Source organism: Mercenaria mercenaria, chromosome 7 (assembly GCF_021730395.1).
Source record: "Mercenaria mercenaria strain notata chromosome 7, MADL_Memer_1, whole genome shotgun sequence".
Classification (NCBI taxonomy): Eukaryota; Metazoa; Mollusca; class Bivalvia; order Venerida; family Veneridae; genus Mercenaria; species Mercenaria mercenaria.
In genome coordinates, this window is record NC_069367.1 from 73,723,643 (window position 1) to 73,867,821 (window position 144,179).

The 144,179-nt window shown below is 33.3% G+C and overlaps 1 protein-coding gene across 1 annotated transcript; it reads left to right on the plus strand.

The window, feature by feature from the left end:
• Window positions 1–19,347: 19,347 nt before the first annotated feature.
• LOC128558667 (myosin, essential light chain, adductor muscle-like) lies at window positions 19,348–70,384 on the plus strand. Its single transcript, XM_053548665.1, has 5 exons — window positions 19,348–19,578; window positions 52,652–52,798; window positions 64,047–64,214; window positions 64,735–64,821; window positions 66,300–70,384. Exons 1-5 carry the CDS (start codon window positions 19,542–19,544, stop codon window positions 66,344–66,346), a joined length of 486 nt encoding a protein of 161 aa, XP_053404640.1. The 5' UTR covers window positions 19,348–19,541; the 3' UTR covers window positions 66,347–70,384.
• The last annotated feature ends 73,795 nt before the right edge of the window (window positions 70,385–144,179 follow it).

Here is a 144,179-nt window from a genome sequence, read left to right on the forward strand (position 1 = left end):
TCATCTACTCAGGCTACTGCCTTCAGACTTCATACGAAGATTGCTTGTTGTCAGTAGATGACCATTATTGTTTTGGGGACCAGTAGGTCGAAGATCAAGGTCACAATGACCTTGAGACTGATAAGCGATTTCAACTAAATAAGTAAGGAATGCTGTTCAGTTTTCAAACTTCATAGGATGATTGCATGTTGTCAGCGTGTGTTATCAGTAGATATATTGTTTTGGGAGTCAGTAGATCAAAGAACACAGTGACCTCGCAATTGAAAACAAGACAGGCATTTACATAGCAGCTAGATGGCAAAAGCGTTTTACAAACAGCTCTTGTTTTAAGTGTGTACAAATATATATATTATGTGCATAGTAAGGATAATGACCACAAAATATGACATACCTAATCCTTATTTGCATACGTTGATGTTGCATGTCATTGAGCAGAATCTGTTTGATGGGCTTTGCAGATTTCATCTCCTTTCATGGAAAAACTTGGTCAGATCGAGAGTATGACTGCGGTAGATTTGATTGAATGACAACTTTATTTTGGCATTAAGAAAATAAAAAACAGTTTTGAGACAGAAACTTTTGTTGATCCAATTTAAATCAAATAGGTCAACAGTCTATCAAAGAGGTTGGTTTAAGGTCAACTTATTGTTGATATATGTAATGGGAAAATGAAGTTATGTTGAAATAAACACTGCCTCATTTTACCATATGGTATATGTCGTGGAACCTGCAAGGGGTCTGGTAACCTTACCTGTAGATCTGGAGAATCAATATGCATGTTCTGTTATGTACTTTATTATTAGTGTGTAGGGTAATAGTGACTGGGTAAAGATATTATTAGTTGTCATAAAGTTGCTGTTTTTTGTAAATATATTTTTTATAAATATGTAAGACATATTGAATATGAAATTTTAATAGTGATTTCAATAAGTCGCCATTGTTTATTCAAGAAATAAAATGAATATGAAAATTTATGAGCATTATGAATCCAAGTCTAAAATACTAAAGAAAAACATGTCAAGGTCACAGGGCACTGAACCTTGAAAACAGTTTCCGCCCAATAACTAGAGAACCACTTGACCAAGAACCTTCAAAATTAGTGGCACAATTAGGCTTATGAAGTAAATGACCCCAATAGTTTTTGGGCTCAAAGGCTTAGGTCTTATGGGTCTAACACTTGAAAACAGTTTCAGCCCAATAACCACTTAACCCAGAACCTTCAAACTTGGTAGCATGATTGGGTTTATAAGTTAGATGACCCCTATTTTGTTTGAGGTCAAGGTCACAGGGGCTGGAACCTTGAAAACTGTTTCCATTCAACAACCTGAGAACCACTCAAACCAGACCCTTGTTTATATGATTGGGTTTAAGAAGAAGATGATCCTTATTGTGTTTGGGGTCAGTAAGTCAAAGGTCAGGGTCACAGGAACTGAAACATTTAAAAGAGTTTCCTCTCAATTACTTGGGAACCATTTGACCCAGAACTTTCAAACATGATAGTGTGATTGGGCTTGTGAAGTAGATAACCCCTATAGTTTTTGGGATCAGTAGGGTCAAAGGTCAAGATCACTGGACCCTGAATATTGAAAACTATTTCTGCACGGTAACTTTAGAATCGATTCACCAAAAACCTTCAAATGTGATAGCATGATTTGGCTTAATGAAGTAGGAGACCCCTATTGATTTTGGGGCAATTAAGTCAAGGGTCAAGGTCACAGGGGCCTGAACCTTGATAACGGTTTCCATTCAATAACTTTACAACCCCTTGACCCAGTATCTTCAAATTTGATAGTGTGATTTTGCTTATGAAGTTGCTGACACCTATTGGTTTTGGTATTAGTAAGTCACAGGTCAAGGTCATCTTGATCACGGGACCGAAAATGGGACAACCAATCTTGGTTGACAATACGTGTTTACAAAGAGCTCTTGTTATTTTTATGCTTCAACCCCTAGAAAAACACGAATTTGGTAAAAACTTCCGTGTTTTTCTTGGGGATTAAAGGATTATAAGTACTTGTTTCCTGTCCCTTGTAGTATATTTAATACCAGAAATGGTAACGAGAACAAAGTGTTGAAATCATCTTTTTTTGAAAGATAAATAATAGTCTCCTCTCTTCAAATTTTCAGTATTAATTTTGATTAGCGGGCCTCTAGCTACTGCCATATTTCATTGTGACACAGACTGTATTACGTCAGTATGATTCATTTGTAGTGTCAACAGACTTTTGTTTTTAATATCGTTTACCAATAATACAAAGGGGCCTCCGCGATTGGGTGGTTAAGTTCACTGACTGCTTATCATCTGTTCCACACCGATGTGGGTTCGAGGCCTCGTTTGGGATGTAGAATTCATGTGAGGAAGACATCTAGCTGGCTTACGGAAGATTGGAAATTCTAACCGGGTACCCGTCTGTGATGATAATGCCCAGAGGGGCGCCTGGAGTCTTCCTTCACCATTTAGACAAGCTCATAGATTATGATATATCATTTTACACTTGACAATTGATTATATAGAACTGAGCCAGTCTATATCCAATGTCCAATATCATGGTAATTTTAACATCATTCCTCTGTGAAAATCTCTAAAATAGACAGGCTTTTGACTCTATGAAATGGAATTAGACAAAAAAGGGGAAAATATAGAAATATATTTATTATCAGTCTAGTGGCTAGTCTATCCATTGTTAAAAGCTGGAAAAGTCGCTATATCATCTAAGTTGTTTCGGTGTCAGGTTAAACCAGAAAAATCGAGTTTTACACAATAGAAGCAACATACCAGATTTGTTCTTCAAGAAAATAGCTGAAGAGTCATGGTGCCTTCAAATGGCTTCAATCACTACAGTTGGCATAAAGGCGGGCTCCACTCCCTCTCTAAAGTAGTAGTAATCATTACTCATTTTTCCTTGTGAAATTTGTTACTGGAGTTCAGAGGAAAAATTAGTAAGATTAGAACATTTTTTGCTCTTGAAAATAACATGTTTATCATTTTTTATTTACAGACTCTTGGCTGTATCAAATGCAGTTTATATTACAAAATCATGTAGACCAATAAATAATTCTGTCTGATTCGGGGTTTCCATGTCACTTATGTAGTACAGGTTTCTTAATAAGAAAAAAATCAATTCAATGAAGTATTCTACTTTCGTGACAATGTGTATTCTCAGATCCAAATTCATTTTGTCCAAAAACTACTGGTTTAGTTTTACCGACAAGAAATCAAAAATTCTAAAACTCTTAATCCGCTCTGGTACTGTTGATAAAGTTCAATCACGACTGCCGGTATTTTATTATCTATCCACATTATTATAACTTATTAAATACTCGTGTTGTTATCATCTTACTTATTACTTGAAGTGCCAAACTCTTGAAATGCACTTCCTGGAAATAAATATAATCTCAACATGATTATTAAAGAAAAGTGCTAGCATCAGGCGCTCATTTCAATATCTTTGTAAGAATTTGAATCGTAAAGCACCTGTCGTACCACAAACATGTACGCTTTCAAGCAAAGCTATATAATGATCAAAATTAAATTCATGAACTTCACATATAAAAGTAATAAAAAGTGAGGAGATAGCAATAGAATTTTTAAGTGTTTTCATGGCGTACAACAAACTCTCTATTGTTGAATGGAACTTGCGTTGATACTCCTGTAATTATTATTTCTGATAAAGGTATACTGTTGAAATGTTGCCGCAGGGTAGCAGTTGAAAAGTGAGCAGAGAACAGCTGACTCTTAAGGCAGGTGTTTTTGTTTCCTGTTTTAACACTTACAATGTGTTTTAACATGTGCATAAATACTGTCAATAAAGACCACTTTCTATCTCTCCCAGGGATGGTCTTTATACACATATCTGATTGTATTTTTAGTAACAGAAAAACTCGAAGCCATATTTTTTCCCCTAGTACATAAGAATGTTTTTTATTCAAGTCCAGTGTGATTGAATTTTTAGCTTGACTATTCAAAGAATAGGTAGAGCTCTTGGACTCACCCATGCGTCCGCGTCTGCGTCCTCTTCCTGATTTGGTTAAGTTTTTGTATGTAAGCTGGTATCTCAGTAACCACTTGCGGGAATGGATTGAAACTTCACACACTTGTTCACTGTGATGATCTCTGACATGCATTGCACATATTCCTCAACTCTATTTTGCTGCTTTACAAAATTATGCCCCTTTGTCAACTTAAAAATTTTTGGTTAAGGTTTTGTATGTAAGCTGGCATTATAGTACCCACTAGTGGGAATGGATTGAAACTTCACACACTTGTTCACTGTGATGATTTGACATGCATTGCACAGATTCCATAACTCTACTTTGCATTTTTACAAAATTATGCCCCCTTTTTTACTTAGAAATTTTTGGTTAAAGTTTTGTATGGAAGCTGGTATCTCAGTACCCACTAATGGGAATGGATTGAAACTTCACACCATTGTCCATTGTCATGAGCTGATATGGATTGTACAGGTTTCTTAACCCTGTGTTGAAAGTTTACAAAACTATGCCCCTTTTTGGACTTTACTATTCATTCACTTGACAAGGCTGTTGAATAGTCAAGCGTTGCTGTCCTCAGACAGCTCTTGTTGTTGTTTTGTTTTTGATTTATCAGGTCCAATCTTCATAAAACGTTTTTCGGTCTCGTTTGAGTTCGATACTGAAATTTTGATAGCAAATTTAACTAGAACTTCCAAGGTTAAATTCAGTTGGAGACTAACAATACTGAATATTACATGGAAGTGGGCCTTAACTGGACATTTAACTTTAAAGAGGCAATTAAGATATAAATGACATAAAGTTATATTATCAGGCAGAAACATTTTGTGAACATGAGACCAGATTGTATTTCGAATAGAAGCATCAATGTGAACATGAGGCCAGATTATATCTCGTATAAAAGCATCGATGTGAAGCTGAGGCCAGATTATATCTCATATAGAAGCATCGATGTGAACATGAGGCCAGATTATATCTCATATTGAAGCATCAATGTGAACATAAGGCCAGATTATATCTCATATTAAAGCATCAATGTGAACTTGAGGCCAGATTATATCTCGTATAGAAGCATCGATGTGAACATGAGGCCAAATTATATCTCATATTGAAGCATCAATGTGAACATGAGGCCAGATTATATCTCTATAGAAGCATCGATGTGAACATGAGGCCAGATTATATCTCATATTGAAGCATCAATGTGAACATGAGGCCAGATTATATCTCATATTGAAGCATCAATGTGAACATGAGGCCAGATTATATCTCATATTGAAGCATCATTGTGAACATGAGGCCAGATTATATCTCTATAAAAGCATCGATGTTAACATGAGGCCAGATTATATCTCATATTTAAGTATTGATGTTATCATGAGGCCAGATTATATCTCATATTTAAGCATCGATGTGAACATGAGGCGGATTATATCTCTATAAAAGCATCAATGTGAACATGAGGCCAGATTATATCTTGTATAGAAGCATCAATGTGAACATGAGGCCAGATTATATCTTGTATAGAAGCATCGATGTGAACATGAGGCCAGATTATACCTCGTATAAAAGCATCAATGTGAACATGAGGTCAGATTATAATTCATATAGAATCATCGATGTGAACATGGGCCAGGTTATATCTCTTATAGAAGTATCGATGTGAACATGAGGTCAGACTATATCTCGTATAAAAGTATCCATGTAAACCTGAGGCCAGATTATATCTCATATTGAAGCCTCGATGTGAACATGAGAGCAAATTATACCTTAAATTGAAGCATCGATGTGAACATGAGGCAGATAATATCTCGTATAGAAGCGGTGATGTGAACATGAGGACCGATTATATCTCGTCTAAAAGAATCGATTTAAACATGAGGCAGATATCTCGTATTAAAGCATCTATGTGAACATGAGACCAGATTATATCTCGTATAGAAGCATCGATTTGGACATGAGACCAGATTATATCTCGTATAGAAGCATCGATTTGAACATGAGGCCAGATTATATTTCTTATAAAAGCATCTATGTGAACATGAGACCAGATTATATCTCGTATAAAAGCAATGATGTTAACATCATAACAAAAACATACAAAACACTCCTTAAAATGGATGGTATGCGCATGATAACATTTTGTATGTGATGATCAAACTTGATCAAACCGTGTCTTTTTAGATTGCTAGGTGCTCAAATGTTTCCAAAGGATCTTTTTTTATAGATCCCTGGTTTCACCATTTTATTAAATACCCGTCCATCGAGTTTGGCATCCCTCAAGAACAGTTCGCCTTACATCGATCATCTCAAGTCTGCGTACGAGTTCTTGTTTCATATAAAGAAATTGATCTTAGAATATGTTTAATGAATTGTGTTTTGTGTTATTGTAGTCAATCATACGGTTGTCTAATTATATGATATTGCATGTTTAAAGTAATAACGCAACATGACTTTTTTTCAGTTGTCACTAAATTAGTCAAACAGGGATGCAATTCATCACCTATTTTGTTTTATAACAAACAGTTCACTTTCTTTTACAACGTCTGACCTTTTTCAAGATGTAGTTCTTAGTTTGCATGACTATGTATCCAAATTATTAGGCATGAAACAATACTTCTTTTTGTACACAAGATATTAAGTAGAGTTTTTAACTTTGGTATTCCAATATTGTACGATGTGACTTTACAATGTTGTTTTAAAGCAGCATGCCTCCAGATTTGGCTAAAAAATAATCTTTCTCTAAAATTGAAGTTTTGGTCATATTATGAACATTAGAATATGAATTTATGTTTCTAAAATATTTTAAAAATACTAAATCAAGAAAAATAGATGACCGCGTCGGGAATCGAACCCCGGACCAATAAAGACATTTTCCCGTCGTCGTAACCAATAGCGCTATATAGCTGAAGTAGTAAATAATGACTTCCAAATATAGATATTTATAATCGAGACAGTTTACCTGGAGTAAAAGCGTGACAAACGCTTTTCGATTTTCATCATAAAAAGTAGTAAAAACAGCAAATTCTCATGTGTTCCCGTAACATAAAGTTTGTCAGTAATGAAGTTTTTAGGCGATTTTCTGTATTCATAAAATCGGTTAATTATTATATATTATATATTATATATATAGATATTTATAATCGAGACAGTTTACCTGGAGTAAAAGCGTGACAAACGCTTTTCGATTTTCATCATAAAAAGTAGTAAAAACAGCAAATTCTCATGTGTTCCCGTAACATAAAGTTTGTCAGTAATGAAGTTTTTAGGCGATTTTCTGTATTCATAAAATCGGTTAATTATTGAGAACAGCACTTTTTTCGCGTCTGTAAATCAAGTTAATCGTCTTATGTGTCATCGTTTCTGATTGGTCAACGGTTTTTATTCTTTTTAAATCTATTGTTTTTTTTATCAAAATCATTGATAGGCTTATTCTTGTATTTTATAATTCAATTTAGACAATTTTCTTCATTCTGTATTTTTCTTGGTTGGATCACGTCTAAAATAATTTTGAAAAGTTTTTAATACAGAAGTATTTTCGTTGGCAAAATTTTTTATAATTTATACAACTTACAGTCATGTAGAAACGAAAGGAATTTCGAAATTTATTTGGACAATACAAAGTATTAATTATTTGTTATTGGAACATTTCGTAGTTTTCAAAATTTTATTTCAATATGTCGGGGTCTGAAAATAGGAAGTCTGGTAGACCAACAACACGCCATGACTACGGTAAGGTCAACGAGATAGGATTCGGAGATGATGACACTGGAAATCCTTCCGAAAATTCGGACAACCAAGATGGCGCTACCGGCATTTCTACCGCCGTTTTCAGCCCAGTGAAAAATAAGAAGGATGAGACTTTGGCTCTTCTGCAAAGCCAGTTACAATCGTTGGATCAAGAAGAGGAGGAGTTGAGGAAGGATGCAGAAATTACAAAATTGCAGAAAAGGATTGAGCAGAAGAAAAAGTCAGTAGCAGAATTACGAGGTGAGAATAAAAACTTTAATTCAGTTGAAGACAGTAAAGTTTCTTTGAAAGACTGAGAAATGACAAAAAATTGCGTTCGGAAGCAAGTAAAAAATTGAAGGAGACTGGATTAGTTTCAGAATCAAATTCAGAGTCAGACAGCAGTTCCGATGGTTCGGGGTCTGAATCAGATAAACAAGATTCTGAAAAAGTGAGTAAAGAAAAGAAGTTAAAGAAAAATAAAAGAAAAGTAAGAAAAGCTCTAGCAAAAATAATCATTATGAAGATGAGTCTAGTAGTGACGAAACATCAAGCTCTGATAGCTCTAGTTCTAAAGAATCCAGAAGAAAACATAAAAAACATAAAAATAAATCTGGCATTTCGGCAAAGTCGTCAGATCAGGTAAAATACAGACAAAAATATCCACATGCTTATTTAAGATTTGAACATGTAAATGCAAAGTTAAGTTTTGATACTCTAGAAATGAATCTATTTGTAGCGGGAGAACTAGAAATTATATCCAGCTCTTCTACAAAAGAAAAAGAAAGAAAAGCACGTGTAGAACTTTTAAAACGGCTCATGTATTTAAGCGGCACTTATGATTTCAGTACCATAAAATCGCTGTATGCAGCTATTTTGAGAGAAATTGAATTGGGACACAAAAAATGGGGCAGCGATTTCAATTATGTAGAAACAAATATTTTAGCGAGGGCTTCAGTCAAAAAACCTTTACCATCAAACAAATTTGGTTTAAAATCAAAAAGAGAAGAAATTTCTAATGAAAAAGTTTGGTTTTGCCCTTTATATCAGAAAAATAAATGTCTACACAAATCCAATTCGCACATGATGGTTGTAAAGGGGAAACAACGATGGGCACAACATGTTTGTGCAACATGCTGGTTGAAAGACAACAAAAAACTTGAACATCCAGAATGCTCAAGTGCATGTCCACATGCCCAAAAGTGACTTAAAAAAATGGTTTTTCAAAATTATCAGAAGCTAGTACGTCCAAGGAACATCTGGAAAATTTGTTTCTGCCAAAATATTGTTTGAGAAACATTGAAAAAATCATTAGTGACAAAGAAGTCGAAATAAATACTTGTTTTTGTCATCATTCAGTAAAATGTGATATTTGTAAAGTCACAAAAATCAGTCATGATAAAGACTCTCTCAGTAAAATAGAATTGCATGAAAAGGTTAAAAATTCAGGTCAACCAATTTTTTAAGTTGTAAAGTAGTAGTGAATGAAAAAATAGACACAGAATTTTGGAACAGAATGTTATCTGGTTATAAAGATATATTAGTTATAGAATTACTTAAGTATGGTTTTCCATTAGATTTTCAAGGCAATATATCTTCTTTTGAAAAAACAGAGTTATGGAAATGTAAAAATCATAAAGGAGCAGAAAGCTTCCCTTCAGAAATTAATAGTTATTTGGAAAAAGAAAAGCAAAGTCACTGTATTATTGGTCCTTTTAAGAAAAATCCTTTTAGCAGTCCGTTAAAGATTTCTCCGTTAAATTCTGTTCCTAAAAAAGATACGTTAGAAAGACGGATTATTCTGGACCTTAGTTTCCCTAAGGGTAATGCAGTTAATGATTCAATTAAAAAAGATTGTTATTTAGGAGAAGATATTGAATTAATTTTCCCAAAAGTTGATGATTTTATTCATTTGATAAAAGCTAAAGGTAAACATTGTTTGATGTTTAAATTAGACTTGAGGAAAGCTTATAGACAAATTTGTATTTGTCCAGGTGATTATAATCTAGTAGCTTATCGTTGGAAAAAACATATCTTCTGTGATACCGTTTTGTCAATGGGTTTAAGAAATGCTGCAGCTATCTGTCAAAGAGTAACTAATGCTGTAGCTTTTATGATGTTTAAAATAGGAATTGCAATTTTAAATTATTTAGATGACTTAGCAGGCGTAGAGAAAAATGACAAAGCATGGTTTGCTTTTCATTGCTTAAGGCAGGTTTTATATAAGGCTGGTTTGTCAGAATCAATTGATAAAGCTTGTCCACCATCAGAAATAATGATATTTCTAGGCATTTTGTTTAACTCTAACTCCATGACAATGGAATTAACCAATGAAAGGTTAAACGAAATTAAGAAGTTAGTCGTTTTTTGGTTAAATAAAACTAAAGCTTCTTTAAAAGAATTACAGTCTCTCATTGGAAAATTAAATTTTGTGGCCGCTTGTGTAAGACCAGGACGCATTTTCATAAATAGGTTATTAAACTGGTTAAGAGCCATACATGGATTAAATCCTACAGTGGAAGTTGATATCCCAGATTATGTTAAAAAGGACTTGAATTGGTGGGATAGGTTCCTTGTGAGTTACAATGGAATATCTATTATGTTATATAAAGATTGGTCAAAACCAGATGGTATTTTTTCCACAGACAGTTGTTTAACTGGATGTGGAGGTTATTTCCAAGGAGCTTACTTTCATTCAGAATTTCCAGAAGCTGTAAAATGCAAAAACTTAGATATAGGTGTGTTAGAAATGGTTACTATTATAATAGCTCTTCGATTATGGGGACAAGAATTTAAAGGAAAAAGAATTTTAGTGTATTGCGACAATCAATCAGTGTGCCAAGTTTTAAATACAGGTAGGTCAAGGTCAGAGACTTTTCAAGATGGCTTAAGAGAGGTTAGCTATTTGTGTGCTATTCATGAATGTGAGATAAGAACAATTCATTTATCTAGTAATGAGAACAGGCTAGCAGATTGTCTTTCTAGGTGGCATTTAGATATTCATTACCAGGATGAATTTAAAAAATTAACACATGAACAGGAGGTATATGAATGTTTTATATCAGAAAAAATGTTTAAATTTTTAAATATTTGGTAACATTTTGATATTTAATTTCAGATAAACAGTTTAAGGAATTAAAGCAGGACCTCAAAGTTTCAAATTTGTCTGCATATGCATCTGGTTCACGGAAGAATTTAAAAATTCAATGGGAGTCTTTTATACTTTTTTGTTTATACTTTCATTTACAGTATCTTCCAGCTGAAACTTACACTTTACAATTGTATGCTCAGTTTTTGAGCCGTTCTTTCAAATCAGTGGACAGTATCAGAAATTATTTAAGCGGTGTTAGATCCATGCATTTATTGTTAGGCCTTTCGTTAGATAAAATAAATCAGTTTTTATTAAATTTATCTCTGAAGGGTTTAACTAGAATAAAACAACATTTTCATTAAACAAGCAGAACCTATTACACCAAAGATTTTAAGTGAGATTCATTCCATTTTAGATATGTCAAATAAAAATGACATTGTTTTTTGGTGTTTATTTTTGTTTGCATTTTTCTTAGTAGCTAGAAAATCTAATTTAGTACCAACAAAAAAAAGCAGACATTGAAGTTAGTAAATTTTTATTAAGAAAAGATGTTACTCCTTTCGGTGATCATTTGTGTGTTAATTTTAGATGGTCAAAAACTTTGCAATTTGGAGACAGATTACTTCAAACTCCTCTGTTGAGGTTACCTAGATCTTGTTTGTGTCCAGTTGTAGCATATTACAAAATGTTAGAATTTGTTCCTACCATTAGAGATGATCAACCTTTATTTTCTCTGGATGAAACACATATGATCAATTATTATATGTTTCAAAATAAATTGAAGTCTGTTCTTGCGGAACTAGGTTATGATCCGGTCAGTTTTTCCTCACATTCATTTCGTAGGGGGTTTGCAACTTTTGCCTTTCGATCGAACGTAGCAGCTGATGAAATTCAGATATTAGGTGACTGGAGGTCAGACGTATATAAGAAATATATTTCTCTTACTTTAGAAGACAAACTTGATATTATGAAATCCGTAAGTGATAAATTAAATTTTTAATAAGATAAGTGGCTTTAAGCATTCTAGTGTCCTCTTAATAATTTTTTTTGTTTTTTCTCTTCTACTTCAGTTTCTCGCATAAACCAACTCAGGAACCCGAAAGTGAAGAGGTGTCTAATTCTGTCTGACTCTATGGCTAAGCATGTAACTGACATTCGTAAAACAGATATCCGGTTTTATCCTGGGATAACTATTGGACATTTAACTTCTAAGATCATGAAGGGTTCAATAAATTTAAATTACGAAAATATTGTTATTCATGTAGGTACTAATGATGTCAATAACTTTTCTTCGGGTGAAATTTCCTCTCTGTATTCTAACTTAATCACTGCTGTCAAGACCTTCACAGATAGTTCTGTCACAATATACTTGTCCTCTATCTTGCCTAGACCAGTAGATTTCTCAGAAACAGGACCGAAAGTCAAAGAGATAAATTTATCTCTTGAAGCCATTTGTAAGGATAGGAAGATTAAGTTTCTAAAATCTTTTCGTCCCTTTCTCAAAGCCAATCAGCCTCGTAGAGAGCTTTACGCCATCAAAGATGGCGGCTTACATCTAAATTTAGAGGGTACTAGAAGGCTAAAGCAATTTTTTATAAACACAGTAGCACATATGTAAACACTATATGAATGGAAGGTTGTAATATGGTCTTGTTAGAATTGTTATTCAGTTATAATTGTGTATCTGTGTATTCTGTAAGTTGTTCTATTCTCATCATAGAAAAATTTTTTTTATTACTGCTTAACTGAGTTTCACTTCACTTTGTATATAATATATCAAAGGAAGATGGATATATTCACAAAGTAGTATGTTATACTTCGGAATATGATATTTCTAGAGGAAGTAGTAAGCAATATTTCCCTAGAAAAGGGACAGTACACTAACAGTCTAAGACTCGAATGTCTTAAAAAATTTTTTTTTTACATTTATGTGTTATTTAAGGGATTATATTCCTTTACAAATAGTGATTGACAGTATATACTTCACTTTAGATAATTTATCAAAGGAAGTTTATCTATTCACAAAGTAGTATCTTATACTTTGGAATAAGGGGTTTTTAGAGGAAATGGTATATGACATTTCCCTAGAAAAGGACAGTGGTATTATAGACTTGTTTGTTTAAAAATTTATTGATCTAACAACATGTACTTCACTTCAGATAATTTATCAAAGGAAGTCTATCTATTCACAAAGTAGTATCTTATACTTTGGAATAAGGTTTTTCTAGAAGAAATGGTATGTGACGTTTCCCTAGAAAAAGGACAGTTGTATTATAGACTTGTTATTTAGGGAATTATTTATTTAATTCATTTCATACAAGAAAGACATTGTTTTCATTGCGGTGAATCATAGTAGTTTCTTTATACTTACTTTAAAGGTATGAATACCTTTAGATTGAAACTGAACACATTTACTTTACTTTTATATATTTATTCAAAGAATCATTGTGATTAGAAGTAAACCTTAGTAGTTGTCATAATTATAAGAACAAATACCTTTTAATAAAAATGGAATGCATTAAGTGCAATAACTTCACTTTGTATAAATTTATTCAAAGGAAGTTGATTCAGTTTACAAAGTAGTATATCATACTTTGGAATAACATAATTTTAGAGGAAATGGTATGTAACGTTTCCCTAGAAAAAGGTTGGTTATTGTAGTAGTAATATGGTTGTTTTTGTGCATTAAAATTTATGGAATATTTTGTTAACAGTCTCATAAAGGACAGACATTCTTATTAGGAGTTCAGTTTTATAGGAAGTTAGATGTAAATTTACAATTATCAATACAGTATATATAGTATCTGTAGATATAGTATCTGTAGATGGTTACATATATGTTTCTTTGAAGTTTTGTTATATGTAGCAATTGCTTGGTTTATTTATGTAAATGTATAATGTATTAAGTTTTTATGCTGGGCCTGTGGGTTGGCGTTTAGTTGAATATTTATAATGATTACTGTCTTATTTATGTAGATATTCAGTTTTCTTATACTGAATAAGTTTAATTTGTAGTTGACGGTAGTCAGTAGTGAATGATAACTAACCTTTTATATGAGAAATGTACTACTCTGACTCATAAAATTTGGTTAGTTCATATATGTATGTTGTGTTATTGTTAAAACGTGATCTATATGTAACCTAATAAATATTTATTATCATCAAAAATTTTGGCCTTTTCTTATATAAAAAGAAAAAAGAAAAAAAGGTGATCATTTAATTTAGGCGATTTTCTGTATTCATAAAATCGGTTAATTATTGAGAACAGCACTTTTTTCGCGTCTGTAAATCAAGTTAATCGTCTTATGTGTCATCGTTTCTGATTGGTCAACGGTTTTTATTCTTTTTAAATCTATTGGTTTTTTTTATCAAAATCATTGATAGGCTTATTCTTGTATTTTATAATTCAATTTAGACAATTTTCTTCATTCTGTATTTTTCTTGGTTGGATCACGTCTAAAATAATTTTGAAATACCCGAACCCGCCCTGCCCTTGATATTATTGTATATGTGTCTAAATTTCATGTAATATTTATATGTTCACTTGTCTATTGTTTGTTGTTTATTTGATTTCTGATAGTAAGCGTTTAGTTGAATATTTATAATGATTACTGTCTTATTTATGTAGATATTCAGTTTTCTTATACTGAATAAGTTTAATTTGTAGTTGACAGTAGTCAGTAGTGAATGATAACTAACCTTTTATATGAGAAATGTACTACTCTGACTCATAAAATTTGGTTAGTTCATATATGTATGTTGTGTTATTGTTAAAACGTGATCTATATGTAACCTAATAAATATTTATTATCATCAAAAATTTTGGCCTTTTCTTATATAAAAAGAAAAAAGAAAAAAAGGTGATCATTTAATTAAAGCCTTCTTAAGAAATATAGCATTTATTTCAAGATATCTAAACAAAAATATTTTTTGTTGTCGAACGATCTGGAGGCATGCCGCTTTAAGGACCTGAGGTAGTTCAAGTTGTCCTCTTTCTATTAACAAAATATTCAGTCATATCAAGCTCGTCAATACTATTCCTAACATAATATATCCGAGGTGAAATAAGTATATTATCACTATTATGTAGACAAAAACAATATTATATAATAGCTAACTTATTTCATAATCTTAAGTATTAAAGCCTTAAGCTTTAAATACTTTGCTTTAATAATATAAAACATCAGATTTGGCCTGGAGAATACCTAATTCCCAATACAAGATGTATCATAGAATTCGGTATTAGTGCTATCAAGTTCAAAGCCAATCTACAGTATTTCAATTTAAAGTGTTCTATAATGGTGACATGTTACTTTCGGCTATATACGTACTTCGATATCATGAGACATTCAAAGTGCGGGTAAACCCTAAAATTTATACTGAGTTAAATCATTCAAATATATTGAAATAAAATTTGTGATCCATTTTATTATGTCGAATTGACGTTGGTGTAGGTTATTTAACAAATAATTAAGGCCTTCGAGTTGTTTATCGTGTGATTTACCACGGTTCAGAGTTCAGATGCGTAGGAATTGAACCACGAGGGAACCGTGGTAAATTAGACGATAAATAACAAGAAGGCCTTGATTGTTTTCATTCTGACATGCTCAATGATATACTTTAATAGATATTATGCTAGACTTCGTTTACCTGAGGAGGAATGTATCGAACGTCATGCGGCAATATGACGTCATAATTGACGTCATAATGCTCTCTTATCGGTCCGGGCGTCAACCGTTGTTTATCGCAGAATATATAGAGCTTGATTTTCTTCTTTGTTTAACTGGAAAACAAATCGAACCATGTTAGAAATGTATTTATCACATGTTTGACGTCGCGGGAGTGTAATAAAGCCAATAAAAATGATAATACGCTAGTGTAATAAAGCTTTGACGTCGACGTCGTTTATGGTATAGGAGACGTTGGTCAAATTGACTTGTTTGTACAGTAAAAGGAAGTAGAATTTTTTATATTTTGACAGGAAAGGCTAACATGTGATAAAAAGAATATTACATTTGTGACTTTCCACATTGAATTTATTAAACTCGTTGAATAAAACTGATAAAATGCTCGACAGAGCCTCGCATTATCATTTTATTCAACGAGTTTAATAAATTCAGTATGAAAAGACACTCATGTAATATTCTCTATATATCTACGAAACAACCTTTTGCCTGAGGTACATTCTATTCCCAAACTCAACAGTTCGATCTGAATTAAGTTTGTGTTGGGTGTAACGTTATCTTATCACGTGATAGATTGTGACACACTTCATGTCAATGTGCACGATATAAGTTTTCCTGACCGTTAACGGTTGTCAATCACGTAATAGAGTTGAAACAGACCAGATGCTCTTTCCTGGAGTTCTCCACATATGTGCCGAACAATGCTTGGAGAAAAGCCATGATGTGTGCGCGCTTTATCAGACTCAACTTCTTGGAAAAGGCTCGTAGTTGCTGTAGATCAAATAGATAATGTTTTAAATGTTCTTGAAGATGAAATAGATTATTTTGAACGCTATTATAAATAAAATAGATAGTTTTCAAAAATGGTGCATATGTATGCCTTGTCGCACTCATTTGTAAAACAGCGGACTACAGAGCTGCTCAGTGTTTCGAGTTCGATACCCCTGTCCAGATAACATTTTGTTATTATAATGTTTCACCACTGACAAGCAAAGCAAACCCAGCAAAGTGACTGAATTAACTAGACCTTTTATTGTTGTGCAACAGACATAACATAAGATGAAATGAACAAAAAAAAACAACACCTTGCTCATCGTGACTTTCACGTACATGGTTAGTAAAAGTTATTCTATTAAAATGTGAAAAGTCATGTTGCGTTATTACTTTAACCATCTGTTCAATCAAAATCCATTTTATGTTACATGTTATTGAATATCAAATTTTTTATTGTTAAATACACTTGTAATTCACTTCACATCTGTAAGAAAGTTTTAACGTAATTCATTCAATTAGCACCTGTCCTAATCAAGTATAGCTCCAAGCAAAATGCCATATTACCATCAAACGGAATTTATGTATAAGTAATAATCAATGAGACAAATAATTCAGTTTCATAACTATACGTTTTGTTCTAAATATATCTAAAGCACATGCGCATTAGTTGCTGCTTATGTTAGTGCTGTACCTAAATATTGCAGCATACATTTCTAATCTGGCTGCTTAAATCAGGTGGCAGCTTAAGACAAGTTGAAATTAGAACAAAAGGTCAGTTGGGGAAGTAAGCTGACTGGCTGTTGAATGCAAGTGGCTTATCAATACAAGTGGTGGCTAAGGTAGGTTAAAATGAACTAGTGTTAGTATTAAACGATCACTGTTTCTGTCTTTTCGGAACTTTTCTGACGTCATTCAGTTAAAATAATGAAAGGTGTTGCAACATTAAAGGAATCCAATATGCATATTTCACTAAAATGTTAATTAAGATACTAGATTTAAAGGAAGAAAATCCTCACCAAATGAGTTTACATTTTGTATCAGGTCATTACTATTTTAAACCTAACAGACAGCACTGTTTATACAAACAAACATGCTAATTATATGTTTACATATACACAATGAAGTAATTGTTTATATTTTCAAATATGAACGTCAGTCTAAGATGTCTTACAAATTTCTAATACATGCGAATAAAAAGCTGCCGTTAGAGAAAGGGAGCGAGCAGACCATCGTGGCACGAAATGTCGACAGTCAGTTAATGGGTTTATAATCAGAGAACAAATTAACAAGACATAAACATGACACTAAGAGTTTCTGTTCTTGTATAGTCTATGTTCGTATCCATCTAACACGGATCTTTACTTTCAGTACCTGTTCCAAGTATTTCAGATATTCATCATGCTTGTCACGTGACGTTAACCTACCCACTCTCTAAGTCTCATATTGTGTAACCTTCATTCATATATTTTCTAACGTAAATAGACAATTATTGACAAAAAGGTAACTATTCACAATTTCCCTTGTATGCTTTGCTGGCTTTTCTTGTTGCACAGTGCACAAATTTGTCACTTATGCTGGTTTAATGGCGGCTGCGATATTTTCCCTTTAATTAAACCCCGCTGGTCAGATCCACCTTCTCTTCCTTTGATTTTTTGGACACAAGAATTTTTTCATAATTTCTGTTTTGCCTTAGTTGTTGTGTGATTGTTATAAAATTATCAGGATATCTTAGTTATTAGAAAATTAACATTTCCCTGTAAAGGTATAAATGGACCAGAATTTCACTAAAGGAGAATTAAATTAACTTTTCGACTATAAATATTTCAATAAATTCCTACTACCACCCTTGGGTAACTTTTTGAAATATCTAGATATTGCGAAATTCGTGTAAAACCCTGTTATAGACTGGATGAATCATTATTTTATCAAACATGTACTTTGACGAGAAGCATACTATCCTTCATTATTTTTACAACAAAATGTGGATGCCGGTAGCTAGTTTCTAAATGCACAACCACGGTTTTCAGATTTTTCTTTCGTTTTAGATACCGGTTTCTTGACCACAACTCAAATCACGTATAGAGGAACATGTACTCATTCACTGGACATGTTGAGATCCGATTTTAACCGCGACCTTTTGCTCTTGGCATTTTTTCCAGCAATTTGGGTTTGAACAACCTCTGACTTACTCACCTTATTGTAAAACAGATATTATGTTTGGGATAACTATACATAGGATTATACAATCGAAACAAATGGAAGAACAACGTACGTTTCATTGTAGTGTTTTCCTTTCCTGCTTTCATCGTCGAATATTGATTCGAAGTCTGAGAAATCAGCTCCTACTGCATATAAAATTTATTTTAAAAAAAAGAAAAAATAAACACGAAAAAATGCTAATGCTAAATACGTCATTTATCTAATACAGCACCCTCCGTCAAAGTCTCTGTTTTCAGCGGTGCGATGAAAAGAGAATTAATGATCGGTAAATTGTAGCATTTAGTTTAAGTTTTTGCTGGCCACATACCGCGTTAAAAATAGTCACGCTACATAAATGGTTAAATTTTATTAAGAATTTCAACGATCTTACCTAAAGTGATCTTTGTAAGCATGCAGGTGGCCGCTAATACAGATTGCACTGTAGTTTTAAATACGCTTTCTATTTCTTAGTTTGTATGCACACGGTCCTTTAAAAAATGAAGGGTATAAAAATGATACGACTCAAATTAAACTTTAGTTTCTTTCATTGACAACTATGATTTTTTTACTCGTTGCACTGTAGAAGAATGTAAACAATAATTACATTCTTCACTGTCAGTTTAAAGTACACGCGAGTCGATATCAATGGAGTTTCTGTTTTCAACCAAAGCCAGGAAATGCATAAAGTGGATAGATCATTTCATTCGCTCGGCTTCCAGGGTAAATAGATTTGCCTGATAAGCCTCCGCATTTTCTTACTTATTATCAAGATTTTTTCTCATCAAATGCCACATTTATCATATCAATTTACCTGACTTGCCACCCCTTAAAACGCGAAATGAACTGGTCTAAATTTCTAAATTCATTCCGCAGAAAAAATATCCGTCTGCTTTGAAAAGGAACGCGCCTTCTCGGATCATTGAAATCATTGCGTGAAGGAAGTCTATAAAATTCCTGAGATCAAACTTTTGAGTGCAAGATTGCATTCAAACACAGGATTAGGAACGGAACATAACCAGAATTTAAATCAGATTTTTTAAAAATTTGAGAGACTTTGATTTATAAAAGCAGAAATGGCAGAGCAGTTGGGTGGTGGATTAGACATTGAAGGTAAAACATTACGTTTTTCCAAAGTTATATCAATAGTCAATTTTAAAAAGGACAATTACATTAAAACGGAAAATTATTTTTGTGGTAGTTGTGTTTAGGCCGAAGCTCAGATTAATTTATATCGTGAGGTATATAAATATACTTTTATTAAGGAACTAATATGACAAAATATCAAACTTCTGAAAATCCCTGTCGTAACAAGGTCAGAAAATATTGAAATACCTATCTGTGTACGAAATTAGTTTGTAAACGTAAAAAGTATTACAGCTTCTGTTTCTTTCTTTCTTTTTTTTCTTTTTTTTTTTTTTTTGATAATATCGTCTTACTATATTTTTAATGGAACTACTCTACTCAAATGTACTAGATCATATATTTCTATTAGTGAACAGATAGATGTATTCCTGAATACATCATTACCGATGATGTGGAGAGAACATTTTGCCTTTTGTAAATGCAGCAAACTTTCATACGTATTTTATACTGCCTGTATATTTTTCAGATTGTGTATTGGTTACCTGTGTACCTCAATCTTAAAATCATTTAACTTTGAAAGTTATCGCGTCTAATCTGTATTATCTTCTTTAATCCTCGCAAATTGCAAATAACGATCAACTTAGGTAATTAACGCTATCAAATACTTCATCTATAGCATTAAATCATGTGGTATAAGTATCTTAACGATAACTGATATAATAAACCCTCTTCAAATCTTCTTTATTATACATCGTATATTAATTAAATTTATCAAGGCTCGCATTACAAGCAGAACTTGTAAAATTGTGGGCGGTCTAAATTACAGAATAAATTGAAGGAAGCTCATAAATGAATTATCCCATAACTTTAGCTCTATTCCGTAGCTTTCAATAAAAATAAATTAAAAAGAGAAACAAACGATGAAACGGGAGACCTCGAGCGTATGCAAATATCATCGACAACTAAATCATGTGTCATCGAAAACTTATGTATATATCATCGACAACATATGTATATATCATCGACAACATATGCAAATGTCATCGACACATTAATCATGTGTCATCGACAACACATGTATTTATCATCGGCAGCATAATAATATATCATAATCATATATTATCATCAACAACATATGCATATATCATCAACAGGATATGTATATATATCATCGACAACATATGCATATATCATCGGCATACATTTACGATGCTTTGCTGTGGTATTTAGACCCATTGTTGTTTCTTTTTCTCCTTTTTTTAATGTATGGAAAAATATTTGTATCAAAGTCGTGCGTATGATGACGCCTGGTTAAGTTATTCAGTAGCGAATACGTTAAAAGCAGGTGTCAAGGTCGCGCATATGATGACGCGTAATAAGTTATCAAGTAATATTTACATTTGCCCTATTCTTTTCCATTGAAAATTATGACGTTCATTTTGTATGAACAGCAAACAGAAAGGCAATAAAGTTACGACAACGCTGTTTAGTGATAACGGGCCGCTCTCATGACGACGTCCGCGTAGTCAGGGAGAACTTCCTTAGATGACGTCACAGTTGTTCCGTCTGGTGAACAGAATGGCCGGGAAGCTGATCTTAATATTAAATGCAACAAAATGTGTGTTATTTATAAAATAATCTTATTTACAAATGGAAAAGAAATAAAATGTACGACATAATAGGATCGGCATATTAAACATGAATCGCTATTTGATTTGCCGATCCTGTTCTGTCGTTCATTTCGCATGAACACCGAAAAAAAGTGAATAGGTTATAAGTCGTGCAACTGATTACGCGAAATAAGTTATTCAGTAGCGAATAGGTTAAAAGGATGTATCGAGGTCGTGCGTAGGGTGACGCCTGGTTAAGTTATTTAGCAGTGAATAGGTTAAAAGCAGGGCTCAAGGTCGTCATTGTGTGAACACTTCTTATTTGGATAGTCGATAGTGATAGATTAAAAGCAAGTCTCGAGGTCGTACGTATGATGTCGCCTGATTAAGTTATCCAGTAGTGAATTTCTCGAGGTCGTGCGTATGTTGACGCCTGATTAAGTTATTCAGTTGTAAATAGGTTAAAAGCAGGTCTCGAGTTCGTGCGTATGCTAACGCCTGATTAAATTATTCAGTAGTAAATAGGTTAAAAGCAGGTCTGTGAAGACGCATAATAACTTATTTGTTTAGAAGGCCAAGGCCACGGGTAAATTAATAATTTGGTCCGTCAAAGTAGCAAATATAAAGATTTTGAACATGTTTTTCAGTAAGATATGCAGTTTGTGCTCGACCAGTGCTTAATACTCATGTTAGACAACTACGAGTCTACAACTTAGACAGGCGAATCAGAATTACTTCCTGGGCGTTGTGGTTTAAAATATACGTTTCCAGGTATTTCGCGGCCTTCTGAAGTTAAGTTATAATATTATTTAACAACAGAAAGCTGCGAACATTTCGCGTTAACCTAAATATCGATTAAGCTAATGGATTTAAAAATCAAAATCAAATTGTCTTAGGCTGGCTTTTAACCTTTTTGCACCATCAATTTATACATCAATTATACCTGTATATTAGTGGTCTAGCCTGGGTAGACCATTAATAGCATAGCATTTTTAAAGTAAATTTTAAGCCTCCAAAGTAGCACATTTCCTCTCTGACCAATGTTTAAAAACAGGGCAATAAAAATGTCAATATAGAAAGTTACTTCCACTGTTAATGAAGAAAACGTTTTTATGATAGAACATAGGGACGAAAGAACACGAAATATCCTGTTTTTGCTGTTTAATTGAACAAGCAAAACATTAAATGCACCCATCATCTCTCTGTGTTACAGATCAGACTCTAAACTACAAGAAAGTAGCCTTAGAATGTTAAACTATCTTTCAGAACATTCTTTTCACCGCGGCAACTTATATCTTTTTATATTTTTGTAAGTAAGGCACCTGATCAAGATTTAGTTTAGCCTGACCTGCAGCTCGCAGGAACATGCTTGATGACAACTTCATAAGTAACTTCCGTTATAATGCAGCTAAATGCATATATTATAAACATACATAATACAATTGAAAACAGGTGTTAAAGAAATTCGACAGATCAGAAAGGCTAATTTTAATGAGTTCCACTAAATAAATCTGAGAACACACTATATATCATAGCAAATTGATATCGCTTTATTTAGCCTTTATGTGAATTTAATGTTGGTAAATCACTTGAAGTTACGTTTTTAAATTAGTTCAACTGGTTTGATTTTCGATTTTTGTAGCATTTTTAATGTCTTTTTGGCATAGACACGAAATAATGCGTGCTTATAAACGAACGAACGTCTGGAAAATATTTTGATCGGAGACTGCTCGATAGGCACGTAAAATATTTTCATGTGCCACGAACTCTTTCTGCTTGCCAAACATTAAAAACTTAAATGTGTTTCTTGTCTTCCGGGGAAAAAATAAAATTTTGTTTACTGTCTTACAGCCGTTGGGTATGCAGAAATGTTCTGCTTTCTTTTCCCGCCAAAGCTTATCACAAAATTCACTATATGGCCTGTGTTAAATTGACGGAAAGTGTTGTTTCTGGCTTTATTATCTGAAAATGTCTACAAATATGAGGAAGAACTCATATATCGATTTAATGGCCGCCGAAAATAAGTTTACAGATCATAGCTATGATAAAATTACTGCACAATATCGTTTAGTATGGCTAACGGGTAGATATATCTTTTGATATACTCTTCGAAAACATTATTTTAAAAAGATGACGTTTTTGGTCCAGTTTTTTCCCAGAAAAGTATAAACATTCTTTGCTAAATGCATTGCTCATATTTGTTTTTATTTGCGTCTAATTAAATATAAATTTTTCGCACAAGCAAGTGGTCGTTATTCAACTTTCTTCCACATTATAGATTAAAAAGTACCGCGTGTCAAAAGTTTCGAGTGAAATGATGTGAAGACATTTGTACATGTATATAAGGTTTGGAGACCATTTCAACATTGCTGTATTAATCTGAATAAGAAATATAAATATCTAGTCGTTCTCAAATAAAAACGTTCTGTTTGGTCTGTATAGAAGCCATACCTCTGTCAGCATTTTGTAACGTTTCTATCATATCATATGCTGGAATGTGTTTACTGCCAGGATAAAAATTGTTTACTATATCACGCGGTAGATTAAAAAAAGCTAGATAAACTGTTTATATTTTTCTACTTATGAATAATTCTACTAATTTTATTCAAGAATTTGACCTTTAAACACCGATACAGACGAAAAGATAACGGTCCAACAGGCAAAGCCGCATCTGTGGTTGGTAAAGAGACTGTTTTTGTCCTGTTTCAGTAGAGCGGATTCGAACGTTTATGTTCTTCATCACATTCACATGACAATGCACTTTTTTACTTTGATATTGTCCAATTTATTTGACCTGTCAAAAAATTGACCCGGCTTTTATTATATTCTGTTCGAGCCTATATAAGATTAACATGAAAGCCGGAAACATGTTTTGACAGGTCAATTAAATTGCACAATACATACCCACGAACATTACTCATTTAGGTTCAGCCATTCGTGGAAATTCTATCTAATACAGAATAAATAAAAACTGAACACATGAATTCCAGAAAAAATTGCAAGATCGAACATTTGCTAAAAGCCGATGGCTCCACCATGATCATATCATAGCAAATGATGTCGCCAATTTTAACCTTTATGTGGATACGTCTAAATTAGTTTGTTCATTGTGTAGGAAACAATTTGAAATGCGCTTCTTTAACTCGACTTTGTTTGGACTTGGTTGCCTGTCGTTCTTTCAGCACTACAAAGTTTCTGTGACATAAACACGGAATTAATGTTCAATGTATGGATGTTATTTTGATTTTAAAATTGAAATATTTGCTAAAGCCGCACATGCTTTCCAGTTACCTGTCGTTTATGTACTTAAATATGCTTCTGGTCTGCCAGGATGTTTTTCCGTACAATTTTACAGCCATTACATAGCCTATAGAACATTTGATGCTCTCTTTTCCTGCCAAAACTAATCACGAAAAAACCACTACCTGGCCTGTGTTAAATTGACGGAAAGCTCTGTTCTTTGCTTCATTATCTGAACATGTCTATAAATATGAGAAAGAAATCACCATTACTACGCCGAAAATATAGTTTGTAAGCCAACGCAAAAACCGATTTACTGGCTGTCCCGAAACAAGTACATAAATCATTTGAACAGGAAGCCGACTAATTAGGCATTGCCTACTTGGTCTTAGTTTTCTTGTCGCCGCATATACGGGTCATTACTATAGAGAATGGAATCGAGGCGCGGTCCAAAAGAGTTATAATAGCAAAACTGTTAAGTCGTTACTTAGTTGCATGTCATGCACCTCTATTGATAGAGGTACCAGCAAATCAGCCAAGAAAATGAAGCCGTTATTTAGAACAACTATAAAAAGGAGAATATTTCATAATAAGTAATCTTAAGATGAAATTATAAGAAGCCTTGCAGGTTTTTCTTTCCTTTAATTTCCTATTCAATTCATAGTTGTGAAACGATATAGCAGTCACAGACTGATTTCCTTGAGTGGGAGATCCTGCTTCATTATTTCATTCAGGATGACAATTCAGTCTAAGTGTCAAGTCACTTACTATGGATATATCAATGTATCTGATTTCTTTACGCCATTTATTATGTAGTAAGAAATAAGCCATGTTAGAACGGAGAATAGACATAGTTTGTCATTCTTCTTGTTTAACTGGTAATCAAACTGAGCTATGATAGAACTGTAATATTGCAAAAGTACAACAGGTTTGTGCAGTATCACAAATATTGATATATCTGAAGAAAATCATACTGTATTTTCAAAATTCATCTAAGCTAGTATGAGTATTTTCATGCTTTGAAACTAACATAATGATAGGAAGTGCTGTCAATTAAAAGCCGTTTTAATATACAATAAATGTATATTAATTACGATCCAGCTGTCCATGTTTCCGCTACATGCTGCTGTACCGTCACACAGTGGGACTTGATTTAGTCGATACTGTACATGTAGCGTATTTAAGATCTAGAAATATATTTTAGTTGCACAGATTGATTCTCAATAATAGCTTGGAAAAGTCCCTGTAACAATTAAATACCATAGTTATGTAATAATTATTATGTTAATGGTTTCACTTTCACAAGTCGAAATATTTCCATATTAATCTAATGTCCATTCTCCAGACGACTTCGATGATGATGATGATGATATTTCATCATGCTTGCCGTCAAAGAGATCACTGATATCAGATTAATTAGTCAATGTTTCGTCGTTTTCCAAAAGTAATAAGTTGAAATCAATAAATAAAGTGATGGTAAATAGCGTTATCAGATTTGATATTTAGATAAGACTGGCAGTGCAATAATCATTGTAGAAAGTTCCTATTTAGTATTAATACCGTTTGTCTAATGATATCAGCATTCGCAGCATTTTATTTAATCGCGTTTCTTACATTGATATATATATATATATAGTCTTCTTTTTGTATTAATTTAAGCGATGGTTTGGTACCTTCAAAATACCAGTGAGGGTTTCAGCCTTTGAACAACGACTGTCTGCATTTAAGAAATGACAGATTCATGGTTATTGATGAAAAGGAATTGTATAACAGTTAGGAAAGCGACATACTGATGCCTGTAATATAACAGTTAGGAAAGCGACATACTTATGCCTGTAATATAACAGTTAGGAAAGCGACATACTGATGCCTGTAATATAACAGTTAGGAAAGCGACATACTGATCCCTGTAATGTCAAATACGTAACAGTTCGTCGTTTCCTAATGCAGGTTATGCACAAAAAGTATATTGACAATTCTCTGTTAAGCCCGTTGGAAATCATGGTCAAGCGTCTATTTTAGGTCATTTATTAAGCAAGTAGATCAAATATAATCGAATACAAGTCATTATTGATATGCTGTCTACATTTGTATATTCAAAAGGGGAGAAAGAACAAACATAGGTCTGTAAGCATTTAGAAACGTTTCCGTCATCTGCTGGAATGTTTACATTGCCTGGACAATGACTTTTTTACTGGATCACGTAGAAGATTTTAAAACACTGTTTATATTTTTCAATGAACATCGAAATTATAAACTGAAAATTCAAAATAGCTGTACCAGACAAAAAAAATCATGACAGTATCTGTGAGCAAAAACTAAAAAATCTTCGGACGTTGGTTGGAGAGAAGCAGATAAATGCGTTTTGTTTAGAATGGAAGGATCTCATAGATATTTTAACGATGACTGTTGTGATAACGTCCAGATGAAATGTGCAATAAGTCATTGTCAAAATATGAAAAAGACTATCTCTAGCCAAAACAGCCAAATCAGTTAACGGGATGTACGGGCAACTACTTTAGCATACCTGCATACAAAATGCATCGACCGAATAAACAATAATTATGTTGTTCTGACTGTAATTAAATTAACGCTTTCGCAGAGATATATAGATTATCTCATCTTGTTTTTTTGTTCTACGTGAAAATGTTTTCAGAAGTCTCCTTTTGATAGGCTGATGTACAATGTTGTTTGTTGTGCATTATTCTGTGATATTTAAAATACTCAATACATCATGCCAAGAGAAATCTTTACTGTTCATGTGCCAATTGGATCCAACTTATCTGCGTCTCATGAAAATTAATTATTACTGAAACATGTGAGTGGAATTGCGCAATATTTGATGGTGAAAAGTTCTATCGTTTCGATATTATTTTATTCGGTTACAAAACCCCGAAATTTTCATGATCTATTATAAAACTTTTATATATAACATTTGAATGCCTATACATTTTCATGATTCTTTTTGCGTTTGTTTTTGTACAAACGACTTAGATTGTTTTCATGATGACCTTTTTACATGATTATAGCAATATATATGATTTCAAGTCCTTACGAATTATCACTTTTATTGGCTACCGAAACCAGTCGGTTTCCAAAGGTACTTAAAGCGTTTGAACGACCGCTGGATTGTGTAGAGCACTAAGACGTCTTTGATAACATCTACAATAATTATGAATTACTTTAGAAAGTCTTAGCATCATCAGTCAAACTTAAATATAAATACCTTACCACAGAGTGCTGATCATTGTCTAATGCTTCCTGCTTTTTCTGCGTTATGTCTAATCGTCTAATTATGCAGAAAGAACGGAATCTTTTGGATGTACGGATTTTGGTGAAAGATTTTATTTTATAATTCAAATTAGTTGGGTACGTTCTTAAAAATTGATAGTCTCCAGATTTTTATTAATGAAAAGGTAGCTTTCTTCCTGTCTACTGAATAAGACTGATCTGCAAGCAAGAGGGGAATTGATAAACATGTTCTGTTTTAAGCTATGATGATTAAGCAAATAAATGAATATTGCTGCGAGCTACTTACATGCATAGATTTAGTATGATTAGTAGTAACTACAGCTTAAATTTAACCATTACTTTTAATGAAGTGCGTTGTTATGGCATGAAGTTTGTGTTGCACTCTTGTACTACTAGTATCTGTTTCCCGCTCTTCTGGGATGTTTTCAAAACTAACAAATGAATGACGTTCACTCGTGACGTCATGAAAATAAAGTCCCCATTTGGAGACGTTACGTGTGAAGCTTCAGTGCTAAACAGACAAAGTGCGTTAAACACATACTTACAAGTTCGAGAATTTTCCAAATTATTTGATGTATTCGACCAAAAACCAACATGGTATTTTCATAACATTGTGGATGTTTCTTCATTTACTTTATCTAAATAATTGTATCGGTCAACACTCCAACTTCCAGTTTACTTTGATACATCATTGGCTGTTAATTTCGATTTTGCCTTCCTTCCTAAATTACGATATTTTGCGCATTTAATGAATGCATGTCTGTATAATATCGCTGTTATAGAATACGCAGTAAGTCGTAAAAGTATGTTATCAAATGTTATAAAGTACTGTCGAAGTGCAGTCTATGTTCTTGCCATCCACTATAAATACTTAAGCATGTTTCTTCATTTTGTTTGCAATCTTACAGCCAGTTCCAGACTATTTTCTGCTTCCTTATCGCAAAACAAAAAAAAGAAGTATACGGAAACTGCTGTTCTTGTTTTATCGTCTGTAAATAACTATTATAAATATAACCATAACTTAGACGAAGACAGTATATTCATTATTAGGAAAACATCGATGTTATACAGTTACAGGGTATTATACTATAATGCGCTACATAAAATGGCGGCTAACAAGTCTGTTCCGCATATTGTGATTTACGAATATATAATTTTTTGCTTATAAAAAGAATAGTTTAAAAACAGCCGTATTTTTGTTACTCGTTAGACCTTTACTAATGGGTAATTGAATGCAATTAATTAATACAAAACTGACATGTTTGTTTTAATGTTTACGCGAATGCCGTCACTAGCCGAATAAGTCGCGAGCCAGATTTTGTATTTATGCATGTAGCCGGCTAATCAAATAAAACCTCCTGATCGATTATAAGTAACAAATAACCTACTTTACAGATATTTCTGTATAAAAGACGAGATAAAACAGCCATTAGTGTGTCAGCTTTTTGTAACGTCTCTATCATCTGTTGGAATGCTTTGTATAATGATTGTTTACTATATCACGTTATAGATTAAAACAACACTTGATAAATTGTTTACATTCTTCGAGTTAGGAATAATTTCTAGTTGTAGACGTACATGTATAAGCTTTGCTAGGTTTCTTGTTTTCTCAAAATCTTGCAGAAAATTATACCGCGAAGTCTTGAGTCTGCGTTTTCTAAAAGACGCTGTATAATTTATTTAGAACTTTCCACAAAAAACAAGACATGATGATGATACCTTGTCACAAACTACGTGCCGGTGCATATTAATCATAATTAGAAATTCTAAATATGCTTCCAAACAGATTGGTCTCACTCTTGTCACCATAATGGCCAACATATTATTCTTGCCTTGCGCAGTATGCTTAATAAAGATCAAGATTTATGTAACGATATGCAATTTGGTTATAGAACTTCTGTGTTTTCATTTTGCACTGTATTACACAAAAGGTATTATTAACAAATGTTTTGTTACAATGGAAATATGAATACTATAGTGAAAACGATAGTAGCTATGAAACCTGAAAGTGAATTGTATTCCATAACAAGACAATAAAAGCATGTTATTGTTTTGTGATGGAACGATTCTTGCCTATATTGCTGTATTGTTCAGAAGTATGGGGCATGTACACTTGACATAGGCAATGTGCTATACACGAATTTTTGGCGCGAAACTCCAAAACATCAAATATGGCTGTATTAGGAAAACTTGAAAGGTTCTTGTTATCAATTATTTTCATCTGCCTGTGTAAAACAGGTTTTTTTTCAAACCCGGAGGAAAACGTAGAATGGAAAAACTTGCACCAGCGGGCAGAAATATTATTTTTCTTGTCTAGCTTTGATATTATTGCAACATTTTTAAACGTCAAACGTTGTGTAGCTTGTTTTTTTCCCGAGGGAAAAGATTAAGTGATAACCTACTAGGATAACCAAGGTTTATTACAGTGGCTAGAAATCATTGGTATTCTTAAATTCTCAAGTTAGATGACTTAGTGATTACATCCAGACGAAGCGTGTAATCAGTTTTTAAAGAGAAGAGCCTACATTATGTATAATTCATTTTATGTATATCTTCAGCAAAAGCAGTTTTGCTGCATTAACGAGCAACCCCGCCGGAAACTACAAATGACGTTAATTGCTATAATTTCAGACGTTTCTCCGTTAAATCGTCAATCAGTCATACTTTGTAAACCTGTGTTTGACATGTACTGAAAGTCATATAGTGACGAAGACTTAACGATAAGTGTAAAACTAAACGCAAGCTAACAACAATGCATACAAAAGCTGGAAAAGAATGGGAATAAAGTTAACATATTTACAGTACGTGTTTTCAATTAGAAATCTATTTTTTATAGTGTGTGATATTTGAAATACTCAATATTTTATGCCAAGAAAAATCCAACAGATCCTATGCCAGCCGAATAAATGTAACATCGTCCCCGGAATATCACTTATGACTGTAAAGCCAACTTGAAACAAGTGTTGTCTGCAATACGCATAATAATGTTCCCATGATGGTATATTTAAGGAAACTGGTGGGCAAATGTCAGTTTCAAGTATGCTATAGCCTTGGCATTTTATCGCCCAAAAGTGGGGTCATCTACAAACTATAGATAAACGCGTATGTGTCTGGATAGCCTAATTGGTCTCCAACTATGATTTGGAAAAATATTAAGTCGCAAAGACACCTTATAACTCCAAAAGTAAATGTGGTCATCTACTGACCAGTGGCAATAATTCTATGCAAGTAGATAGGTATGTTTAAATTTATTTATTTTGTTGGGTTTAACGTCGCACCGACACAGTTATAGGTCATATGGCGACCTTCTAGCTTTGACGGTGGATGAAGACCCCAGGTGCCCCTCCGTGCATTATTTCATCACGAGCGGGCACCTGGGTAGATCCACCGACCTTCCGTAAGCCAGCTGGAAGGCTTCCTAACATGAAGAATTCAACGCCCCGAGTGAGGCTCGAATCCACATCGATGAGGGGCAAGTGATTTTAAGTCAGCGGCCTCAACCACTCGACCAAGGAGGCCCCTGGTATGTTTAAAGATATTGATCCTAACCCCCTTATAATCTAAAAGAGACTGTCAATTGCAAACTGGCATGCTGACCCCCATAAGGGGTCACAAATCTACGGTCCAGAAGCAATTATCAATATGATGTTTCACATCTCTCCTTTTTTGTCGAAAACTGTTTTCAGTATAAAAGTTGAATTGAAACTGACAGATCTTTTATAATATCTCTATTATACTGTGGCTAAATTATAGAACTTGCAGCGTTTTTGACATTTTCATTCACTAAGGATTTTCTTCTGATTGAACTATTTCACCAGTATCTTGACGAAAATGTTGACCTAACAATGATGCTTTGTGTGTTTGCAGATGATTGCGATTTCAGATGTCTCTTCTTATAAACATTTCTAACTATTTCATAAGATGTCTTGTGTTGATTTTATTGTCTTGAAAGTTAATAAACATCATATGTCTATTCTATTGTCTTTGGGAGGTACTTAACTTATTTTGTCGAACTTACTTCATACCTCCTGTTAGAATGATTTCGTTTCAGTGGAACTTTATTGTCTGCTATTGCAAAATGGGAAATATCAAAGCAAAATAATAAGTTTCAGAGTCTTGTTATGTTTGAAACTGCATATGTACGTGAATCAAGCGTTCATAGCTTAACTCACAAGGTGTTAATCGCTTCATAAAAAGCATCAAGAATTAAGTCTTTTATGTGTCGCACTATTTTTGTGCATAGGTACTTTCTAGTTCTTCCTTTCTATGGTGTCAAGTCATTCTGACATTTTAGAAAACTGAAAAAAATGATTGACCTATTAGCCCTGTTTGCTAGAGTAAACTAGTTTCAGACAGTTTTACTGGGCGCTATGGCAAGTTTATAAACGCTTTGTAAAAGCTTCTGTCTGACAAAACTAATAAGTGGAAACAAAAGAAATTGAGGGTTTTAAACGAATTTCCAAGTGCCAACAGTTACAAGGAATATTTGGTATGTTGAGAAATTTCGCGAAATTTACAAAATTAAATGCATGAATCTCATATGTTTCTTCTTAATAATAATCTGGAATATTACTTATTTCATATTTATTTTCGGTTTTGCACTTTTATGCATAGACACGAAATTTTACGGGCATGTCAGAAGAGAACGTCTGTGTAATATAATAATTATAAGAAGTTTGATAATCAGTCACATAAATTATTACCTGCGGCCTGAAGGCCGCAGGTATATTGTAATGCAACAAGTAGTGTAGCACATGGGGAATGGGTGATACCACGTGATATTTTACCGATATGTGATTGGTTTATCGCTTTTATGGAACGCCGTTTTCTCAATATAGCTGGCAAGCTATATGATATATAGAGAAATGCTTGTGATATGAATTCCTCATTCATTATTTCATATAATTTATTCAAACTTTCAGCAATGATCAATATTTATACTTAGTTGTGCATATGAGATTTTTTGGATGCTCTTTAATTTCCTAGATTATGGTTCTGTGTTGTTTGGCTCTATATGTCAACGACGTCCAGGTGAAGGCATGAGTCACATTTGTGATTGCTCTAGTAAAGTGCTTCAATAGTCAAGGAATGTGACCAGTTGAGCTAAAAGCTATGTAATACATGAAAGGGAAATATAGTTATTTTTGCTCAAAACAATGACTTTCAGAATTAAGAAATACCAAAGAGCTATAAAAATAATTTTAGATTAGAATAAAAATAGATTATCTCCTGTTGCGATTCTTTGTATTTCATACTTCTTTGGAAATACATATTTCATAGATCTACTTGTACAACATGTAGAATGGAGTAATATTTCCTACATTAAAGCGTAATGGTATGATAAAAAACAAGCTCGCTAGTCACCCATAAGTTACTTTTTAGACTATGGTCACACAAACATCAATAACAATTTCTGGTCTGTATAACTTCTGGCCGCAGGAAATCTTTCGACTTGTGTTACTCTATCATGCTACAAAACAGTTGTAAACTAAACACAACCTTCACCCTTCCAAGCAACAGAAAAATACTGGAACGCGGAAAGAAACTGTTTACAATCTTTCATCCAGTGGAAATGCAGACAGTTTTATGTTTCCTATCTCGTGGAGGACTATCGCAAATATATCACCTGGCCGGTTTTAAACTGACGGAAACCACTGTTGTTGGCTTTATTATCTAAAAAAAATATCCGTAGATACGAGAAAGAGATACTGCGTAATGTAAATAATTGTTTTAATGTATTTTCATTATCATAAAAATAAACGGCGATGAATTCTACGATATCGCAGTATTTTTATGAATATAATTATAATGTTGGCGGCAGTAAATTCAAAGTTAACCAGATACATTAGACACCTAGAAATTGTTCCATATCCTTGACAATTTGCTAAAGCAGATATGACAAAATGTAACAGTGCTTCATGGGATTGACCCTTAAGCTCTTGTCAAAGTGTTAAATATATCGCTTCGTCCTTAAAAGATGCAAATCACCGATATTATCAAATATTTTGTAATTCATAACCTCCAAGTCAAAGTTAAGACACTATTCAATTTGAATTTTCATTTCGGATTAAACAGAAGATTCTAGATAATCAGTTTTACCTTGGTTGCATTCTATATTATTATTTGTACGAATCTCCACTTTATAATGTAATTTATATACGTCTACAACTTTCACTGAATCTGTATATGAAACGTATACGTCAAATGTGATTACTATAATTCATACTTTAACAATGACATGATGTATGTGCCACACTTGTATTTGAGCTACTCGTATATCCCTACACATTTTTTTTTACTTTGTTATAAACTGTATGCGTGCTATTTTTGTTCAGAATACATATTGATATTGATTTTATACAAATACATTCTTTACTTTGTTTTGAAGTAAAGTGTACGTGTGATATAATATAGAATATACATGTATATTGTTCATCTTGAATTTGATTGTACCATTTTGTACAGATGAGGAGTATAATGCTCAAGTCTAAACTAAAAGTTCTATTCTGTTTTGTTCTGTCTTAATCCATATGCTCAAGTGCTGATTAAAATCATAAGATAGTATCTATTAACAGGCAGTTTTGGCATAAAAGCAGGCAAACAGCCATTTCCGATTAAGTTCATGTCAGTTTTAATATAAATTGGGCTGTACACCTGTACACACCATCTCCATTTATCATCAGTAGATGTATTGCATAGCTTAAGCAATCTTTAACCAAATTAATTAACAAACTGTTATTGTTAATTGTTGTATGAAAACAGTCTTCTCAAAGACAGACAGACAGATACTTTATTCATCCAAGGTATATATAATACAACATGAGGATATGCAATATTTGTTTTTTTAACAAAATAATGTTTTGTTCCGGTAGCAATCGGCAGAATATGAAATATAAACGTAATAATTTATAAGTATGCTTCAGTGTCAAAAGTGTCAAGGGGGAACTCAGAATATTGTCATGTAACCAATATACATAGGTGCAAATTACTTAAAAGCACTCTATTCAAGATTGGCCTATCATTTCTGGTTCACTTTAACACATATATTTAATTACAAACACATGCATACACCGATTAACAAATCAGTGAAATAAAAACAATTACAATGAAAGTGTCACCTTAGACGTCTGCTGTGGCTAAATATTTTCCATTCCTTTTGGAAAATATTTAATCCAAGAGCTTGATTGCTATTTTGTCTTTTTTAATGTGGCTTATCTTTTTAACATACATCAATACGTTACAGATGAGAAAGAGATGGTTTTTAGACAGTGCAGTTATAGGACATTTTAAGGCAGTGGCATTTATGTTTAAAGAACTGTAACGGAGTGCTATCTTGCTATCTTGGTGAATTGTTCGATAAAGCATTAATGTAAACCGGTGACAACGTTCAAAGGTTTTTACCCTATGACCATCCAGTGTTCGGTTGACTGTGACTGTTTTCTTCATAAAAAAATTGTACCATGTACTGTTACGTCTTGAACTGTTCGCATGTAGAATAGGTATAATCGCGCTAATTATGTATATTTTATCTGTGTATGATAAGGATGCATAGGGTGTGTATGTTGAACATGTTGAAGGTAACGTCTGAAATCTACAGTCCCAAACATTAAGTGCAAAATTAACAGATTTGTAAGGTGTGCTATCTGTCAGAAGTCTCTGTTGATAAGTTAGCGTGCTAAGATACTGTTTTTGCAATAGTCTAGGAGATTTAAATACCCAATTTATCATAGCAGACTGATCTTGGCGTTCCAGCTATAATAGTTTGTTGGATGAAACTTTATTGCGTTTCCTATTGAAATTCCGCAATAAAACCTACTTCAAGAATGTGAGCGAAATGAGATAACAGGTATTAACTATTTACAACATATAAACAGACTGTTTCTTATTTAGGAATCTTATGAATATTAAATTGAAGCAATTCAAACTGGTATTTAAGCTTTAATCTTTCTCTTTCAGTAGTTTTTATAGAGTTTGCATGGAGTGATGTATGTTTTTCTATGCGTTTCAAGTGACATTTATCTATCGTATTTTATTTTACAAAAAAAAAGAACACTCATGTAAGTCTAAGTAGCAATTGTCAAGAAGAGAGAGATACACAAGCTATTTGGTTTCAAAATCTAATCAATTGTATTAAAGTTGTAGGTTTGTGCGGTTATCATGTGTGTTTTTTTTATATATTAAAGTCTGATAAAATTCAAAGTTGATTTTTTTCTTAATAGTGCATTTCTCGATTAATCGGAATATGCATAACGTAAAACAGAAACTCGGTTCTTTATGCGGTTTTTCTTTTGATCGTCGTGACGTAATTTCTGTGTACAGACGTTAATATCCCTCGCTTCCTTTAAATACGCTACTGTAAGAAAAAATTGATATAAAGTTCGTTCTACTTTATCTATTCTGTTATTTGTAACGTATGCAAGTATAACAGTCTACTATTGGTTGTAGGTGCCGAAAGGAATATCCGGCGATTGGGTAGCAGACATCCTCTAACTTGATATTCCAACCGGCACCAACTACCAGTGACATATTATTAAGATTTCCTCATATGTAGTATTTACGAACTTTTCGAAGTCAAAATGTTTGAATTTATTTGTATTATATTGTTAATTGTTAAATATTTATTAAGTAGCACATTAAATTTCTGTTTTATTTTGTTTGAAGCATGCTGACTCATTTATTTATCAACAAGGAATGCATCAATTCGATTTTGAAAGTTGATAAGCAAATAACATATTTTCGTACGTCACAATACTGTTCTTAAACTAAGAAAACTCTTTATCGATAGGTAAAATATTTAGCTCCTTTCCTGTATTCCAGAATCTTCCTCTGCTTATTGGTGGCGCTGCATTTGATTCTTATTCTCTTTTCCTACAATGCTTATCATGAAAAACTCATTATTTGGCTCGCATTAAATTGACATGAACCGCTGTTCGTAATTTTATTATCATATCGGTTCTATAAGTAGTAGCACAATTTATCATCACTACGCCCAAGAAATATAGCTTGTATGAAAACTTGATAAAAACTCGCTATTAAACTCGTATGAATATGTTATACCGGCCCGTATCGACGGATCGGTAATACCATACAATTTTTGTTTCAACAACCAAACAGACCGAAGCATTCGAATCCCATGGAGTGCTTGTACCATGCTTTCTGCGCGAGCAACTGCAAATGCATTGTCAAGCTAAGTACCAGCTAATGCAATATATAAACCGAAAGAATCTCTTTCTTAATGAAAGTTGTTTTCTTTTTGCGTAACTGGCCGATGGTATACCAGTAACTGTACTTCACAAATCTTCCATTTCAGTTATGTTGGACATCGGCATAATAAACGAGCCGCTGACCAGCTCTTGCAAAACAAAAAAAAACAAACATTGCGCATAAATTATAGCATTATGAAATTAATAGCTTGAGACCCACTCAGTTAATGGACATAGTATTGGCTAATTTCCAACACAGTTTGCGTTAAATTGAATTACAGACTTTTAATAAATAAGCTTAGATCAAACGGTAATCGTACTCACGGCATTTACTATCAATAGAGAACTGAGCATGCCATATATTGGCAAACAAAAAGATGATTGTTTTCGGTAAAATCATCATTGCTACAGTATAAATCCTTCAGCATTTAGCTTTACTAATATCAAGATCACTTTCACAGGCATATTAGAACTCTTATCATCACTGGAGTTCGTTAGAACACATACAAAAGAATGTTTTGTTTGTTTCAGATATGTTCCATTGATGACGTTAGCGGCTACTTCCAGAAAACAAATAGCTATCGAATTCTATAACACATTATTCATCATTGCACGTTAAAATAACTTACTTTACAGGAGACAGAAACAGCAGCCTTGCCAATTCAGTATGATTCTTCTATGGACACCAACTTATAACAAACATATCAAGTTCGCTTGTTATTTAAATTCATTGTCTACTGAAAAGGTTATAAAATTGTCTATGCTACGTAAGAGCGTTAGTGTCATGTATGTTATTTATTAACTCAAACTTTCGAGTTACTAATTCGAAATTTGGAGTTACTAAGTCGAAATTTCGAGACACTATAACTTTCTATTTAAAACAAAAATGAATGCTCTTAAAGTGGACACTAAAAATGGCGATATTCAAAGAAATAGGAACAAGAATTTTTTATATTAACTGATAAATAATGATGAATAGCTTATGAGAATAAACGGTTAGAAATGGAATTGTAGGAATACCGTAATAAAATGAATGTAAACGGAAGAGGTACATACTAATGATATCGTAGTCAAATTAGTTAAATAATTATTTGCAAGGCATTTGTTGCTGTTTTTGTTTTATATTTTATTTATTTCATTTTTGTTTACATGCTATCGAAACACTGATGGTAGTTTATGCGATAATGACATTTATTTGCTTATGCACAGAGTCAGAACTATAATGAATACTCCTTCCAAATACAGAGCAGTCGTCTCCTATTTGAACTTTTTCATTAGGGATAAAGACGTCTTTTTTCCTAGCTATGGTGAATCAAAGTCTCGTTGATTTTGGTGGTTTGTACATAAAAATTAATTCAACTTGGTTAACAGCCTTACCTTGTTCGTTCGCAAGAAATTTGCAGCCTCCGACGTCTCTCCTAATATAGATTACTGACAATTTGATATTTTAGGGGTTGACTTGCCTTGATTTTGTTATACTGGAAATGATAGCTCAGGTCGAGTGACGAACGGTACACTACGGTCAGATTATAAATGCTATATTGTTTTGATAGGCGTCAGCTAAAAATAAGGTCAAGACAAAAGTGTTTCAAAGTCAATTCCACAAAGCAGACGTTTGTTTGTTTGTTTGTTTTGTTGGGTTAAACGTCGCACCGACACAATTAAAGGTCATATGGCGACTTTCTAGCAGCGAGCGCCTGGGTAGAACCACCGACCTTCCGTATTCCAGCTAGATAGCTTCCTCACATAAAGAATTCAACTCCCAGAGTGAGCCTCGAACCCACATTTGTGAGGGGCAAGTTAGGAGTTAGCGACAAAGACCACTCGGCCACGGATGCCCCTTAGATGTGTTCAGCCAAGACACCTTACAAAAACTACGAAGCAATATACTTGTCACACTTGTCTCTGTGTAAAAAGGCACCAGCTAATCTAGTTCACATGATAAATCGGTAACTGCGTTCCTCATGAAAAAGTCTCATGCATGGACACGAAATACACTTCTGTGTAATATAATAATCGTAGCATTAAGATATTTATGTCGTAATATGCTATAAAACAGTTGCGAACTACAAACAACCTTCACCCTTGCCAGCAATTAAAGTACTTGAACCTGTTTCCTGTTTCATCTGTTTTACAGGAAAAATAAAATTTTGTTTTATACAATCTTATATCCAGAGGAAATACAGACAATTTTCTGCTTTCTTTCTCACAAAACTTATTTTACCTGGACAACATTAAATTTTGCGGAAAACGCTGACACAGCTGAAAATGTTTACAAATACGAAAAGAATTCAGCAGTACCTATGCCAAAAGCAAGACTCGATTTTATTGTTGTCATAAAATGTATTTATACACAGCAATAAAAAATTGATGAATTTTACGAAATAATATGATGAGTATTAAATTTGTACTTCATCATAAGAGGCCCATCCAATTATGACTATCAAATTGCAAATACCTGGCAATATTTCTCATACGCACATGTGTTTAAAGCAAACATGTACTAATTTAACCGCTTTAGGTACATGACACTGGTCATTTTGTCATAACGTGTCAGAAAAAGTCCTTACTTTGAAAAATTATAATATGACTTATTCCTGAAACCTGTTGCTAAGAAACAAGGATATATTACCCAGTTTAAAGAACACAGCCTCCTTAATCATCAATCCAAAATAGTGTGTGATTTTGTACATGATTAATATATACACAAAATACAGGGACAAGGTAAACCATATGGGGTAAAAAAAACTCAGTGGAGATGCCTTAGGGTCGACCGTGGAAAACACAACTAAGATGCTTAGGCTGGTAAACGGTGTGTATCTAACCACACAAAGCAGGAATACTGTGAATAAAAATGTTCAAGATTACTTTGGAATATATTATTATAAATATTGTATATACTCAACATCAAATCTAAGACACATTTGTTTAATTGAATTTCCGCTTGAGCTAAAGTAAAGCAAATCTAGATAAAAATTCACTACTTAAATTCGTTAACTCGACATTTAACATGAAGATTTATTTCTCTTCACGTTTATTTCCTTTACAGGAACAGAATTCAAGCTCCGTCAGTGTTATGTAACTACCGCCCAAATGAACTCAGTATTCTAGTTTGCTTCAATGTATAAAACTTGTAAGGGGCCTCAGAAGCCGAGTCATTTGCCCCTTACTGATGTGAGTTTAAAATCTCGCTTTTAGTGTAGAATTCGTCGTGTGAGAAAGCAGTTCAGCTGGCTGGCTCTATAAACGTGTCCATCCGTGATGAAATGGTTCCCGGAGGTACACATAGAGTCTTCCTCCGCCGTCAAAAGCCAGAACATTCGCCATATGACCTAAATTGTGTCTGTGTGACTCTTAATCTAACAAATAAACAAAACAAAAAAAACAAATTCAATCTTGTTAGATAAGCTTGCTATAACCTTTGGTCAGTTAAAGAAATTCACAAGTACAAATGTACGATGATTCGATGTTTACCTCATGGAAAGCTCAGTATGTGAATTTATTTCCCAAAGTACCGTCGTATGTCTCGGATCGTCAATAAAGTTCGGGATTGAGTTGCCATTACAAAACATATTGTGACAATACGTAACCGAGTAAAATTTATAGCCAACTTTTATAAGTATTATAAAGTATACAAGACTAAAAGAACTTGGCGACTTTTTGCGGCCTCAAAACAGCTCATAAAAACTGCTATTAAAATATTAATTAACTTCTTTTTTCTTATTTGGTTTTAACATCACGCTAATACACAGGTTATAAGGCCTAAGACCACAGTTATTTTTGCTATATGTTCTTTATAGGCAGATTACTACCAAGTCAAATGTAAACCTCACAAGTAGTCAAAATATAAAAAGTGCTAATCTTTCTCCCTTTCCTCGTGCCCTTTCTCAATAGCATCGTGTTTTCTTTTACTCTACCGCGTTTCAGTATGTATCACTATGCATTCTATCGAAATCGGCATGTTCCTATCGCAGGCTAGGTAAAAATGGCGGCGTAAGAATTTAATGTCTCGAAAAGAAAAATTGAAAGAAGCGAAAATGAGTAAATACAGCGAATTGTATTTAACGAACTGTATTTTTTTATATAAAAGTTAACACCCCATTTTCGTTTTGTTTTTCTAAAGTAGCGATATAGTTCTTTATGGGAATATAAGTCTCTGAAAATCTGATATGCTAGAAAATGTCGGAAAACCATTATAAAGTAAGTGGATTTTATATGAAATAAAGAACAGTCGGATTTAGTGGTGTTCAGCCTATATAGACACTGTCCAATATTGCAACTTTGTCTGCGTTCCAAGCAAAAAAAAATACCTGCATTGAATAGAACTATCCAAGAGAAAAAAATCCAGCCGCAAGAAATTATAGTTTGACCGGCTCTCTTTTTTTCCCACCATATTGGCCCATTGGCCCAAATCATACGCCTATGGTAAATAGTCTTTTAACGGCTGCAAACAGGCAAAATCTCCCCTGTTAAAATGACCCCGTTTTGCATATTCAGACAATTTAAGCCTATCAAAATTCACATCTATCTATTATTTCACATCTCCTAAATTATGCTATTTATTGTATGTCTTTCATTCAACTATTCACCACTGTTCAGCATCAATCAGAGGAACTGTTTTCCGAGTAAGCACTTCCTTATTGGCAAGTAACTGTGCTCTTGTGCCATAAGGCGATTTTCTAGCTTTTCCTGGCGGAGGAAGATCCCATGTGCTCTCTGAGCATTATTTCAGACAAGGGCGGGCACGTGGGTAGCCCCATCAACCTTCCGCAAGCCAGCTGGAAGACTTCCTCGCATGAAATAATTCTACACCGCAACCGAGGGTTAGAACGCACAGCGGTGAGAGGAAAGTGACCGTAACTACTCTAACTAAAAGGCATAAACAAGATTCAATGCCATGTAAAATAACATATATAGATAAACGTCATAAACTTTAAACGAGGCTAGTGTCAAAAAGACTATGTTGACCACCGGGAATTCACTTCACACATCAACGCCACTAAAATATCTAAATACCTTTTCCTTATTTCGTTTCATTAGATAAAGCCGCATCTGTGCAATGGGCATTTATTAAAACTGAAAAACAAATTTTTAACATATACAAGTCATTGATTGCTTAACAAATGAGCAGGTAAATCACACCTAACATGTACTGTTAACAGCATTGCTCAGGTTAATCATTTTATAAAGTTTTCTGTTTCAGCATAATTACGTCAAGCAATCATACTTTCTCAAAAAGTTTAACATACACCCGCCCCCATGAAGTGATCGAACAATTAGATTAAGTGCACACCAAACGAAGGTAAACACAAAAATACCTAGACCGGCAGGAAAACAACTTTACGTTTTCAGCACCCCTCATTCTAAAACACTACGTGCAAAATCAACAGGTATAAAAGATATTCAAGGCCATCCTTCACTAAAATATTGTTTTCTTTAGATATTTAGTTCAAATGTATAAAATCCTCATTAAATGTATTTAACTTTAATAAATATATAAATTAAGTTTGCATATAAAACTGCATTCTTAGTCAAATGTCATATGCGGTAACAGTTGATTGTAAAACAAAACAGCCAGTTTTTACTGGAAGTACACAATTATTTTGTGTTTATCTATACATGTATGCAGCGTGTACTATTATTAACCTAATGCATTGTACTGTTAATGAAGTAATTGTTCATGATTTGGATCTAATATACCTTTAAGTAGTGTGCTATCAGTTAAAAGTCCTTGCACCAGTACACGATTTTGCAATATTCTCCACCCGGGTTTTGCGTTCAAACTATATGATAGTTTGTTGGATACAATTTTACTGCGTTTCTTAAATTTAAACAATGACTGCCATTTTGCAATGAAAACATGTTTTAAAACGCTACCGAAATAAAATTACAGTCGTTACAATCTTTTTTCAATATCAAAACAGTCTGTTGATTGTTTATGAATCTTATAGATATTTATAACAGTTTTAAAAGATCATTTAATATCTTTAATTATTGCTACTTAATGGATTTTGGATGTAATAGTATGTGCTTTTCTTTGCTCTTGTGCAATTGTTCCAATAGTTGTAGTTACAATACAGTTAAAGACTTTCTATATAGCTAACTTATCAAGTTACATTTTATATTTCAATATTGTTTACCAAATATTAAAGACAACCAATGCCCATCTTTCACCTAAATATTTTGTCTTTAGATATTTACTTCAAATGTAGGAAATCCTCATGAAATGTATTTAAAGTTACTAAATATATAAAATAATTTTATATGTAGAGCTACATTCATAATTAAATATCATGCAGTAACAGGCCATTGTAGTACACTTTTTACTTCGTGTAATATAAATGTAGAATGAGTGTACTATTTTAAACCTCTTTCATAGTATTGTTAAAAAAACTATATTTAGAAATTGGTCATAATTTCACATATGAAATTTTGGTCTAGTATACCTTTAATATCAAAAACATCATAAACATAAAATTCGTCCATTTATTCCAACGAGTTATTTTGGATTAACACTTTGGACTGTTTTGGCATGAAAAGTATGCGATTATGCATAAACTATGCCAATGAATGTTCGATAACCAAAATGGAATATTTTCAAGGCAGCCACAAAACTCTTTTTTTTTAAAGTATGCACTACAACAGTGTATTTAATCTGTATTTGTTTGCCAGGGAAAATTGTCTTTTTTACAGCCAAAGTTTTGACAGCATTAACTATCCTATCACAAGTGGCCAATCCACTGATTTTCAATATGCCTTGCATCCGTAAATTAGACATGAATGGCCGGTTTTAGAAAGAATTGATATAGGACATTGTTGTCTGCAGTTTTGTAAAGGATGTTAAGTTGTCATGAAATCTTAATGAGAAGTATTCTTTGATTTATCGAAGAATTGTCAAAATGTCATTTTTTTCATAACATTTAGATAAATTCATTTCCAGTAAATAAATATTTTGTTTCGCGTACCGTATCAGGATTATCTCATTCAAACAGCTTTTTTTCTTTTATCCTAGTAATCAGGGCTGGTATTCATAAAGATCCTAAGGGAAAATTTTCCCTAAGGGACTAATTAAGGGAAAAGTTCCAAAGCATTTTGTGGACAATCGTCGAGATAGTTGGAATGTCTGACAATATTGTCACATACAGTCTGGCATAGTAATGAAGATTATCAATAAATCTTATAAAGTGTACACTTTTCTTTTGTGCTATGTAGTTCAGTAAATTTTACAAAGTTAAGGATTTTCCTAAGTTTTCTCCATAGGAGCTTTATAAATACGGACCCAGATGATCAACGTGTGTAACTGTACAAATTGTCTGAAACATTTTAAAATTACACTTTATAGAAGGAAAAAAAGACCAATATAGCCGTCCAACAACGTAAGACACTTCTGCAAATTTGTTTCACTTTGACATTTGTTACCTGACTGACTTCTGTTATCCCTTGATGCATTATTTGTAATTTTAATGCAAGCAAAACAAAAACTTAGGAAAACAGATAATCGCTTCGTTGACAGGTAATTCAGATAAGAGCCCGAAAAATGGTTTAGACAATACCATGGGTTAAAGTCAATAAAGGTCTCACGGTTTTAATCGTTCAGCAATAAACCAGTAATGAATTGATTGTCGATATTCTTCTCATGCTGAAAGTACAAGCCAAATAGATTAGAGAAAGGTACCGACGCATAGGTACATGTCACACAGGCAGTGCCAGTTTCTGAAGAATGACCAGAAACACTGACAAAAGAACTGTTGCTTGCTTTCGGTCGTAAACGATACGAAACATTCATATCTTTAACCAGCCGTTCTGGCGTTTTAATTACAACCAACCCTCCCATCGAATTTATCTCAACTAAACTACTGTTTTATACATTTTTCCCATTTATGAAGTGTAATGAGGACAGTTAACCGAATTAAGGACAACCTTGAATGTTGGATGCACGTTTCTGTATTATAACCTCATTGATACATACTGTGTTAACATTTTAAATACCGCAAGACCACAAAGACTAAAGACCACAAAGACTAATTAAATGGAATTTAAATTAACAAAGAACACATGCATACACCTTCTAGAATATAATGATGTGCACAGCAAAGTTAGATAAAATCTGCGCCCATACTTTGTATGGACAGGCACTACAGAGTCTCATTCTCTGCATTTAAAATTATTTGATTAATTGGAGTTGTTTTCAGGTGGAAGCCAAATGGTATAGACAGAGATATTAAACTTTTAAAGAGCAATGGTGGTGAAAATGTGCATTTTAAAGCATGCTGAAATTGTAACAAAGCCGGTTTCCTGATCGTCACCTATGCTCAGTACGTACGTGTTTTTAAACATTGGCTAACAGTTGGCAGGAGCAGGAGTCGGAGAAGGCAGGCGGGGTGGGGGGTGTAGTGGTCTTGACCCCGTGTGTCTGTGTACCTATATTTTGGACTGTATGCGACCTGTAGGCTAATATTAGTTCCGGATATGATCTGTATATCTCTTTACTGGATACGACATTGAGATCTTTTGTGTTGTCAGTAGGCATTTACTGTTCCATTACGTATGCAATTCGACTTTCCGGGCTGATATGGAAGGTCAGCACCCCCCATGAGTTACAGTAACGTCGAAATCATGGTTAAATAACATTAAGAATTCGTCTTCGCTTAGAATAGTCGATTGCCATTAATGGCCTACTACCTTAATTTGATCGGCCATTGAAACATTTTATGACATCTGAAGTGCACCTTTCATGGTATTTCATTTGCTTGCTGAACGTAAGCGTCAAAGCAGTCAACTGGAAGACATTTGAAAAAGGTATGCTTTGAAATTGAAGAAGATCACATTTGCATTATTACAAAGAAACTTATTAATAATATTTTGAATGTCAAATCTATATGTTTGTATTTTCGATGATCAGGCTTCTAACACTAAGACCATTCACGCAAGTTAACATAAATATGTTTGTTATAAAGACATTGTAATACAATGTCTATATGCATATGCTTGATTTTTAAAGAAAATATAATGCGTATTTCACTTGCCAGTACTTTTTCGACATGTTTGACTGCACTAAATTATAAAATTTTATAAAGAAGCAAACTAAAAATCTATCAGTATGTCGCATTGTTTTTGTAATATTTCGCTCATTTATTTGTGGAATGTATCTATTAGTTTTAATCTTTTATCTCAAATACCGACGGGTATATTAACGATATATTACCCTTGCCAATATTTCTTTTAGTTCGACTCTCTAATACTTTTATTTGCATTAAAGACGATAATGAACAGGAAACAGTCTGTTACAATACTTTTTGCACTGTTTTTCTCTGCTACTTTGGAACATTTACAAATTCTAATTCAAGACAAAATTATCAGTAAGTACTTGCGAAAGTTTGAAATTCATCATCCATAACCAGTACTTATATTTCAAGACAGAACAATTAATTTTGTGGATTTATGTCTAATGGCAATTAGCTTCTTTAAAAATGTTCAAACAGTGTTAGAATTTATATCAAATTGAGTATACAGAAAAATAGCCATTTTTTAAAAAAAAAGTATAATCAATTCACCCAGACATTAGCTGTTTACTATTTGAAGATGTGAATAGTTATTCTACTCTTTATTTCTCATAACAAGAAAAATATAAACAAAGTTCAGGTGATGTATAGAAACATGGCATGCTACGGTACGCAGCCGTAACCTAGCTAGATCATTAAAATTAAAAACTTATACACAGTTGTTATAAATGTTACACAATGCATGGTAACAGATCTATAGCTGTTATTTTTTATATTCGTAATATACATAAAGTATCAAAGAGTTGAAATGCCTAAGTACTGCTCGCGTATGGTATTTGTAACGATAATATGTTATGTTATTATTGAGAAAAGAGGAATCGGGTAGTGAAACCATTATCCGTGACAAAATAATTGTACTACTTTTGAATCGTAGTGACTATAAAGAAAACCCTGATAAAGTTTTCGTTATCGTTTCCTATTTATTTGCTGTTTAATATTTAATTCATTGTTTTGTAACGACTATTTTGTTAAATGAATATGAAGACAAAAACAAATATTCTCGAAAGAATGGTATCAGCTTACCTATATTCAGTATATTTAGTAAAAATATATTTACCTTTCACCAGCGTTTAATCTATGAAGCTATTATGTATCGATTGTACCATAGCTCTTGATGCAAAGTTTCGACAGTGTGCGCTTCGTCGACATGCGCTCTGCGTGCGTTCATGAACTTTTGACAGGGTGCGCTTCCCCGACATACGCTATACGTGCGCTCATGAACTTTCGACAGGGTGCGCTTCGTCGACATACGCTATACGTGCGCTCATGAACTTTCGACAGGGTGCGTTTCGTCGACATACGCTATACGTGCGTTCATGAACTTTCGACAGGGTGCGCTTCGTCGTTATACGCTATACGTGCGTTCATGGCAAAATGTTCAAACAAACAACTATAAGTGCATAATTTTGTCTTTTCTTACTTCAATACATCAAAAGTAACTTTGATGAATAAATGGAAATATTAAAATTAACGAGACTATAATTCTGTAAGATATTAATCGTTGTTTCTGAATTTTCATTTGGTATGAAATACATCATCAGTTATGTTTTAAGTATACGTAAAGACGTTCGGCCCCTTCACGTGTTATACACGCCAATATATTCTAAAAAAAGTATGAAAAATCGTATTTCCTTAAATGTTCATGTTGGTTTTTTAGCTAACCGTCCGTCCGTCCGTCGTCTGTCGTCTGTCTACATTTAGCTTGTGAATGCGATAGAGGCTGTATTTTTCAACTGATCTTCATGAATTTTGGTCAGAAGATTACCTTGATAAAATCTAGGCCAAGTTCGAAAATGGGTCATCTGGGGTCAAAAACTAGGTCACTAGGTCAAATCAAAGAAAAACATTGTGTATGCGAAAGAGGCTACATTTTTCAATTGATCTTCATGAAATTTGGTCAGAATGATTGCCTTGATAAAATCTAGGCCGAGTTCGAATATGGGTCATCTGGGGTCAAAAAGTAGGTCACTATGTCAAATCAAAGAAAAACATTGTGTATGTGATAGAGGCTGTATTTTTCAATTGATCTTCATGAAATTTGGTCAGAATGATTGCCTTGATAAAATTAAGGTCGAGTTTGAATATGGGTCATCTGGATTGAAAAACTAGGTCACTAGATCAAGTCAAAGAAAAACGTGTATGCGATAGAGGCTGTATTTTTCAATTGATCTTCATGAAATTTGGTCAGAATGATTGCCTTGAAGAAATCCAGGTCGAGTTCGAACATGGGTCATCTGGGGTCAAAAAACTAGGTCACTATTTCAAATCAAAGAAAAACCTTGTGCATGCGATAGAGGCCACATTTTTCAATTGATCATCATGAAATTTGGTCAGAATAATTGCCTTGTAGAAATCCAGGTCGTGTTCGAATATGAGTCATCTGAGTTAAAAAAAAACTAGGTCACAAGGTCAGATCAAAGAAAAACCTTGTGTATGTGATAGAGGCTAGATTTTTCAATTGATCTTCATGAAATTTGGTCAGAATGATTGCCTTGACGACATCTAGGTCAAGTTTGAATATGGATCATCTGGGGTCAAAAAGTAGGTCACTAGGTCATATCAAAGAAAATACTTGTTTAAACTCAAGAGACCACATGTTTGGTCCAATCCTATGAAAATTGGCCAGAATATTTGTTTCCATGAAATCACTAGGTCAAACATGTTTACACTGTTATGGTGTGTTTCTCAGGTGAGCTACCTAGGGCCATCTTGGCCCTCTTGTAATATATAGGTTTTTTTTTTCGTTATCTCTGATATGAACAGTTTCTCTTGCCTCTTCGTCTGTTTAGTTTATGCTTTTACTAGTGAAGTGTATGAGATATTTTATGGTTTAGATATAGTAGCGAGAATGAAAGCGTTTAGGAAATTGTGCACGAGAGGAAATTATATTTTCATAATCATTCGGATATTACGAGGTTTTTTTATCAAACTAACAACTTTATACTGCCAGAATTATATACACCGTGTTATATGTACTTTTACATATTTACAGCGGTTATAAAATCGGTTTCTGCGTCTTGTTCTTTCTGCATTATACACTAAGCTTTTGTGCGGAAACAGGCAGACTGACCTGCAGCTATCTGTAAGATTGGAAATGTTTTACCCTGGAAAACAGATATTCAGTGTCTGGCTTGCAAGCGAGAGTTTGATTTCAGACTATGCTGGCACCAACAATCATCAGATGAATATAGTATGTCTCATGCAAGAGCCATACCCCTAGCGCAAAGATAAACGCCACACTTTTAGTTCAAATATTTTTACCTATTATGTCTTTTGAAAATACCACACAGGGTACAAAACACGCATTTCAGTGTCTTTTTGTTGCATTGTCCTGTGTTTTCCTGGCAAACTGTTGAGACTTGTGTATTAGCTTTCGTTAATAACAATAATGATTATTGAGAATTGAACCACTTCAATAATTATATGATTTTCGATATCCAACATCTTATATGATCTGTATTCATTTAAATCATACGCTTAATACGTGTGTGCTTAGATGATTAAATTTACATTAAAGGTATACATGTATAAAGCTGTAGTTTTATATTCTCTGAATTCTGTAAGCGTTGACGGACTTTGTTTTATTTATTTGATATTAAAATTTACTAATAAAACAAGAATAAAATAGAAGGTAATGTTAGATTTCCCGAAAGCACACAGCTCCCCAAAACACAGTCATAGTGCAATGCATCGCAAAGCAGGCCTGCAACAAAAAGAATCTGTAACAGAAAAATATAGCAGACGGGTTGCTCCAAAAATCCAACAACAGGTACTTTTAATTACATGCAAAATACAAAAATGAGTGAACTTACCTAACGCACATTGGTATCTTGCATAATTCTAAAATTACTTTATCAAATTTCTAACAATTTTAGATAAGTTGTAAGTAAGATGAAAATATCAACAAAGTCAAATAGTGCAAAAACGTTTTTTCAATGTACGACCTCAACCCGTTTTTAAAAAGTCACAATAATACACAGAAAAGAATTATTATTAAATGAGCAAATATCATTGATAAGGATACACAGGTGTACATATTGGCGTTTTAGTGCTATATGGTCGAATATCAAAGTAAATTTAGAGTTATTCCCAAGATATGACATGATGAAGAAATTAGTTTGTCAAAAACTTCTTGAAATATAATGAAATTCTTTATATTTTCCGAAATATTGGAATAGGAATAATTTCAAGTATGTTCTATGAGTGAATGAAAGATAATGACAAAGATATCGAGATGGTGGTATGGGGAGAGTTATAAGTTTCGTAAAGTGTATTTTTCTTTTCAAGCTAAACATTCAGTAGCTTGGTAACAAACTAGGTCTGCTTACGGTATACATTCTGCTATATAATTCTATTTTCTCGCAGTTTGGACTTAGAACAATCATAAATTAAAAGTACATCTAAAGATTCAGTTTAACCAAGTCCTTGATTTTTTATGAGCCAGGATGTGTCTTTTTATGACCGCGTGATCTGGATTCACTCCGTGGAAAAGAAATAGGTGTGGAATGAAAAACGTAGATTTATTATCTTTGGAAAATCACAATTCACCAGACAATAAAATCGAACAACCCGCGTGCCAAAGTCGATCTATTTAAAGACCTCAGCTTACAGGTACCATCACCAAGAACAACACATTTATTACCATTAATATTATCATGTTGTTTCTTAAAACGTCTAATGTTCACTGTAACATAATTAAAATGATACGAATGTTTGACATATTACCGATAGGTTGACCTAACAAATCTCACAGTCACATGCACAAATCTCAGAAACTATTAGCAGGTTTACCAGCAACCTGTTCTATTCTGCAACTAGTTACAACGGTCATATGTTTGGAAATTCAGTTAGCGTCGCGGTAAAGTAGTGCCCAACTGACACAGCCGAGTTTTGTCTTGATAAATATACCTAAGGTATTGATTAACATGTATCTTTTTATAACATATCAAAAAGATTCCAGTTCTATTCTTGTCAGTTTAATACTGAAATCATCAGAAAGCGTTATCGTATATATCAGTTTGAGATTTAGACGTAAGATTTAAGTTTGCAGAACAATAAATTTTTTCCAGCAGGACTATGGGTGTTCTTGGCGTCTTCATTCCTTTTTCAATCATTGTCATGCTTCAGTCATTTGATGAATGTATTGTCATATCTGAAATCAATCTGAGGGCAGATCTATATTAGAGATAATTATAGATGGAATAACCCAACAATACGAAAAGAAACAGAAAACTACTGAACTCCTGTAAATATCAGTTGTAAATATCCGACGTAACTGTCACCTGTAAGTATCAGTAAATGTCATTTGTTTATTAACAAATACAACAAGATCGTATTACTTCGCTACTACCTTCATATATAACATTTTGGAGGTGAAAGTTAAATCATTGTCGATATTCTGGAAAAGTAATGAAGTAGCATCCAACTGACATGATAACAGTTAGAACGTCAATGTCTGTCTGTGATGGCTCAAAATTTCCCAAGAATATTGAAAAAAACAAAACAATTTCAATATATTCGAAAGCCATTCTAAAAGTATTGACTATCGTGTTGGAATATGGTACGCAGTCTGAGTGCGGACTTTAAGTTTATCCCTTCAAAGTATTCGCCTTTGACTTCCACGCACTTTCGCAGTTGAGAAATCCAAGAGGTGAAAGGTGCAGCGAAGTCTCCCCTTGGTATTCTCGTAAGTAAATGAAAAATACCAATCCGTAGAGCTTTATTCGATGAATATTTGTGCCCAATCAGCACCCTTTTCAGCCTTGGAAAGAGGAAAAAGTCAAGAGGACTTAGATCTGGTGAATAAGCGGGATGATTGATTATTACCACTTTTTCATCTCTCAGAACTTTTAAACGATGGCACTTCTTGTGAGCCGCAACGTTGTCATGGATCAACTGGTGACCGCGAAGATCAGTCCTTGGACGCATACTTTTATATTTTCAGTACTTTGTCTCTATAAAACTTTACAGTGACTGATTTTCCTGACGATTATAGGAATTCGAACAACAGTACCCCTTGAGTTAAAGGAGACGGAATACAAAACTTTTTTGGCACCTTTAGTTCTTTTTGCAATTACTGATCTACGAACACCTTTTCGCAGCCACTGTCTGTTGTTAACGCGACGCTGTGGCTTTTAAAGTATATCCAGGTCTCATCTCCTGTTAGGAGAGAATTTTTTCAGTGTTTCTTCGCTCCTCGGTTAACATGTGAGGCACCCATCTGGTACAAACCTTTCTTTAACCCACATGCTCGGTGAGAATCGCATGAGTTCTCCCCGTTGACATGTCAAGAAAAGACGCTATCTCGGACACTGTGTGCCTGGAATATTCATCAATCAGACGTCTTAGAGCAGCAATGCCATTTAGTGTCACTGCTGTTTTGGGCCTGCCAGGACGAGCCCTCTCCGTAAAGCCTTTCAGGACAAGCCCTGTTTTTAAGGACTGCCAGACCATTTTTAAATTTACATACTCACCTGTAAACAGTATGCAGTTCACTGAATAGCTGCCTTGCAGGTATTTCTAAAGAACCACGTACTTAAATGCATGCTCTAATTTTACCAATAGGTTACCGGGTCAGTTGTGATAAAGTGAAAAACATATTCAAAAGACGACCAGTATGGTGTTTATCCTAACGTCTTTGCCCAGCGCAGTACAAGCGTACGCCGATCTCTCATATGGGGGCCTTCTTTATAATATCCATCAGTTTGCTTCATTTTCCTTTTCCTATTTTCAGATGTTCGGGAGGTGTTTGATCTTTTCGATTTCTGGGATGGTCGGGATGGGCTTATTGGCGCGGAGAAGGTCGGCGACTTATTGAGATGTCTAGGATTGAACCCAACTGTTGCTATTGTAAAGAAACATGGAGGGACCGACAAGCCAGGTGAGTTTATCTTCTGTTTCGTTAGTGTTCCAGGAGATGGCGAGATTGTAACATGTTTGTGGTTGCTCATTTACACCACTACCGTTTATATATATATGCTACTGTCTCCCTTGCAATGTAGGAAAAGTCTGAGGTGGACTTGAAAGTTTTCTTTCACATATGTTTGTCATTTTAAACCTAAGTTTCAGTACTTATTATTTTCGTATGTTAAGAAAGGGTCTTTAGTCAGAGCTGAAATGAAAATGGACCCCCATCCAAGCTTTAGTGAAGGATGGGGAGCATTATTAGAGTCAAGCCGGAGGCTGAGCATGTATACTATAGCATTTTGTTCTGACTGCTCGATTAAGCCGCGAATTTAAAGAGACGATAAAACAAGCACGCTTACACCGGAAGTACATGAAATAATCAACCAAGTAATCTTAATTTAAAGATCTGTTTTGTTGCTTAAGAAAGCAACTGGGAGGGTAAAACAATAGATACACTTATTAACCAAGTAAATATTGAAAACTTCAAACAAATGTAAGTATATATACCACATACCAAATAATGGGCGGGTGTATACATGCTCAGCCTCCGGCTTTACTCTAATAATGCTCCCCATCCTTCACTAAAGCTTGGATGGGGGTCCATTATGTTTTGTAAAGCCTCTGGCTTTCACATGTATACTATAACAACTTATAATCATTCATTTATTTCATTACAGATTGAATGAAAGAAATATTATCATTAGACAATGACTGTCTTTTATAAAACCTTCTAATCAGCTCAGCTGTACTTAGTATTTTCTGCAAAGAACAGCCACTGGAAAAGGCAGCAGACACTGCAGCCCCTCTATAAGAATGAGCCTGAAAAACTGAGGTATCAATACCAGAGAGCGACAAAACGTGTTTCAACCATCTAGCTACCGTACTAGTTGTAACTGGTTGAAAAGTAATATAAGAAATCAACACTTGTTTACACTGTCTCAACTTCTTAGTTTCCTTAATATAATAAAGTAACGTATGCATAGGACAAAGTCTTTCATTCTCATAATGTTCAATTTTAAGCACGAATGAATGTCCCAGTCTAGATGTCTTTAACATACCAGCAAACATAAACATAACACAATGCTGTTCCTTCAGCATATAATCCAAGTTCATTGACACTAAAGTTTGTGCCCTATGTGCTGTAGAAAGAGCTATTAAGGCTACTAGCTTGAATGTAAGCATTTTAATGCTGAGGCCCTCAAGGGGAAATAATGTAGAAAGAAACCTAAGGACACAAGACACATCCCATGTAAATACGTACTTCGGCTTTGGAGGTTTTACACAACAAATACCTTTCATGTATCTCACTATTAAAGTAGGATCCTTACACCAACTGTTACCAGAAAAAGTTAATGTCTGTAAAAGCATTGACTTGTGAGTGTTTATCACATTGTATGACTTACCGATTTTATACAAATAATTTTAATATTTTAAAACTACAACCTCAGACGTCTGAATGGGATTTGACGCCCTGATATTGTTCCAAATAATCCACCTGTTCCATGCATAATTATATTGTTTCCTTGTACCCTCTTTCCATGAATTTGTAATAACTTTGGCAATGTCTTCCTGAAGTCCCTGATACATGAGTGATCTCCGGACATAGCCACTACGGTGATCTTCAAAGCTTTCCCTAGTGGGTGCGAATTTCCATTGTGTGGTTGAGTCAAGAGGTCTCTGTGCCTTGGTAACCTAACAGGGAGAGAAGAAATACTTTCCAATAATAAAAGGAACCACGACTGCGATCTCCAATATGGAAAAACTAGAATGGCTTTTTTGACTGTCCTGAATAATTTTGTTTAACACTTTCCCAACTAAATTGAAAGGTGGAAAAAATATGGCAAATAACCATGCCAACTCATTGTGAAAGCATCACTATGAAACGCTCCCGGTTCTGGAAACCATGCTACAAAACAGGGAGTCTGGTTATTCAACCTAGAAGCAAATAGGTCTATATCTTGGATGAAAAAATGTTTACTTGTCCTTTCAAAAATTGAAATTTTAAGCATCCATTCAGTAGAATCTGAAAATTTTCTGGAATAAAAATCTGCAGTGTTTTCTTTACCAGGGATATAGACAGCTGAAATGAAAATATCTCGCTGTATACACCAATCCCAAATTTTGTATGATAATTGATCCATACATTTTGATGTTATGCCACCCATATCATCTATATATGTCACTGCACAGATATTATCTGACTCAATTTTTATATGGACTGATCTATTATTGGAAAATAATGACTGTAAACCATAGAAAACTGCAAGAAGCTCGAGATAATTAATGTTGTTTCTTGCTTCAACCGAGTTCCATCTACCGCTAAGGGCTGTAGATTCGACAGGTTTACAGCACCAAACCAAAGAGAACTTGCATCTGTCCTACATCTAAGATCAACAGGATTAGGCCTTATAGGTTTACCATTCCTTGCCTCAACATTTTTTGACCACCAGGTTAACTCTTCAATACCATCCTTTGTCAAAGTAACCTTGTTTTCAAAATTCCTATCTAAACCCAAGCCTGCTATCTTATTTCTCTCTTAAGATCTGTAATGGAGTGGAGCTTCAAGTATAGCGTAAAAGGCGTTAACTATTAACCCAATGAAAGAAGCTAACTCCCTAACAAAGACATACTGTGAAATCATTAATTTTCGTGGGGGACTAATTTCCGTGGATTTTGTTGTAGTGTCAATCCACGAAATTTAATCCCAATGAACAAATAAAATTCCCATTTGTTTTATGTTCAAAAGTTGAAATCCACGAATTCATATCCCCACGAAATTGCCGTTTTGACCAAAACCACGAAATTTCATGCCCACGAAATTAAATGATTTTACAGTATCCTTTTTTGATTAAATTTTCTGCTTTTAAAGAGAATTGCCATAGTTTTTTTCCTTTTTAATTCACATATATGATAGGAAAATTTGTGCTGAAAACAATGAACAAATAAAAACAATAGGTCACCAGGCTTGTTTTTGTGGAAAATTGTTTTGAACACACCCACTGTTGTTGAAACTGCCAGCGATTTTTCAACATTTTCATGATTTTCTGCTTTTTTATAAATACCAACTAAAATATACATCCAGGCAGCACAATAATGTTTTTTTCTTATTACAGATTTTATTATATACTTATTTGATATCATAGTCATATTTGTAACACTCTATCCTTACAATGATGGGTACAAATGAAAAAAAAATTGTTTCATATTTACTTTTGTGAACTTTTTTCAATGAAAAATACCCATAGTGAAGACTATTTTTTTAAATTATGAAAAAACTGTTTCATAGAATTTTTTCCTTTTTTTCTTGTGTATAGATAATTGTATTGTGAGCATAAAAATGGCTAAAAATGTATGGGTCACCAGGCTAAATTTTATGTTAAGACCGCTGGAATACAACACCTGTTCGGACGGAAATGGCGCGAACCTGCCCAAATTGATTACATGTATGTCTGCTAAAAGTTTAAAAAAAGTTTTAAAAATTCTTAATTCTTTCTATAATTGCATACTAAATAATCTGAAAGGTGATATTGTCTTATCAATACTAAGTCAATTATCTTACATTATATGAACAACACAGTCTTTGTACTAAAATGTGATGTGAAAACACAACCACAAAAATAGCAAGATACCTGTCAGGCAGGACACTTTTCGATACAACATAAACTAGCATCAACATTTGATTACTGATAAAACTTATCAAAAATGTTATTTCATTCAAGATTCCTCATATTTAAGATTGTCTGTAACATGTTTCAACAAATGTTGACTTCAGTTCAGTTTTCCATAGAAAGTGTCGGCTGCGCAGAAATATGCGCATAAAAAAAACTATAGGAATTCCCTTTAAGATAATTTTTTGAATCTTTTCTGCTGTTAAAAAGATTTTGAATTGTACTGAATCAATGAGAAAACCAAAGAAGATAATTTTTTGCGTAGGTACTAAAACAGACTTTATTCTGTTAATGACAAAACCCAAATCCTGAAGTGTGTCAACAATTGTACATGTATTGTCTTGACAAACAGTTTTAACCTGATTCATATTGAGAGAATCATCTATATAATATGAACATCAGACATTCTGGTACCGTAACCACCCATATACTGGCTTAAGAATTTTAGTGAATACATAAGGAGCTGATTTTAAACCAAAAGGGAGTGCAACAAATTTCAGGAGACTGTGATTCCAATAAAATTTCAAATATTTCTGAGAATCAGGGTGAATTGGGACTGAAAAATACGCATCCTGTAAATCTATTGAAGTCATAAAATCATTTTTCTGCAAGAGATCAGTAACAAATTTGAATGTTTCTTGCTTAAAATGATCATATTTGACAAATTCATTCAAATATTTCAAGTTGATAACAGGGCGAAATTTCCCATTAGGTTTAGGTACAATAAATATTGTAGAAATAAATTCATCTTCTTCCTTAAGGGGGAATGGTACTTTGTCAAAATTTAAGATTTGCTGATTGTCTTATATACCAAAATAAACTTGAAGATATTTCCAATTGATATCATCATCTTTTAGAGCAATAAACATGCGTATGACGTTACTATGACGTCGCAAATATGACCCGTTTTCGCGCTTTTTACGTCCGTTAATGGTAGCATTAAAATAGTATAAAACTCGATACTACAAGCGTATTGTTGGCGTCAATGCATTAGATTATATATCAAACGACAGAATAAAGCAATTTCTTAGTGATCATTAACATGAACAGGAATTTTCTATCTGAATTTTCGAAGGAGGTTCGAAAACAGACATTTGGTTGTTTAAGAAAATTCAGGAAGAAAATCGATTCTGATCCATTTTGCAAAAAATTGGCCCGTGGAATTTTTGCCAAATTTTTGTATGTGAAGATTCATTATGTTGTTAATATCTATGCCAAAATAGAAAAAAGTTCACCGAAGCGTTTTTGTAGTAAAACCGTTTGAACTTGACTACTGCAGCGTCGTTAAAAGACATGTAATCGTTATGTAATGTTGCATGTGTTTCTTTTAAATGGCTTGTCATAATTCTACCTGGAAACCTATAAACAAGCAGTTATGAGACATGAATTAAATATTTCAATCTAATCGTAAAAATATTACACATTTCATAACATGCAGTATTCCAAAATATTTTCATTGAAAAGTGCGTATCTTTTAAATTACTAGAAGTTCTTGATGTTCATTTCAATAGCCACTTCATGCACCTTTTTCAAACTCAGCTGCTCTCTAAAATAAGTCGCGATAAATACGGACTGTTCAAAAGGTTTAAAAGTTAAGTTTTTGAAGAAAGGGAGTGTCGGGAGTGATAATAAAACGGAGAAAAGCAAAATAGCAGAATCGTCGATTATGCATATTTTGGTAATGTATTTGACAATGGTTGCAAAATATGCGGAAAAAGACTTTACTGAAGCCCGCCCGCTTAGCTCAATAGGTAAGAGCGTTGGTCTACGGATCTCGGGGTCGCTAGTTCGATCCTCGGACGGGGCGTATGTTCTCCGTGACTATTTGATGAACGACACTGTGTCTGATATCATTAGTCCTCCACCTCTGATTCATGTGGGGAAGTTGGCAGTTACTTGCGGAGAACAGGTTTGTACTGGTACAGAATCCAGGAAAACTGGTTAGGTTAACAGCCCGCCGTTATATGACTGAAAAACATTTAGATGTAAAATCTAAAATGCTACGGCATTTTACGGAACCCCTATTTAATAAACGTTGCAGCTGCATTAGGTAAGCATGGGATAATTAAAATACAAACATTTCCGCACAGTTCTATCCGAATGTGAATTTCGTTTAAATTGTATTAATGATACAATTAAAGGCAGATTTATAGAAACGGTAATAAGACTGTTAAAAAAGTTGATTAATTTTCTGAATCAAGTTTTTACGCTCGTTTCAACAGTATGGCGGGTAGTTTCCTTAAACATTGTTCCTGGGAACGCCCAGTACTAAACCCCTAACCTCCGACACAAACTACCAAGTGTTCTCACATAAAGAGCCATGTTCGGTAGCGGGGCTCGAACTTACAGTCCTCCATCAGTGAGATATCTCAGTGAATCAGACCACGTAGGCAGTCTTAAAAGTTGACAGTTTATATATATACGCTATTTTTCTTTTGCAAGCAGTACAACGGAATTTTAAAATTCGAATGTTACGTATGAATTTTAAGATTCCGCCGTGTACTGTTTGCAAAGATTACACGTCAAAACATTTACATAAATGGATACCGTTCTACCTGTTTTAACATATGTTATTTGAGCCGCGCCATGAAAAAACCAACATAGTGGCTTTGCGACTAGCTTTGATCCAGACCAGGTTGCGCAGTCTTGTCAGGATCTATGTTGTTCGCTTTTAAAGCCTATTGCAATTTAGGAAACCGTTAGCGAACAGCATGGATCCTGACCAGACTGCAAAGCCACCGTATGTTGGTTTTCACAAGGCGCGGCTCATTTCATTTAAATATTCTGTTATTTGTTATATTGTTGTACAGGACGGGGAAAAAAACTGAATAGAAACGACTAAATTATGAATGTTAAACATGCCATCACGGACATGCCCCTTCCGTTTACATGACGACATATAGAATGATGAATGTTCGTTCATATGCCGCCGCGCTTATTTCACAATATTGTCTTTCCTAAAATTCAATAAAAATATATTAAAGTTTGCAATGTTGGTCCAAATAGAAACTAGCAGTATACACTAGAGAACGATCACTCAAAAAGATGCTAAATCCGTTCTCGATCCTGGATTATGTACTGAGCTTTTATTTTACACGTATTTTAGAAAGAATAAGTTTGAATAGAATGGCTCTATAATAGGTCTTAATAAATTAAGAATGCTTATATTTTTAATAAAAAAACAGCCAATGAGCGACAGTAAGCGTGTCTACCTGCCTGACATAACTGAAATACTGAAAGGGCCGTAAAACAGGATTCTATCAATCAAAACAAACAATAATATGAATTCATTTGGAATTTCCATATAAGCCGACAATCTCGCATGTTCTGCGCCCCTTTTTCCGAGGTCACCGTACCGCGCTATTGATAATTTCCTGACAAGTCAACACGATGCTGGTACAAATCTATACTTTAGGTTGTGTTTCTGTAATAAGAATGTATATAACAGCCGTACTTAATCTGTATCTGTTTGTCTCCCTTGGCTATATTTTTGCATAAAGACAAAAATGGGATAATCTCGTAAATATTAGTACTAAAGAAATATTATCAATAAATCTATCTATAAATATAAATTTGCCATCAAAATATTATGTTGTTTCAAAGCAACTTATTACATAAAATAAATACACATACAAAAATATTATATATGTAAATTTAACACACCCGTGTGAGTGATAATTATCTATGACTGCTATATAACTTTAATAATTTTCTAAAAGTTAGAGTGAAAAAAAGCAATACATTTATTGAGTTTTTTGTCAATTATTTATGTTAATTTCGTTTTGAAAATTATATTATTATTGACCCTTGAGCCATTGGATATGCTATGGTATTCACTGGAAAAAGTCAATATTGTCCTCCTCCGTTGAATATCACATCATATACGATGGCTTAACAGTCAATAACTGTTTTATTATATGGGTTCAAGTTTATAAATAAGTAACAAATATTGTTGCAACATATGTAATGTTTGAAAGTAACAATAACTGTGTGAAAACTTATCACGAAAACAATTAAATATGGTCAACTTCACAGATGCCAAAAAATGGAGCAATTCTGTAAAAGCTATGGAGCCCGATATTCGTGCTCAGTTGCATAAAGAGGCAAGCAATTCTGGACTGATGTACAAAGTTTAACATATTTTTACTCTACATTTTAATTGTCCTGAATATTTTTTTAAAGAACAATTAATAATAGAAAATAATTTCCATTGCAAGCTTGTTTTCCAGTGCAAAGTGAGTTTCAATAAATCTTGAAGAAAAAGGAGAAGCTAAATTAATACAGGCGCTAGAAAGCATAGTTCCACATATGTATGGAGAGCACCATCTTTGCAGCCACTGGTGTAAAAATAAGGCTAATAATGTAAATATTCACGTGTTTACGTCATGTCTTAAGCGACGTTGTTTATTGCGTCACAATGCTCTAATTCAAATGGTTGTACTAGAAAAACGCTTCGGTGAACTTTTTTCTTTTTTGGGCACCCATTAACAACATAATGAATTTTTACATACAAAAAATTGGCAAAAATCACGGGCCATTTTTTTGCAAAATGGATCAGAAGCGATTTTTTCCTGAATTTCTTAAACAACCCAAATGTCTGTTTTCGAACCTCCTTCGAAAATTCAGATAGAAAATACCTTTTCATGTTAATGATCACTAAGAAATTGCTTTATTCTGTCGTTTGATATATAATCTAATGCATTGACGCCAACAATACGTTTGTAGTATCGAGTTTATACCATTTTATGCTACCATTAACGGACGTAAAAACGCGCGAAAACGGGTCATGTCTGCAAACGTCATGGTAACGTCATACGAAATGTTTATCGCTCTAAAAGATGATGATACAAATTTGAAATATCTCAAGTTTATTTTGGTATATACGACTATTAGCAAATCTTAAATTTTGACAAAGTACCATTCCCCCTTAAATGAATTTTCTACAGCTCCTTTGCATAACAGTTCTTTGACCTCATTATCTACTATCTGCCATGGTTCTTCGTTAAAAGGAATCTCATTTGGAATTTTGTTTTGATATGGTTCTTTTTCAAATTCAATACGATAACCTGATATGGCATTAATTACCCATGTATTCTTAGTAATAGACAGCCATTTTGAAATATGTGACTTAAGCTTTCCTACATTATTTTCCTTGAGAGCTAGTTCCCGTTTGGGGAAGTAACTGTTGCTGTTGGCGCTTTCTTTGGAATGCGGTATTGTTGCCTTGCATCTTGCCTACCTCTTTGAGGGTAAGGCTGATATCCAATCTGACTAAAGTACTTGATCTTCTAAACGAAGATCTGAGAACGACCCATTCACATTCGTCTTCTGTATATTTTGGATTTCCATTATTGCTATTTTTATGTTATCCAATCAGGCGACTTGTTCGATTGTCAAAGAGTAAGAAAAATATGCAGTTATTTCAGGACTCGAACCCGGGACCCCTCACTTACAAAGCAAGTGGCCTACCGACTGAGCAACCGGCTATCTGATACAATACGACATAAGAATTGTAAATATCAAAAGTAAATGCTAAGGTAGATTTGCAAGATTTGTAAGTAGGCTCTGATTGGCTAGTGAAGGGCCGCAGAACGAGGAAAATGAATAGGTCGTTTTCAGATCCTATGCGTAGCGTAATAGGAGATGTACTTTAGTCAGATTGGGCTGATATCTGGAGCAATAAGGCGAATTATCTTGAGGTCCAGAATAAAAACCTCTGCCTCTGTATAATCCACGTCTAGGAAAACGGCCAGTCGGCCTACCTCTATATGAATAACTGTCAGCTTTGCTCAAAGAAGTCGTGGAGTCACAAGCTTTAATCTCTTTCGCCACATCGTCACCAAACAAACATGTTGTTATTGGCATAGAAATATTACAGAGTGGATGGTATTTCTTATTCAAAGACGGTCTGATGAGATAACGCCTTCTCACTGAATGATTAAACTGAACCTGCCCCAAAAGAGTTAGGGCATCAGAAAGAAGAGTTTTAGCTTCACTGTTAGACATAATTTGCGGTTTCAAAACTTCCGCCAACTTAAGAATAGGAGTCATTCCTGCCATCACTAAGTTCTGAGTCTGAGCTAAATATCTGTCTTGTGTCTGTGAACGTTTATTCATAATTTTCCAGATTTCACTGTTAACAAGAGGAGCACATGCCCTATCACAATTCTTCGGCACTGAATATTTAGCCAACAGAGAATCTGTTTCACATTGTGAAGTACAAGCTACATTAATCATCTTAGCTAAGGAAGAAGAAACTTGTTTCCCTTTTTGAGGTATTTTCAGTCTTGGAAGATTCCACTCATCATTTTCATCAGACTCATTATTATCTTACAAAGCGTTGGCCATGTCAAGTTTAGAAGCCGTAAATGGCTCATCTGGGATTTCCCCATCAGATATATCATCAGAATTAATGGACACCCTAACATTAGGACAGTTATCAAAAGTTTCATCAGTGTATTGTTGGAATTCAGATTCCTCAACATTATTCATGTTTTGTTGAATTCCAAGAACGTCTCTGAGATTTTCAATATCAGATTTAGATAATTTCGTAATGTCTAAAGCACTACTTTTGTTTTCTTTTCCTGACTTTTATTTGAATCAGTTTTATTTGAGTCAGTTTTACTTGAATCAGTTTTCTTTGAAGTTGTAGTCTTCGAAGACTTTGAACTTGACTTTTTAGTATTCTTTTTTGGAGCTTTCTCCTTCCAAGTGTCCACTTTTTCAACTATAGTAACCACTGATTTGGGTTGTCTTACATTTTATTCATCCGAAAGACCGGAGAACGATTCCTCGTGTGAATCGGAACTAACAAGACGTCGTCTTGTTTGGAGCTCATATTCTTAAAATATATCAAATAAATATCTGAAGATAGAAATAAATCTTCAACATTTACTGGGACAACGTCCTCAGCAGCTCCAGATAAGAAATACTTACCAACTTCTAAACAATTTCTATACGAGGGTAATACACACTTTTTACTTCGCAGCACGCCAGAACAAATATGATTACTTGGTTGATTATTTCATGCACTTCCGGTGTAAGCGTGCTTGTTTTATCGTCTCTTTAAATTCGCGGCTTAATCGAGCAGTCAGAACAAAATGCTATAGTATACATGTGAAAGCCAGAGGCTTTACGAAAAATAATGCATATGTACTTCGGTCTTTTAGTTTTGTCTTAAAGCCATTTTAGAAAAGCATTCTGTCCAACAAGGTCAGACTTGGTGTTTTCTAGAATTCTGTATCCTTAATGCATGTGACCCTCAGTATTTTTCTAAATTTCAGCCTGACTCTATTTTTATTCAGCGACATGTAAACGTTTTGTTGTGTTAGGGAATTGCTGACGAAACGAGGAATAACAAGGCGGCTTGACAAAATTGGAAATATATATCTTCATATGCACTCTATCGGCTTTGAACATTATTTAATTATAAAAAGTATTATTAGCTATTATATCAAAATTATTGTTATGTTTTGGTGATATTACTACAACAGTTATTAGCATTGAACATCCTAACAATAGTACGTTTAACATTTCCTGCTGTATTTGCTTTAGGTGAAAAACAGTTCAGTTTCGAAGAGTTCCTTCCAATTGTAAAGTCTATTCTTAAGATTGAAGATACTGGTACCTACGCAGAATTCTGTGAAGCATTTAAATCTTTCGACAGAGAAGGCATGGGCTTTATCACCGCAGGAGAAATGAATTATATGTTGTCTGCAATGGGTAAGTCCTACATCTGTTGTTAGTTACTTCGTAGTTTTTTTTTCTTTTTATTATTCTTAAAAAATCACTTTCTGAAATATTTTCTTTTTCAAAAAGACAATATAGAGTATAAAAAAATCAAAAGTATTTTTGTTTCAATCCACTTTTGTAAGAATTACTTGAAATGCTTTTTATTGAGATATTAGCAAGATAAAATAAATATGAGAATCTGTAGGTTTTTATTTTGCAAGTTATCAAGACCAATAGTTTTGAATGAGTTGTATAATATTCAATTCACGTTCTATATTCTTATAATATCAGGGTATTCACTTGGCATTGTTTTCTTTTGAATAAAATAGAACTGTAGTTACCTGTTCTTTTATATGTAGTCAAAATGGATAGGAATCAACAAATGACTTTTTATGTAGCCAACTTTTAATGTGTGATCATTCTATCTGCACAAAATTTTTATTGATGCAGAGAACTTTGAATTGGTTCTTTATGGTTCTTTATGAATTATACGGTCTATTAAATTGCTTAGGTGAACGATTAACTGATGCCGAGACAGACGCCATCATGACTGATACAGACACGCAGCCAGATATAGATGGAAATCTTAAATATGAAGGTACATTTGTTTCTAATGTATATACTTACTTAGTTGTGTTTAGTGTCACAACTGCAGGATAGAATTATAGGTCTTATGGTGACATTCCAACTTTTGTCAGTGGACATATCGGCCTTCCGTAAACCAGCTGTATGGCTTTCTAACATGAACGAATTCTACTCCCAAAGCTGGGTTTCGAACCCACAACCGTGAGGGGCAAGTGAATAGAAGTTCCTTCATTCTATATCTGGTTATATCATACAGTGGTGATTTCTTGCAGAAGCAAGACTATCGATAAATGCAGTTAATCCAAATGTAAATAGACAATATAATAAATATCTGGTATGACTGTTTCTAAACGATGACTTTGTTAAATTATTATGGGTTCAAATGCACTAGGCGATTAAGACCTTCCCTCGCAGTCCTTTTGTTTTGGCCAGAAGGATGTACAGCTGTAAGAGTCTCAACTTTAACCTTATTGCCTCTTGTTAAAGTAAATAATATGCTGGATTCAGAGCTCAGCATTCACAGAAATTCAAAGTAAATTTGTGTTGCACTGCAAAAAGTATTCTTATAATAACATAGATGAGTAAACTCTATAAAAGTGTTTTAAAAAGTCCTGCATTGTTATTAGACTGAAGCTTTCACACAGAATATACATGAACTGTGGTGGAAAATGGATATTGTAGACGAAGTACTTGAAATTGTATTTTATAAAAAATAATAGGGTAGATTTCCCGGAAGCACAGAGTACCCCAAACACATCCAGGGAGCCATGCATTTTGTTGTATTTGATTTTCTCTTATTAAGACTTGTGCACAGAGTTTATCAAATTTAAAAATGTTATATAGTATTGCCTTAAAAATGTATTGATGACGCTCTTGCGAAATGCCACCTATTACATGTTCATGCACAGTTGCTATATTGTCACTTTCATGCTCCGTAGAAACATTCCGCAGTCAACATTTTTGTCCAGTCTTCATGCACATGCAATATCCTTGCTATGAATACAAACCTGGCCGATCTGCAAACAAAGGAAAATGGCTTTGTACACAAAATGTTCTAAGCTTTTTTCGCACATGTGCGGACTCTCAAAGGAGTCGTAAACAAGTAGTCAAATACTGCCGTTTAAGCGTATTTTTTATTGTGTTAGATGTTAGGCGCGTATATTTCTTACATTCGGTGCTGTGTCGAAAATCAACATTTAGGAGATGATTATATAACGTAGTTAGTCTTGAATCATCCCATATTCGTTGCAAATTTAGTTTCATTAGTGGTCAGTCGTCCTTAGGATATTTATTTATAATTTAATATAGTTCAGTATAGTTTTTAATATCTATGTTTTACGAAAGTTTCTTTTTTGACAGTTTGAACTTGATCTGTGTTCTTTAAGACAATTTATTCAAAATAGATATTTTATATAAAACATTCTATCGCTCAAAAGGACTGCGCCTGCAGTTTTTCAATTTATGACCTCTATGTCGTTCTTATACTTTCAGATTTCATCAAGAAAGTTTTGAAAGGACACGAATGGGCGAAAAAATAAACTACATCGTCATTTGCTTCGTGGATTCGATTTGTACGCTAGACGTCAACATATTTGTGTCTCCTGTATGGAAGTGTTCAATTCACTGTACATTTGTCGCTTAACACAGAAAAGGATTTTGTTGCAAACCGATACTTTTGACGTTTAGTTTTTGTTCACATCAAAAATATTGAATAACATTTTGATTTTACTCTTTCCGAGAGTAATGTTTTATGAAAATGTAGAAATTCAAAATATGTATCCTTATTGCCGTATAACTATTATACTGTGACACTTCCAGTTTTCAAGATATCTGCATTAATAGTTCTCAGCTGTAACACTCTTTTATACATTATTATTCTGGAATTCCATAAGATATTTACGTAAAGGTAACGTTTTTTAGCAGGACTTCTGTTTAGGAACGCGATATCTGGCTATTGTATTTCAAACCTTTTGTCAATTTTGTGTATATATTATCCTATTATATTATGGATAACATTATGATATATTAGTACATACAAAATTATATATCAGACGTTACGTTCTAAGATATATTTCTGATAGTTTATGCTAATATCATTTGTTGTCTTTGTAACATATTCTTCTCATGATATTGTAAGGCATACATCCTGTCATTGCGTTTTTATTTATTTTAGCATTAATTTGTCTCAAAGACTTTCATCGAGACCATCAAACACCGATGAATACATTGTACCGAGAACAATACGCATTAAGAATTACATACCATTATTGTTGCAAGTCGACATAGGATCTTCTGTGACGTGTTATTTCATAAAGATAATGGCGTTTTGCAGTCTTTTGCCCACTTGATTCAAATAAGCATAATATATCAGTACTAGAGTGGGAAAATACACAACGATTTAGGCATTTTAAAACTGAAGATCAAATATTCCTCCGACTTATCTACTTGTCTTATTTCACTCATTCTCAGTACTACAAATGAGTTCAGTATATAGTTTTAAGAAAAAGAAAACAAAGATCATTTTTAACTTATGTCACATGACACCATTTTGCTAAATACTGCCGTTTCTTGATGATACATCGTCTTATGCTAGATGGTTGTAATGAAGTAACATTCATAGCTGTCGTTAGTATCGCAGTCATAGAAAAGGCAAAGCTGATATTGTATAAATCTGTTCAGACATATCTTAGTGCTCAAGTATGGTGCTGCATTTTGTATAAAGGTCCTCATAACCATGTAGTTGTTACACGTCATAATATGCGTATCTGTTTGTAAAAATTTAATTGCAAAATAGAGTATAGTAACGTATTTTGTCGCTTACATAACCCTTATATATGATGCATTAGCCACAGCTGGCTCTCCTTTACGAGTAACATATGATCTCAAGGCGCCAGGTGCATAAATGTAGCAGACAACAGAGTACATGACAAGTAGGTAATATGTAATCATCACTTCTTAACAAAATCCTTAAGGCATACTATTTACCAATGCCGATATCGATCTTTCCTAGATTACCGCTAAACTCTCCTAAACCTTAATAATACTTTCTTTGATTATATTTAGAATTTAGAGATAAAAGAAACAAAACCAGCTTTTTACAGTGGTTAACAACCCTGCATTATAAAGATGTTAACCAAAATCTCGAAACTCGCTTATCCTTTTCCGATGCAAATAAGATCATTTGTCAACAATCTCTTCATCCAACCAAAATGTTTTTATTCTAATACATATAAAACCTTGAGTGAAATCTGTCCATCTGTGCTTTTCAAACTATAACCAAATTGCAAGCAACAACCCTTTAGATTTTACTTAACGTCCCATTATCCTTTAGACGTTGTTTATTCTAAAGCTTTATTTTTAAATCTTGAACAAAATTTCTTTACTTTATTATTTACCTCGTTAAGTTCCTACTTTAAGTTTAGACTACCATATAATAGTAGTCTGCCCCAACATCTTTGTATCAACAAAATGCCACTAAAGTCGAACTACGGCAGATAATTGTTGTAACAAAGTAACCCAACTATTCTTTTTAATATAAAGTAACAGATATACATGCGGCAAGTCACCCTCATTTGGAGTAAACGACATTTTTATACATTATTGCACACAGGCTTTACCTCAGTGAATGATTTTATGTGTGGAGATTTACATTTTCGTAGGCAGGTACTAACCTAAGAACTATGACTTTAAGATGAACTTGTAATTCTTGCAGGCACAGCTTATCGATGTGATTGCATTTATATTCTTGAAGGTTGAGCTTATCGGAGTGGATACTGGTGAAGTTGAAAATTATTGCACTTTGCAGGTTAAGCCTATTGAAGTGCTTGCCTTGGAAGATGAACATTTTCATTTTTGCAGGTTTAGCTTATCAAAATGATTGCGGTTAAACATATCAAGGTGATTGCAATTGATGGCAAACATTTACATTCTTGCAGGCTGAACTTACCTAATTGTTACGTGTTTTACTAAATGATTGACAATACAGATAAATGTTTAGCAGTTAATGAAGTACTTCCGTGTTTCTTCATACTTAATCATTCATTATCGTTCATATGAAATAGTTTTTCCAGCATGATCAACCTTTTATTTTTTTTCCATATAAAATGGACTACTGGAATGTTCTATTTGTCAAACAATTTCAAAGGTGTCAACATAAATTATGTTGCAAGTACTAGCATTGTGTAAATAAGTTGGATTGTAATACATTTCAATTATAAATGAGCTAAACTTTCAAAAGAACTAAAACATAATTTATGAATACCTTAGGAGACCACCCTGAACTAACTTACCATATCTAAAATTGTATTCAAACAACTGTCTGTTTGACAGATATCTTAACCTAAAACCTGTGTGCTGGGATTGTTATATTTTTTGTTGTAGCCCACATATATCACTTACCATACGTCCTACCTACCAATTATAAATATAAACTAACATTTTCTCGTCTAACTATTAAACCAACACTTACACTTGATTTTCTTTAGAACGTGTTATTGTTTGCCCTTCTGTTTTGGATTTGAACCCTTTGTTAGCATGATTACGAAGAATTTTCAAATTCGTCTCCACCTTGGATTGTTTATACCGTTTTGAAGTATAACCCAATGCCCATTTTCATATAACATACTTCTACTTCTGTTCACACTCTACATTATGTAAGTAAGTTTCATTACAAGTAAACATTCATATTGATATTTATAAATATATTTACACTTTGGAAGGATTTAAAACTACTAACTATAGCCGTTGTCTTATTTATTGGTTTGCTTTATTACAGTGACTATTCCTCATTGTTTTTATACTGAAACGCAAACAGGTCGTGAGCTGACTGTAAATACATTAACTTGGCTTGAGTCCTCCATCTACATGAACCCTCTGTCTGGCTTTGTCTGACTTTTTCCTCGAAACACCTTTCCTGAAATTCTTTTCCTCTGCTTGATTTTATCAAATTACTATATCGGCGCTCAGTAATGTACGTTCTTGCTTGCCTTTTTAATATAAAAATCCCAAAAGTATATTTGATATTGATGTAGAACGTTTTCAAAAGAAAACAGAGATATTTTGTTACTGCATTATAGCAATCTAGCAGCCACGATCTTCACAATAATGGTATGTAAGTAAGACGAGTTGACGTCAGTCGTACTAAAGTGTAGAAATATTGGGGTTTTAAACTCAAACAGTCCGATATCATACTGATGTACAAAAGTTGCGTATGTTTAAACTTAGTATGCTGCAAAACACTCATTGTAGTAAATAATCATTGTGAAATGCTGTGTTGGTACTGTTGCTTATTTTATGATATCGTATAAATTCTGTTTACAACAACAATCATCAGAGACGTTTTTCACATATTTATAACTATACATTTTGTACATGTTTGTTATCAAAATTGGATTTTTGATCGGGGCTTTTTGTTTAGATGCTCATATATACATGTATATATTCAAGCAATCGTTTGGGAATCTTGATTGCATTTACTTTTTCAAGTTTGTCTTTTATAGATATAGCAGCAAAATGTAGAATATTTATACAATAATTGTAAGACGTTATGCAGAATAAAAAGTAAATTTTAGTAAATTTTTGGGTTGTTTTTGTTTTTATGCCCCCGGACATATAGCGATCGAACTGTTTATCCGTTTGTCCGTACGTTTGTCTGTCCATCCGTCCGTCCGTACATACCATATTTCACATTAATGACCCGATTTAGTTCATATTTGCACTCAACAATCATTGTGGCAAGACCTACAAACTATCTGACCTATATAGATGCCCTTAAACCTCATATGACATCATCTTCAAACTTAAAACCTTAAAGGTCATACAGCTCGCTAAATTGACCCAATTTAGTTAATACTCACACTCATTAAACATTATGGCAAGACCTACAAAACGACCTAATATACATGACCATGACCTTCATATGACTATCACCTTAAAACTTTAAACCTCACAAACAACATGTTGGTTAACAAGATTTTACCATTTCGCCTACAGCCCATATTAATGACCTGAATTAGTTGATACTCACACTCAACAATCTTTGTGGCAAGACCTACAAACGGACCTATATAAAAATGACCTTGATCCTCATATAACCTTCATCTTCAAACTTAAAACCTTTATAAACAACATTTTTGGTCCTGCATCTCACACAAATGACACAATTTAGTTCGCAATTTAGTTCATACACACACTCAACAAAACAGAAAAAGTGGAAAACCACAGGTCGCCCAAGACAACATAAACGAAAATGTTACACATGTTACAAGTACCAGAATATAATTTAGAGACATCCGCATATGTATTCATACAGCGGTGCATATGGAACCTTCAATGATGCACAGAGTACAATTCCATGAAAAGCGGCGTATGGTCCCCAGTTAAAACAATAGCTTCGCCCTAAACGAGAAAACAATGAGTGGATCTAAGAACTAAACAAACTGGAATTTAGAGAGAGAATATGGGGTTATGGAACCTGCATATCACAGAAATTGACAAAAGACAAAATTTAAAAGCAGCCACCATATCCAAACGGTGTTAAACAATACACAAAGCTATTAAAGCGGGAGTATTGGAACCACACAAGCCGAAATGATCAATGAAAAAATTAAACAGTACACTAACACAACATAAATGTCGTGCTGAACGATCAGAAGATCGAAATATAACAGCTCTGATTGAAGGTACGTGGCGACTTTTTATTGCCGCCACATGGCACAAACAACGCTGCTGTGATAATAAAATAGAAAAAGTGGAAAACCATAGGTCGCCTCACACTCAACAATCCTTGTGACAAGACCTACAAACTGACCTATATATAAATGACTTTGATCCTTATATGACCTTCACCTTCAAACCTTTACAAACAACATTTTTGGTCCTGCAACTCACATATATGACAGAATTTAGTTCGCAATTTAATTCATACTCACACTCAACAAAATAGAAAAAGTGGAAAACCACAGGTCGCCCAACACGACATAAACGAAACTTTTGCAGGCTCAGTTTGATTGGGCCTGTTCATGGACGGTTGTGGAAATGCAAGCTACCATCCACGCTTTATAGCCCTGGGTTGAGTAGAACTCAACATTTACACATGTTACAAGTACCAGAATATGGTTTAGAGACATCCGAATATGTATTCATACGTGGTGCACATGGAACCTTCGATGATGCACAGAGTATAATTCCATGAAAAGCGGCGTATGGTCCCCAGTTAAAATAATGGCTTCGCCCTAAACGAGAAAACAATGTGCAGAATTAAACAAACTGGAATTTATAGAGGGGATCTGCGGTTATGGGACCTGCATATGACAGAAACTGCCAAAAGACAAAATTAAACAGCAGGCACCATATCCAAGGGGTGATTCAGCAATACCCAAAGGAGTATTGGAACCGCCCAAGCCGAAATGTTCAAGCTGAAATAATAAACAGTACACTAACACAACGTAAATATACCTCGTGTCAATATCTATAGAATTACCTATATATAGATGACCTTGAACTTCATATGAACTTCACCTTTAAACATAAAACAACAAAAACATCTTTGGTCAAATATCCCGGTCATGATTTTGCGCAGCTCCTTTTTTGTATTTTTCTCACAAGAGTTTTCGGCAGACGAAGCACGGGTCCCTTTTCTGATTGCAAAATAAAGTTTTATCATTGGTCAAACATTTACAAATTCAGTCAATCAGATATTCACAGTGTAAGAAGAAGTTATTGCAGCATGTTATATAATATATATCCTCAATTTTAAAATAGTATAAAAGATTATGCTGAAGTCGTATTTATATAATAGTTTAAATCTAAGAAAGTACGGATTCTTAGATCCATACAGAAGCCAAGTAGACATAGAATGATAACGGAGCGTTTCTGATAATCTGCAGATTGAACTTGTACCTGAGTGATCACTACATAGCTTCCTTTCTAAGTTTAGTTTAGTATCAGCTCACCCTGAAGCCACATTCTTGAGTAGCACAATAACCCTTTTCCGTATTTAGGTGATGAGGTAGACTTTAATTTTTATAGCATTTCTTATACAGTAATTGCATCTTACTTAATTTTGTGTCTGTCCTATTTCGACTGATTTATCTGAAAACCAGGTTAAGATACATGTTCCCAGATCTGTTATGGACTACTTACTTCGCGCATGGTCCACGCTAAATAAAGTCAAGTCAAAGAGGCCTAAAATAAAATAGTGTTTGTTTCCCCTCCCACGACTGACCCCCCTCCCCCCCCCCCCCCCCCCCCCCCCCCCCCCCCCCCACACACACACACAAAAGTGACGCAGCCCAAAAAAAATTATTGCAAGATCCAGTAAAAGATTAATGTTTCTTCTATGTTAAATATTTCTAGGTTCGAATAGTTTTGGGACGAAAACAGACAGAAGTACAATTGTACTGGTACAAATTTCACTTTGTTTCGTATCATTATTTTCCGATAGAAGTTATACACAATCCTAAATGTCTTCAGTGTTGGTAGTAGGTACTTGTTTTCATTTTATCATTTACCTTTTAATAATGTTATTTTTGTGGCTAACATGCATTTTCTTTCCTTATGTCAAATTGGGATCCTCAGATTGGGGCTGTGAAAATTTTCAATTTTTTCAAAAGTTCAATTTGTTTACATTCGGAGAAATGTTACTTTTATGATATAACTATGAGATAACCTGGAAGTTTTATAACAATCCATCAATAAAGCCAAAATTGAAATTTAAAAACTTATTGGTGAAAACGATCATATCAAGATAGTTTTTAAAAATCTAAAGATAAGTTCAAAAGATTTAAAACTTAAGTTCAATGTTAAGCATGATGTTCTATAACATGAATGAAATTGTAATATATTAAAAATGAAATTAAGCAAATACCAAAATCAAACTGTAGTCAAAATATTATCATTTATTATTTCAAAACATGCCCTTATCTGTTTAGGTATATTACTTTATAACTATTTTTGAAATAAAATACAAACAATATTTTCTCTACTAACCTACCAAGCCCTCACTGGTATGGGTCGCGAGATGGGAAACAAAGATGTTTTTAAGTCTCGTCTGATTCCATACATTGTATTGAGGCCTAGTCCTTTTTGTGGTTTAGTAAGCAATATATTTTATTCAGGTAAGCACCGGCCTCAACCTTAGATGACGTGATATTCGCCATATATACTGATTCTTGTCTGGACTGCGGTATCTTTGGGCTTTTTATGGGCTTTGGTATATTCCCATTGATAAACTTCACAAACATTTTTTAGATAACAAAATGAAATAATGTATTGCAAATAAACTACAAAACTGTAATTCTTGCTTTTAGACTAGATAACTATAATACATCAAGACAGGCAGTCGTTGAAGTCGGATGCTGGCTATCGAGAATGCAAGTGTTAAAAAATGTCTATGCCTTACAGTCTCCCTTCTTCCCGTATGTTTTATATCTGTTAAATCCGTCCTTGTTTCGCAGTTTCTTTCGTCTTTTAGGCGTACACAGTCAGTGTGCATGTTCATAGATACTTATATGATCACTTATTGCCGTGTGAAGTAATTTTGGCTGACTCAATTATTACTCCACTACCGGTCATAGACATGTTTTGAGGCTAAGGTTTGCTTGGTTCTGTCCGTCCTTTTGTCCGTCCGTCCACAGTTTCTTGTCCGGGAAGCATGGACCAATTTTCAAATAACTTCATAGAGGTTTTACCAATAATACAAGGAAAGGTAATGCACCACATCAGGTGACTACATTTAATGCCGTGGCTCACTTAGGGCTCAAAATCGTTATATAGTTTTATATGTAAGTATTTTATGTCCGGACTGCATAGATGAATTTTCAAATAACTTCACATTATTCCATAGCTTTATAAAGCAATATTCATTGTCCGGAGCATGACCTTGTTACTCCTTGAGAAATTTTGAAATATTTTACATAAAGTTTACCACCGCAAGACGATGTGGCACATGCAAGACCCTGCTCCCTCGCTTAAACGTCAAGGTCGCACTTTGGGTCCAAGCATTTTATGAAAGTTTATATAGCAATACCTCGTGATCATAACGTCGTTATACAATGAGGCATTTTGAAATTTTTTTACACAACTGCACAAATAGTTAACACAGTTTAGCAGAACCTTTATAACATACCCACACCTGATAAAGGATATTAATCTGTCTAGCATCTTTTTACAAAACAAAAGACTGTAATAAGGACTGACTACCAGAAGCAATAATTTACACTTGTAAAAACCAGGGTAAAATATCATTTGCTACCTTCTATAGTTGGCTTTTGTATGGCGAAGAAATGCCAATAAAGCATTGGTTAAAGTTTAGTCAGGGTGTAAAGGAATATTGTGATATTTCGACAAAACCTCTTGAAATGAAAGATGATCATTTCAAATAGAAAATTGTCAAATCACTACTTATAATACGTTTTACATACAAATATATGAATAATCATCAGAATTAATGGATGGTCCATAGAAGCAATAGAAGCTGTGTTCTGCGACAGTACTACCGTACGTTTACGCCATTTTTTCAATCATGCCAGTTTAACGGCTAATATTTTTTCCAGAAAAAAACGTAGACCCCGGAAATTTCACACAGATGCCCCGAAAAGATAAATCTGTTTAACCAAATGGATGAAAGATTCATATATAGTTCAAAAACAAAGACATTTGCGTAAAACTTTGGATTTTTGTTCTAATTTATTAGACAGAAGAAATTGTTCGAGAATTTCAAAAACATAGCGATCGTTTTCAGACCAGAAGTTGTAAATGTAAGACAAGTTCATTCTTGTTGAAGGATTGGCTTCGTATCATTAGAAATAACTGAAAACATAATCAACCTCCAAATCTACATCGATATTATTTTTGCCAGCGAGATTATTTGTGCACCGGCGTCTGGATAGCCGGTTATCCAGTTGCTACAAAATTAGTTTGTACAAAAAATGTCACTTTTTCAAGAGCAATTATTCTTCTCTTACTGTCATATCTGAAGCTATTAATACTTCTGATCCTGTAAAGTTTCTGGTATGGCTTCTATACATACAACACAGTGTTCCAACTGCCCATTTGGCCAAAATCAAGGCGTATAATTTTTCTTTAACTGGTTGAATCTGATGCTCGAAATAGAATATCGTTTTGTAGGTGATGTGGATGATGCATGTAAACGTTATCTTTCAAATATATCTGGTTTTGCATGTAAATTATTCAATTTCATTGTTTAGTGAAACTAATAAGGTAACAAGGGTAATTAGTCGAAATTAAACAATTGCGAGAGAACATTATCAGACCTGATTTGATCTTTAAACAACATTAGCTAATAGAACTTGTAATTAATGTAAAAATCGTATATTCCTCGTCGTTCATCTTTGTCACCAAAGTTTGGATCAATATGCTGATTCCTACAACAAATTTACAATCGAAATTTAGTATCCCAAATTTACAATTCGACTTAAACAGATACGAGGCGTGATGGAATAATGCTCGGAGGGGCAACTGGGGTCTTCCTCCACCATTAAAGCTGGAAAGTCGCCATATGACCTATCATGTGTCGGTGCGACGTTAAATCCAACCCAAAACAAACATACGAGGCGAGGTTTTTTGTTTTTTATTTGTTTTGTTTTGTTGTTATTTATTTTTTTTATTTTTTTTTTTTGTGGTACAATAGCCACATATGTACACATATACATTCCGTATATTTTGCAAGGGTACTGAGCAATATGAAAACATTTTTTTCACAGTTTTATATATTTTATCTCTGCAATGCCAAGTTTTAACTTCGACACATCGAGGGACTTTAATGTCACTTTGAGACCACTGATGTTGCAGTCGAATTTGCTTAAACGGAAGAATAATACAGGCATTAAAAAGGACCGATTTAAGGGACTTAAGATAATCTTAATTAAACGATAAGCGAGTTCAAGAGAGATACAGTTTTTTTTCTTGATTTACGACAGATTGGATAATTCATGAAATACTGCATCATATATAGGTAAGACAAAAGTGCTCTCATTTTTAGACAGACTTTTAAGATTGATAGAAAGTAGAGATTCACTTGCAGAGTATGGGAGGTAAACTGCTCAGCTTGTTGATTTAATGGCTGCAAATGTTGCATAGCTGAAAATAGAATCATCATTAAGTTGGCATTTGTTCTGTTAAAAGTTCGTTGAAAGTTATGAACCTGAAAATGAACAGATTATAATAACTTCTGGTGAAATGTGAAGGAGAACATAAACAGGAAGCGGAAGAAAAGTTATACTATGCTTTAAATGTTGACGTATGAAAACATGTTTAAACATACTTTATTAGGGTTTCTTTTGGGTCGGTTTGCGAGTATGGATTGGGGGTACTTGATATTATATTATTTGCGTTTTAATTGTTTATATACTTACTGATAATGTTAATGGATGCATAGTCTGTCTGTCAAATTGAAATTAAAACTTAAGATTGATTTACTTGCTTTTTGCGATGAAAAATATTTACATGGCTGAACATTTTATGGACTGCATCATTTATTGCTCTGACTCCTGCAAAGGCATTGCATATATGTTAGGTCTTCTTTTCATGTTTTTCATGATTATTTACACCAGCATTTTTGTGACACCTGGCACATTTTTATACAATCTCGCAAGGCAAACATATGTTTATGACAACACAGAAAATGACGCCTGACAACCTTTGGCTTTTTCCAAAAGTAAAGAAAATGAAAGTACACAGGCATTTGTATTGGTCTATATTCAGGGTTCACCCCGTTTAAAAGTATGCGCGTGGTCTTTGTTGTATGCGCGTGGTCTTTGTTCTTTTTTTTTTTTTTTTTTTTTTGCTAATGAGGAGTCAATATTCAGCATTTTCTGAACATTTGAAAATACCTGGCCTTTAGCACAATATGTCAGCTTTACATCTTTGAAAAAATATTTACACGTGGTAAAAACACAAATCCCACAGGGATCCGTAACCTAGCTAGCAAGGGTATATGGAGATTTTGGAACTTTGTCAAATTGTTCAAAATGCCCTTTTTGATGTTGCTTAAAACTGTCAGTATATGCCTCAGATGTCAGATATGTTTGTATTTCAGAGATGTAGACTTGACATTTGAGTACGGAAAGGATATACCGCTTCTTCTCGTACCATTGCAATCGTTAGGAATTCTCCTGGTATTACTTTTATTAACACCAGCCTGTAACTTTTAACATTGTAGAAATGAAAACTGGGGGTTTTGTACAAGTAGGCACAGAATCGTTTTTACACATGTGTTTGCCTCGGTGAAGCCATCCACAGCTGTTTGATTTTATTTTTCATAAAATAGTTTACTCAACGACATAATATTCCAAAGGTCACAGCAACGCTGAGTTGAATACGATTGTTCACACACTGACTATTTCTAGGTGCAGACACAGTATCTTTCTTTAATCAGTCGTTTTGTCCTTGTTATTTTTCCTGTTTTACTTTTTCTATGATTTATTTGTTTACGTATATACATACAGTGTTATAGGATAATGGATCGAAGAGGTTGTGTGTTTGGAATGTGACTTTCCTTGTTGGACGCTTATCCTTGTTTTTACGTACACCACGTCGTCATATGAGAATCGTAATGATTAAAGATATCATCTCACATGTAAAAATGAATAACCGTGGATACAGCGACTTTTGCAGTCACTCAGACTTAAATCAGTACACACATTACTTTTTCTAAGAGCAAAAAAGTACAAAGACACAGTTTTTGAGCAAATTACATTTAAAGAGTCTTGGTTTAATATTAATTCGCTTTTTAGCTTTACTAATTACAACATCTCAAAATAATTACACATATGATTAGGCAAGGATTTTATTTCCACAGGTAAAATGTCTGAATTAATTTCTTTCATTTATAAGCGATAATTAATCAAAAAATGTATCACGTTTACTTCTTGCACGATAAAATATTTGGTTCGAACAATACAAGAAGTAAGCATATGTCAGTTCGGCTCCTTTATGTATTATGTCTTATTACATATAACATTCTAATAAGCAGCAATAAACCTCTAATACGGAACTCACTTTTTTGCATCACGTAAATGAAGACAATGTATAAGCCGATTGCATTTCATTAACAGTACATTTATGTAATTGATTATACGCTAACAGAAACTGTAACCGTTGTAAACTCTGAGTGATGTATTAATATCAAGCACGAGTTTGTGTTCTGTCATATCTGTATTACAATATTCATGATCAGGCATTTAATATTCCGCCTTGGATGAAGGGATGGTATATTGTGTTTTTCTAATGTCTGACGTTATATCTTTCTTTCCGGCCGTCCTCCCGTCTTTGCTTTCTGATCAATAACTAGAGAATGTTTCAGCCTATAGATATCAAACTTCATAGGATAACGGTCTGCGGTCAAAACATGAGACACTATGTTCTTGGACCAGTAGGTCAAATGTTAAGTACACAGTGACATTAAGAATGAAACGGTTTCCGATCAACAACAGGAGAACGTCTAGGCCTACATTTAAACTTCATAGGTTGAGTATGTGCGGTTACTGAATAATATCTATTGATTCTGTTGTACATAAATCAATGGTTAAGGTCACAGTGCCCTAGAAACTGAAAATCATTGCCGACCGATAACCAGTTAATGCTTCGGCCTACAGTAATCAAACGTCTGAGGATGATTGCTTGTTGTCAATAAATAACCTGAGTTGTTGTTTGAGTCATTATGTCAAGGTTAATGTTGCAAGGAATTTCAGACTGAAAACATCTAGAATACATTGGCATGCAATAGTCAAACTTAAAAGGATGAGTGAGTGGTAACTAGATAACCTCTATCCCTTTTGGTCTCTTTAGGTCAAAGGTCAAGGTCACATTGGCATCGAAACTGAAAATGTATCCTATCAATAAGTAGAGAAAGCTTTGACCCAATGTAGTCAAAATTCACATCATGAGTGTTTGTTTTGGGTTATTAATTCAAAGATCAAGACCAAAAAGACGAGACTGTGGTTGAAAATGGTTTCCGATTAATAGTTGGAGACACATGGGCCATCATCAAACTTCATTATATGATTATATGTGATTAGCAGATGACACCTAAATTGTCTTTGTAGTCATTAGGTATAAGGTCAATGTCACAGAATACTAAAGACTGAGAAATACACACCCAGTTACCTGACATATGCCATCACTGGGGAGGGGTTGAGGGGGGGGGGGGGGCATATACGTATTACAACAAACAAATAGTACTTTTCTAAATCTGACATTGACTGGTATCTATTTCAAAAACTGCTTACTCTGTATGTCAGATTAAGGAGCAATTAAACCAAGTCTGTTTTATTATTTTGCTGTTTTATGTTCTGTACTTCAGAAAGAATATTCTTTTAAATTTTATTATCCAGGCTCCATAATATTAAACAAATTATCTACAAATGAAGATGTCAGCACTCACCTAGTGTGTCAAGAAATATTTCTATGAACAGCATGGACATATTTGATTATCAGCTTATGGAATGTATATACTATCATCCTGCTTAAGGATACCAAACTGAAATTTAATGGTACAGATTATCTAAAATTCAAATAACTTATTTTCTAGCATTTTTTTGTCTGAAATAAAGACAATGATGAAGCGCTTTCATTCTATACATAAACGATAGACACTATAATTTTTCAATTTATTTTGTAACGAAACTGGAGGTTCTCTAATTTGTTTAATTATCAATTGTCGATTAATATCAATAACGATGTTACTGCAAAATGTGTTTTTGAACACCATCTACACCAATTACTTGAAACGAAACTCCGAGATCCATCATTCATTCTTAATATTAATACTCCACCACCGGGTAGATAATTTTGAGAAAAAAATATGTCTTTTCATTTACTAGTAATGTAAGAGATAACATCTAATGCTATATATTTATTTTGCATCAATTTTAGGAATGAAAATATGTAATTAATTTTCTTTGTTGAACGTACGCTCGGAACAATTAAAAGATGCTAACGAACAGGAGAGTGACTTTATTTATTTAAGACATATTTTCAGATCAGTCACCTGAAATATTGCACCAACGAAGTTCTGGAATTTATGTCTGTTGAAACTGACTCTTATATTATGTTTTTCTGAATTCTAACACTGCCAAGGATGCAAAGTGTATTACGCGCGTTGGGATGGGATGGGGCGGGGCACAGGTGACAGAAAAATCTCAATTAACGAAAAATTGTTGCATATATAATATATAACATGCACTTACTGTTTGATATGCTTTTGAGATTTTCTTAAAATTCACAAACCTGTCTTACACAATCAGTCATACAAGAACCTTAGAATGTCGATTTGCAATTGTTGATTACAGGAAACAAAAAAAAAGAGAATGAGAATGATACCCGTCTATTAGACTGGCATCAGTCGTTAGAGTCATTACCTGTAAAGCACTTGGCCATAAAATCCTCTCTGATACCACTTTCTCAGAAAATTTACAATATCTCTAGCCTCTGTCTCTAACGACTGGACAAATGCGATCCTGAGCCGGACAAATTTCATACCCGCTGATAATCACTATCTCATTAGAAATCATTGCAGACACGTTCATGATGTAATGTAACCTTTGGCCGACTGCCCCAAGGGTTCAATAAAAAGGTGCTTGCTTTTATGACTTGGTGAATAAGCCAGAGAGGATCAATTTTCACTAATTGTAAAATATCCCAGTAAGTGTATATAAAATACAAATTTTAAATTTGAAATATATAGAAAATGTATTTATCAAAATAGTATCAATTTAATTCTGTTTATGAGGGTTTTTTGAATCCTTGATAAGAAAAAAATGAGGGAAGAGATTTGAAATTGAAAGAAAAAAAAATTTTGAAATATTTTTTCAAGATACCTTCAAATCATTTTGTGAATGGGAAATTAAAAACAATTTATCAATATACCTTCTAAGACTTTTTATTATTTATATTAGAGGGTAGATTAATATCTGCTATAAATCACAAAAATTATTTCTTATTTATAGTCCCTGTAATTTCATATCGATTGCAGATTCATGTTAATTAACTTTAGTGGGCTCTGTCAACGCATGGTTTCAATGTATTACATCAATTATGATTCTGTTTAGATAAAAAAGTGAAGACATGCTGTGCACCAGGGTGCTAATAACAAAAGTAACATATGGCTTGAAAACTGACCATCAATAATTTTTAATATATATAGACATTTACTGTATTGGCAACTTCAGAAAAACATATCAATCTGAAAGTTTATATGTGCGAATTGTTTTTTGATCATAGCTAAAATTAAGCCTATTTAATGAAAAGTGGTTTAAGGATGTGATTTTAACTTTTTCATGAAGATTTTGTATGTTATATGGAAGAAACAATAGCATATGGACTACAACAATTAGGATATACAAATATTCGTGAAAATCAGAAAGAATAGTAGAAGGATATTTATCTGGAAAGGATGTATTTTTTTGTTCCCAAATGGCAGCGGGAAAAACCTTAACATCGAAAATTTCACCATTTGTGCAAAGCTACTAACGGGGTAGTAAAATTCTGCCTGAAATATGTTGCATTGTTGTGTCACCTCTTGTGTCTTTAATGAAGTCGCAGGAGAAAAGTCTTCTGTCCAGAGGAATAAAGGCACTCTATCTATCTGACCTGGATTTAAAAACCACTAATCATCAGGTCCTTAGTGATGTGTTGAAGGACAGTACAGCATTTTACTCAGCAGTCCTGAGAGCATATTGGGACATTATAGAAATATTGTATCTGAACTTGCAAAGAAAAATCTACTTGGTTCAGTTTTTATTGATGAAGCCTCATTGCATCAAGAATTTTAAGTATATAATTATAACTCAATCATGAATATATTTTTTTGGAAGTAAAACAAGATATTTTAAAGGGCGTGTTTCCAACTAGAAAAGTAAAGAAGAAAAGTATGTCATATTACATGCTGATATACTGACATAATACTGCTACATAATTGGTTAATTCTTTTTTAAATTGAAAAAAAAAAACACAAGTCAATACACTACAAGTTCTCTAATTTTCATATTTTGAAAGAAACTAAACATTTCTTCTTACATTTTATAACCATTTGTACAATAAGTATTCAAATGATGTAATGTAAAACAAATATCAAGTATGGAAGTAGCATAACCCTACCATTTTATAAAAAAAATGTTGAAAAATGCAAATATCCACAGAATGTCATACACTTACCTCACCTTTAATATTCAAAAAACTTTTTTCAAATTTACAAGACGAGATAAACATGTGAAAACCGTAAATATATATTTTTTAGTTTTCATTTTTCTTGCACTGATTAAAAACTGTAATAAGCTACATTTTTCAAGTTAGTAAGGTATACTGTCTATTTTTCCAAACGCTCAAAGTATTCATGGTGTCCCGGTTTTAAATAATGATGAAAATGGTAGGCCTACTTCCGGTCTGGGTTTAAAATGCTAAAGTAATTAACATACACAAAGCATAACAATTCTTATAAAAGCTTTTTTTCCTGATGTAAATCGAGATGTTTTAAGAGAACAATGTAACTGAATTAATAATGTATTTAATAGTAAATTTTCAATGTTTGAAATATTTGTACCAAGATATTTGTACCAAGAACATTTTCGCAACATTCAGCGGTTAAGATAACACAAAACCTAAATGTGAATCTATTGCCTCACAGTAAAAAATATAGGAATGCAGATGAAATATTTTAAGAAGTACTTGGTATAATTATCAATTGTCTGTTAAAAATAGGCACCTTGTCAATTATTAATGTTCATTCCATTACCCCCCCCCCAACCCCTCCCCACGACTGCAAACATTCATTAATCATATAAAGAGCCGGCCATGTTGAGATAAAACCCAGTAAAGGGAGCTAAAAAAGAATTTGAATATATTTTAAAAAAATAAATAATAAAATGGGAAATGTTTAATCTCAACAGACTGTGTAAGTCTACCCGTCTATGGACAAGAGGTTTAATACAGTGGTAGATAAAACATAAAAGTGTCTGTTCGTTTAGAATAGATAGAAAACATTGGTATTCATAAATTCTCAAGTTGCATAACTTTAGTGATTACTTCAAGACGAAACATGTATTCAACTTTTCAAAAGATGAGCCTTAATTATGTATAATTCATTTTATGTATATCTCCAGCATTTTGCAGCATTAACAAGCAGCCCCGCCAGAGATTATAAATGCTATAATTTCTGACATTTCTGTATAACGTCAATCAGTCATACCTTGTAAACACATGTTTGACACATACTGAAAGTTACGGAAGATGAAAAAGTTACGAAGACATAATAATAAGTGTAAAACTAAACACAAGCCAATAACAAGGCATAAAAAGCAGGAAAAGAATGGAAATAAAGTTAACATATTTACATTATGTGTTTCCAGTTATAAATCTATTTTGGTAAGTTTGTTTACAACGTTAAGTACTGTTTGTGCAATAGTGTGTGAAATTTGAAATACTCAATATTTTGTGCCAAGAAAAATCCAACAGATCCTATGCTAGCCGGATAAATTTAGCAGCGTCTCCGGAATATCACTTACGATTGAAATGCCAACTTAAAAATAGATCTGTTTGTAAAACGTATAACAATGCCCATATGACGGCATGTCAGAGGAACCTGTCGGGCAAATTTCAGTCTCAAGTATGCTATAGCCTTGACATTTTATCGCCCAAAAGTGGGGTCATCTACTAACCATAGATACACGTGCATGTGTTTGGATAGCCTAAACACCTTCCAACTATAATCGGGAAAAAATTAAGTCGGAAAGTTACTATGACCGCTCACCTTCTGACTCCAAAAATAATTGCGTTCATCTACTGACCAACGGCAATAATTCTACGCAGGTAGATAGTTAAGTTTAAAGATATTTATTTCTTCTAGACTGTCACTTGAAACCGGGTATGCTGACCAACAAAAGGGGTCATCTATTGTCCAGATGCAATCATCCTATGGAGTTTGACAGCTTTCATGTTACTGGTCGGAGTAAAGTAACTGTGAATTGAAACTAACAAACGTTTTATAAAAAAGAGGAAAACCCCTCAGCGTTTCTGACACTTTCACAAAAATATTTTCTTCTGGTTTAACATTTTCACCAGTTATTAAGAAATATCTTTGCTTTTTTTCTCTTGATGAAAATGTCAACCATGATCTGTGCTAAATAAACATCATATATCTATTCTATTGTCTTCAGCAGGTATTTAAGTAAAACTGATTTTGTCGAACTTACTTCCTACCTTCTGTGAGACTAATTTCGTTTTATATAGCTTTGATATAACATGGCAACGTGGAAACTATAGTGAAACATTAAACACAGCAAAATAAAAAGCAATGTTTAGCTTCTTACATTTTCAGAGTCTTAATATGTTTATGAACTCTGGTTTGAAGCTGCATGCGAACGTGTTCCAAGTGTTCATAGCTTAACCTACAAGGATGTACTACAGGTGTTAATCGCTTCATAAAAAAGAAGAATTAATAAAGATTTTATGTGCCGCAGTATTTTGTTCCTAGGTACTTTTAGTTCTTCCTTTCCATGGTGTTTAGGCATTATGACCTTTTAAAAACTAACAAATACATTTTACACCTTTATGTTAGAGTAAGCTAATTCAGATCAGGTGCACGTAGTCTTAAAAATGACTTCTCATGAGGCACAACAGCATGTTTTTAAACGCTTTGTAAAAACTTCTGTCTGACAAAACATAAGTGGAAACAAAAGAAACTAAGGATTTTAAACGAGTTTTCTAGTACCAGCAGTTAAAAAATTATATTTTAAGAAACTGCACGAAATTTGAAAAAGTAAAAACATATATTTCTTTTTTATTCTCCTAGCAATAATCTGGTATAAACTTGAAATGTGCTAAAAAGGGTTTATGTTGCATTTCTCATAAAGACTTTTGTATGCATAGATACGAAATTATACGTCAAGGAAGAACGTCTGTGTAAAATTATATCCATAAGAAGTTCGTTAATCAATCAGATAATTATGTATTGTGTAATTTTATACTCAACTAAAACAGAACTTCATCCGTGCAATAATTGGAAAATACGTGAACGTGTTTCTTTTTTAACAGGGAAATATTGTTTTCAGTTTTTCATCCAGTGAAAACGCATACAGTTTTCTGTTTCCTTTTCTCGTAGAGGATTATCATTTCATCAAAATACTGTGTAATGAAAAGGCACTTGTTGTTTTAATGGATGACGAAATATGAGTTTACAAATCATAAAATGCGATGAATCTACGATAATCGCGGTATTTTTATGAACATATAATGTTTGCGGCAGTAAATTCAAAGTAAATTATACTGAGAGGCCCGTCAAATGATGACCATTTTCATGCAGGAACATTGCACGTATAGAAATGGTCCCACATGCTTGATAATTTGCTAAAGCAGATATAACAAAATGCTTTTAGAAATGTAAAATTGTTCAGACAAATGGCACGGGACTCTGACCCTTAGGATCTTGTCACAGTATTCAAAATATCGCTTCGTCCTTAAAAGATGCAAATCACCGATATTATCAACTATAATATTATATAATTTCAATTCAAAGTTAAGACACTATTCAATTTGAATTTCCATTTCGGATTAAGCAGAATATTCTAGATATGGAGTTTCCGCTTAAATGCATTTACAGCTACATAATCTTTAAACTGCATAGCGATTACTTCTATGAGACTATACCTATACAAACCTGAAAAAATATCAAAATAAAGCGTTGTGAACAAATATGATAACAAGAGTGTAAATTATGTTATGTTGTGTCCATTTGTATTACATTAAAAGGTTACCTGTCTATTAAACAATTCCGCTTTGAATATGCGTAGTTGCATTCTATGATACCTTGATTGCATTCTGTGATACCTTTGTTATCTTGATTGCAATCAGTTTTACCTTAGTTGCATTCTGTGATACCTTTATTATCTTGATTGCAGTCAGTTTTACCTTAGTTGCATTCTGTGATACCTTTGTTATCTTGATTGCAATCAGTTTTACCTTAGTTGCATTCTGTGATACCTTTATTATCTTGATTGGTCAGTTCTTTATTTTTTTTTTTTACCTTGTTGTCATTACCTGTTGCATTCGTATACCTTTGTTATCTTGATTGCAATCAGTTTTACCTTGGTTGCATTCTGTGATACCTTTGTTATCTTGATTGCAATCAGTTTTACCTTGGTTGCATTCTGTGATACCTTTGTTATCTTGATTGCAATCAGTTTTACCTTGGTTGCATTCTGTGATACCTTTGTTATCTTGATTGCAATCAGTTTTACCTTGGTTGCATTCTGTGATACCTTTGTTATCTTGATTGCAATCAGTTTTACCTTGGTTGCATTCTATGATACCTTTGTTATCTTGATTGCAATCAGTTTTACCTTGGTTGCATTCTGTGATACCTTTGTTGTCTTGATTGCAATCAGTTGTACCTTGGTTGCATTCTATTTTATCCTTGTTATCTTGATTGCAATCAGTTGTACCTTGGTTGCATTCTATTTTACCTTTATTATCTTGATTGCAGTCAGTTTTACCTTGGTTCCATTCTATTTTACCTTTGTTATCTTGATTTCAATCAGTTATACCTTGGTTAAATTCTATTTTACCTTTGTTTCATTCTGTGTTAACTTGATGGTTGGGATAAAGAAGAAATAAGGACATTGAAAGAGTTTACATAACATTTTCTGATGTAAAGCTTTCATTAACTAATGTAGTCATATATGGCGAATTAGGTCAATATCCATTGTATGCTAATAGATTTGTTAAAATTATGAAAATAATGGTTTAAGGGTATTTATTCGGATAGTTGTGTAATAAGTAAAGTGTATTCTTTGTTATTATAACATACATTATTATGTACTTAGCTGGAGTACTAAAAACAAGATCTGGTTATGTAGGGGAAACGCCTTCAGCTGTAAATTTAAATTAGTTCATGAACACCCATTGATACATTTGTACAAAATTGGAGAAGTGATGTATGAGACATTCATGTGTTACATGTATATAATCATTTTAAGTTTGACTTCGAATATGCTGACTACATTAATATTATTATAGATGATCTATTGTAATTACATTTAGAATTCCCGCACACTGTTTAAGAATATAGACTGGCTTTTATGACCAGAATATACTAGACAAAAGGATATAACTTGTGAATTGTTTCAATCAAGAGACATAGAAGATGAATTTCATATGTTCTGCCCAGGTATCCTAATAACGAGAAAACGATAATAACGATAAATACTTTCATGAAAGGCCATGTGTATTTAAACTAACCCAATAGTTGTCGAGTTCAAACGAAAACACACTTAATATTACTTAGCGTGTTTCACAACATGTGCCTTGCAAATAACGCGAAATGTATTGTGACGATTTTGATAATATTTAGAGCTACATACAAGAAATGTGTCTGTTTACTTTTGCTCTAACGCATACTATTTGTACGAATCTCCACGTCGTAATGTAGTTTCTTTATGTCTACAACTTTCATCGAATCTGTATTTGAACGTATACGTCAAATATGATTTATGTAATTCATAATTTAACAATGACACCATGTATGCACCACATTTATATGTGAGCTATTCGTATATAACCATATGCGTACTGTTTTGTACAGAATACATATTGATATTACACATATACCTTCTTGACTTTGTTTCGAAATGTGTAAGTATTATATAATATAGAATATATATTGTTGACCTTGAAATTAATTGTATCATATTGTATGGATGGGGAGTATAATGCTCAAGTCTAAACTAAAAGTTCTATTCTGTTCTGTGCTGTCTCGAGTGCTGATTAAAATAATGATATAGTATCTAGTAACAGGCTGTTTTGGCATATCAGCAGGAAAATAGCCATTTCCGATTGAATTCATGTCAGTATAAATATAAATTGGGCTGCACACCTGTACACACCATCTTCTTTTATCATCAATATACAAAAAAATGTATGTATTCTATAGTTTAAGCAATCTTTCACCAAATTAATCATTAATTGTCATTGTTAATTGTGGTATGAAAGCAGTATTCTCAAAGGAACAAAAAAGCGTTGCAAATGCACTTGTATCCCAGTTTATTAGGTTCTCTACGATTTGTTTCCTTCACTTTAAAAGTCGCAAAGATTACTCTTACTTCTCATCCTTAAACTTGATTCAGTAACAGATCTATAAGTCAAGCATCTTTGTAGAAATCACTTTAGACTTACAAAGTCTGTTGTGACTAAATCTTTTCCATTCCTTTTGGAAACCTTTTATCCAAGAGCTTGATTGCTATTTTACTTTTTTATAATTTGGCTTATCTTTGTAACATACATCAATACGTTACAGACGAGAAAGAGATGGTATTTAGACAGTGCCGTTATAGTAGATTTTAAAGCTGCGGCATTTATTCTTAAAATGACTGTAACGACAGATGCAAGTCACAGATACTAGTGCTATCTTGGTGAAGGTTTTTCGATAAAGCATTATGTGTACCGGTGGCAACGTTCAAAGGTTTTTATCATAGGACCATCCAGTGTTCTTCGTGAAAAAATTGTACCATGTACTGTTACGCCTTAAACTGTTCGCATATAGGATAGGTACAAAACACAAAGGGTATGCACGCTAATCATGTATATTTTATCTGTGTTTGATAATGATGCAAAGGGTGTGTATGTTGAACATGATGAAGGTAATGTCTGAAATCTACAGACCAAAACATTACGTGCAAAATTAACAGATTTGTATGGTGAGCTATCTGTTAGAAGTCTCTTTTGATAAGTTAGCGTGCTAAGATACTGTTTTTGCAATAGTCTAGGAGATTTAAATACCCAATTTATCATAGCAGTCTGATCTTGGCGTTCCAGCTGTGATAGTTTGTTGGATGAAACTTTATTGCGTTTCCTATTGATATTCCGCAATAAAACCTATTTCAAGAATGTGAGCGAAATGAAATAACAAGTTTAATCTATTTTCAACATATAAACAGGTTGTTTCTTATTTAGGAATCTTAGGATTATTGAAGCAATTCAAATTGGTATTTAATATTTAATCGTTTTCTTTCAGTAGTTCCTATTTATGGAGATTGCATGGAGTGATGTGTATTTTTCTATTCGTTCCTGTGATATTTATCTGTAATATTTCTTTGACAAAAAGAAAGAACAATCACGTAGGTCTACGTAGAAATTGAAGAGTAGAGGGAGATACACAAGCTATTTTGTTTCAAAATCTAATGAAATGTATTAAAGTAGTAGATTCGTGCGCTTCTCGTGTACTTTTTTTATCTCAAATCTGATCAATTCAAATACCTTGACAGTTGCTTTTTGTTCCAAATAGTATATTTTTCGATTCAGAAAAAAAGTTATTTGATGGAAAATGCATAACGTAAAATAGAAACTCGATTCTTTATGCATTTTTGACCGTCATGACGTCATTTCTGCGTACAGACGTTAATTTCTTTCGCTTCGTTTAAATACGCTACTATAAGAAAATTGATATAAAGTCTTTCGTTCTGCTTTATCTATTCTGTTATTTGCAAAATACGTATGCAAGAATGATAGTCTACTATTGGTTGTAGGTGCAGAAAGGAATATCCGGCGATAGGGTAATTGTTCTTGTAACTTACGGTGAAAACAGGTACCCCCTAGCTGGATATTCCAATCTGTAACAACAGCTAGTGACATATTATTGTAATCTCGTCAGATGTAAATGGTGTAAAGAAAGTTCGTTCTGGTTAAGCAACTGGCCATATTATTTTACTGAGATGTAAAAGAAAACAATAAAGGTTCTTACCATTCACTGAAAGACTACCAATGACCTTGCTTTACTATTGGATAAGTTGAGATGCATGTATGACATTCGGTGAAAATTTTCCTTTACTTACAATGTTTTGTAGAAAAATGGCATTTTTCACTACAGTTTATGGGAATGGGCCAATTCCATACTTAACAGTACACATACCTGGCAATATATCTTTAAAGTTGTTTCTTTTGTTTTACATTATAGTACATGTAGTTGAATTGTATTGTACAAATAATAATTAAGATTTGGTAATTTAAAATATTTGTGTTAGAATCAATGAAAGAAGAAACGCTTGTTTAATTTATTGGTGGGTGTTAGGGTATTTATATATATATACAGTCAAACCCGGCTGCAGAACCTCCCTTGGGGACTGAAAAATGCCGGTATTTGTGAAAACATATATTTTCTCAAGACAAGTGACGTGTGACCATAGTGAGCAGGTTGTATTTTTTGGAGGCTTTCTACAGTACGGTCTGCTGCATAAGGGAGTTCATCGGTTCTAAGACAAAAGTGATGTACCAAGTAATATAGCAAAAACAAAACAAAATTATGTGGGATAAGGCCGTGACTTTATTGTAAATTTTCAAATGAAAATTATGGCATATTGTAAATATATAGCATGGTATATAGAAAATGATGAGAAAATATGAAAGACAAAGCTCCAGCTAAATGCCTGGAAGCAACATAGCAGCGCGAAGGTGCAGAAAACTATGAAAATAAGCGCAGAACATACCAGACCTAATAGGAAATTGTAGGTTCTAGTACTTCGCACTAATGAGAAACGAGGCAAAGATGCTCTCACCGATCACTATGACATGAGATGATATATCAACAAAAATATTCTTCCTAGATTAAGTAACTGCGAAAAGAAACATAACACCAAGATCAAAAATAAAACCTGATGTAAGTCAAGAAAGTCTTCAGCAAACAAACGCACAAAATTATTAAAATATTGAAAAAATTGTTTCAATGTAATATATGAACAAACGGACCGGTGCGAGGGAATGGTTATAGCAAACTATGCTACAATAATAATATAATCCATCCAAGCGATTGACTGAGCTAACCAGCAGACTGGAAACGGAAAAAAACAGGGGGGATTTACATGTCTGTTTCAACATAACCCATGTGTTAGAGGTTTGTAGCAAAGTGATCCACAAATTATAAAAATATGTACGGACCTACACGTACATATAACAAATGCAACTTTCGACTGATCACTAATAATCGTATGGCCGATAAGTTGAACAACCCTGTTTATATAAGACACAGTCAATCTATGGACCAGGTGAATGGCCGACCACATGGTACAAGGCCCCTCTAACGGTTAAAGAGCGCCCGCCCAATAACACCAATAATAAGAGATGACCAACCGAGCGCGAGGTTGCAGATACGAGAAGGTAAACCCTAGACAAGTGAGCTTTTATTTTGATACTGCCGTAGTATACAAGAATAAAATATTTTGTGGATCACTAAATATGCTCACAACTCGGACAAAAATTAAAATGAAATTAGAATTGACTTGAGCCAAACATTTTAATAAAGAAGACTTTCTTTACTGTATCCCGAATAAAGATTACAATTTGTAAGCGCCATTTAAGTCACGACAATAAAATAATTCTAAATTGATGAAATCAAATCAATGCAAATAATGTATGTTTACTAATAAAATCAAGTTTATATACGCATACACGCCTTATTTCTTTCCTTTACTATATAACTAATACCAACTTGTTTCAAAGACGGTGGTTAACTACTGTTCATATAACAATCAATATCCCAATAACACAATGCATCAATAGAACGCCTTCGAAATATATATAGACAGAAATATCATAATTCTTTCCAAATATGCATGTACTTAAGCAATCAATATGCCGAAAGAAACATAAAATATACCGGACTATTTATGAACATATGCAGTAAGACAGAATACAGAATGGACAATTCATATGTAATATGACAAATACTTGTCATGTTATCTTAATCTTTACGCATTATTATTATTATAATTATTATTTTTTGTTTTAAATTCATCCAAAAACTACCCAGAAAGACAGGTTAATCGTATGCTGCGAGCCGGCTGCCCCAACCCTAACTCTTTTCTATTTTTTTTATGATATTTTTATGTAAGAGGGGGGAGGTAGGGAGAATCCGAGGCTCTGACCAGCGAAAAGGCTCTCTCCACCCCCTGCTTTCCGAGTATTTACTATCATCAATGTTTCTAGTAGATAAAATAAATGTGCCAAACAGAACAAAAACAACACGAAAAACTGGGTAATGTTCATGAGCTGTGATCGAATTATAAATCGATGTACAAAACGATGTCCTACAAAAATATTTCAATTATGTTTTTTTTTTACAGAATAAATGACATAAAGACCATCTCCTCATATTTCTGCAAATACAATGCCAGAATTTGGCGAACCTGCATGCTATCGCTTTGTGTAGTAAACCCGCACTAATTCATGATATCTTCATGCTTAAATTCAAACCAAATTTAACAAAAAGCAACAAACAAAGTACCAAAAAGAAAAAGATAGTAACATTCGGAATGTTTATAAATGAATACATGCAGTTAAAAAATCAAGCCGGTTTCATTCAACCGTATTGTTCCATGATGATTAAATGTACCAACAGAAGCATACTAGCAAAATTGAGTTTATACACACACACACTGTAAAGAGTTTGTTATCTAATATACCACAGATTACAGAAGCGGCGTGACATGTTTGGTGCAACAGTACATTTTGTGGCAGGGTTCAGCAGTATGATTCACCATTGTGACCCTGAAACAGATTAAACTTGACGGCAGAAATATGTTAAAAAACAACAAAGTTAATGTAATGGGAAGGGTGGGAGGGAATTTTTGTAAACGATCTGTCCTCTACGGATTTCCGATAAAGAATGTACTTGTCACTGCACTAAATTTGCCCATGAAAATCCCGTGGGATTAAAACTTGTCAGACTGGTATTTGAACTGATACGACTATAAATACAAATACAGGTGCGGATTAGCAGTGAGGCGTTATGTTAGACAGGACGATACCCACCAAAATTAAAACAATTTATTTCATAAGAGAACATAAATTTTCTTATTTTCAAATGTTGAAAAAATCTGAACTTAGTACATAGTATAAAATGTTTTTTCTCCAATAAAAAAATCTGAAATTAACCAAGTTTCTACAGCAGCATTACGTTACCATGTCAGCATTTAACATAACGGAAAACTATATATGTCTTACTTTCCATGTTCTTGATATGCTGATTTACTTTTCTATTTAGAACAAACTTTCCTTACACCCTTTAGTATGAACGAACTTTTCGAAGTCAAAACGTTTTAATTTAATAGATTAATATTGTTAATTGTTAAATATTTTTTAAGTTATACATTAAATTCCTGCGTGCTGGGTACATTTATATTCTAAGCATGCTGACCCATTGGTTTATCGACAAGGAATGCATCTATGCATAACATTTTGATTTGAAAGGTCCGATAAGCAAATAAAATATTTTCATACGCCAGAATACTGCTTTTAAACTAAGAAAACTCTTTATCGATAGGTAAAATATTTTAGATCGTTTCCTGTATTCCAGAATCTTCCTCTGCTTATTGGTGGCGATGCATTTGATTCTTATTCTCTTTTCCTACAATGCTTATCATGAAAAACTCATTATTTGGCTCGCATTAAATTGACATGAGCCGCTGTTCGTAATTTTATTATCATATATGTTCTATAAATAGGAGCAAAAATTATCATCACTACGCCCAAGAAATATAGTTTGTATGAAAATGCGATATAAACGATTTCATGAACTTCTAGTTTAATAGTATTTTATTGTATTTGTTATTAAGGTATATAAACAATAATATGAACACAAAAAGTAACATATACAAATGGATTGGGCCACGAGTTATATCAACATCAGCAAACGGCCCATTCATGAACTTCCATTTTTATACGAACGTACGGGTCGGTAATACCATAGGATTTTTGTTTCAACAACCAAAAAGACCGAAGCTTTCGAACACCATGGAGATTTGTACATTGCTTTCTTTGCGAGCATGTCAAGCTATGTACCAGCTAATGCAATATATAAACTGAAAGGTCTTTTTCTAAATGAAAGCTGTTTCCTGTTTGCGTAACTGGCCGATGGTATACCAGTAAATGTACTTTACAAATCTTTCATCTCAGTTATGTTGAATATTAGCATAATAAACGAGCCGCTGACTAAGTTTATAGAAAAAAACAACTAAATTTGTACATGAATTATGACAGTTTCAAATCCTTTTACAAAAATAAGTTAGATCTAACGGTAATTGTACTAGCGACATTTCGATATACTAACAGTGGAGAACTGAGCATACCATATATTGACAAACATCAATATGATTGTTTTAGGTTCAATCTTCATTAATATAAATCTTTGTGCATTTAGATTTATCAAAATTAAGATCAAATCACACAATAGCCTGTCCCCTTCTCTTCATATGTGATACTTATGATTAGCAAATAGTCATACATTCTGATCAAAGTTTTATTTACAAGGAATTTCACACACAGGAATATTAGAATCTTTTTGCAACGTCTCTATCACCACTAGAGCTCGTAATCTACTTTTCCATACCTGGTTAAAGGTTCAAACAGAATCCTCATATAATTCGAATGTTTTGTAAATCCCTGAACGTCATTGGAACGGTAAGAAACACCAACAAAAGAATGTTTTATTTGTTTCAGATATGTTTCATTGATGTCGTTAACGTAATATTTTGGCGGCCACTGCCAGTAAAAATTCTATAACACATTATTCATCATTGCGTTTTCTAAATATCACCAATGATTTAAATTGTACATTCCAATTACCTACTTTACAGGGGACAGAAACTGTAGCCTTTACAGTATGGTATGATTCTTGTTTGAACACTTACCTATAACAAACAGATAAAAATCGCTTGTTATTTAAGTTCATTGTCTAGTGAAAAGACAACAAAATTGCCTATGCTACGGAAGATGCATGTTATTGTTACCTCAAAATTTCGAGTAACTAAATCGAAATTTCGAGATACCATTTCGAAATTTCGAGAAACCAAACTTGCTGTTATAAAAAACCAAATGTTTTACACTGTGCAATAAAAATGGCGATGTTCAATGAAATAGGAAAAATACTTTTTATATCAATTGATAAACAAGGATAAATAGATTATGAGAATGAACGGTTAGAAAAACAATCGTAAGAATACCTTAATGAAATGATTGTGAACGGAAGAGATACATATTAATGATACCGTAGTCAAATAAGTCAAGGAATTTGTTGTTTATTGTTTGTTTTCTTGATGACGATACACAGATGGTAGTTTACATGATATTGATGTTGATGTACGGAGACAGAACTGTAATACTCAATCCAGATATTGTGAACACATTAGAGAGCAGTTTTATCAATAAAAAACCAATAACATTATACATTGTACATTCAACAACTGCAATGTCAAAGCTCGCAAAAATTATTAAATGAATATTTCGAAAGTATACCATTCGTTTTGGAACTTATTTCTGTTTGCATATAAAGACAATTTCTACAAAGTATTAAACAGATATTTTTTTGAGCAAGCAAAACAAATCTTTTATCTTATTTTTGCTAAAATGTACCGAAAGAAGATGATAAAAGGCTAGATCTATACAGACGCCTGCTGCGATTCATTAAGAGGTTCTCTTCTATTTAATTTTTTTCACTAGTGATAAAGACTTCTTTTTTTCGTAGCTTGTTAAATAAAGATCTCGTTGCTTTTGGTAGTTTGTACATGTGAAAATGCGATTTGGTCAATATTAACAGCGCTACTTTGTTCGTTCACTAGAAATGTGCAGTCTCCGACGTCTCTGATAATATAGATTACTGACAATTTGATGTTTTTTGTGATGACTTACTTTAATTTCATTATATTGAAATGCAGCATTGTTTCGATAGGTATTAACAAAAAATAGGGTCAAAACAATTTTAATGTTCCAGAGTCTATTCCACAAATTAGATGTGTTCAGCCAAGACCCCTTACAAAACTACAATGTAAACACTTGTCTCTTTGTAAAAAGGCACTAGCTAATCTAGTACACTTGATAAATCGGCGTATGCGTTCCTCATGAAAAAAATCTTCTACATGGACTCGAAATGCACTGCCGTTACAGAAACTTGCAAACTTTTGTCTGTGAATGCCAACTACCATAAGGTTTAAGAAAATCATAGTGTTGAAAATTCCTCCTGTGGGGAGCAGGGTCAATTGTCACCTCAAGGTCTATGTGTAATATAATTGTAGCATGATCGGAAAATCTGTAAGGTATTTATGTCGTAATATGCTATAAAAGAGTTGCTACAAACAAACAACAAACAACCTTCACCCTTGCCAGCAATTAAAATACTTGAACCTGTTTCCTGTTTTATATTTTTACAGGAAAAATAAAATTTTGTTTACAATCTTATATCCAGAGGAAATACAGACAATTTTCTGCTTTCTTTCACGCAAAACTAACTTTACCTGGAAAACATTGAATCTGCGGAAACCGCTGTTATCAGCTGAAAATGTTCATAACAACGAGTAAGAAGGCAAAAATTCTAAAACCAAAAAGCAAGTCTCGATCTAATGCTTGTCATAAATGTATTTACAAATAATAAAATACGATGGATTCTAAGATAATACGCTATAGATAATAATATGATTGGAGCATAAAAAATTAGAGGCCCGTTTAGTTGCAAACACCTCTAATACGCAGATGTGTTTATAGCAGATAAGTAATAATTTAACCGCATTTAAGTACATGACACTGGTTAGACTTAACCAATGTTTTAACGAATAAGGAATAGTCATAACATTGAAAAATAAAAATATGACTTCGTTCTGAAAAGATTTTTAAAAAACAAGGAAACTACCCAGTTTAAAGAACACAGCCTCATACTACAGCCCACAAACAGTGTGTGAACATGTACATGATTAACATATACACAAAATATGGGCAAAATAAACACAATTGAGAGGCCTTGGAACGTACATTGGAACACACAACTAGGGAGATTAGACTGGTTAACGGTGCGCATTTAACCAAACAAGCCATTAATATCATAAATCAAAATTTTCAAGATTACTAGTTTTGACTATATTGTAATCAATTTTGTATATACTCCATATCAAAGTTAAAAAGTTTAACTGAATTTCCGCTTGACTAAATAGAACAAATCTAGATATGGAGTTCCCACTTACATTCGTAAATAACTAGACATTTTCAACATACCTATAGGTCGTGACCAGGTGAAATGGCGGAAATAAGTAAGGCTTTCGAGTTTTAAACGAATAAAATATCAGGGGAAGAAATCCTGCAATATTTCGATCGTTATCTTTTAATTGAAATATATCTTCCATTTTTCTTCAATTCGTGATAAAAAAAAGCCGTCAGTTCAGGATGTAAAGAACTTTCATTTCATATGCTGAAGTGCTGATTAGCATCATAAGATAGTATCTAATAACAGGAAGGTTTGGCATATTATCAGGCAAATAGCCATTTCCTGTATTCACGTCTCTTTAGTATATAATTAGAGTACGTACCTGTGCAAAACAAATCTAATTATCATGTATAGCTGTAAAGTATAGTTGAAGACATTTCTAATTAATTCAATCAATCGTTATTGTTATTGTTAATTGTGACAATAACGCAATTAAATGGTAAGCAATGCACTTGTATCGTAGTGTATTAGATTATCTCAGGTACTAGTATGTTGTATTGACAAGTCGTATATATTTCACTATGAAAAGTGCAAGAATTGAAGAAGTGTTTCTCTATACTATTGAGTCTCGTTATAGGAACAGAATGCAAGCTCCGCTGGTGTCGCGTCATAAAGGAGTCGCTTAGATGAAACCAGTGTTCTAGTTTGCTTTAATATATCAAAATTGTAAGGGACCTCAGAAGCCGAGTCACTTGCCCCCTACCGATTGGGATTCGAAAACTCGCTTTTAGTGTAGAATTCATCAAGTGAGAAAGCAAGTCAGGTGGTATTCGAAGGGTCGGTGGATCTAATGATGCCCGAAGGGGCCCTTGGGGTCCTACTCCGCCATTAAAAGCTAGAAAAGTATGATCTTAAAGTGCCGGCGGGACAAACCCAACAAATTAACTAAAACCAAACAAAAGCAAGTTCAAACTTGTAAGATAAGCTTTCTTTAATCTTTGTTCAGTTAAAGAAATTCACAAGTACAATGCTTCGAAGTTTACATTGCCAAAAACATCATGGAAAACTCAGCAACACCATAAACTGATGTCTGAATATGTGCTATTAATAATTGTTTCCAAAGAATATTTGAAATTACACCTTAAATAATTGATATCTATTTTCGATTTTGCGTCTGTTTTAGAGATTTGTTGGCATACGGACGATTTTGTTTGTTCATGCACAATACGAACGCAGGAAATCATTTTGATCGGAGACTGTTCAATAAATTATCGCGGAAAGAAACATTAGTTTGCTCGCAATAAATTGACGAAAAAGCTGTTCTTCGCTTTGTTATCTGAAAAGGTCGAAACTTTAAAGGAACAAATTTAAAAACATAACTTGAATAAAAACGTAAAGACGACGTAGAAATTGCCAAATAAATAATGTTTAAAATCATTTTATGCGATAATGGCACATTCACAGTTTATATCGACTTGACCAATACGTTAACATTGTGAAAATATGCCATTAAATTCATTGTGAATGACAAAATAGCTTTAAACTTATTGATTCAATCAGGAGATAAATTAGTTATGTAATTTTAAAAAGTGTTTGTACGTGAAGTAAAGCCTGTAATATAAGTTACTGAATGCTCCATTGAACAGTATTCACTACAGAATACTGCAAACACGCAAAGAATTCATTTTTGAGTTTGTTATTTGAATATACTTCAGCAGTCATGTTTGTCCTGGAGACTTTAACAGGCGAACGGCCGATTAACGTTTAGAGTTACATTTCGACATTTTAGAAGACGGAGTAAAACATATTATAATTTTAGAATTATGAACACTAGAACGTCTTTACAGCAAAAATTAAAACATGATACTAGTGGTTCCCAACATGCCTAATATTTTGGATCAAAATTTAACAGGCTGTTAGTTTGACAGCCGGTTAAAGTTTCGAACAACTGGGTCCAGTTTGTAAACGGCTTCGTTTATATAGCGTTCATCGACGTAGTCTTAGCTTATGCGACTTATTTCCTTAATAGCGTCGTATATGTCGGATCGTCATTAAATTTGGGGATTGAGTTACCTTTTTAAAACATATTGTAACATCAGTATTCTTTTGACAGCATAGAACGCAGGCAAATAAAATCATAACAGACTCGGATAAGGTCTGCCCTTGAGAGATTATAAAATAAGTAAGGCCCTTAATCCTTCGAACACAGACATTAACTGACACTCAATTACTAGTACATATTACCTTTGAATAGTGTTTTCATAATATGAAATGACCAGAAAGAATAAGTTAATTTACCAAAACACTGCATCAAGAGCTTTGAGACTTTTTACGGCCTACACACAACTCTTAAAAACTGATGTTAAAACATTATTTACCTTTCTTTTTTCTTTTGGTTTTAACGTCACACCGACACACAGGTAATAGTGCGACTTTCTAGCTTTTCCTGGTGGAGACGACACAAATGGAAATGCTGCTGGCTCGGTTTAAGGTATTAGAGCACTAATAGTAATGTTTACAAAATGGCCTTTGCTTAGTATATTCTGAAAGGTAACCGTGTTTTGCACTATTTTGCAATTTTTAAACAATTTTCACCATGCCGTTTTTTATAAATTTTGTATAACTTACGGTATCAAGCACAAGTAGAGACAAAATTTCAAAGTGATAGCAACTATCCAAAACGTTTGCAGAGAACTCATTTTACCATTATTTTTAATAAAAGAAACATCAAACTATTGGTAAACAATTATAAAACACAAAATAAAAATGTCAATATCATTTTTTTCTATGGTGCCTCAAGTAAACAGATTTAATGAGACATACTTCAATATTGAAAAAATAAGGTTGAATGCTGTGTTTCTGTTTTGAATTTTGCTTACTCCATTTAAAAATAACCTTAGGGCAGACGTAAAACCTACCTAAATTTCTTCCACAATATATAATCTAAGAGTGAAAGCAAAATAGAGAACTTTCACCGCGTGTAACTCGATATTTTTAAAGATGTGTAACTCTACCCCTTCTGTTTAAGTAGTAAATTCACATTGAACACCAAGAAATCGCTTATACGATTCATTTTTTTTCCATTTTTGTACAAGAAATCAAAAATAAGTCTTGGAAGAAGTAAAAACTTACAAGAAAAAAAAGGAAAATAAGGGAAAAAAATTGGTCCCAGTAGGGCTTGAACCGACGCCCCCCTAAAATTGCAGTAAAAGTAGGTTCATGGTAGGAATTGAATACTCTTCAAAAAGGAGGTTGCCTATTAGTGATCTAATACCTTAATTGAGCCTGTTCATGGACGGCAGTGGAAACGACTTACAAATTGAGCTTTTTGAGAAAAAAAAAACAGTTAAACCGGTATTATTTAATGGAAGTGAAATTTGGGGTTTTGGTAACATGGAAATATTAGAAAAAGTACAGCTTAAACTTGATAAATATATTTTCAACTTAAAAATGTCAACGCCCTCTTACATGATTTATGGGGAACTAGGAATAACACCATTAGAAGTTGACATAAAAAAATAGAGTCATAGCTTACTGGTCACGTGTAATCGAAAACATTGATAGTGATAAAACTACTAAATTAGCGTCAAAAATATATTCCATGGTCTATACACTTCATTCAGATAATTATTTAAAACCACAATGGCTAGAAAACATTAAGCAATACTTATGCCACCTAGGATTCTCCGGTATTTGGTATAGCCAAAGCTTTATAAATAGCAGGTGGCTAATTAAGTCCACTGGTCAAAAGTTAAGAGACACGTTCACACAAAAATTGATGTCAGATATAAATAACACTTCTGCATCTAATGTTTATAAATATTTGAAAACAGAATTTAAACAGAGTGCATATATTAACAAGCTTCCCACACATTTAAGTCAACGAATAATGTAGGGATAACGCATGTTTTTTCGTGTTATAACATCTGCAGAATCCCGAGGGATTGGTTGGTACCCGAGCCCGGTAGGGATCCTGAAGATGTTATAACATGAAAAGAACATGCGCTAACGCTATTCTAGCATAAAACGTGTAAAAGCCAAGTAAATGAATATATTGTCCCTCAACGTCATTAAATTTCCATGAAATGCGCGGTAAAGTCTACGTTGTTTTTTCACGTTGACGTCATTTCCTTTTGAATTATCCGTTTTGGGGCCGTAATACGTTTACGCTTTGCCACCGAACGCGCATATATAAAAAGGTGTTATAACAGCACGTGAGCGCGAGAATCTCTCTGTTAACACACGTTTTTTCTCCTGTTAAAACACCCCCGAAAAGTGACAAGAACAGCAGTTTTATGCTAGAATGACATTTATGACTCGAAACCACAATTTACCAATTGAAACAGGTCGTTGGAGTAATATACCCACAAGTGATAGAAATTGTACAATTTGCAATGATTTAGGTGATGAATACCATTTCTTCCTTGTATGCCACTTATTTAAAACAGAAAGAAAACAGTTAATAGATAGAAATATTTATATCAGACCTAACATGATAAAATTCATAGAACTAATAACGTCGCATAACTCCATAAAACTTAAAAAAGCTAGTTTATTTTGCAACATTATTATAAAGCATTTCAAAAAGGCTAATTAGTTAATCAATGTATGCCACCAATTTAACATTAGTTACTTTACACTACTGACACTATTTAGGTCCATAATTTCACTAAGTACCAATCTAAGTTTTCATGTCATTTAAAATACGTCAAGTTATATATGCCCCAATTACCACAACTTAAAAGTGTACATATATAGTTACAGAAGACTGATGAAAGTAAACTCTTTAAGTGTTCAATTCAAAAATAGATCATTTGATATATTTGAAAAAATAGATACGTTTCACTTTCTTTTATTGATAGTTTATCTTGTTTTTTTTGTCTGCATTTTTTTTCTGTGATCTTTTTTTTTTTTTTTACTTTTTCTATTTTCATTTGGATGATTTACTGAAACTTTTGACATGCATATTCATATATACATGTATTTGTAATGTGTAGTATATTGTTTTTGTACATAATCATATAAATCTGTAAATTTTGTATATAGAGCAAACTTAAAGACGCCTTTTGCAGGTCTAATTTCATTTTCGCTTTCGGTATTAGACTTGCCTTTTCATTAAGGTGTTAAATAAATGATATCTCTCTCCATTAAAAGTTCACAATATATTCCATATATCAAACTCTACAGTTTCTAATTATTAATCAGTATTGTGAAAAACATAAACTGTTATAAAAACTCATCTGATGTTTCCTTTAATCATACTTATAAAAGTAATTTTCACTGCTACTGTTCTCTACCAACGTTTCCTTTAATCATGCTTATAACAGTAGTTTTCATTGCTACTATTCTCCAGCAACATCTTTCCTTTAATCATACTTATAACAGTAATTTTCATTTCTACTGTTCTCCAGCAACATGATTCCTTTAATCATACTGAACAGTAATTTTCATTGCTACTGTTCTCCAGTAACATGTTTTCTTTAATCATACTTATAACAGTAATTTTCATTGCTACTGTTCTCCAGCAACATGTTTCCTTTAATCATAACAGTAATTTTCATTGTTACTGTTCTCCAGCAACATGTTTCCTTTAATCATAATGAACAGTAATTTTCATTGCTATTGTTCTCCAAATAATGTTTCCTTTAATCATACTTATAACAGTAATTTTCATTGCTACTGTTCTCCAGTAACATGTTTCCTTTAAGCATACTGAACAGTAATTTTCATTGCTACTGTTCTCCAGTAACTGTTATACATGTAGTTTAAATTTTTCATTTATTACTCATTATACATGTAATATCGACTTAGAGTTATAAAAATTATGGAAGACAATAGCCATGGCCGTTTTCCAATGTGTCACTGTATGTTAAATGTTTGTATTTGTATATATTATATGCTGTTAATGCTGCCCACATAAGTCGAACATTTGTTTGACTAAACTTGAAACTTGAAATACAAGCTACCGTCCAAGCCCTCTAGCCCCGGGTTGAACAGAACTCAACATTTACACATGTTACAAGTACTGAAAAAAATTTTATAGACACCCGCAGGGGTATTCATACGGCGATGTACATGGAAACTTCGTATCCATACGGCGATGTACATGGAAACTTCAATGATACACAGAGTGCAATTCCATGACAAGATGGTCATGATGACCCTGGATCGCTCACCTGAGTAATATGAGCTACATGCTTCAAATGTCAAACTGATGCAAAAATATCAAGAAAGTAGGTCAATAGGTCACATTCATGGTCACTGAAAGTCAGTGTTAAGATCGGTGTGCAAAACTGCATATGTCATCCACATTTCAAGGTTGTATCTTAAAAAACAAAAAAGTAGGTCAGTAGGTCAATGTCATGTGACCCCTAATTATTTGAGGTCATCAGGTAATTATAATTAAACAGTCTAGGAAATATTATCAGGTAATTTTTGAAGTATTTTTTCCTATATAACTCATATTACAAGTGACCCCCCGGGGCAGGGACTCTTTCCACCCCAATGGGCATAATTTGAACACTCTTTTTGGAAAGTCGCACAGCAATGCTACATACCAAATATTAAAGGCCTAGGCCTTGAACATTCAGACAAGAAGATTTTTTTTACTATGTAAGTCTATGTAAAACTTGTAACCCCCTGGGCGGGGCCTCTTTTTACCCCAGGGTAATTATTTGAACAATCTCGGTAGAGGACCACAAGGCAATGCTACATAACAAATATCAAAGGCCTAGGTCTTGTGGCTTTAAGCAAGAAGATTTTTAAAGTTCTTTCCTTTATAAGTCTATGTAAAACTTGGGATCCCCTAAGTCTATGTAAAACTTGGGTACCCCGGGGCGGAGCCTCTTTTCATCCCAGGGTAATAATTTGAACAATCTTGGTAGAGGACCACAAGGTAATGCTACATACCAAATATTAAAGGCCTAGGTTTTGAGGTTTCAGACAAGAAGATTTTAAATGTTTTCCTATATAAGTCTATGTAAAACTTGTGACCCCGGGGCGGGGCCTCTTTTCACGCCAGGGGCATACTTTAAACAATTTTCATAGAGGACCATTAGATGAAGTCAGATGCCAAATATCGAAGCTCTACGCCTTGTGGTTTTGGACAAGAAGTTTTTTTTTAATTTTCCTTTCGGTTGCCATGGCAACCAGAGTTCTGCGTGGAATTAAATTCTTTGAACAATTTTGAAAGAGGATCATCCAAGGAACATCCCTGTGATATTTCATCAAAATTGGCCTTGTGGTTTAGGAACAGATGTTATTTTTATGAAAGTGTGGACGGACGGTGAGCGATCACAATAGCACTTTGTGTTCAGGTGAGCAAAAAGCGGCGTATGGTCCCCAAATGAAATAATAGGTTTGCCCTAAACAAGAAAACAATGGGCAGAACTTAACAAACTTGAATTTCGAGATGGGATCTGAGGTTATTGAGCCTCCATTTCACAGGAACTAACAAAAGAAAAAATTGAAAAGCAGGCAACATAGCATGATTGAACAATACCCGAAGGGATTAAAGCCTGAGTATTCGAACCATCAAAGCCGAAATACCCACAGCGGTGAGGGGAAAGTAATTTGAACGAATACCCATAAAGTTTAACTAAAAGACAAAACCAAGAATAAAGCAGAATCTGTGCAATGGGCATTTATTAGAAGGAAAAGTCATTCACTGACAAATATTTTTTTTAAGAATACCAGCCATTCATTGCTTAACAGATTAGCTGGTAGACTTACAAAGTCCGTTGAGATTAAATAATCTGTAATATATGTTAATTCATACTGACACTGATATTTTCTCAGAAAAACATGTTCTCCCTAGGCTCATTTCAACAAGTTAGAGTCAGAGATAAGAGATATTGTAAAATGCTCAAGAAAGTGCAATTAAAGAGAATTTTATGGTAGAGGTATTTGTTTTGAAGGACTCTTACGACTGATGCCACTGGCTAAAACACCCTAAACATGTACTGTTAACAGCATGGCTTTGAACATTTTATAAAGTGTTCTGTTTCAGCATAACTGCGTCAATAAATCACACCTTCTCAAACAAATTCAATGTAGGTTTCACATACACCCGCCCCCATGAAGTGATCAAACAATTAGATTTAGTGCACAACAAATGAAGGTAAACACAATAAAATACCTGCACTGGCAGGAAACCAACCTTACGTTTTGCAAAATCGAATGACGTTAACGTCAGCATCCCTCGTTCTTAAACACTACGTGCAAATAAACAAATTTAAGTAGAGTGCTGTATGATTAAAGTCCCTGTACAAATAAACTGTTAAGCCTACTTTTGCGTTCAGACTACGGAAGGGTGGTTGAATACAACTGTACTTCGTCTCCTAAATGTAATAAATGATTGACATTTTGCAATAAAACCTGTTTTAAGACGCTATTGAAATAAATAACAATCGTTATTACGTATTTAGAATATCAAAACAGTTGTTGATGTTTATGATTCTTGTAGATATTTATAACAGTTGTAAAAGATTATTTATTTCTAACTGTTTCTATTTAATGGATTTTGCATGTAGCATTATATGATTTTCTTTGCTTATATGCAGCTGTCCCAATGGTTGTAGTTACCATACAATTAAAGTAGAATTTAGAAATTTCTCATCAGATGTATTTAACTCTACTAAATGTATTAAATAATTGTGTATGTAGACCTTTTTGCAGTAACAGTCCGTTGCAAAACACTTAGAGCTAGTACACATTATACTGTGTTTAGCTGTACATATATTAAGATATATTCTATATTAAAATTATTGCAAAGTAATGTTAATAAACATAACATGCTATTTTTGTGTTTACATTAACAAAGTGTAGAAATTGTTTATAATTTCACATATGAAATTTGGGTCTTGTATACCTTTAATCTCTGAAACATATGAACCTTTGTTTGTCCATTTATTCTGACGAGTTACATGTATTTTAGAAAGTTAGAATAACACTTTGAACCGTATGGGTATGAAAAGTATGTGCACATGCGTATACTTTACTCATGAATGTTCAATTACCAAATGGAATATTTTAAAAGGAGCCACAATACTGCTCTTAAATAAAGGAAAAACTATCCATTATATTAATGTGTTGAAAACACTTTAAATCTGTATTTGTTGTCAATAAAGGAATATTTTCTTTTTTACAACCAAAGGTGATAAACCTTTTTCGAAATGTGAGAAAAAAATCTGTAGGCATTAAATTTACATTTGCCACTGTTCTTACTTTTTTATTCGAATTTTCCTATAAAAACAAGCAATGGATTGCCATGTTGAAGAAATCTGTATGAAAGCTCGAACACTGGTATCAGGGTTTTTCGATAATACAAAATACTGATAGCATTTACTATCTCAAAACTAGAGGCCCGCTAAGCTAAGTTTCTGTTAGTTTAGAATGGATAGAAGTCATTAGTATTTTTAAATTCTCAAGTTGGATAACTTTAGTGATTACCTCCAGACGAAACATGTAATCATTTTTTCAAGAGATGAGCCATAATTATATTTCCAAAGGATCTTTTTACATATTTTATTAATTCATTTTATGTATTGCTCAGGCAAAATCAGTTTGTGGCATTAACGAGCAGCCCCACTAGAAATTACAAATGACGTTAATTGCTATAATTTCTGACGTTTCTGCGTTATAACGTCAATCAGACTTAGTAAATATGTGTTTGACATATACTAAGAGTCATATAATGATAAGTGTAAAACTGAACGCAAGCCAATAACTATGCATAAAAAAGCTTGAAAAGAATGGAAATAAAGTTAACATATTAACATTACGTGTTTTCAGTTAGAAATCTATTTGGTAAACTTGTTTATAACATTAAGTACTGTTTGTGCAATAGTGTGTGATATTTGAAATACTCAATATTTTATGCCAAGAAAAATCCAACAGATCCTATGCCAGCCGGATAAATGTAACAGCATCTCCGGAATATCACTTATGACGGAAATGCCAACTTGAAACTAGTGTTTTTTGCAATACGCATAACAATAATGTTACCATGATGGCATGTTAAGGAGGTAGGTTACCTTCATATTTGTATGTGCGCATGCCCAACCGGAAGCTAACGTGACGATTTACGACAGCGTTTACGACAAATCAAATGTGTTTGTATATCCATTCGTCAGAAAAGAAAACATGTACCTGTCTCCGATCTGATGCTTACTGGTTTTATTATGCAGAAATAATTAATACATTGCCGCAGAAACGCTTCAAAACATTGTGGCTTTAAAATGACGTCATTGACGTCATGACGTTACGTGTCAGTTACCGCGTAAAATTAATAGCTTTTATTTTTAAAGTACGTAATTCTGTGCATTTTCTTTATTTGAACTATTTTTAAACAGCCATTATTTACTGAAATATTTTTATGTATCTTTCGCTCTGAATAATAATCAATATTTTGCTTCTTGTATATAGTTAAACTGAAATGTTATGCGGAATGTAAGAAAATGGATGATGGTAACCAATGTTATTGGGAATATAGCTGGGTGAAAGATTACTTAATACGGCCATGTTAAAATAAAAATTGGGCAGTTTGATTTGTAATACCCATTTTTCAGTTTCCGTAGATAGTTTGTTACTTATATATTAAAACTAAGCTCTAAAATGTTCAAATTTTACTAGAAAATTGTGGTTTATTGAATTTAATTGATATTACCATGGAAACGAAGCCCGTGACCTATATATCTAAATGTAAAATTCAAAAGCGTTAACACTGGTCTATTTAAGGAACACTGCTTCGGCATTTTATTTTCATTTCATAAATATCCATAATAATAATAATAGCAGCGTGCAGAACAATTTTTCCATAAATATGTCAGACGAGGAGTACTGCTGTAAGTATTTTAAGCTGTGAAATTTGTTTAAGTAAATGCAAGTAACACGAAAATATTACTTACGTTAGAATTAAAATGTAAATGTGTTTGGTATTTTGCTAATAATATTACCCAAATATTCCATGTTGGTCATTGACAGAATGGCACTAAAGCCGTCGAAAAACCCGTTTTCATGCATAGTTGTTTAAAAATGAGAGAAAATGCGTTACCATGGAAACACGAGCCCCGCGACATATATATTTTAAGCTTATATTCGAAAGCCAATGCGCATACTAGTAAAATTATTAATTATGCAGACTTCTACGGATAACAATGAAACCAAAATGCACTGAAAACTGTTAAATATACGTATTTTCCTTCTTCTTTCTATATAAAATACCTTTAGAGGGTCATGTTCTTCAAACCTGTATAAAAATTGTACTTGAAAGGCCAGAGATAAAAGAAATTGCAATTGTAGCAGTCAAAACATTAAATTACATGGACTACAAAAAATTGCTGCGGTTAAACTAATTTGAATTTACCCTGGTAACAAGGTAACCTACCTCCTTAAAGGAAACTGGTGGGCAGTATGTTGTAGCCTTGATATTTTACCGCCAAAACTAAGGTCATCTTTTAACCATAGATACACACGCCTGTGTATGGATAGCATTAACGTTCTCCAGCTATGATGCAGGTAGATAGTTATGTTTAAAGATATTGATCTTAACCCACTTACCGTCACTTGAAACCTGATATGCTGGCTCCCACAAGGTCATCTACTGACCAGAAGCAATCGTCCTATTAGGTTTGACAGCATCTACTGACCAGAAGCAATCGTCCTATTAAGTTTGACAGCTCCCAACTTACTGGTCGGAAACCGTTTTCAGTGTAGTTTACTGAGAATTTAAACTAACAAATCTTTTCAAATATCTTCGCTATAGTATGTAGAAGGTAAAGAAAAAGGAAAATCTGCACCGACTAAGATATACTTTTTTCTGAATGAACTTTTCACCAGTGATCAAGAAATATCTTGGCATGTTGATAACAATCCCGACAATGATCTATACTAACATTGGTGCTTTGCATCTTTGCGCAAAAGATTGCCATTTCAAACGTCACTTCTAATAAAACTTTGTTTCATGAGGTGTCTTGCCTTGATTTTATTGTCTTGAAAGTTAATTAACATCTTATATCTATTCCATTGTCTTTGGCAGTTATTAAACTTATTTTGTCGAACTTACCTTCTACCTTCTGTTAGAATGATTACGTTTCATTCGAACTTTATTGTCTGCTATTGAAAAGTTGGAAATACAGCAAAACATTAAACCGCAAAATGATAAGCACTATTTAACTTTTTATATTCAAAATCTTGATATGTTTATGAATTCTGGTTTGAAGTGTACAAAATGTTCAAAGCTGAACTAACTAGTTTGATTTACTATATGGATTAATCGCTGTATAAAAATAATAACGAATAAAGATTTTATATGTTGCAGTATTTTTGTGTCAAAAACGGGACGTATTATGGGAACGCCCCTGGCGGGCGGATGGGCGGGCGGGCGATGTCCACAGACTTTGTCCGGAGCATATCTTCTACATGCATGGAGGGATTTTGATGAAACTTGGCACAGTTGTTCACCATCATGAGACGGAGTGTCATGCGCAAGAACCAGGTCCCTAGGTCTAAGGTCAATGTCACACTTAGAGGTTAAAGGTCAAATTCAAGAATGACGTTGTCCGAAGCATATCTTCTACATGCATGAAGGGATTTTGATGAAACTTGGTACAGTTGTTCACCATCATGAGACGGAGTGTCATGCGCAAGAATCAGGTCCCTAGGTCTAAGGCCAAGGTCACACTTAGAGGTCAAAGAATACAAGAATGAAAACTTTGTCCGGAGCATTTCTTCTTCATGCATAGAGGGATTTTGATATAACTTGTCACAAATGTTTACCACCATGAGGCGGAGTGTCATGCGCCAGAACCAGGTCCCTAGGTCTAAGGTCAAGGTCACACTTAGAGGTCAAAGGATACAAGAATGAAAACTTTGTCCGGAGCATTTTCTCTTCATGCATAGAGGGACTTTAATATAACTTGTCACAAATGTTCACCATCATGAGGCGGAGTATCATGCGCAAGAACCAGGTCCCTAGGTCTAAGGTCAAGGTCACACTTAGAGGCTAAATGTCAGATACAAGAATGACTTTGTCCGAAGCATTTCTTCTTCATGCATGGAGGGATTTTGATGTAACTTGGCACAATTATACACCATCATGAGAGGAAGTGTCATGCACAGTTCCTTTCTTTAGAATTACTTCCCTTTGTTGTTACTATAAATAGCTTATATTGTAACTTCTTCATTACTAGTCGTAGGGAAAAATCGAGACCACTTTTCTGTAGTACAACATGCATGCTACATCCAATTTTGAGGTGTATTTTGACCAATCTCTGCCTGGTAAAGATTTTTGTGTGGACTTATAATTTCTTTTTTGGATTTTTTTTAAGATTTACTTCCCTTAGTTGTTACTATAAATAACTTATATTGTAACGTTTTTATAATTGACCATAGGGAAAAACCAAGACCACTTTTCTGTGGTACAACATAGATGTTACTTTCAAATTTTAGGTGTATTTTAAGGTCTCTCTACCTGGTAAGGAAATTTTTTGTGGACTTAGGAAAACAAAAGACTTACAATGATTACTAAACAACCACAAAATTAAAGTTCATTTGCAATACAGCAGCTAGATTAAAGAAATTTGCTGTAACGGGCGTATATTGTGACATTCTGGCACTCTTGTTAACCTTCTTTTCTACTGTGCTCAGTCATTTAGTCTTTTACCTACTACTAAGCTAGTTTCAGACCAGATGGCGTCTTGAAAATGACAATTTATAAGGTGGACTAGCTCCTAGACTGTGTTATATCGTTTTTACATTTTATTAATTCAATATTGCGAATTGAGCCGGTCTATATCATGCGTCCAATATTATACGTTTATCAGCATTCATCCAAGAAAATGTCTCAATGAATTAAATTAGTCTACTTATAAGGCACAACAAGAAGATTATCAACACTTTGTAAAAGCTTCTGTCTGACAAAAAAAGCTGTCGAATCAAAACAAAAGACAGGGTTCAAGTGAAAACTATTTGACATGTTAAGTAATTGCTAGAAATCTACAAAATCACAGACATGTATTTCGTTTGTTTTCTCTTAATAATTATCTGGAAAAAATACCTTGTAACATACTCAGAAATTATTTTCAGTTTCGCACTCTTCATAAAAGCTATTGCTATTGACACGACATATTATAGGTATGTCATGAAAGAACGTCTGTGTAACAAAACAATCGTAATATGTTCGATAATCAGTCAGATAGTTTGCATAACTATCCAACAAAAATTTGTTAACTGAAAACAAAATACACCCTTGCAAGCAATTAAACAAATTGGAACGCATTTTTTTCTACTCGAGTATCATTGCTTGCATTCTATGTTTCTTTAATTTCATTCTATGTTACATTTGTTGCATTTAATGTTACCTTGGTTGCATTCTATGTTACCTTGGTTGCATTCTATGTTATCTTGATTGCATTTTTTAATTTGTTTGCATTCTATGTTATCTTTGGTTGCATTCTGTGTACCCTTTGTTTCTATTCTATTTTAACTTGATTGCATTCTATGTTACCTTGGTTGCATTCTATGTTATCTTGATTGCATTTTATTTTAAGTTTAAGCTCTAATACACAATTACTAGTGTGTAATGCGCCAAAGACTGTGAACTCAATATCGTTAAATACCAAAGACTTTGAGTTTACTTCTTAGAACAATGTGCAGTTTATTCATCCCCTTTGTAACATAAGCATTTAGTTGTCAGTTAACTTTTGGGGATCTAAAAGAATATGAGATGTTAAGTTTCATCGGGTTATTTAGCCAATCTTGAGAACTAGGTCGCTATTCATTGTATATAAAACTATGAAATATTGGTTTAAGCTTATTTACTTGTATAATTTTGTAATAATTAAAGTGTATTTTTGTTGTTGAAAGATTTCAGTTATAACATACTTGACTGGTGTACTAATATTAAGAAAACAGATTTGGTTATGTATGGGAAACGCCTTCAGCTGTTAATCCAATCAGTGCATGGCACTGTTTTAAGCAAATACCGGTTGATACATAGAAGTGACGTATGAGACATTCAGGTGTTACATGTTTTTAATCATTTAAAGTATACCTTCGAATATGCTGACATGACTACCTTAGTATCATTGGTATTAATAACAAACTATATCAATATATTGTCATTTTATTTAGAATTTCGACACACGTTTTAAAGAATTAAGACTGAACTCCATGATGGGAATTAACTAGATAAAGGAGAAGAACTTGTAGAGTATGTCAGAGATATAGAAGATAGATTTCATATTTGTTTATGCCTAGGCTACCGAATAATGAGAAAAAGATATATTGATGAATATTTTAAGGAAGCCCAGTTATGTTATAACTAACCCAGTTTGTGTTGAGTTCAAACAAAAATACACTTAATAACTTGGCATGTTTCATAACATGTGCTTTGAAAATAAGGCGAAGGACTGTATTGGGATGATTGAATTTAAATTATGTGGATTTAATGTCAATACGTCCTGACTAAAAAGAAATGTAATTGTGTATTTTCTCCTAATGCGTATTAGCTTTTACGAATCTCCACTTCAAAATGTAAATTATATATGTCTCCATCTTTCATTGATTTTTTGTTAGGCTTAACGTCGCTTCGACACAATTATGAGTCATATGGCGACTTTCCAGCTTTGGTAGTGGAGGAAGTCCCTATGAGCCCCTTCGTGCATTATTTCATCACGGGCGGGTACCTAAGTAAAACCGCCGACCTTCCGTAAGCCAGCTCGATGGCTTCCTCACATGAAGAATTCAACGCCCCGAGTGGGGCTCAAACCCACATCGGGGAGGGGCAAGTGATTCAAAGTCAACGACCTTATCTTCGCGGCCACGGAGGCCCCGCATCTTTCGTTGAATTTGTGTATGCAATGTTTATATCAAGTGTGATTTACGTAATAGATACCTTAAAAAGAACATGATGTATGTGCAACAAATATATTTCAACCATTCTTATATACGTTTTCTTATTTACTGAGTTATAAACTGTATTCGCTGCTTTTTGTGCAAAACATATATTCATTCTATACCTACACGTTACTACTTAATAAAGAAAATGTATTGTTGATCTCGATATTAATTGTATAGAGTTGTATGGATGAGGAGTGTATTACTCAAGTCAATTCTGTTTCGTTCTGTTCAATTCTGTCTTATTCTATATGCTCAAGTGCTGATTAAATTTATAAGACAGTATCTACTTACAGGACGTTTTGGCATATCAGCAGTCAAATAACCATTGCCGATATAACTCGTGTCAGTTTTAATAAAAATTGGGCTACACAACTGTAAACATGATTTCCATTTATCATCAGTAGTTTATTCCATAGCTTAAGCAACCTTTTACTTAATTAATCAATAAATTGTTATTGTTAGTTGTGGTATTATGAAAACAAATGGTAGAGTTCAAAGGTTTGAAAATTAGGGTAATCTTGTAAACATTTTGAAATAAATACACTATGTAAAATATGTACAAAAACAAAAGTTATCTCAACAGGATGACCGCTAATCATGTATATTTAATGTGTGTGTGATAAGAATGCATAGGTTGTGTATGTTCAAGTTAATGTCTGCACTCCACAGTGTCAAACAGTACGTGCAAAATTAACATATTTGTGTAGTGTGCTATCTGTTAGATGTCTCTTTGATAAGTAAGCATGATAAGATACTGTTTTTGTAATATTCTAGGAGATTCAAATATTCAATTTATCATAGGAGACTGATCTTGGAGTTCCAGCTAAGATAGTTTGTTGGATGAAACTTTATTGCGTTTCCTATTGAAATTCCGCAATAAAACCTATTTCAAGAATGTGGGCGAAGTGAAATAACAACATTTATCTATTAACAACACATAAACAGGTTGTTTCTTATGAAGGAATCTTATGAATATTGAAGCAATTCAAATTGGTATTCATCTTTAATCTGTTTTGCATGGAGCGGTGAATGTTTTTCTATGCGTTTCCGGTGAAAGTAATCTGTCATATTTTCTTTGACAGATGGAATAATTATGTAGGTCTAAGTAGAACTATTCAGGAAGACGGAGATACAATAGCTATTTGGTTTCAAAACTAACGAATTGTATTTAAGTAGTATATTCGTGCGTTAATCATATACTTTTTTATCTGAAATCCAATAAATTCAAATTTTGACATGGACAGTTACTTTCTGTTCCTAAGAGTATATTTCTTGGTTCAGAAAAAAAGGTTATTTTACGGAAAATGCATAAGGTAAAACAGGAACTCTTTTTGGAGTTTTAGACCGTCATGACGTCATTTCTGTGCACGGACGTTACTTTCCCTCGCTTAGTTTAAGTACGATACTATAAGAAATTTGATATAAGGATAGTCTTTCGTTCTGTTTTGATTTTTCTGTTATTTGTGAAATACGGTATGCAAGTATGATAGTGTACTACAGGTTGTAGGTCTGACGGCAGAGCTTCGTTTGAGTCAAAACAGGTAGCCTAGAACTGGATATTCCCATCTGCATCTATAACCAGTGACATATTTAATATAATCTTGTCATATGTAGTATGAACGAATTCTATAATATTGTTAGATATTTATTAAGTAACATATTAAATTCCTGTGTGCCAGGTACATTTAAATTTTAAGCATGATGATTCATTTTTTATCGACAAGGAATGCATCCATGCATAACATTTTGATTTCAAAGGTTCGATAAGCAACTAAAATGTTTTCATACGCAACCATACTGCTTTTCAACTAAGAAAACTCTTTACCGATAGCTAAACAATTTTAGCATGTTTTCTATATGCTTTTTTCCTTTATTTACTGCTGTCAATGCTAATGATTTTTATACTCTTTTCCTGCAATGCTTATCATGAAAAACTCATTATTTGGTCTGCATTAAAAATGACTTGAACCGCTGTTGTAATTTTATTATCACATATAAATAGCAGCAGGAAATTATCATCACAACATCCCAGAAATATAGTTTTTATGAAAACAAAGACAAATATCAAACAGGGAATGCCACGTACCAAAATCGCAGCCTCCCCAAAACGAAACCTACAGCACGCAGACGTGCACACCACAAACACACACACATATACATACACGTGCACACACACAAAGCCAACACACGAGGACAAAACGAACAAAGGAACACATACACATACGCGCGCACACAAACAAAGCCTACACAAGAGGACAAAACGAACAAAGGAACACAGTGGGGCACCGCCTTGGAACGGTCAGTGGCAAAAACACCACTGGGGAGCTTAAACCGGTTTATGGTGCGCACCCAACCTCACTCTTACCCCCACCATGTTCCAAAGACACGGGACAGTGTAAATAAAAGTAATCCCCTCCAGGTGAATCTCTAACACACGTAATGGAAACAAAAAGGCATGGCATGTAAAACACAAAAATGCTCGTGTATAAAAAATATAAAAAGCAAACCTTTAGAACTTTTGATTAAACGCCTAAAAACAAAAACAAAAAATAAATGAAAAAAAAAATGAAACAGTTTCAGTTTCTTTAGAACCAAAAACGTATGTACTCAATGCCTTTGCAGAAGACAGAGCAACAAGAGAAACACCCTTAAGGGCCCGACGAAACAGGCCAGAAGACAGATATCAAAACAGTTCAGTCCTGGTAGGATTTAAAAACTGCTTATCATAGAGTAACTCCCACTCTTCCGTCAGACACAATGAAAGAGGGAAGTGTAGCGTCCAACTGTGAACACTAAACATGCGGTATGTCTCAAAACAGTTGGGTCGTTACCTCTTTTAATAAAATGTTTTATAATTTTACCAAATACATTTGGAAAATTACCATGACCCAAGATCTTACGAAGTTTGTAAACCACATCCCCATAAAAAACGGGTTTAGAAATACCTTCTCGCAGAAGTGTCTTTAAACTACTATTGAATTTTAAAACTAAATCAGAATTACGATAGTAAAATTTAGCAAAGTATTTACGCAATTTGTAATAACGGTAGCCTTGCTGAAGAAGTTTACTTGTAATATATAGATTACGTTCATTGATATGCTTGACATGACTACACGCTCTGGCAAACCTAATTAATTGAGAAATATATACCCCATAAGATGTAGCCTGAGGTACATCCCCATCCAAATGGGGAAAATTTACAATACTAAAGTTAAAATCATACCTCTTGTCATAAATTTTGGTATATATAATATTGTCATAAATAGAGAGATGTAAATCTAAAAACGAAGCATCAGTATCCGAATTGCTAGTTTTAATTAACAACTCGATGTAAATGATTTCATGAACTTCCGTTATACAAACATGTTATACCAACCCGTCTCGACATAGGATTTTTGTTTCCAAAAAAATAAAAAAAGACTGGCCATGGAGATGTTTCCTTCTTTCTCTGCGAGCAATTGCAAATGCATTGTCAAGCTAAAAATCAGCTTATGCAATATATAAACCCAAAGAGTCTCTTTCTAAATGAAAGAATTTTTTTGTGTAACTGGTCGGTAGTGTCTTTCAGTCTCTGTTACGTTGAACATCAGCATAATAAACGGGCCGCAGACTAGCTCTTACCAGAAAAACTAACCATGTACATAAATTATGACAGTATTAAGTTTAAAGCTTGAGGCCCTTTCAATTAATGGACATAGTACTGGCTAAATTCCAACACAGTTTTCTTTAAAATGATTAACAGACTTTTGAAAAGAATGTGGATAGTATGTACTGTAATTGTACTGGCGACATTTTGATTTACATCAGTGGAGAACTGAGCATGCCATATATTGACAAACAGAAAGACGATAATTATCAGTCTAATCATCATTACTATAAACCCTTGTGCATTTAGATTTACTAACATTTTTAAGGCCCCCATTAAAGGGTGACCCCGTTTATTTGCACCGTAATAGGTAATGTAGGGATCGAGGCGCACCCCTTACCTGCCTCACAATGACAATGTCATATAACTGTTCCAAACACATAAATAGATTTATTAACATTAAAATCACATTACACAATAGCCTGTCCTATTCTCTACTTCTTTAAAACTTTTTACAAAAATGGATCTTAGTAAACAGTTATATCATATCATTCTGACCAAATTTTGATTCATATGTAATTTCTCCAAAAGGCATATAAGAATATTTTGCTACGTTTCTATCACCACAAGAATTCCTTATCTACTTTTTCATACCTGGTTGATGCTTGTTTGAAAATGTTCAGACAGAAGCCTCATATACTTCGAATGTTATTTAAATTCATGCACTTCATTGGAAGATTAAGGAACTCAGATATATTTCATCGATATCGTTAACGTGATATTTTTGCGGCTACTTCCAGAAAGCAAATAGCTATCGAATTCTATAACGCATTATTCATCATTGCGTTTCCTGAATATCACCAATTAAATATAAATTGTACATTACAATAACCTTCTTACAGGGGACAGTAACGGTAGCCTTGACAATACAGTATGATTCTTGTATGAACACCAACTTATAACAAACACACCAAATTCGTTCGCTATTTAAATTCATTGTCTACTGAAAATATAACAAAATTGTCTATGCAACGAAAGAGCATTAGTACTAGATGCATGTTATTTTTGCCTCAAAATTTCGAGTAACTAATTTGAAATTTCTAGTTACTGTTTCGAAATTTCGAGATACCAAACTTGCTGTTATAAAAAAGGAATGTTCTTACAGTGTACAATAAAAAGTGGTGATTCAATAACGTAGGAACAAGTACTTTTTATATTATTTGATAAAAATAAAGATAAATAGATTATGAGAATGAATGGTTAGAAATACCATGCTAATGTTACCATAGTGATAATAGTTTATTTGATGTTAATGTTAATTTGCCTTAAGCATGGAGTCTTCTCATTCTCAAATATTGTAAACACATTGCTCCAGCTAAAACATACTGATAAGAAAGAGTAGTTTTATGATATATATATATATATATAATATATATATATATATATATATATATATATATATATATATATATATTATATATATATATATATATATATATATATATAATGTTCTTACAGAGTACAGTAAAAAGTGGCGATATTCAATAAAGTAGGAACAAATACTTTTTTATATTTTTTTAGAAATACAATAGTTAGAAATACAATAGTTAGAATGACTGAACAGATGAGATACATGTTAAAAATCGTGAACACATTAGAGAGCAGTTCTTTCAGAAAAAAAGACAACATAACATAAAATTCGACAACGGCAAGGTCAAATCTCGCAAAAATCATTAAATAAATATATCGACATTATACCGTTATACCATTATACATTACATATAGAGACATTGACTAGATAATTCTGTGAACGAGCAACAAAAAAATCATGCATTGTAGTTTCGCTATAATGTACTAAAAGTAGATACTAAAAGGGTAAATAGACTCCTGCTGCGATTCATTAAGAAATTTATTTCCTATTTGAACTTTTTCACCAGTGATCACGTAGCTATGTTGAATAAAGGTTTCGTTGCTCTTGGCGATTTGTATATAAAAATGGGTTTTGGTATAAATTAACAGCTATTTTGTTCGTTCGCAGGAAATTTGCAGTCTACGACGTTTCTCCTAATAAAGATTACTGACAATTGATGTTTCATGTGATGGTTTGCCTGATTTTTTAATATTGAAAAGGATACCTATGGTCTTTTAATGAACCACGGCATTGTTTAGATAAGCATCAGCTAAAAAGGTCAAGACAAAATAAGAGTATCAGAGTGAATTTCACAAATAAGATCTACACTTGTTTCTTTGAACTACCTAATCTATTTAACATGATAAATCGGTTTATGCGCTTTTGTGTAGCTTGATCGAAAAAACTGCAGGATATTCATGTCCTAATATGCTATAAAACAGTTGCGAACGACAAACAACCGTCATCCTTGCCAGCAATTATCCTGTTTTATCTGTTTTACAGGAAAAATAAAACTTGGTTTACAATCTTATATCCAGTATTCTGCTTTCTTTACCGCAAAACTTACTTTACCTGGACGACATTTAATTTGCGGAAAGCGCTTTTATCAGCTGAAATTTTTTATACGTGAAAGAAGATAAAAATACTACAGTCAAAACCAAGTCTCCATTTAATGGTTGTAACAAAATGTATTTCATCAGAAGAGGTCCGTCCAATTATGACATTTTAGTTGCAAATACCTTGCAATATTGTATATGTAGTAATTTAACCGGATTTAGGTACATTACTGGTTAGACTTATCTAATTTCATAACGTGTAAGGAAAAGTCATAACTATAAAATATGACTCCGTCCTGAAAAGATGCAGAAAAACAATGGTATTACCCAGTTCAAAGAACACAACCTCTACAAATTATAACCCTAAAACAGTGTGTGTCTATGTATATGATTTACATATAGGACAAATTAAACCATATGGGCTAAAGGAACTAAGTGGAGGGGCTTTGAAACGGACCGCACGAGACACAACTAGGAGGGAGTCAGTGGCAAATTTGTTAGCAGGTTGGACTACAACGCCAGCGGTCCGGGTTCGATTCCCGGTCGCAGCTGATATCACGACTAGTATTCAGTGCTGGATGATTTACTTAAATGGGTACTGTTTCTAGCAGTATCGGTCTAGACTGGATGCTGGGGAGGTAAATATGACGCCTGCCGTGGGCTCGGCTTGTTCCATCCATTCCAGGAGGGGACTTTCGTCGACTACCCACGTTTAACTTTAGAACGCTTAGACTGGTTAACGATGTGCATCTAACCACACAAGCCAGGAATATCATGAATCAAAGGTTTCAAGATTACTTTGGAAAATATTGTAATAAATATTTATATACCCCACATCAAAATAAAGACACATCTGTTTACATGAATTTCCGCTTGGGCCACTGGCGCCAGACCAGAAAGAAAATGCCTCTGTACATGTTATACCCTACTCCTAGGTATTCTATAAGAACCATGGTCATGATCTTATATCCAGTATTCTGCTTTCTTTACCGCAAAACTTACTTTACCTGGACGACATTTAATTTGCGGAAAGCGCTTTTATCAGCTGAAATATTTTATACGTGAAAGAAGATAAAAATACTACAGTCAAAACCAAGTCTCCATTAAATGGTTGTAACAAAATGTAATTCATCATAAGAGGTCCGTCCAATTATGACATTTTAGTTGCAAATACCTTGCAATATTGTATATGTAGTAATTTAACCGGATTTAGGTACATTACAGGTTAGACTTATCTAATTTCATAACGTGTAAGGAAAAGTCATAACTATAAAATATGACTCCGTCCTGAAAAGATGCAGAAAAACAATGGTATTACCCAGTTCAAAGAACACAGCCTCGACAAATTATAACCCTAAAACAGTGTGTGTCTATGTATATGATTTACATATAGGACAAATTAAACCATATGGGCTAAAGGAACTCAGTGGAGGGGCTTTGAAACGGACCGCACGAGACACAACTAGGAGGGAGTCAGTGGCAAATTTGTTAGCAGGTTGGACTACAACGTCAGCGGTCCGGGTTCGATTCCCGGTCGCAGCTGATATCACGACTAGTATTCAGTGCTGGATGATTTACTTAAATGGGTACTGTTTCTAGCAGTATCGGTCTAGACTGGATGCTGGGGAGGTAAATATGACGCCTGCCGTGGGCTCGGCTTGTTCCATCCATTCCAGGAGGGGACTTTCGTCGACTACCCACGTTTAACTTTAGAACGCTTAGACTGGTTAACGATGTGCATCTAACCACACAAGCCAGGAATATCATGAATCAAAGGTTTCAAGATTACTTTGGAAAATATTGTAATAAATATTTATATACCCCACATCAAAATAAAGACACATCTGTTTACATGAATTTCCGCTTGGGCCACTGGCGCCAGACCAGAAAGAAAATGCCTCTGTACATGTTATACCCTACTCCTAGGTATTCTATAAGAACCATGGTCATGAACGGGAAAATATACTAACCCGTTTCAATCGCACATTTCATACCTAAAACACGCAGTTCGGTAAATGTGTACTATGGATATTAAACAAGTGGTAATTTATCTTCCATTGTGTACCGGTCTCATTTCGTCAATACTTCTTATTTTAGAAAAACAACGCGTAGTTTATAGGGTTTTTTTTTTCAACGTTTCATAAAAATAACTTGCTTGAACTTCCCTGGTGAAGTTCCGTTCTAGATTACAAAATCATTCTGATTGGCTGTTGTGAAAATGTATGTCAACCGTCATTTTACTACACGTGTTCGCTAAAATGTGAAATAAATGGTGAAAATGAATAAAATAAACAGAACAGATGTAGAACAATGTTTGATTTCAAATAAAATATCATATACAAGATGAATTTCATTCATCATTTCGAGTTTTAGTGTAAAATTATATTTTTTTTTAATTCTGTTTTTGTTTGTTTACATTTCGCTCAACATGTGCACACCGCCGTGACCTCTAGACCGGATGCTCATTAGGGAAGGTCACGCAAGTTTTTTCTGTTACGTTGACGAAAGCGTAAAATATGTTGATTATCTCAGAAATATGGAATATTGAGACAATGTGACTGGTGCACGATGGAAGATAAATTATCGCTTGTTCAATATACTAGGTACCCATGCACCGAACTGCGCGTTGAAGTTGAGAAATGTACGATTGAAACGGGTTAGTATATTTTCTTTTCATGACCATGGTTCTTACAGAATACCTAGGGGTAGGGTATAACATGTACAGAGGCATTTTCTTTCTGGTCTGGCGCCAGTGGCTTGGGCTAAAGTAAAACAAATCTAGATAATTATAGAGTCCCTGCTTGTGTTCGTTAACAATTAGACATTTTCGACCTAGTGGTAGTTCATGATCAGACGAAATGGTCAAAATAACTAAAGCTATATTTATATTTTAAACGAATAAACTATTAGGTGAGGACATCTTGCAATATTTCGGGGTTTTGATCGATTATCTTTTAATTGAAATATTTCTTCTTCGATTCGTGATATAAAAGCCGTTAATTCAGGATATAAAAACTTTTATTTCATGTGCTGAAGTGCTGATAAGAATCATCAGATAGTATCTAGTAACAGGAAGGTTTGGCATATTACCAGTCAAATAGCCATTTCCTGTATTTACTTCTATTCACGTCTGTTGTACTATAAATTGGTGTACGCACCTGTGCACAACAAATCTAGTTATCAAGTTATCATTTGTAAAGTATAGCTCAAGTCATTTCTAATTAATTCAATCAATCGTTATTGTTATTGTTAATTGTGACAATAACGCAATAAAACCATCTTTAAATCATATCTAATGCACTTGTAATTGCAGCGTATTAGATAATGTATTTCTCTTCACTTTAGAGTCTTGTTACAGGAACAGAATTCAAGCTCCGTCATGAAACTACCGCCTAAATGAAACCAGTGTTTTAGTTTGCTTCAATATACCAAACATATGGTGCCTCCGAAGTCGAGTCATTTGCCCCATACGGATATGGGTTCAAAACCTCTCTCTCGATGAGGAACTCTCCATGTGAGAAAGTGATTAAGATGGCTTGCAGAAGATCGTTGGTTCTACAAAGTTGCCCATTGGTGATGAAACGACGACAACAAAGCTACCCGGGGTCTTCCATCAAAAGCTAGAAAAGTCGCCGAATGATCTAAATTGTGTTTAAAGGTGGTTAATCAGATTTTGGGCAACCACCGGATATGTTCAAAACTATAACAATTGATCATTTACAGTTATTTGTGTTCACTGAGTTCTTAATACTCGTTAAATATTCACCTAAAGCATTTTTAAAATTTGATTTTCCTGTCCTGTTTGCCCAACCAAGATAGCGTTATTTAAGCATAAAAGATATTTCGCCTAAGGAATGATATGATACAAGCACTTTTTTAATTCTTCAAAGATTTGCATTGGCAAGTATATATTCTGCAAAAAATCACTAAAATGCGAGTTCATAAAATTGTTATTACGCCCATTTGCCTATCTCAGTTTCGTTTAAAATGAGAATGAACAGTATGTTACATTATTTTCTGGAATTGTTTTTCTTTGCTACTTTGTAACATTTACAATTGTTGCTCTAAAACAAAATTGTCAGTAGTCTGAAATTCATCATTCATGATTAATATTAACATCTCACAAAAGAACAGGTGATTTTGTGGAATTATGTCTAATGATAATTACCGTCTTTTTTAAAGAGTGGTAGAATTTATTTTACCGTCTTTTAAAATTTTCAAAGTTCATAGAATTTATATCAACTTCCTTATTCAGGAAAATCGCTATTATTTGTGTTTTTTAAGAAGTTTAATCAATTCAAGTATGTCATAATTTTGAAAACAACATGTATCAAATTGACTGCTTTTGTATATGTATAATTCAAAATTACATAAAATTATCATTGCACTCAGACATTATCTGTGTACTATTTGAAGATGTGAATACTTACTTTACTCTTTGTTTCTCATAACAAGAAAAATGTAAACAAAGTTCAGGTGATGCTTAGAAACATGACATGATACGGCAAGCAGCCATAACCTAGCTAGATCAGTAAAATTAAAAACTTATACACAGTTGTTATAAATGTTTCACAATGCATGGAAACAGATCTATAGCTTTTATTTTTTGTAATTGTAATATATATAAAGTATCAAAGAGTTGAAATGTCTAGGTATCTTAATTAATATTTAATGCATTGTTTTGTAACCTCTGTTTTGTTAAATAAGAGAAAATGAATACGAAAACAACATTCTAGAAAGCAATTATCCCGTTTCTTATATTCAATATATTTAGTGAAAATATGTTTACTTTTCACCTGCTTTTCTGTTTATAACGATTGTTCTACTGTTGATGGAAACGTTCGACATGGTGCGCTGGCTACATACGCTACGTCGGCATACACTATTCGTGCGTTCATAGGCATAATTTTGCCCTTTCGCAAAATAACAGAATAAATGGAAATATTAAAATTATTCATTTAAAACTGTGAGATACGAATCATTGTTTCAGAATTTTCATTCTCGTATGAAATACATCATCGGTTATGTTTTAAGTACACATGAAAGGCATCAAGGCCCTAGAAGTAATAAACACGCCAATATATTCCATACCCAAACTACGAACTCAGGAAAACGTGTTTCAGTCCATGAATGAACATGTTGGGTTTTAATATACAGTTTTCTTTCGTTATATCTGATCATGAAATGTTTCCCTTGCTTCTTCGTTTCTCTAGTTTTATGATGCTTTTACTGGTGAAGTTTAATATGTATTTTATGGTTTTGACATAAAATTGAAAATAAAAGCGATTCGAAAATTGTGCACGTGAGACAATTATAACGTCATTATCATTCTGATATTATCCGAAGGAGTTTCTCTTTTTAAATTTTTGCAATATTATGCTGCCAGAATTATGTTATATATACAGTGTTATCATAACATTTATTGTACTGTTACGATTTGTAAACGTATTTACAGCGGTTATAAAATTGATTTCTGCGTTTATTATAATACCGATATCTTGTTCCTAGTGCTTTATATACTAAGCCTTTGTGGGGAAACATGTAGGGCGCACACTGCAAATATCTGTAAGACTGTAAATGTTTTACCCTGGAAAACAAATATTCAATGTCTGGCTGGCAAACGTGATTTTGATTTCAAACCAAGCTAAACAATGTCACACTAAGAGTTGTTCAAATATGTGTTACTAATTATTCTGTTGAAAATAACATACATGACATAAAACACGCATTTTAGTGTCTATATTTTATTAAATTGCGTTTCCCTGGCAAATTGTTAAGACTTGTGTATCGGCATTCGTTCTAACAACAATAACGATTCATTGACAATTGAACATGAACCACTTCAATTACATAATTTTCGGTATCCAACATCTTATATAATCTGTATTCATTTGGATCGTATGTTTAATACGATGGATGTGTGGACATATAGTTAAATTTACATTAAAGGTAGATTAAGCTATTGTGTTAAATTCTTTAAAATCAGTAAGCGTTAAAGGACTTTGCTTTTTATCTAATATTGTAATTCACTTATCAAAACTTACCTAACGCACATTGGTATCTTGCATAATTCTAAAATTACATTTTCAACTTTCTTACGAATTAGACAAATGTGTTGCAAGTAACATATAAAAAATATTAACAAAGACATACAGCGCAAAAAACGTTATTCAATTCACGACCTCAACCCGTTTTTGAAAAGTCGCAATAAAACATAAAACAAGTGATTTATAAAACGAGCAACTATCATTTATATTGATAAAGAGGCGAATAGAATGGCCTTTTCAGTGCCATATGTTCAAACTAAATTAAGATTTACTTCCAAGGTCTGACATAATGAGGATTTTTTTCTTTGTCAATAATTTTTGCAATATACTGATATCTGGATTCACTCTAAGGAAATGAAATATGTGTAAATTGAAAAAATAAATTTATTATCTTTGGAAAAGCACAATTTTCACCAGACAATAAAATAACTCAATAACTCGCGTGCCAAAATCGATCTATTTACAGACCTCAGTTTGCAGGTACCGTCATCAAAAACAACACATACATTGCCATTAATATTATTATGTTGTGTCTTAAAACGTCTAATGTTCACTGTTATATGATTAAAATTATAAGAATGTTTGACATATTACTGATACGCTGACACAAGAAATCTCACATATGCATAAATCTCAGAAACTATTATTATGTTTACCAGCAACCTGTTCTGTTCTGCAACTAGTTACAACAATTTTCAGCAGACAATAAAATCGAACAATTCGCATGCCAAACTCGATCTATTTAAAAACCTCAGCTTACAGGTACCATCACCAAGAACAACACATTTATTACCATTAATATTATCATGTTGTTTCTTAAAACGTCTTATGTTCACTGTAACATAATTAAAATGATACGAATGTTTGACATATTACCGATAGGTTGGCGTATCAAATATCATAATCACATGCATAAATCTCAGAAACTATTATTATGTTTACCAGCAACCTGTTCTATTCTGCAACTAGTTACAACGGTCATATATTTGGAATTTCAGTCACCGTTGCGGTAAAGTAGCACAACCAAGTTTTGTCTTGATAAAGTGCCTATTTCAATGTATATAAAATATTGCTAAACAACTTTGTTTGTATTACATGTCAAAAATAATCTATCTTAAAAGCGTTTCTGCTAGTTTTGTCAATATCATACTTAAATCAGGAGAAGACGTTATAGTGTATAACCGTATGAGATTTAGAAGTAAATTTTAATTTTGCAGAACCCCGCATTGCTTTTTCAATTACTTGATGAGTGTGTTTTCATGTCTGAAACTGTTTTGAGGGCATATCTTTATTAAAAAGAACTATAAATGAATAACCTAACCCAACAATGCGAAAAGAATGAAAACTCTTCCGAACACCTGTAAATATCAGCTGTGAATGTCATATGTTTAAGCAACAAACATCCCGTTCTTTTCTGCTGAAAGCTTGTATTATTTCTCTGCCAGCTTCAAATATCATATTTTGGAGAAAGAATTAAAATCATTGTCGATATTCTGGAAAAGCAATGAAGTAGCACCTAACTGGAATGATAATAATTGGAACGCCAGGGTCTGTCTGTGGTGAAAATTTGATGATTCAAAATTACCAAACTGTGTCAATATATATACCAGAAATAAAGGTTCCATCTGAAAACACATCATTTTGATATATATAAGATGTATACGTAAAAATAGAGAATACGTTACATAGTTCACTGTAGCTTTTAACGTCTGTATGATATTTACGAAAGTTTCTATTTTTGACAGACTAGTTTGGAATTGATCCCTGTTTGTTCTTTAACAGTTCTTTTTGTATAAAGATTTTCCCGTTCAAAATGACTGCGCTTAGATGTCTACAGTTAAATTATAAAGAACACTACAATAACAGATTGTTTTTCCGTTTATGACATTCGTGTCGTTCTTTTACTTTCAGAGTTAATCAAGACAGTTTCGGAATGACAGGAATTGGCGAAAAAATAAACCGTATATTCATTTATTTCATGGATTCGATTGGTACACCATACGTCAACATATTTGTGTCTCCTGTATGGAAGTGTTCAATACACTGTACATTTGTCGCTTACTCAAAAAATTGATTATGTTGCCAACTGATGTTTTCGACATTTACTTTTTGTCCACGTCATAAATATTACATTAAATTTTTATTTTATTTGGCTCTTTCTGAGTATAAGGTTTTATGAAAATGTAGAAATTTCAAAATATTTATTCTTATCGCCTTAATATGCTGTGGCAGCTCCTGTTTACAAGATACCTCCATTATAAGTTCAGGTGTAACATTTTTTCTATAAATTATTATCCTGGAATTCCACAAAATAATGTAAATAATGTTACATTATTTACGTAAAATTACGTTTGTAGGCAGGACAGTCTGTTCCGTCATTTCCTGCTGATCTGTTTCAAAATTCAATTTTGTGTATATATTATCACAATATAATTATTATGGATAACTTTTTGGTATATTAGTTCGCACATAATTACATGTATATATCAGGCGTTTTGTTCTAAGATATAATTCTGTATTTGATAGTTTATGCTAATATCATTTGTTGATTTTGTAACAGATTCTGTAACGATAGCAGTCAAAGAAGGCAATAGGAAGACATTTCAAAAAGGCATGCTTTGAAACTGAAGAAGATAATATCCGCCACACGAGTACATTTTTAGAGTCTAAAATAGAAAAATTTTATCTGATAGCTAAACCATACAGTATTCAGAGCTAGGGGCAATAAGAAATGTCAATATGCAAACAACCTGGCTGAGTTACTTCCACTGTTAATGAATATGACCAGACGGGAGCCAGTCTAATATTTGCCTTACTACAAAGATGATTATTGATACTATTTGATATGTCAAATTTATATGTTTGTATTTTCCCCCCGATGAATAAAACTTACACCCGGCGCACAAGTTAACATAACATATGTTTGTTATAAAGACATTGTAATACATATTGCATGTCTGCATATGCTTGAGTTTTAAAGAAAATAGTATCAGTATTTCCCTTGCTCTTCTCTCGAGTTTGATTGTACATAATTAATTATTTTTAAAGAAAATAATTAGAGACGAAAACTAAAATTCTATCAGTCTGGTCTGTCTCATTGTTTTTGTAATATTTCTCTAATTTATTTGTGGAGTGCGTTTGTTAGTTTTGATCTCATATCTGAAATACCGACGGGTATGTTACCTATATAATACCCTTGCCAATATTTCTTTTAGTTTGACTCTCTAATACTTTTATTTGCATTAAGAAAATGTAAACGAACCAGTATGTTCCAATACTTTTTGCAACGTTTTTCTTTGCTACTTCGGAACATTTACAAATGCCTTTTTCAAGATAAAATTATCAATAATTACTTGCGAAAGTCTGAAATTCATCATTCTTGATTAATATTAATATCGCATAACAGAACAGGTGATTTTGATAATTTGTGCCAGATAATAATTACTTTCTTTTTCCAAAGGGTGTAAGAATTTATATCAAATTCTGTGTACATAAAAATCGCATTTTTTAAGTTTCATTTATTCAAGTATGTCATTATTTTGAAAACAACACGTATCAAGTTGACTGCTTTTGAAAATTTATAATATTAACAATTCATCTCAGACATCAGCATTATACTATTTGATGATGTAAATAGTTATTTGACTCTTTATTTCTCATAACGAGAAAATGTAAACAAAGTGCAGGTAATGTTTGGATACGGTTAGGCGGCCATATTCTAGCTAGAGCAGCAACATTAAAAACTTCTAAACAGTTGTTATACACGTTACACAATGCATACTAACATATATTTTGCCGTTATGTTTTATCGTATTATATTTTAAGTATCAAAGAGTTGAAATGCCTAAATATGCTGTTTTTAATTTTTCCTTGTTTTGAAACGACTATTTTCTTAAATGATGAAAAAAAAAATTTCTACGAAGCAGGTATCCGCTTACTTACATTCAGTATATTTTACTTTTCAATCTATGAAGCCATATGTGAAAATTAGACCCATCGTGAAAATCACCACAAAAGCCGATGCTGTTTGGCCAGGTAAATCGGCTGTCGAGACTTCGCTAGTTTTCGGACTACTCCGTATTTTAGGCCGATGTTTAACAAGTAATCCATTCTGCGCCAATGTACCGTTACATTAATACTTTTGGTGATATGGATTTAAGGAATATTGTCAAGTCTATTTACAGTGATTGCAAAGATGAATTAGAAAATAAATTAGAACTAATCGGAACCTAAATGGTATTTGATGGATTAATCAGAATACCTTTATAACGGTATTCTCAACAAACACATTATTATAAAACCGAACAATCACTTTGCAAATATAATTTCTACTATCTTACAATTGCTTTTATATTACTTTGTTTGATGATCATTGTTATGAAATGAAGGTTTTAAATAGTTTTTTGTGTAATCAAATAACTGCACATTTATTACTATGTCGTGAGCAGTGTCCAACTAGTTTAGAATCTTATGCCAGCTCGAAGATCGAAATGCAACTTCATAACTTGTCAGATTTTGATCCCAAATTACCCCCGAAGATCGAAAAAAACGTCAAATTTCAAAATAGCTTTTAATTTCTGGCCAGCTCAATGATCGAAATTCATAATATTCAAAAAGCCAAATTTCGATCTTGTATTGAATGAACAGCCTGTTCAAAGATTGATATTGGTTTGTCTTTTTTAAAGTCAAATATCGAGCAAGCAATTAGTGTCGAGCCAGCTCGAAAATCCTACTTTAAATTTTTAAAAGCTGAATTTCAATATAATACTGAAACTGCGATCTGCTCAAGATCATAATTCAAAGAATAAAAATCTGGCAAGATCGGATATATCGAAATTCATGTTCCCCGCTTTTATATTTCAAGCCTGCTCAAATTTTCAAAGCAATCGAATTTAAAACTGAGATTGAATGTGAACCTAACTTTTGAAAAAGCTGGATTTCGATCTTGTTTTAATTTTATTTGCGAGCTCGCGAGCTCGCTCGACGTTTCGAAAATCTATCACTGCATGTCTAAAAATCAAAGTCAAATTTTCAGTCTGGATATCGAGCAGGTAATTAATTAAGAGCCAGTTTAAAGATCGCAATTTATATTTTTTAAATGCCGATTGACTAGAAAATCATGCTATCTCAAAATATTTAGTTTAGTTTATACTATTTTGTTTTAGCTCGATTGTGATGAAAGCTTTAAGCTTATTGTAACCACTCTCAAGTCCACTTCCTGGAAATACCAGTACTGGTGTCATATGAGAAGTCATGGTCGTGACCCCAGTGGGGTCGATCTTTCTGCTGGCTCTAATTTCAATTCTGCCTCGAAATTCGATGATTTCTTTTGATTTAAATTTTCAGTTTCGAGCTTCGAGCAAGGTCCAAATTCGATGCAAACTCGAAATTCTTCTTTTTGAAATTTTGAATTTCGATTCTCAAGCTGTTTAAAATTGACTACTGGCTATAAACAAAATCATATTATGGAGCGTCCACTAATCTATTAATTCGTACATGTGTGCAGTTTAGCGGGTGAGAAGAAATCAGTCTTTACCGTTAAGGAGCTTAAATTCCGTAAGAATTGACGGAAATATACGAGAATGTTCGAGTCTTTCCGATAACGAAAAAAAACCTATACTCATCCGTAAAATGCTTAAAAAGACCATTTTCTTCTTCACCTAGAAAACTGAAGTTAATACGAAGCAATAGCTAAATGAATTTAGATTACTAAGTCGTTTGTAATGCTCTTCAAGGTCAAATAAGAATCTATTTATTCTTTGTTAAACAGAAGAAATTTCAGCAAATTATCCATATTTTACTACGTATCTAATTGTAGATAGACAGACATAAAGTATACACAAAAAGACCATTTTCTTTTAAATTCATTTTAAAAATAAAATATACATAAGAAAGACAATGCATTGAATATTATCACATCGTTTGCAAAGCTAAAATACCTATAATACTTTTCCATAAATTTAAATAAAGTAAAGGACTCCTTTGCGCTATAGAAAATATTTTCACTCGTGCGAAAAATCGATGGGTCTAATTTTCCCATATGTATATCTGTATCGATTGTATTACATATCTTGATGCAAACTTTCGACAGGGTGTGTTAGCCTACGCTTCGATACATGCGTTCATGGCATAATATTCAAACAACCATCTTCTTTAAGCGAATAATTTCAATTCTAACTACAAAATTAACGAAGTTGAATAAGTGGAAATTGTTCGGGAATTTCTCAAAACATAACGAACAATCGTTTTCAGAGCAGAAGTTGTAAATGTAAGTCATGTTTATTCCCTAATAAAACATTCAAGTTAATTTGCTAGGATTGGCCACTGGCACCAGACAAGAAAGAAAATGCCACCGTACATGTTATACCCTACCCATAGGTATACTATAAGAACCATGGTCATGAATGGGAAAGTGCACTAATCCATTTCAATCGTACATTTCTTACTTAAAACACACATTTCGGTGAACGGGTACAATGCAATTTGAACAATTGGTAATTTATCTTCCATCGTGCACCAGTCACATTGTTTCAATATTTCATATTGCAGGGATACGCCACATATTTTATGCTTTCGTCAACGTTACAGAAAAAACTTGCGTGAACTGTTTGCCTTGTTTTCGGTGCTTCCGAGGGATCTATTTTTCAGATTTTATTCCCATTCGGTCTAGAAGTCACAGCAGTGTGCACATGTTAGGCGGAATGTAAACAAAAAACACAGAATGCAAAATATTCACAGTTTTACAATAAAACTCGAAATGATGACTGAAATTCATCTTAGATATGATTTTGAATTTGAAGTCATACATTGGTTTACATCTGTACTGTTTATTTAATTCATATTGCACATTTAGGCTGCATATGCACATTTTAACATACACGTGTAGTTAAACGACGACTGACATTAGCCAATCGAAATAGTTTTGTAATCTAGACCGGAACTTTACTAGGGAAGTTCAACCAAGTTTTTTGTGCAACGTTTAAAAAACTAAAAACTACGCATTTTTTCTCTAAGATAAGAAATATGACCGGTACACAATGGAAGATAAATTACCAATTGTTCAAAATCCATAGTACACATTTACCGAACTGCGCGTTTTAGGTATAAAATGCGCGATTGAAATGGGTTACTATAATATTTTCCCGTTCACGACCATGGTTCTTATAGTATACCTAGGGGTAGGGTATAACATGTACAGAGGCATTTTCTTTCTTGTCTGGTGCCAGTGGGATTGGCTTCGTATCATCAGAAATAAATGAAAAGAAATCAACCTACTAATTTACAGCGAGGTTAATTTTGCCAGCGGGGTTATTTGTCCATCGTGCGCCGGTATTTCTATACAAAAATATTGTGCACCAAAATGCCATTTTGTCAAACACAAGAGCACTAATTCTGCTCTTACTGTCAAATCTGAAGCTTCATAATTTAACTCGTCTGCCTTCTATACATACAGCACAGAGTTCCAAAAGCCCATTTCAGAAACAAATCAAGGTTTATAATTTTTCTCTGGTTATTTGAATCTTATGCGAGTGAGTTATTTTTATGAGGTCGTTTCGATGAAATAAAGCTCAATTTGTCATGACCTTAATGAGATGGAATATTAGGTAATGCAGAAATAGCATCATCATTTTGTAATGTGTTTCCATTCTTACACGGTAAAAGAGTTCTCGCGTGTGTCAATAGGTGTTGATGATGATGCATGTAAACGTTATCCGTCAATTATATCTGGTATGGCCTGCAAATTATTTAATTTCATTGTCGATTGAAACTAGTCTGGTACTAAGAGTAATTAATCGAAATTGATAAATTACGAGATAGTGCAGAACATTATCAGACCTGATGTGATCTTTAAACAACATTAGCTAGTAATACATGTAATTAATGTAAAAAGCGTACATTCCTCGTTTTTTATCCTTGTCACCAAAGTTTGGATCAATATGCTGATTCCTACAACAAACTTACAGTAGAAATCTATTATCCCAAGTTCAAGTTACCAATTGTTTTTATCTTACATATATTTGACTTAAACAGAAACGAGGCGAATGTTTGTTGTACTGTAGCCACATATTACACATGACATATACATTCTGTGTATTTTGCGAGGGTACTGAGCAATATGAAACATATTTATACAGTTTTTATATATTTTATTTCTGCAATGCGTGATGGCGCATTTGATACAAGCCAAGTTTTAACTTTAACATATCGAGGGACTTTAATGTCACTATGAGACCAGTAATGTTGCAGTCGAATTTGCTTAAACGGAAGAATAATACTTACATTAAATTTGAACGATTAACGAGACTAAAGTTTGCAGATAAGCGAATCAAGGGAGATACACAGTTCAATTCCTTTTTTTTTTCTTTAATTTGCAACAAATTGAATAGTCATCATATATAGGTAAGAAAAAAGTGCTCTCATTTTCAGACAGACTTTTAAGATTAATAGAAGTAAGATTCACTTGCAGAGTATGGGAGGTAAACTGCTCAGCTTGTTGATTTAATGACTGCAAATTTAGCATAACTGAAAATAGAATTATCATTAAGTTGGCATTGGCTCTTTAAAAGTTCGTTTAAAATTATGAACCTGAAAATGAACAGATTATAATAACTTCTGGTAAAGGAGAACATCAACAGGAAGCGGAAGAAAAGTTAATATACTATGCTTTAAAGATTAACATGTAAAAACGTAAAAAAAATTGTGAACGCTTTTGTCAATATGTTTAAACATATTTTGATAGGGTTTCACCTGGGTTGGTTTGTGTGTGGATTGGGGATGTTTAGTATTAAATTGTTTGCGTTTAAACTGTTTTTATACTTAAACTGATAATGTCAATGAATGCCTTGTATGTCTGTCTGTCAAGTTGAAATTAAAGCGAGAGATTGATTTATTACGATTAAAAATATTTACATAGCTGAACAGTTTTATAAATTATATCATCTGTTCCTCTAACTCCTGCAAAAGCACTGCGTAAATGCTAGGTTTTCTTTTATAATCATTAACACGAGCATTGTGATCTCTTAGTACAATTACCTGCGTGGGGATTCATCTGGTATTACTTTTATTTACACCGTCCTGTAATGTTTGACCATTATAGGAATAAAGACTAGGCACCTTTGGACGAAGAGGTGGTATATTGTTTTCTTAGGTCTGTCATTCTTTTTTACTCGGTCCGCCCGTCCTTCAGATCGTCCATCCGTCCGATTACATATTGTTTTCTGAGAATGCTTCAGCCTACAGAGATCAAACTTCATAGGATAATGCTCTGTGATCGGTACATGACCCCTAATGTTCTTTGGTCAGTAGGTCAACAGTTAAGGATACATTAACATTAAGAATGAAACGGCTTGGGCCTACAACAGTCACATTGCATAGAATGATTATGTGTGGTTACTGAATAATTTCTACTGACAATGGAAGTCGTAAATTAATTGTTAATGTCGCAGTGACCTAGAAACTGAAAATCATCGCCGGTCGATATCTAGTTAAAATTAATGCTTCGGCCTACAGTAATGGAACATCATAGGATGATCGTGATCGCTTGTTGTCAGTAAATTACTTAAATTGCTGAGGGGTCAGTAGGTCTAAGGTAATGTTGCAAGAAACTTGAAACAAAAAACAACATCTAAAATACTTACGCATGCAACAGTCAAACTTTATAGGATGTGTGTGCGTGCTAAATAGATCTATTCTTTTTGGGGACAATAGGTAAAAGGTCAAGGTTACATTGACATTGAAACTGAAATGTTTCCTTTCCTTTACCAGAGAAAGTTCTTGCCTTATGTAGTCAAAATTCACTCTATGGCTGTTTTTGTCATGTGACCAAAGGTAAAGATCAATCGAAGATACTGTGGATGAAAAAAATGGTTTCCGATCAAAAGTTGGAGACACATGGGAAATTGTCAAACTAATTATATAATTATATTGATCAGCAAATGACACCTATACTGTCTTTATGGTTATTAGGTTTAAGGTCAATAGTAAAGCATTCTGGAGGCTCAAAAACACACATTCAGATACCTCAGATAGGCCATCACTGGGAGCATATACGTATTACATTCCTAAACTTGACTTTGATGGCATATATTTCCAAACAAAATTATTATCTTGCATTTTGTGTTCTATACTTCATAAAGGATATTTTTGTATATTTTATAATCCAGCCTCCATAATAATAGACAAATTATCTACAAATGAAGATGTCAACACTCCCCTGTTGTGTCAAGAAACATTTCTTTGAACTGAATATCAGTGTATGAAATGTGTATACTATCATCAGGCTTAATGATACCAAACTGAAAAATAGTACAGAAATTCAAATAGCTTAATTTCTAGCCAAGTTTTATCTTAATGATGAAGATGATAATGAAGCACGCTTATTCATTGATAGGCACTATAATTTTTCAATTTATTATGTAACGGATAATGTAACGAAACTCAGGGTTTTCTAATTTGTTTGATTATTAATTGTCGATTAATATCAATAATGGTGATACTGAATATAAACAAATTGTATTTTTTAACAACATCAATAAAAATAACTTGAAACAAAATTCCGAGATCCATCAATCATGCTTAATAATAATACTCCACCACTGAGTAGATAATTCTGAGGATTTATGTCTGTTGATATCTTTTTTTTTCAATTAATGCAGGAGATTACATCTAATTCTGTATGCTTATTTTGCATAATTTTTTTATGAATGAAAGCATAGCATTATGTTTTTCTTTGTTTAACGAAAGGAAAATTGGATACGTTCATAGCAATTAAACAGATTGCCAACGAAGAGGATTTATTTATTTAAGACATACTTTTCAGATCATGATCACTTACATGAAATTATTGCATCAAAGAAGCCATTTATGTATATCGGGAGGCTTAAATATTTCAATGACTAAAAAAAAAAATTGAATACCTATTGCTCTTTAAGCCCACTTCCTTCTTTTGTCAGCCTTGAATTTATGTCTGTTGATGCCAATTTATCTGAATTCTTATACTACCAAGCAAACATCGTCAAGTGTGTTTCACGTGTGGAGGTGGGGTGGGTGGAGTAGGAGTATATGCTAGACCATAGATAGCAGAAAGACTTTTTTGATAATTTAATGACAAAAACAAAATAGAAAACATTTATTTTCTTTGACTTTCTCTTTAATTTATTTTTCTTTGAATTCACGAACATGAGAATAAAATAGGGTGTGAAAAGTCCCTTATCTATGTCAATGGAAAATTGATGAAAATTGTAAAAATGTTGTATACATCTTATTTTTAGTACAATGTCTTGAAAACATTATGCGTTTTATCGTTTACAAAGTCAGATGAGACAGTTCCGAAATAGTCAAGGGTTAACTAAATTGTGTTTCATCTTCTGTCATTAAACAACAGATACGTTCTTAACAATATTCTTCATTTGGAGCAATGATCATACCTCTTTTGATAATATCAATAAGAACTTGAACATATATGCACATTTTGTAAAAGAAATCGCTTGAAACTTTGTCGTTATTTTTTTCGTTATTTCCTAAAATAATATAAAAAAAGTGGAAAACCACAGGTAGACCAACACGACATAAACGAAAATGTTGCAGGCTCGGTTTGATTGAGCCTTTGGTCAGTTCCATAGGTTGATGTGGATTTGACCTCGGTGTCAAAATATATTTACAGTTCAAAAGCAATTGATGAAACTATATATACTGCATAAATATCAACAGTTTAATTCATATCAACGCAAAGAATAAAGAAAATAAATCAGATACACACATGAAAGAATTGTATTCATTAGTATTATATTTTGTTATAAGGTGCATTGCTCCTGGACATGGCACGAATGACCCTTAGGTCGGTTTTGGAGTCAGAAATTGAAGAAGAACTTGAGTATGAGAAATGTTTTGCCGGAGAATGAATATCAAATGGGCGGAAACTAAACATATTTTCATACAATTTCGAATAATTATTGTTTTTCTCATCAACTTGATTACATGGAATGAAAATATTTATCATCCTATTCCGGCTGTTTGTCATTTCATTTTTTTTTTTAATTTCATGCGTTCTTCATTTTGAAAATGTGTGCAGTCAAAAAGTACGTCGATTATATGCGTAAAATGCATAAACAACAGGTTTTGATTTAAATAAATGTTAAATTGCCAAATAATGCAGTTCTCATTTATTACACAAATATTCTATTTTATTAGCATACTGTATACATACGATTATTTTATTATTTCCGTATTAACCAGATGATTTGCATTGTTGTTTTGATACTATACATAAGTATAAATTCCAGTTCTTATGTTAAACTGAAGCGTGCATCTGCATGTAGATATTTGATTACACTTTAGGAAATCTTTCAAAATCGTGTCAATACGCAAAGGGAAGGCCATTTTTATAATGAAACATAAATACCGAAAGATTTTACCATTAAAGCCATTATGCTTAAACGTCTGTAATTCTAAATTTCATCCAGATTTAAATAATTTCTAATAAGTTCATGTTACACAATTTTATTTCTACATTTGACTCACGAAGTCGGAAAAGATAACAAAATCATAATAATCTGATCTTAAAAAGTAAAAACAACAACCTAATAATACAAAGCTTCCATCCAAATGATCTCGAAATGATCTGTTAATTGTTTATTACAGACGGAGTGCCGTAAAATACCGCTATTTATTATATACATGTATAAATTCTGTCGAAAATACAGCTTGTGTTTCACAAGTAAATATGAACAGGCAGAAAATAAATCCGTATTGTATCTTTTGTATTGTATGTTGCCGGACTACTTTCATTTAATATGCATGACCTGACACAGTTTTATAAATAGCGCACACAAAAGCTTCACTCATTTCTATTTTGACATCGACAAACATTTAAGATTTCGTTCGATAACAGAACAACAAACAAAAAGGTGGAGTATATAGTAAAAGGGTCATTACAACAGCAGCTAGCTCTGGGATTTTGTATTCGGCTCTCGTAGATTTTGCAAGGACGGATCGCTTTCACACCTCGTGAGATCCGATCTGGCAAAATCCACCCGAGCCGAACATAGCATCCCAGATCGAGCTACTATTATAATAACCGTATTATATTAAAGTGTTACCTGTATAATTTCGACTCGGAATTTCTTCAAGTAATTACTCGAAGTGACTCAGCAAAATTCCGCAAAAGTAATGGGTACTCCCAGTCAGAAATATGCAGAACTGTACATCATTTGTGTCTCATACATTTAAACAAGACTCTAGTGCATTTCATACCAAAATAAAAGTATAAAACTGCATTTCATTCCTTAAATAAGCAACAAGGTCATACATAATTCACGAGATGAACTTCTTAATGCAATACAAGACAAATATGGATGAAATGTTTTACAGAAAATGACTTTAAACATCAATTATTTCACACTATTTAATTTAATGAACGATTATGAACAAACATATCGTACAACACTAATGCATAATACAAGCAAAAGTACATACTTCAAATGCTTTTGAAAAAATAATATGTCCAATCTACGTTTTATAGATTCATTTTCGCACGTTACTTATTCTTTCAACATAAACATGTTAGTTCATCTTCCAAAAGTAGATATCAATATTATTTTTGACTTTTTCATTTAACCAATATACATTCGAATATCAGATTTCATTAATCTAATTTACTGCATACGTACCACACCTTGATTCCTGGATCTGTCGCTTTGTCAACTCTTTCGTATGAGTTTAATAGTGATGCATATCAAGTATCATAAAATCAAATTCAAACGTTCTGAAGTTATGGATGTGAGAAAATTATATTTTCATAATATTTAGAAACAGTTTTTTTATTTTAATTCTGCTTCTGTCCTGATGAGTTTCTGAATATAACCTGGGGATTTTATGTTCCCAACATTATATATACGTCATTATTGTAAAATCCACTTGAAAACATATTTAGGGTAGATATCAAATTGTTTTTTTGCTTTTCCGTATAATAATATTTTTTGTGAAGTAATGAAATTGTCTTGTCGTGATACTTTGTTTGAAAAAGAACATTGCCTGTAAGATTGTAAATGTTTTTCTTTGGAAAACAGAAACATGTGTGATCAATAGTTAAAAACAGGCATTTTGTGGTTGATGTTAGGGTTTTTGTCTGTCTGACTATTACAGCGGTTGAACATAAATTGTCAAATCATTAAACTTTTCTAAAGAACACAAGTGAAATATTTTAGTGTGACTCTTAACTCTTAACTGTAAAGGCCAACGTAAATCATTTCAATTTTCATTGTTTAGATGAAATGTCGCGTGCGTACTTACTCTTTGCATTTTTATTCATTATTTCAATATTTGTTACTTCTCGGACTCTTTTTTTTTCTTCATTTTAAGATTGTTATTTTTGTTTCATAATCTCTTATGTTTACTGTGAAGGTATTGTATTGTACTAAAACAGCGGCATATATAAACACCCATATACAAATGTAGTATGCATATTTCTATGACATACTGAATCATAGCAAAAAAAATATCACAACTGAAATAAGTGAAATATGCAAGAAAAACTGGTTTGAGAAACACAATGGTAAAACATACATGGTATGTACGAGTCGAATGTGTAACCTTACTGTAGTCTCTAGTAGAAGAGATAACATCTCTACTGACTACACCAACGGCCTGGTCAGGATAAGACGAGTTCAATATGTATATTCAATATGTCAAACTGTATATTATATAAATGTAGCATCACTTTGACACCTTAGAGCCAATATTTTCTTGACCGATCTTCCAGCGGTAAAAATTTGATAGTATGTGTTTAGGGGGCCTTCATGGCCGAGTGGTTATGGTCGCTGACTTCAAATCACTTGCCCCTCACCGATGTGGGTTCGTGCCTCACTCGGGGCGTTGAATTCTTTATGTGAGGAAGCCAATTAGCTGGCTTATGGAATGTCGGGGGTTCTATCCAGGTGCCCGCTCGTGATGAAATAATGCACGGTGGGGCACCTAGGGTCTTCCTCCACCATCAAAGCTGGAAAGTCGCCATATGACCTATAATTGTGCCGGTGCGACGTTAAACCCAACAAAAAAGTATGTGTTTATGAAATGAATTGGTTTGTATGGTTCAGTCTTTTAAATAATATTTTTGTTGTATTGATAAAGTAATTGTTGCATATAAAACCAAACAAAATTGAATAATTGCTTTAAGTCAGAGAAATCACGAATAACGGCTGATTCGAGAAAAATAAAATGATTATTTGAGCTATTTTTTTATGAATCCACCGTAGCTCTAGTTTCTCATACATAATAATTTACCGTATTCTAATTTTCTTTACAGATACATAAATTCTAATTACCACTACAAAATCAATTAAGTCATCCATAACAATATCTTAGTGCTTCAGAAATCAGAAGAGTCATTAAAACATAAAGATGAGTCTTTGATCAGTCTGAGCACTTTGCTCAAATTTAAAGGAAACGAAATTTGCCTGCAATGAATTGCTTAGATTTTTTCTCATTTGTTAAATTACATTTGGAAAGCAAACAAATTCACTAGACAATTAAATTGAACTACTCACGTGCCAACATTTATCTTTTAAAGCCAATCATTTACATTTACCACCGCCAAGAGCAACAAATTTGTCGCCGTCATTGTTACTGTGCCGGTTTTAAAAACGTCTTTGACTGTTTATATAGTAAAATCAGGAGAACGTTTCATTGGAAGACAGTCTCCTGTTAACAGTACATTCACAAGTATCAAACAACATGTATGTACGTCCACAGTAAACAGTGCTTTTTCCATCCTTTTTTTCATATATTTTTAGTACCAAACATTACATGAATCACAGTTATATAGCACCTACATGACATGAGTACAGTTGGTAAGCAACATTATGCCCAAAAATATTATCTGTAATATATATCCAAAGCTGCAGTGTGTTCTTATGTGTGAGTTTCAATTGCCCTTGTCGTTACGTCTGTCCGTCCGTCGGTCCGAATTTTTGTCGTGCTTGTCTCAAAAAGTATGTGACCTAGAGGCATTAAGCATCATAGGATTGTTATTCAGCATGTGAAGTTGTGCATCTTGGCTATTGTTGGGGAATTCACTTAGCAAGACAAGAGTTAGGGCCATTCACTTAGTCAAAAATAAGCATAAAAGGCGTAAGATGTTTGTGCCACACGTATCTCACAGAGCATTTGATCTGGAAACTTCATAGGAGTATTGTTCAGCATAATTATGAAGTTGTACACCTGGGAGTTCTGTAAATAGTTTACCTTGTCTTATAATTTTACAGAAATTCTCCTTGTATAGATAAATTTGCCACCTAAATTTATGAAATGCATACATCAATTGAAAAAAGACGACAATTGAGAATGCCAAGACTTTTCATGGCAAAGTGGTTACAGTAGTTGACTTTGAATCTCTTACTATGTATAGTTAGTTACTAGACTTTAAATAAATAGGCCTATTACAAATTCATAGCACATACATATATATACACACAAGTATAGCATAATTAACCAATAATGAACATAGTTAAGTTAAACATAGCATGCTTTATAAATTAAACAATAGATTATGAATAAGTATAAACTATTTTAGAAATGGTAAGAGCAGTCAAAGAGTACAGTTTGACAGTAGTCACTCCATTGGACTAAATACATAAATATATTCGTAAATAAATATATAAATCAACAGATCATCGATTAATTAGTGACAAGATGAATTAGAAATGAGAAAAAAAGTCTCAGGTGGTAATAAAATAAAGTGTTAAAGTTAGAAAATCCATCTCTTCAATAAAAACTAAAACTGTAATATCGCGATATATTACTTAAACGAGAATGTTGCTTTTCATGTTAAATCATTTACTAGTACTAGAGATGATCTCTTCATCTCATTCGTTTCATTTGATTTTACTACCAATAATAAGCAAGCTTTTTATGATGTAGACATAAGTTATGAATAAGAATAAATTCATATCGTGCACGTGAGAAAATTATATTTTCGTAATCATTCTGCTATTATCTAAACAAATCTGTAATAATAATCTTACACTCAAATGTTGCCAGCATTATATTTATCGTAATATCGTAAAATGTAGTGTATTTTTATTTGTAAACATATAATTAAATCGGTTTTGGTGTTTTTAAGATTTATATTTTTGTTGTAAAGGCAATATTTTGCTTTTAGTGCATTTGAAGATAGGTACTTAAAGACAAGAACACCTCCCCCTGCAAGAGTGTGATGTTGTACCTGTCCAAACAGACACGTTCAAGAATGTTACAGACTTATCAAACATTCCTCGTTCAAAGCTTTACCCAGTATAGTCTTTGATTTGCAAGATTAAAATATATCTACATCAACTAACGAAGCTAAGATAAAAACCGTCTTCTTCCAAATAAAATACACAGATGAAACGGAGTGCATTACAAATACATCATTCTACAAATGTTCTTGTTTAAACATATCAGAATGAGTAAATCAGTTAAAAAAGGAAATCGGATTTGATTGATTGAATAAACTGTTGATATGTCTTATTGTTGCGAAAACAATTATAAAATGGTATGTGTGTTACATATCCGATGTATGATATTGCTCAAACCTTAAAAGGGGGCATGTCTCCAGATATATGTCATTGTTCTCGAGAAGGTACATTCATGTAAAGGAATCACAGCGTGAATTATTTATTCTAGTGACATAATGGTCGGTAGGTTTTATAGTACTGTAATATCATATTTTTATGCCCCCAGCATCTACTGATGCGGGAGCGTATAGTGATTGTCCTGTCCGTCCGTCCGTTCGTCCGTACGAGGTTATCCAAATGGGACCGTTTCGTCTAGCATCTGTATACCCCTTACTAGAATGACTTGATACTAATGCAGATGGAACCTGTGACCATTCCTCATCTTCAGACATCACCTGACCTCAGTTTGACCTTGACCTTGACCTTGACCTCATTTTGGACTTAGGTTGCTTTATATGGGCCATCTCTTGGTTAACCAAATGGGACCGTTTCGTCTAGCATCAATACCCCTTACAAGTATGAATTGATACTAATACAGATGTAAACTGTGACCATTCCTCATCTTCAAACATCACCTGACCTCAGTCTGACCTTGACCTTGTCCTCGTTTTGGGCTTAGGTGCAAACTGTTATCGACAAGGATGCCACTGGGGGCATCAAGCGTTTATTGAACGCAGCTTCTTGTTTTTTTTTGTTTTTTTTTTCATTTTGAACGACCATAGAACCAGGTGTAGATGTATATTTGACATTTCGGTCGGCGAAAAAAAGAAAAGGAAATTTATATTTTGTTAAGATTACCATACAGTCTGTACGAAAAGTGCTACCACACCATTACAGTTTACATGGTCCCTATTTCTATCTCAATCTTATCACATACACTACGTTATAAATTAGGGCCCGAAACCAAAGTTAAAATGA

Bases quoted from the DNA above. Each gene is read 5' to 3' on its own strand.
- LOC128558667 (XM_053548665.1), top strand. From the start codon at position 19,542: ATGGCAGAGCAGTTGGGTGGTGGATTAGACATTGAAG. The intron at 52,799-64,046 runs GTGAGTTTATCT...TATTTGCTTTAG, and splicing joins TGGAGGGACCGACAAGCCAG to GTGAAAAACAGTTCAGTTTC. The intron at 64,215-64,734 runs GTAAGTCCTACA...TAAATTGCTTAG, and splicing joins TTATATGTTGTCTGCAATGG to GTGAACGATTAACTGATGCC.